Source organism: Megascapheus bottae, chromosome 26, assembly GCF_031878675.1.
Source record: "Megascapheus bottae isolate mThoBot1 chromosome 26, mThoBot2.hap1, whole genome shotgun sequence".
Classification (NCBI taxonomy): domain Eukaryota; kingdom Metazoa; phylum Chordata; class Mammalia; order Rodentia; family Geomyidae; genus Megascapheus; species Megascapheus bottae.
Genome location: NC_143534.1, coordinates 23098744 through 23201002, shown reverse-complemented (window position 1 = coordinate 23201002; position 102259 = coordinate 23098744). Strand labels below are relative to the sequence as shown.

General features: G+C 42.1%; 1 protein-coding gene and 1 pseudogene across 15 annotated transcripts; one reads left to right on the top strand and one right to left on the bottom strand.

Moving 5' to 3' along the window:
- LOC150046074 (cyclin-dependent kinase 4-like) overlaps positions 1-897 on the top strand; it is a 5589-nt pseudogene extending 4692 nt beyond the window's left edge.
- A 16303-nt stretch (positions 898-17200) lies between these two features.
- Crem (cAMP responsive element modulator) lies at positions 17201-100837 on the bottom strand. Of its 15 annotated transcripts, none has more exons than XM_090319135.1 (10): positions 100614-100833; positions 86369-86465; positions 72968-73091; positions 57795-57941; positions 53399-53496; positions 53049-53188; positions 39349-39537; positions 27961-27996; positions 24125-24281; positions 17201-17893 (listed from the first exon to the last, which is right to left on the bottom strand). In XM_090319135.1, the coding sequence occupies exons 2-10, from the start codon at positions 86410-86412 to the stop codon at positions 17749-17751; spliced, it is 1080 nt and encodes a 359-aa protein (XP_090175261.1). In that variant the 5' UTR covers positions 86413-86465; positions 100614-100833; the 3' UTR covers positions 17201-17748. The 15 variants fall into 15 exon arrangements, with proteins under 15 accessions (XP_090175261.1, XP_090175265.1, XP_090175268.1 ...); XM_090319134.1 differs by having other exon boundaries at positions 17803-18315; positions 100614-100837; XM_090319136.1 differs by lacking the exon at positions 100614-100833 and adding an exon at positions 100128-100146 and having other exon boundaries at positions 17803-18315.
- Between the last annotated feature and the right edge of the window lie 1422 nt (positions 100838-102259).

Sequence of the window (102259 nt, the reverse complement as noted above, 5' to 3'; positions counted from 1 at the left end):
TCAAGCCAAATTGTTTTTGTAAAAGTAACCACCTCTAAATTGTTTTTGTAAAAATGTTTCATCTGCCTGACCACCTGCGTGTGGTTTCATTCCTGTCCTGTCCTGACTTAGGACATCAGACGGTGACATCATATGGTGACAGCCATCTGCCTGTGGTTAGGACCATCTGCCTGTGGTTTTCACCTTTAAAAATGCAACCCTGTTGGGGCTGGGAGTTTGGCCTAGTGGTAGAGTGCTTGCCTAGCATGCACGATGACCCAGGTTCAATTCCTCGGTACTACATACACAGAAAAAGGCCAGAAGTGGTGCTGTGGCTCAAGTGGTAGAGCTATTAAAATGTCTCCGAGCTTGATTCACTGAGTCGCGGTGACTTTAATGCTGTGGGTTCAAGTCTCACTGGAGTGGCTGGGACACAACAACAACACACATACAATGATTTCCTGTTCCAAGACCAAGATATATGTTTTACTTTCTCATTTGCCCAACTTAATTCATTAACAATGAATTAGTTTGGGTGGCATTGGGGTTTGAACTCAGGGCCTCCCACTTGCTAGGCGAGCCCTCCACCACTTGAACCATGCCTCACTTTCGTTATTTCCAGGTAGGGCCTCCTATTGTTGTTTAAGGAGAGCCTTGGATGGAGGTCTTTCTGCCTCCACTTTCTACATAATTGTGCTAACAGATATAAACCACTTGGTTGAGACTGGGGGGAGGGGAAGGGGGGAGGGAAAAGAGTCTTCCTAGATTTTTGCCTTGAGTCACAACCCTAATCTTCTGTTTCCCAGGCCGAGTGCAGTGCTGCTGGTTTTGAGAGAGTCTTCCTATGTAACCCACGCTAGCCTGAAGCTTGAGATCCTCTTGCCTCTCAGCCTCCTGAGCCTTAGAAGACAGGGATGAATTTTGTGATAGGATTTTTCACTTACCCCCAGGTGAATAGCCAGTGACTCAGTACCTTTCTGAACAGTACCTCCTGTCCTCCCTGATCTGAAAGCTGTGTCTGTAGCCCTGCCCACCCCAGTGGCTTGCCAATACTCTGGAGTCCTTCCAGGTCCTTCTGAAGAAATGGATTGCTTCACACTGTTGTCCCTGGTAAATTACCTTAGCGACCTGCCCACCCTGGGCTACATAAAGTGTCTCAGTGGCAGGGTTGCTTTGGCCTGCCCAGTCCAAGGCTGCCAGTGGCTCAGGTGCTCAGCTCCACCACACAGCCTAGCTGTTCAGGGGGTGGAATGCCTCACCAGAGTGTCTCCCAGTTCACCCAGGAGAGAAAAGGCCAGTCCTAAGGCTTGAACTCAGGGCCTGGGTGCTGTCCCTGAGTGGTAGGAATAAATAGTGTAAAGAAGGGGTAGGTATGTAGTGGTAGGCTAGCACTCTGCCACTTGAGCTACAGCTCTACTCTGGCTCTTGGATGGTTAATTGGAAATAAGAGTCTTGGGGGCTTTCCTGTCAAGGCTGGCTGTGAATTTCAGCCCTCAGATCTCAGGCTCCCGACTAGCTAGGATTACAGGTATGTGACACTGGCTGTCAACTTGAGGGGAGGTTTTTTTTTTTTAAGTATTTATTTTTGCCAGTCCTGGGGCTTGAACTCAGGGCCTGGGCACTGTACTTGGGCTTTCTCGAGGCTAGCGCTCTATCTCTTAAGCCACAGCATCACTTCTGGCTTTTTCGGTATATGGGGTACCAAGGATTTGAACCCAGGGCTTTGCGCATGCTAGGCAAACATTCTACCACTAGGCCACACTCCTGGCCTTCTGGGAGTTTGGTTTTTGTTTTTTGTTTTGTTTTGTCTTGTTTTAATCTAAGGCAAAGCTTGTTCAAGATTCTGCTAGTATTGTGAGTATGTGGTAGACTGTTCACTGATAAATAGCAGAGCACAAACATGACACTTTGTCCTGTCTTGTCAGGTTCAGTTTGAAAGATACTAGATGGCTACTGCTAAATATTACAATTCAGACACATTTCTGGCTACACACACACACACACACACACACACACACACACACACACACACACATATTTAAACAAAGCACATCTATAATTCTAGCTACTCAGGAAGCTGAGATCTGAGGACTGTGGTTCAAAGCCAGCCAGGGCATGAAGATGAGATCTGATGATTGAGATTTGAAGCCAGCCTCAGCAGGAAAGTCTGAAAGATTATCATCTCCCTTTAACCACCAAAACGGCAGAAATGGTGCTGTGGCTCAAGTAATAGAATGTCAGTTTTGAGCACAGAAGCTCAAGGACAGTATCTAAGCCCTGACTTCAAAACCCAGAATATACATAAAATAAAATAATAATAATAATAATAATAATAATAATAATAATAATAATTGAGGCTACTAGGGGTTAATTCCCTTTTTATTTTTCTCCTTCCTTCATCTTTTCCTTCCTTCCCTCCTGTCTCTCTCCTCTCCCTCCCTTTATCTCTCTTCCCTCTGGATTTCAACTTGTATCCCAGGTTGGCCTCTGTCTTCCAAGTGCTAAGATTATAAGCATATGCTTGTCAGAGGGTTATTCTTATTTTCTTGGGGGAGAGGGGGTTTTAATTTAAACTCCTGGGCTCTCACCTGGCTGATGTTCTACCACTTAAGCTAGTCCTGAGGCTTGAACTCAGGGCCTGAGCATGTCCTTGGGCTTTCTCAAGGTAGCGTTCTGGGGCTTGAACTCTGGGCCTGGGTGCTGTCCCTGAGCTCTTCAGCTCAAGGCTACCACCCTACCCCTCGAGCCACAGTGCTACTTTCAGTTTTCTAGTGGTTAATTGGAGATAAGAGTCTCACCGTCTTTAGTGCCCAGGCTGGCTTTGAACCACGATCCTAACATCTCAGACTCCTGTGTAACTAGGATTACAGGTGTGAGCCACCACACCCAGCATTCGGGCTTTTTCTAGGTATGTGGTACTAAGGAATCAAATCTGGGTCTACGTGCATGCTAGGCAAGACTCTACCATTAGGCCAGACTCCCAGTCCTACTTCTGGATTTTTGCTGATTGGACATAAGAGCCTCATAGACATTTCTGCCTCAGCTGGCTTATAACCATGATCCTTGAATCTCAGATTCCTTTGTACCTAGGATTACAGGTATATTCCTGGGCATACCCTTCTAAAGCAGACTGAAAAACAGCATTTTTACCTAGTATATTCCACGTGCGCGCGCGCACACACACACACCCTGTAGAGTTGAGAAGGGCAAAGGAAATTTACATGAGGAAAATGTTGAGTCAGTCACAGTCTGGGCATATTTATAAATAACTGCAAGTAAAACATTTGCCCATAGCAAGTCTTTATGCTTCAAAACCTTTGTGTGTGTGTACCAGTACTGGAGTTTGAACTTAGGGCCTCACCCTGGTTCTCAGCTTGGTTACTCAAGGCTAGAGTCTACCACGAGTTACAATTCTAGCCCAGTTCTGATGTGCTAAGTGACCCCACATAAGCCACTCAAGGGATTAACTTAAAGTCAGGACTTGAACTAGGTTCCTGTCTCTTATCCATCCCGCAGCACTGCATTCAGTGTGTTGGCTTCTGTTTTTATTCAAGATGTTTTTAAAGTTGGGTGCCTGTAATTCATGCCTATAATCTTAGCTACTCAGGAGGCTCAGATCTGATGATGATGGTTTGAAGCCAGCCAGGCAGGAAAGTCTGTGAGCCTCCTATCTCCAAATAATAACAGAAAACTGAAAGTAGAGTTGTAGTTCAAAATGGTAGAGTGCTAGACTTGAGAAAACAAAACAAAACAAAACAAAAAAACACCTTAGGGATAGCTCCTAGCCCTGATTTCAAGCCCTGTGGCCCACAAAGAAAACAAAACTTGGGGCCGGGAATTTGGCCTAGTGGTAGAGTGCTTGCCTAGTATGCATGAAGACCCAGGTTTAATTCCACAGTACCACATACACAGAAAAGTGCTGCTGTGGCTGAAGTGATAGAGCTCTAGCCTTGAGGAAAAAGCCCAAGGACAGTGCTCAGGCCCTGAGCTCAAGCACCAGGACTGGCAAAAAAAAAAAAAAAAAAAAAAAAGGCCTTTAGGGGCAATGTCTTAAAAACAACAGCAATGATATTTGTATTTGGTTATCTGAAATTGGATAGGGAACGGGGGGGGGGGGGGGGGGGAGGAAGGGAAATGGGGACCATGACATGTGAAAGGGTATCAATGTGTGGGAATTAAGGCACCATTTATCTGGCAAATATCATGTAACCCTTCTATTAATTACAATAAAAAATATATTAGGGGCCGGGAGTTTGGCCTAGTGGTTAAAGTGCTTGCCTAGCATGCATGAAGACCCAGGTTCGATTCCTTGGTACCACATACATAGAAAAAAGACGGAAGTGGTGCTGAGGCTCAAGTGGTCGGTCCTGAGCTCAAGCCCAGAACTGGCAAAAAAAAATATATATATATATATATATATATATTAAAAAAAAACAACAGCAATGAATAAATAACAAATAAATAAATCAGGCACAATATAATGTCCCAGCTGCTGGGAACGCAAAAGCAGGAGAATCAATCGAGTCAGAGGATTTGTGGCCAGCCTCAACTCCATGGTGAGATGCTTCTGACCCATTGCAAAGCAAACATATGGATGCCAATCACTAATCATCCTGTAATCACACTTGTAATGTAGCTACTCAAATCCAGAGGACTGCGATTTTGAGTCAGACAAGGCAGAAAAGTCCAAGAAACTCCAAATAATCAGCCAAAAGCCAGATTGGAGGCATGGGTAAAGTGGTAGAGCACAAGCCAAGTAAACGCAAGGTCCTCACTGAGTTCAAACCCCAGTGCAGGCAAAAACAAAACAACTAAACACATACATCACTACTGCCAGACTCTATTTCAAACCAAAGTCAGGTGTGGGGAGATAAATGGGGACACAAACATAAGAAGGGATGTCAATGTATGAGAAGTAATATACCCACTATCTGGCGAATGTAAATGTAATCCCTCTATATGTTACCTTGATAATAAAAAATAAAATAGAATAAAACCAAAGTCATAAGAGAAGGACAAGTATGGTGGTTCATATTTGCAACCCCAGCTATTTGAGAGGCAGAGATAGGTAGGTTACAGTCCCACGCTAGTCCAGGCAGAAATATGACAGCCCTCATTTGATAAATAACTAAAGCAAAAAAGGTTGGAGACAAAGCTGAAGTGGTAGTGGAGTGCTTGACTAGCAAGTACAAGTGGAGTTCACAAACTCCAGTACTACCACTTTAAAACAAAGCTTAAAAACCCTGGGTTAGATCCCCAGTACTACGAAGTCATGAGAGAGTGGTAATTTGGATACTAGCTGCTCTGGAAGAAAGTTTACGTAATAATGAAATACTTTAGGATTAAATCAGCTACATAGGAGAGCTCAGTAATAAATGCACAGTTGCTGTGGGGTCCCTATGGATTTTCTACAGAGCGTCTGTAACAACTCAACTTTCTTTACCTCTGACATTATACTTCAGTTCTCAGTTCCCAAACATTCTAGTATGCCAAAAATCTTTTCTTCTCTCCCCAGATTGCCCCAACATAGCAAGTATTCCTGAAGTGACAGCAGCCCAATATTTGATGGCCTGGCATAGATTGTGCTGCTGAATTAGCGTAGTAATGAATCAGGCATGTCAGACCGACATACTCATCAAAATCTCCACACTAACAAAATCCAGCTGGATTATCCCATATAGACATTGCAATAAAATGACAAAGTAGGGTGTTGGTGGCTCACACCTATAATGCTATCTACTCAGGAGGCTGCAATCTGAGGATCAAGATTTGAAAGCCAGCCAGGCAGAAAAGCCTGTGAGACTTGTATCTCCAATTAACCACGAAGACACCTGGAAGTAGAGCTGCGGCTCAAGTGGTAGAGCACTGACTTTAGCAAAAGCTCAGGGACAACACCCAAGCCCTGAGTTCAAGCCTCAAGTTAGGTACCAAAGAAAAAGAGAGACACACAGAGACAGAAAGAGACAGAAACAAATACAGAGAGATAGACACACAGAGATACATGTAACAAAAAAGAGAGTTGAAACCATTTAAAGAATATAGATCAAAGTTGGGCAGAGTGGCTCAAGCTGTAAAGCTAGGGATTACCTACTATTTATGAGGTGGTGGCTGGAGATCAAGTTTGAGGCTCAAATAAAGGTTCAAGAGAGCGCATGGGGATACACAGAAAGGAGCAATAGAATCCAGGACAATTCCACGAAAAGCAAGATCCTATTCTCAAAAACAGCCAAAAGGGCTGGTAGAGTGCCTTAAATGATATAGTACCAACTAGCAAATGTGAGCCCCTAGTTCACATCCCAATGCTACCAACAAAATAAAAATAAAACAAAAAAATGGACACACACACACACACACACACACACACACACACACACACACACGGCTGAGTGCCAGAGCCTAGCTATTCAGGAGACTGAGATTTGAGGTTCAAGGCCATCCTGGGAGGAAATCCACGAGACATTTCTATCTCCAATTAACCACCACAAAAAGCCAGAAGTAGATGTTGGTGCAAGTGATCAAGTGCTAGCCTTGAGCAAAAAAGCTCATGGAGCCGGGCACTGGGGTAGCTCACACCTGTAATCTTAGCTACTCAGGAGGCTAAGATCTGAGGATCATGGTTGGAAGCCAGCACTAGTAAGGTTAGTGCTCTACTGCTTTGAGCCACAGCACCACTTCCAGTTTTCTGGTGGTTAATTGGAGATAAGAGTCTCAATACCCAACTGTAACCCCCTCTGTACATCACCTTTATAATAATAAAAGATAAAGAAAATACCCATTGCTGTCTCACAGTGAGTGAGGCTTATTTTCCAAGTACTGTTAATAACCTCGAGACAGGATTGTGAGCTGTGATGAGTTACCACAAGAACAGAGACGCCAGAATGAGCACATAGGGCTGATATGGAAAACTCTGACCTTTCCCTCATCTTCTTGTCTACCCAGAACACCAAAAGAAAGCACTTACTAGTATTTAGGTGCTTTTTTTTTAAAAAAAAAAAAAAAGGAAAATTGACAATTTTTCTGAGAAATGATTGAATTCACTTTTTTTATGTATGTATGCCAGTACCGGGGCTTGAACTCAGGGCTGTACATTCTTATTTGGCTTTTTTGTGTGTGTGTGTGTGTGTGAGGCATGGGGCTTGAACTCTGGGCCTGGGTGCTGTCCCTGAGCACTTCAGCTCAAGGCTACTACTCTATCCCTTGAGCCACATCCCAATTAATCTAGTGATTAATTGGAAATCATAGTCTCACAATCTTTAGTGCCCCCACTGGCTTTGATCTGCAATCATCAGATCTCAGCCTTCTGAGTAGCTAGGATTACAGGCATGAGCCTTGGCGCCTGACTGTTGCTTGTAGTTCTTTCCTGCTGTGTAGTCTCCAGGCATATACCAGTTCACCAGGGAATGACAGAGGTAAAAGTTTTCTGGGTTCTTCTCAGTGAATGACTTAATCCTCAGGGCTTACAAGCATACAATTACAACTAAAATGACCTATTTTATCTAGGAACTTTATAAAAAGCGCTTTACAGAGGAGTGCGGGTAGCTCACAACTGTAACCCTGACTACTCAAGAGGCGGACATCTGAGGATCAGGGTTTGAATCTAGTTCATACAGGTAAATCTGAGAGAATCTTAACTTCCAGTTAATCTATCAGAAAGGCGGTAATCCTAGCTACTCAGGAGGCTGAGAGCTGAGGATCAAGGTTCAAAGCTAGCCCAGGCCACAAAAGGACCTGAGACTCTTATCTCCAGTTAACCTCTAGAAAACGGGAAATGGGGCTTGGGTCTTGCCATAACTCAGGCCAGCCCTTGTAAAAGCCATTTCCCAGGAGGAGGGGCTTCAAGCAAAGCAATCACGATCTGACAAATGCCTACAAGTGGGAAGGGCAATGCAAAGCAGCTGTTCAGAACCCCAGGTTAGACAACCATTTTAGCTTTCCACTGTTCATTACCTGAGTGGCTGTTACTTTCTCTTTGTTACCTTACAATAAGTGCAACTGGCCGCTCCAGGCTTCATTTCTGCCTTGTCCCAGAGCAAGAGCCCACTGAGGTCATGCAGAATTTAACTCAATCTAACCACTGTCTTCCCTGTATACAACTTTAAGAGTAAATGATACCTTTTAGGGACTTAAAATTCTGTGAGTTTAGCTGTAGCTTTGCTACTGTAGAAACTTTGCTACTTCATCCAGACGCTCAATTGCCTGGAATTAGCAGGGTGAATTTTAGAAAACAAATGCCCCTGTACTTTCTATGTAGGTGATACTAGAAAACTATCTCATACCTAGATCATACCCTTTGCCTCTGTGACCTGGAAGAATGAGTCCATGGATACAGAGAAAGAAGTAAAATGATGAAGATTTATTGAAGCAAAAGATAAGCATGGAAGTGGTGCTGACGCTCAAGTGGTAGAGCACCAGCCTTAAGCTGAAGAGCTCAGGGACAATGGCTGGCTCTTCTCATACGCAGGAGAGGCACAGCCTGGGGTACATCAAGCAGGGGTTAATAAACCCTCTAGGATAGGCACTGGTGGCACACATCTGCAATCCTAGCTACTCAGTAGGAAGCTGAGATCTGAGGATTGCAGTTCGAAGCCAGCTGTGGCAGTCTCTGTGGGACTCATCTCCAATTAACCACCAGAAATCCAGAAGCAGTGCTGTGGCTCTAAGTGGAAGAGCGCTAGCCTGAATTAAGAGAGCTCAGGGACAGCAGCCAGGCCCTGAGTTCAAGCCCCAGGACTGATGAAGAAATGAAAAGTAAATTATCTCTAGGAGCAAACCCTGTGATCTTAAGATCATTGGACAGTCCCCATAAGCGGACTTCCTATACAAGCTCATCATTCAGCCTTTAACCCCGGATTCGAGCCCACACCTGTGCATTTCCGAGATCCAATCAGACCAGCATTCATGGGCAAGTCTTCTAGTAACAATGGGCCATGACATGAAGGTCTGGGCTACTCAAGGCCACGGGGAGGGGGTGCAGACCCTGGGCCGGGGATGGGGGAGAGACATTTTCTTATCATTGGGATTGATTTTAGAATTGTTGACTATTCCTCAGTCTAGCCCCTCGGAACTGCAGCTGGCAGCAGTACGGCACTCGTGGGCCTCATCAAGAATCTCATCTCTTGTCTTTCTTTGGGCCCTGCTGGATCAGAGCTGCCAGCTCTGCTCTTGGTCCTCAGCTGTAGCAGCAGAGACCTTGGGTGAGTTAAGCTCTCCAAATCTGTTCTACCCTGGTCAAATGGGGAAACAGAAGTACTAACTCTTGTGCAGTCATTATGAGAAATGAGCCAGGTTCAGAGGCAACGTCTGGTGTGGCCTGAGGAAGCATTCACAGAATGTGGCTGTGGGCTCTGGTGACTATGTGCCAGCCCACAGCTGAAGCAAAGCCACCAAAGTGCCACCTGTATCCTGTGCTGCCATAGCCCAGATCCTGAAGCTGGAGCAATCTAAGGCAAAAGATGGCCTCGACTACAAGGTAAGGCACCTGTTTTGCAAGAGAGAAACTAAGAACAAGAGCTTATCCTCTGCCCAGAGCATCTGGGATGTTGTAGTCTGGGTTAGGAGATTCACTCTTGGCTGTGAATTCTCTTGCATTTCGTACTTTTAGTACATCTTCAGTGATTTTAAACAGTAACATATTTTCAAATAAGCTAAGTTTTTAAAAGACTCAAGATGCAATTGGCATTTTAAAAAGCCATGCCCTTCGTTCTCTGAGGACTTAAAAGAACTGACAGAGCCCTTGGGACTCCGCTGCTGTAGGACACTGGGGACGGGAGGGACTCACTTGGCTTTCAACCCAGAGGAAGTGAGAGGAAGCTAGGACAGGGAGTGGCAGTACCGAGAGGGAAGAAAGAGTGAGGGGAAGTCTTTTTGGCTCAGGGCTCATTAGGATTTGAGTGGTTTCTGTACAAAGGAAGAAAGCAACTCCAACGGAATATTTAAAAGAAAGCTTTATCTTTGACTATTGTGTGTGTGTGTGTGTGTGTGCGAGCGCGCGCGTGCAAGAAACAGACAGACAGACAGAGACAGAGACAGAGAGCCCTGATGTTTGAACTCGGGGTCTTGAGCACTGTCCCTGAGCTTTTATGCTCAAGGCTAATGCCCTACCAGTTGAGTCATAGCTCCACTCCCAGGATTTTGGTGGTTTCACAGACTTTCCTGCCTAGGCTGGCTTTGAACCATGATCCTCAGATCTCAGGCTCCTCAGTAGCAAGGATGACAGGCGTGAGCCACCAGCACTTTGACTCTTAACCCTAAGGCATGCCACACACATTACTACCCAGAGAAAGGAAAAATGGAAGACAATCGCGGGAAAGTGTGTATGTGGGGTAGCTCACACCTAGCCACTCAGGAGCTGAGTTTTGGAGTATTAAGGTTTGATGCCAGCATGGGCAGAAAAGTCCATGAGATTCCATTTCCTATTAACCACCAAAAAGGCAGACTAGATGGGCTGGGAACGTGGCTTAGTGGTAGAGTACTTGGTCAGAATGTATGAAGCCCCAAGTTCAATTCCTCAGTACCACATAAACAGAAAGTGATGCGGTGGTTCACGTGGTAAACAGCTAGTCTTGACCAAAAGCTCAGAGACAGTTCCTAAGCTCCAGGACTACTGGCAAAAAAAAAAGAAAGAAAAAGAAAAGCCAGGGCCTGGAGTTTGGCCCTAGTGGTAGAGTGCTTGCCTAGCATGCAAGAAGACCCAGATTCAAATCCTTGGTACCCTATACATAGAAAAAGCCAGAAGTGGTGCTGTGGCTCAGTGGTAGAGCTCTGGCCTTGAGAAAGTCCAAGGACAGTGCTGAGGCCCTGAGCTCAAGCCCAGGACTGGCAAAAAAAAGCTAGATTAAAGGTGCAGTTCAAGTAGTAGAGTACCATCCACAAGTGGGAAAGCCAAAGCATGAAGCCTGTAAGCTCAGGCCCCAGTATATCTAAAATGTGTGGAGCACGAGTATGTATAATCTACTTACCCTACAGCAGCACAAACTTGCATTTTTTTCCCCAGTCCTGGGGCTTGAACTCAGGGCCTGAGCCCTGTCCTTGGGCTTTCCTCAAGGCTAGCATCCACCACTTGAGCCACAGCACCGATTCTTTTTCTGTGTATGTAGTACCAAAGAATTGAACCCAGATCTTCATGCATGCTAGGCAAGCATTCTACCACTAGGCCAAACTCCCTGCCCAACAACCTTTCATTTTTATGTCTTAATTTGGTTTTTGTTGTTTTTGGGGGGGTTTTGTTTCTTAGCTAGTCCTGGGGCCTGAGCACTGTCCCCAAGCTTCTTTTGCTCTTTACTATTTGAGCCACAGTGCTACTTCTGGCTTTTTCTGTTCATGTAGTACTGAGAAATCTAACCCAGAGCTTAATGCATGGGAAGCAAGCACTCTGCCACTAAGTCACAGGGCCACATTCCCAGCCCATCTTTTATTTTTGTTAGTGACTAAGAATGCGTCTAGAGCCTTAACCACATGAGACAAGTGCTCGAGTGTAGACACATCCCGAGCCTCCCAATTTTTGTATTTTGCCTGGGTTTTTTGTTCTTGTTGTTCTATACCAGGTTTATACCTGGGGCCTGGGCACTGTTTTTAAGTGTTGTTTGCACAACACTAGTACTCTATCACTTGAGCCACAGCTCTACTTCAGCTTTTTTCTTTCTTTTTTCTTTTTGCCAGTCCTGGGGCTGAAATCAGGGCCTGGGTACTGTCCTTGGGCTTTTTCCTTGAGGGTAGCACTCTACTACTTGAGCCACATTACCACTTCTGGTTTTTCTATGTATGTGGTGCCAAGGAATCGAACCTGGGTCTTTGTGCATGCTAGGCAAGCACTCTACCACTAGGCCAAACTCCTGGCCAATTTTTTTTTTTTTTTGTAGTTTATTGGAGATGAGTCTCTCAGTTGGATGCTGGTGGGTGGTTCACACTGTAATCCTTGCTACACAGGAGGTTGAGGTCTGAGATCATGGTTTGAAACCAGCCTAGGGATGAAAATCTGTGAAACTCTTATTTCTAATAAACTACTCCAAAGGCCAGAAGTAGCACTGCGGCTCAAGTGATAGAGCACTAGCCTTGAACCAAAGCAGCTCAGGGACAGTGCCCAAGCCCTGCGTTCCAGTCCCAGGACTGGCGCACGTATGCACATACAGTCTCACCAACTTTCCTAACTCAGGCTGGCTTTGAACTGTGATCCTCAGATCTCAGCCTTCTGAGCAGGTAGGATTACAGGTGTGACCCACCAGCATGGGGGGGGGGCAGAGGGGGAAAGAATATGAATCTGGGGCTGTTGGCTTCCTAGGTAGACACTCTACCCAGCAAGCCCAAGGCTCTAAGTTCAAATCCAGGGAAAAGAGGACAAGAAAGAGAATGAGGAGGAACAGGAGGGGAAAAGGCCCTCTTCCTGCTATTGGAAATTAAAACTGGCTTAGAAATTACATGGGTTCATTTTATTTGAGCAAATACAATCTGGTATAAAAGAAAACATCAGTTTTCATTTTTCTTTCATCATTTTTTAGTCCCAAAATTAAGTGTGGGTGGAGAGAATAGCCCTGAAAAGAAATGTTTAATCTTCATAGCCAAGCTACCACAGAGCACTCAATTGGCAAATAGGTTTCTGAACAATAAAGTTTACTGTATTAAAAATAGTTTCGGGGCCCAGGAGTATAGACTAGTGGTAGAGAACTGCTAGCATGTATGGAGCCCTGGGTTTGATTCCTCTGTACCACATACCCAGAAGAAGCCAGAAGTGGTGCTGTGGCTCAAGTGGTAGAGCTCTAGTCCTCAGAAATCCCAAGGATAATGCTCAGGTCCTGAGTTCAAACCCAGGACTAGCAAAAAAAAAAAAAAGAAAAAAAGAAAGAAAGAAAAGAAAAATAGGTTCAGGTACTGGGGGCTCATGCCTGTAATCCTAGATACTCAGGAGGCTGAGATCTGAGGATCATGGTTCAAAGCCATCCTGGGCAGGAAAGTCAATGATACTCTTATCCCCAATTAATCACAGAAAAAGCCAGAGCTGTGGCTCAAGTGGTACAGCATTAAGCTTGAGCAACAGGAGCCCAAGGACAGTACCAGGCTCAGAGTTCAAGCCCCAGGATCGGCAAAAAAATAATAATAATAATAATAAACAAATAAACAGAAAAACAAAACAATACAGAAAAAAGCTTTGTACAAAAAAGCTTTTTTCTTTTCTTTTCTTTCTTTTTCTTTTTTTCTTTTTTTTTTTTTTTTGCCAGACCTAAGGCTTAAACTCTTCATGCATGCTAGGCAAGCACTCTACCATTAGGCCAAATTCCCGTCCCCTTTATCTGCATTTTTAATAAAAAAGAATATTAGGATTGAAATGTGTCTGGTGTATAGACATTACAGGGGAACAGATAATGAGGAGGGGAAGGGAAGACAATTATAGACCAATACTTTATGTGAGAAAAGGTACAAAGAAACTTGCTGAGACTAGTTTGGGAAAGGGGCGGCTCCTACATACAGGGCACCCAGCTCAGAATGACGAATTCTGTCTCAGTTCAAATTCTGAAACTGTTAGGATTAAGAGAAAATACAGATGCATACAGTGACATCTCTGGGTTGCAGATAACACTGACAGACATGATACACAATGTTCATGGAAAGCTTCCAACTTACTGTTTGCTCTGTTCACTGCGAGCCTGCAGGAAGTATCTGTTGTAAATAAGCTGAGCGGAGAGTTATCATATAATGTTATTTTGGTAATTTCAGAAACAAATTAGATGAACAAGAATTTCTATGCATCTGAGAGCTTCACCTGAGCCCCAAGCCCTCATGCAATTTGTTGGTAACTTCCTATACAGTTTAAGCATGCGTTCATTCATCACAGCACACAATGCCAGTTGCCTTCGCTCCATTGTATCAGTACTTAAATTTTATTAACATTGGAGACCATGTGCTTCTCTTTCGCCTGGAACTTTCCCCAGCTCCAGGCTCAGTCATCATTAGCCTGCTCAGTACTCTCAATTCCACTCTTCTCCTAGTGATCAGTTTTCAGAAGAGGGGAGACCCTGGGAATTAGCTACTGGCTAAGGTTTCTTTGCTCTTAAAAACAAGCTGAATATGGTAATGAACAGCTGCAACCCCAGCATTTAGCAGGAGAGAAAAAAGAAGAGTTCAAAGGCTAGGCTGGGATACATGACCAGACCAAGCAAGAAAACAAACAAAAAATAGATTTGAAAAGAAATGAAAAGCCAGGTGCAGTGGCTCACACCTGTCTAGCTACTCAGAAGGCTGAGATCTGAGGATCAAGGTTCAAAGCTGGCCGAGGCACAAAAGCCTTTATCTCTAATTAACTGCTAGAAAATAGAAAGTGGGGCTTAGCTCAAGGGTAGGGCTGTAGCCTTCAGCTAAAGAACTCAGGGACAGTGCCCAGACCCAAGACACACACACACACACACACACACACACACACACACACAAAGGAACCTGGCACCCAGGGCTCACTCCTGTAATCCTAGCTACTCAGGAGGCTGAGATCTAAGGATCACAGTTCAAAGCCAGCCTGGGCACAAGTCCATGAGACTCATCTCCAATTAACCACCAGAAAACACGAACTAGTGCTGTGGCTCAAGTGGTAGAGTGCTAACCTTGAGTTGAAGAGTTCAGGGACAGTGTCCAGGCTCAGAGTTCAAGCCCCACGACTGACAAAAAAAAAAAAAAAGGGATACGATGGCTCCTTTTCCCAAATCTTTTTTTTTTTTTTTTTTTTTTTTTTTTTGCCAGTCCTGTCCTTGGACTTTCTCAAGGCTAGAGCTCTACCACTTGAGCCTCAGCACCACTTCCAGCTTTTTTTCCTATGTATGTGGTACCGAGGAATTGAACCCGGGTCTTCGTGCATGCTAGGCAAGCACTCTACCACTAGGCCAAACTCCCGGCCCTTCCCAAATCTTCTTGCCTGGAACTGTGGCAACAATTTTAAGCTCACAGACCAGAGAACAGAAAGAGCTAAAAGGGTAGGAAGAAACTTGTGTCATCATCACTAAGTCACTGAAGTAATCCTGTGCTCTATCTCCGGACATCCTATTTTGTGAGGCAGTGATATCTATTATTCAAAAAACTGAGCTTGGGAAGAGCCATCTATTACTAAACTAGTGGGTACATCCTATTTTTTTTTTTTTATTTGCCAGCTCTGGTGCTTGAACTCAGGGTCTAGGCACTGTCTTTGGGCTTTCTCGTGGCTAGTACTCTACTGCTTGAGACACAGGACACAGCACCACTTCCAGCTTTTTCTGTGTGATACCAAGGAATTGAACCCAGGGCTCTGTGTATGCTAGGCACTCTACCACTAGGCCAAACTCCCAGCCCCAACCTATTTCTGAAATAACACATCTTAATTTGCTTCTCTATTTTATTTTTCTGTCTGCTGTGGGACTTGAACTCTGGAACTGGGCACTGTCCTTAGGCTCTTTAGCTCAAGGCTAGCACTCTACCATGCTGAACCACAGTTGCCACCTCAGGCTTTCTGGTGGTTAATTGGAGAGAAGAGTTTCATGGAAGCTTGTTGCGGGTAGCTCATGCCTGTAATCCTAGCTACTCAGGAGGCTGAGATCTGAGAATCATGGTTCAAAGCCAGCCCAGGCACAAAAAGTCTGTGAGATTCTTATCTCCAATTAACTACCAAAAAACCAGAAGTGGCGCTGTGGCTCAAGTGGTTGAGCACTAGCCTTGAGCTGAAGAGCTCAGGGCCAACATCCAGGTCCAGAGTTCAAGCCCCACAACTGACAAAAAAAAAAAAGTCTCATGGACTTCTATGCTGAGACTCCTGAGTAGCTAGGATTACAGGCGTGAGCCACCAGTACCTATCTCTTTCTTTTTAAAGTAAAACTTGTTCTTATTTTGTCTCAGGTTTTTATGTTTTTCTTCTTGATGTCAGACCTAGGGCTTGAACTCAGGACTTAGGCACTGTCCCTTAGCTGTGACTCTCACTTGTGTCACAGTTCTACTTTCAGCTTTTTGGTGGTCAGCTGGAGATAAGGGACTCTTGGATCTCCTTGCCAGTGCTAGCTCTGAACCATGATCCTCAGGTCTCAGTCTCCCAAGTAGTTAGGATTATAGGCGTAAACCACTAGTGCCTGGCTAGAAACCTATTCTTGTGGGAATGTTAAATTTTACCTCTCTCTAGACTCCTAGATCAAGCTCCTTTCCCTCGCTTCCTGTCCTTAGCACCCTCCTTCCAGCATTGTCAATCACTCAAGATGCAAGCTCGGAAGAGACTTCTAACATGGTTTCTTAATCCCTCATTCCCGTGTCTCCCTCACCTGATCTACCACAGAACACAAGATTTCTCACTGAAACCTGGGACTTTTCCTGTTTTCTTCCACAGCTCCTTTCCTCATCAAAGACCAAAAGTGATTAGAAAAGAAATTCAGAACTTAGGAAAATTCAGAACACAGGAAAAATATTTTTCAAAACAAGCCAAGACTACTCAAGAGGTAGGGTGGTATCCTTGAGCTGAAGAGTTCAGGGTCAGCGCCCAGGCCCAGAGCTCAAGCCTGATGACCAACAACAACAAAACAAACAAATAAAAGAAAGCCAAGACTGCCAGGTGCCAGTAGTTTATGCCTATAAGCCCAGCTACTCAGGAGGCTGAGATCTGAGGATCACAGTTCAAAGCCAGCTGAGGCAGGAAATTCCATGAGACTCTTATCTCCAAGTTCCCAAGTAGAAAGCTGGTAGTGGAGCCATGGCTTAAGTAGTCAAGTACTAGGACAGTAACCAGGCCCTGAGTTCAAACCCCCAGACTGGCATACACCAGGGTAGGGAGGCGGGGGGAGAGAGAGAGAGTCAATGAAGTACCAGAAGAAAAAGCAAAGAGAAGCCATACATGGAGCTGTGGCTCAAATGACAGAGCACTAGACCTGAGCAAAAGAAACTCAGGGATAGCACCCAGGCCTTGAGTTCAAGCTCCAGAATGGCACGCACACATGCACACACGCATGCGCACACACGACTTGTTTTGCAGTGCTGGAGCTGAAATGATGCCTTGAATATGACAGACGTTCAACTCCTGCCTCGGGACAGTCATTCTGATGAGATGGGCGGGGCAGATCAGCTATACCTTGGAATGTCCCAGGAGGCCTTGTGTCATTTTGGGTATTATGAAACCAACACTAAGAACCTTTACAAGAATGATCATAGTACAAAATGAAGTTACAAAAAATACTAGAGTAAATGTTCAGATATTTAAATAAGTACCAAATACTACAAAGTGCAACCAACATGGTTCTATTAAAAATTGTCTTTACGGCATTGAAGGACAGCAATACAATAGTTTCTTTACAAAGCCACTAATATATAAATCTATAAATGCCATAAATTCATTCCTAGGCTATCTTGTCACACAGGCATATAATTAGATAGACTTTCGGTTATTTCCTGAGATATTTTTGTGGTTTGGTTTTATTGTACTGCTGGATATGCATCTTTGACCATCCTTTCCTAAAATGATTTTTTTTTAAGATCTGTATGAAATTTTATTGTGTAGGAAGCTATTCATGACAGATTGGGAACTGAAAATATGTCGCATTGGAACAAGTCTTACAAATATTTCAAGAATTTTTACATACTTTTTTTTACAGTTTGTCTCTTTTTAAAAATTGTATTTCGGGCTAAGAGTTAAGTACGTACAGTGAAGCATTTTAGGAATGTTAAGAGATGAGAAAGGAAGATGAATAATACAAAGAAAAAGCCATTATTCTTGCCGGCTATATATTGTATTGCTTTCAAAAGCAACTGTACATGCTGTAGTCAGTTCATAGTTAAATATTTCTACTAATCTGTTTTGGGAGAGCAAATGTCTTTCAAGGTTTCAAGTTCCTCTATAAGCTTCTTGTTCTGAACTTCCAGCACTGCAACTCGACTTTCCAGACATTTCACGTATTCTTTCTTTCGACGTCGACATTCTTTAGCAGCTTCCCTGGAAAAAGTAGAGGCATAAGGGCAAACAAAACATTTGTTTTTGTTGTTGTTTTTGCATGCTACTGACAAATATGTGGACATAAGCTTGGTAAATGTAATCAGAAATATACTCCAAATCTTGAAACAATATTCCCAATTCAAGTTCACACACTCAGACAAACTGGATTCTTAGTCAAGGTCACAAATGTCCCTTCCACAAGTCCACACTGGTGACTAGAAGGACCGCTGTATCGCCTGCCTTGGTTAGAGTTCCCAGTAATCAAGGTCAAAGACAGTTACTCTGCTTTATGGCAATAAAGATCTTTGAGGGCCTTGAGTTCCTCAATGAGGGTCTTGTTTTGGTTTTCAAGCACTGCCACACGATTTTCAAGACATTTGACATATTCTTTCTTCTTCCTGCGACACTCCCGAGCAGCTTCCCTGGAACCAACACAAGGCAAATGACTACAAGAACCACTTCCCAGTGCACTGCACAGAGGCTCAGTGAACATCTGGCCCCATTTCAAACAGCCAGTCAGTCCTAGGAAAGGTTTGGGCAAAGCCACACAACAAATACAACCATGCATGGGCCTTCTTGGAAGACAACAGAGACCGATCCATTTGCCCAAATGGTGTTTTCTTGGGGCATACATCCCATGGTGACAATAACCAAAACTGTGTTTGGTAAACAATAATAGGACCAAATTCTCAGGTGGAATTTCTACAAACACATCCATATGTCCTTCCAATTCTCTCCATTATTATTTGTTTTCCCAAAGCCACCAACTCCATCACAATAGCACATTTTATTTGGTTTAAATGACTGTAAGGATGAATCTCCAGAAAACATTAATATTAATATTGAAGATTTTTATTCTTCAAGATTAAATCTCAGTAAAACAAGATCAATCAGTAAAACAAGATCAATCAGACTGGTTTTGGTGGGATTTTTTTTTTGACTACAAAACACAGCATGAATAAAGCACAAAAACAGACATAATATATACATTCTTAAAAATGAAAATGACATAGACTCTGCTTCCAAAAATTAAACAGATCACACAATAAAACATTCAGTAATTTAGACAAATTTAAACTCACAAATATGCGAACACCACAATTAGAATTACAGAAAAAAGGAAATTATTGAATAACTCAAGAGCACATTACAAGACTATTCCATAAGCACATGCATTATAATATGCAGATACTAAACTTAATATTCAGGATGCAAAATTTTAAAGCAGTACATAAGCAGCCAAAAGAGGACAGACTGAAACAACAGACAGAAATAAATAGAAGAGTTAGTCATATTTATGCACAATTCCACCAAAAACACAATTAAGATTGCCAATGTTTTTTCCTTTGCCTTTTCTTTGTAAGGAGAAGGGGACGTCAACACTTGTTTAAATCCTTTACAAAAGATTCCCTCTGAAACAACTTAATTTCAGAGTCTTCAATTCCAGCATATTTGCTTTATATTATCATCTATTTTTTTTAACAAAGGAAATGTCACACCGCTAAATGAGTTACTATAATTCCAGCTAGCATACTACTACAATCCTGAACTGTGACACATGCAACAGATTTGCCCAAATGTTCTATTTTGAGCATAGATGACACTCACTGCAAAATCATCTGTGTTTTCTTTATGAGACGCAAGAGTTGGCAGAAAAGAAACTTTGAAATCCCATGAACTGCAGGAAACAGCCCCTACCTTCTAGACAATAACAAGGCACTCACCCTGTGAACTCACAAAGTTCTGGACCTTTCAACTGATTAACATTAAAAAAAAAAAAAGAAGAAGAAGGAAGGAAAAGTGAGTTGAGCCTGGAAAAACGGAGTAATTTAATCAAAGTGATGCACAGGAAGAAGCTAAGAATAAATCCAAACACACAAACATTCTAGTTTGAGGACATAATTCATTCATCTCTTCCATAGTGAAAAATGCAGTTGTGAATACTAGGATTATGTCATTAAATTCTCCATTAGAAGGAAGAGAGCCATGAAACAAAACCAGTTACCACGAAGTGAAGATTTAAATACCTAGTTGCAGTGTTGTAAGGTCTTTGATTTTTTAATTACCACGTTGTTTTGTTTCTGGTAAATGTCCATACTTTATATTTTACATGTGTGCGTGCATTTGTGTGTATGTTTCTAAGAGTCAAGCCATGGCAAGCACAAAGCAGTCAACGCATACACGACTGGACACAGTGAGCTTCTCTACTATGGAAAACACCTGTCTCTTCTATTAATAGGCAGCTCAGTTGTCAGGCCTTGTGGTTGAAGCCATCTATCCTCAGGCTGAAAAGAAATAAATTGCTGTGTTGATAGAAATTAATAAAATATCTATTCTCAATGCCAACCAATGTATCTTGACTAAACCAATGATTTTTTTATGGTAATTGTAAAACCTACATATTTCCCATTTAGTCAAGTGTAAAGCTTACATTGTAGCCAAGTTGAGATAACTTTGGTGTTAGTGTGGTAGGCAGGCTCTGGCATACAGACTGCCTGACTGTGGGGAGAAGATCAAATAGTAGTGAGACACTATCTCAAAAAACAAACATGAATGGTAGCACATGCCTATAATTGCAGTTATATATGAAGGGCAAAGGGCAAAGGATTAAAGTTCAGGCTACCCCAATAAGACCCTATCTGAAAAATAATTCTAGCTAAAGGAGTTAGCAACATGGCTCAAGTTATGGAGCACCTGCTAGGAAACACAAAGCCCCAAGTTCAAACCCCAGTACCACGTCAACACACACACACACACACACACACACACACACACACACACACACACACACACAATCCTGATTACATATCACAGTTATTGGCCAATTCATTTTGTAATCTTTTCTAATCTGTTCCTCGCCTGCAAAGCTTATTATCAGAATGACTCTCACAAGAAAGTTACAAGAGAGTAAAAAACAAAACAAAAACATAGAAGCTGGGTATAGTGGCACACAGCTATAATCCCTGCCCTGAGTCAATAGGACTAAAAGTTCTAAGCTTGAGGCTGGGAGCGTAGCCTAGTGGAGTGGTAGAGTGCTCACTTAGCATGCACAAAGCCCTGGGTTCTATTCCTCAGTATTGCATACACAGAAAAAGCCAGAAGTGGTGTTGTGGCTCAAGTGGTAGAGTGGTAGCCTTGAGCAAAATGTCCAAGGACATTGCCCAGGCCCTGAGTACAAGCCACAGTACTGGGGGGAAAAAAAAGTTCTAGGCTTAGCCTGGTGTGGAGAGTATGGCCTTGTCTTCAAAAGTATATATAAATAAATAAACATTTAAAAGAAAAAAACACTTAAAACCTGCTAAACAGATACTAAGAAACCTATTTTCTCTTGTGCTAATGTAAAAATTGAGATTTGGAAAGCAAAACTCAGTCCTTCAGCATCTTTTGCAGCTACGGACTGGGGAGCTATTTCTACCAGTGAAACGTGGGTCAAAGGGGCTGGGGTGGGGTGGTCTTCTGGGAGAGGTCTTCAGAAGGTTCACATTCAGCTAGCTGCAGGTTAGGGCTTGGCCATTCTCCTTTCTTCTGGCCTGCTGCAGGGAGGAGAAGCAGCAGTACTGTGACCTGACGAATAAATGGACTCTCCTTTTTTTTTTATTTTGGCCAGTCCTGGGGCTTGAACTCAGGGCCGGAACACTTTCTTCTCTGAGCAGAACAAAGCATCATTGATTTATTTTTATTTTGCCAGTCCTGGCGCTTGAACTCAGGGCCTAGGCAGTGTTCGTGAGCTTTCTCAAGGCTAGTGCTCTACCACTTGAGCCACAGCACCACTTCAGCTTTTTCTTTGTATGTGGTATCAAGGAATTGAACCCAGGGCTTCAGGCATGCTAGGCAAGCACTCTACCACAGGGCCACACTCCTGGACCTGAACAATTTTATACTTTGCATTATAAGCAAGCTTTACATTTCCAAAGTAAACTTCATAATGTACCTTTGATGACTAGAAGCCAACTGCATTCGTAGCTCCGGAAAGCTCAAAAAGTACATTTTTATTTCAGCTGAAAACCTTTTTTTAAAGTAATCTCAAAGTTGGGTGCCAGTAGCTCATGCCTATAATCCTAGATACTCAGGAGGCTGAGGTCTGAGGGATAACGGTTCAAAGACAGCCAGGGCATGAAAGTGCATGAGACTCCAATTAACAACTAGAAAGCTGGAAGTGGTGCTGTGGCTCAAGTGGTAGAGTGCTAGCCTTGAGCTGAAGAGCTCAGAGGTAGTGCCCAGGCCCAGAGTTTACACTCCACGACCAAAAAAAACCTCCACAAAAAAACAATAAACCTTGAGCTGGGCACGTGTGGCTTAAGCCTGTAATTCTAGCCACTCAGGAGGTTGAGGTTTGAGGATCATAGTTTGAAGCCAGCCTGGGCAGGGAAGTCTGTGAGACTCATCTGCATTAAACCTGCAAAAAGCCAGAAGTGGAACTGTAGCTGAAGTCGTAGAGCATTAGCCTTGAGCAAAAAAGTTCAGGGACAATGTCTAGACTCTGGGTTCAAGCCCATGAACATCACAAAAACAAACCACCCAATCCTGTGGCATGTTGGAGATTTCTTTTTGAGACAGGGCCTCACTCTGGGGATCTGGGAAGAGGTAAGCAGGTGATTCCATGTGTAATGTTTTGCTTTTTTACTACTGGGAAATACTTAGATGATTAGTTCATTTTCTAAGACAATTTATACCATTCTCCAGAAGAACTAAGCCAAAAATATGTAAATTAAGTTAAATAATTTTTTGTTTCAATTTAAATGTCTGAAAAATTTTATGAAAAACTGATGTTTAAAAATAAAATTACAGGTGTATGGAACAAAAAATGAGAGAAAATGACAAAAGAACAAACTGGAAACACACATCCCGTACATAACCTTAGCAGGCAGCTAAGAGGTGGAGGGATGAGTGAGTTTAATTCTTTTTTTTTTTTTTTGGATCTCCGTTTTACTAGAATTGATCAGAATTATATTTATTTCATTATAACAGTGAAAAATACATAGTAACAGACAACAGAGTAAATGACAAAACAGTTGAACAATTAAACTGATCTGGCTACCAAAGAAGCTAACATATTTATCACAATACATCACAGAGAAATACCATGTGCAAAATAGACACTTGTAACCAAGGTCTATTAGTGTTTTAGAAGTTAGTGTGATTCACCTTGTGATCTGATATATTTTATATATGCTTAATTGGTTGTTTGAAATAGGAGAGGAAAGGGGGGAATCAAGTTGTGAGGGGGGAGGAGGAGGAAAATGGGAAGCAGGACATGAGAAAGGGGATCAATGTTTGTGAAGTAATGCACCTTTATCTGATTAATATAATGTAACCCTTCTATTAATTACAATAAAAATATATGAAAAAAAAGTAGTGTGATTCAAACAAAGTGACAAAAGGATAGCATATTTAGAGGCGGAATCAAAAGGTATAACTCCTCTGAACAACAAATGAACTGCTTAAAAAAAATGTATAGATTCCCTTCTTGAATACTTGTTTGTTAAACATGTTCATTTGAAAGATGATGTAAAAAATCAATGTTAATAAATTCTTTAATAAAAAAAAAAGGAGGGCTGGGAGTTGGGCCAAGTGGTAGAGTGCTTGCCTAGCATGCACAAAGACACAGGTTCACTTCCTCAGTACCACATACATAGAAAAAAAAGCCGGAAGTGGTGCTGAGGCTCAAGTGGTAGAGCTCTAGCCTTGAGAAAGTCCAAGGACAGTGCTCAGGCCCTGAGCTCAAGCCCAGGACTGGCTAAAAAAAAATGAACGCCAGGAATTAGCAACAGGTTGGGGAAGGGACCCCAGTGAGGACACAAAGGGAGGGAAGGAAGAGTGAACAAATGTAGCCCTCATATTCATCGTATATCATGTAAAAGTTTAACTATATAACTTTTTTTTTTGCCAGCTGGAGCAGATGAATTCTAGACACTCTTAGCTCCGATTAACCGCAAAAAGCTGGAAGTAGAGATGTGGCTTAAGTGGTAGAGTGCCAGCCTTGGGGGAAAAACTGAGAGTATGAGGCCTTGAGTTCAAGCCCCAGTACTACACACACACACACACACACACACACACACACACACACACACACACACACACACACACACACACACACACACACACACACACACACACACACACACACACACACACACACACACACACACACACACACACACACACACACACACACACACACACACACACCTGTCCCAGAAGTGGTCTGTGATTTCCAGGGCAACATCTTACCTGTTTTTCATTAACCTCAGCTCCCGTTTCCGTGTTGCTTCTTCCGCTAGCTGCTGGGGGCTGTGCAAACTTCCTGGTGAGGCGGCCATCACTACACCCTGTGGCAACGCAGTAGTAGGAGCCCGGATCTGGTAAGTGGGCATGTCCCCTGTGGCAGCTGCAGCCAAACACAATTGTACGAGTATAGATAAACATATGTGTGGTATAAAATTAACCCGTAAGAGACATACCATGCGTGCGTGTATGTGTGTGTGTGTATGTGTGTGTGTGTGCAGGTGTGCACCAGTTCTGGGGCTTGAACTCGGGGCCTGAGCACTGTCCCTGAGCTGCTTCTGCTCAAGGCTAGTATTCTACCACTTGAGCTTTTTCTGAGTGGTTTGCTGGAGGTTAAGCATCTCCCTGACATTTTTCCCCAAGCTGGCTTCCAGCCACGATCCTCAGATCTCAGCCTCCTGAATCCTTAGGATTATAGGCACAAGTCACTTGCACCCAGCTTGTGACATATTTTTTACATATCAATAAGGATGATCCTCTGTTACATAACAAAATCATCCTTATTGATATGTAAAAATACAGAGGATTATTCTGAGAATTATAGGAATATATGAAAGACATTCTTCACCTTTGGGACAAAGACAGGAATATTTCAGAATGTTTTCCACATTTAAGATAGAAAAATGGAAATATTTTAACAAAGTTTTCCTGAAAGGCTTTTTGACTGATTTCTTCAAATCAGATTTGTGCTAGTAAATGTTTACAGAAAAGCAGCTGGGGGAGGGGGCAATGATTCCCATAATGAGAATACTTGGACAATGACTCAATAAATATACCACTGTGACTTTACTGATTGTAAGGTGGTGAGAAACAGAAGGAGCACACCTTGAGACAAGAGACTCAAGCAACCTCCACAGCACAGGGAAAACTCACCAGAAACAATGAGCTTTGAGTACTGGTTTTGCTTTGAATACAATCTGTGTGCTTCTATGTCATTATTCACAAGGGCTGTTTTAACAAGCAACTCACACTTGATTCTAAAAGTAACAACCACTCCAGTAAGCCAATGGGGCTGCTAGCTCAGATACACCTTTGTGAACATTTTAATCGAGGGGAGCAAGTCCATCCTCTGTGTGTCCCAAATAAGAGAAATATTATTCTGCACCTTCGATCATGCCTGAAGCAGTTACTGAAAACCAAGGGGAAAGCCTATTCCAAGAAAATGACGGAAGAGAAGGAATCTAGCTTGATGCAGTTGTAGCTGAATATGTATAAAAATAAAACTCCAGTATACTATAATGTTTTGGTCTAGGGCTTTTGGTTGTCAGTGTTGGTGGGTTTTGTTGTTTTGTTTTTAGGGCCTCTCATGCTGTCCCTGAGTTTTTGTGTCTAAGACTAGTGCTGTTCCATTTGAGCCATAGCTCCACTTCTGGTGCTGTATGTGTGTATGTTTAATTGGAGATAAGTCTCACACACTTTCTTTGCCTGGGCTGACTTTGAACTGTGATCCTCAGATCTCAGCTTCCTAAATACCTAGGATTATAGGTATAAGCCACAAGCACTCAACTTCTAGGTTTGTTTTTAAGGAAAACATATTAAGTATTAATTTTTAAAACATCCTAAGTGCAGTATAAACCTATAGCTAAAAGACCTAAAATTACTTGGTATTCAGATTGGTGGCTAAAAGTCATTGTTCAGTTTTCTAACTTATACTCAAAATTTGTCTATCAAGTGAAATAAATATTGCTTCCTAGAAAAGACAGATGGGTTTAGCGTGATGAAATATGTTTCTACCACCAATGCTTCCTGAAGAGCTCAGGGAAGTGCCCAAGCCCAGAGTTCAAGCCCCATGGCCAACCAAAAAAAAAAAAAAAAAAGAAAGAGAGGTTAAAAAGTTATTAGATTAGATCATATAAAATCTGATCTGATACTACAGGTGATTGTCCGTTGCCACTGGGTTTTCTCTAGTTCTAGTCTTTTCATTGGATAGAGCTGGGAAAAATGGATTAAACAATGAAATTGACAGGTTATTAAAGTGGTTCAATATTGAAAAAAAAATCTGATCTGAACCAAATGCTGCTCAAAAAAAAAAAAAAAAAAGGAAGAAGATGATGAAATACTTTTGGGCCAGGAGCGAAGTCTAGTGGTAGAGTGCTCGCCTAGCATGCACAAAGACCCGGGTTTGAGTCCTTCTTTGGTACCACATACACAGAAAAGGCTGGGAGTGGTGCTGTGGCTCAAGTGGAAAAAATGTTTTGGATGTTAGTTTTTTGGTTCTTTAACTATCTTGTTCATATTGGAAGATATGAAGGAGGGAAATGAAGCAAAGCACAGCCTTTCTCTTTCCCTTCCCCCCACATGCAGGCCAGGGGGTTGGGGGACAATTAAGGCAAAATAATACAACATCTGGAGGCTCCATAGGCATTGTAAAACCGGAACACTACTGGCTGGAGGCACCAGGAAATGGATCTGCTCCTATGGGTGCTCCTTCCAAATACTGCTCACGAGGAAGTGCAAACCCCAATAGGAACGCACAGAGATTCCTTTTTCTAACACTGAACGGTGCTGTTTTCTGCAACAGGAAGTAAAGCTAGTTTGACTCTCTCCTCCTCCCCCCGCCCTTCCTTGAGAAAAGGTCTTGCTGTATATATCTCAGCTGGCCTTGTGAACCCTCCTGCCTCTCAGCCTCCTAAGTGCTGGGATCACAGGATTATGCTACCATGACTACCTGTAGAATTTTACTTTGATTTCCTGAAAACATGATTGAGGGGCTGGGAGTGGGAGAGTGCTTGCCTAGCATGCATGAAGACACAGGTTTGATTTCTTGGTAACATATATACATAGAAAAAGCCAGAAATGGTGCTGTGGCTCAAGTGGTAGAGCTCTAGCATTGAGAAAGCCCAAGGACAGTGTTCAGGCCCTGAGTTCAAGCCCTGGGACTGGTAAAAAAAATAAAAAAGTGATAGAGCACCAGCCCTGAGCAAATGAACTCAGGAACAGCACCCAGACCCTGAGTTCAAGCCTCACAACTCACACACACACACAAAAGGCCCTCATTCCTAAAGCTTTCCTCTGATATACTTTGATCCATCTTACAAGTTTATTATTGTATTTGCTTATTTAGTTATTTTTATTTTCAGTCTTGGGGCTTGAGCTCAGGGACTGAGCACTGTCCTTGAGCTTTTACTGCTCAAAGCTAGTGCTCTAAAATTTTGAGCCACATCACCACTTCCTGTTTTCTGGTGGTTAATTGGTAATTAACTCATGGATTTTCCTGCCCCATCCATCTAACTTCAAACCATGACACTCAGATCTCAGCCACCTGAGTAGCTAGAATTGCAAGTGTGAGCTCCAGTGATGGGCTGATTTACATTTGCTTATTTAATTTGTACCAGTCCTAGGGCTTGAATTCAGGGCCTAAGCACTGTCCCTAAACTTTTATGCTCAACACTAGAGTTCTGCCACTTGAGCCACAGCTCCACTTCCATCCCTTTCATGTGATTAATTGGAAATAAGAGTCTCTAGACTTTCCTGCTGGAGCTGACTTCAACCCATGGTTCTCAGATAGCTCCTCCTAAATAGCTAGGATTACAGATGTAATTTGGTGGCAGGCTTACATGGCCTTTTAAAATCAAAGGGTTTTAATTATAATGTATTTCTCATTATCTATGTCCTGATTGGAAAACAAACTGTGGGTTTTGGTATCAAAGATTTCTTGGGAACAAACTGTTCTGACTCTCAGTTCTGGTTGACTTCATACCTCTCTTTGCCAGCCTTAAACACGGAACAACAGAAAAAACAAGGGATTTGGAGTCTGGTTCTAGGCCAGCTCTGCCACTTACCCGCCATGTGACTTGGGGCAAGCTCAGCTTCCTCATCTGTAAAATGGGGATACATTATCTCATTTCATACTCTTAACAAACCCTTAAACCTATGTATGACAGTGTCTAGCAGAGTAGCATTCAGGTAATGGTACCCCCTCCTTCCTCTTCCCTTTCTTATATACTGAAAGACCCCGTTTCAAATTATGCTTACGCTGTACAGTAAAGGTTTGTAATGTCCATACATACAATTTGCCCTGGAGTTTCTCTTCTAACAAACCAGAGGAGCCTTTCAATCCTCACTTTGTTTCCACATATGCCCAAGAACTTTTTTAAAATGTATAATACTCTAAAGAATAAAATTCCTAGTAAAAGATAACACAAAATGTCCTTTTCAGAGTGTCTAGCCATTGAAAATAGAGGCTTGTTGGAGAATTGTAAATTAACTAAATGATAGCCTCTTGCCAGACTAGTAAGAATAAAACTGAGAACCACACAAGTCACAGTAGGAAACAAACCAACCTAATGATTTGAGTATTTTAGCATGTTTCCAAATTGAAACAATTGCCAACATCCCAAATGCTGGTGACTTTATTCAACCATTTACTGAGATGTTATAGTACTGAACAACACATTAACTGCATAAAAAGCTTTTCTTCTTCTTCTTTTTTTTTTTTTTGAGACAGGGTCTCTTGTGATACTCCTGCCTCTCTGCCTGTTGCATGCTAAGATTACAAGTGTGATTTCTATTTCACTGTATAGCATGAATCTTAACACATCTCTCAAGAAGCAAGACAGGTTAGCAGTTATAGCAAGGGCAGGTGGCTTTGTCCCAGCTCCTGTTAGCTACTCATCCTACCTATTTTGTTTCTTCCATTCTTTTTCTCTCTACAATCACACCAGTGTTCCTAATATCCACATTAGGCCCAATGTTTTCCCATGCTCTCAAAAGTTTTCCTTCCCCATTGCTCAATTTTTGCCTAGGAAAATTAAAATAATCACATAGAAAAATGACGATTAAAGAGTTCACTATACAATTACCTAGCACTTAGACCACAAAGAATAAAGTCATTAAACATTTTTGTTTGGCTTTACTGATACATAACTGACAAGTACAAATTGTATACATTCTAGGTGTGGGATGTGATACTTTGAGATATATAGTAAAATAATGACCATAATCAACCTAACTTACATATGAGGGATTTTTTTTACATTGTTAAGTAAGAAGTTCTTCAATATGTCTGCCTGGGCTGGCTTTGAACCAAGATTCTCAGATCTCAGCCTCCTGAGTACTTGCACTACTTTTGTAAGCCTAGAAGCCTCATTAATCCACTTTGATCTGCATGCAGTTACATACGCACCCCCCCCCCCCCACACACACACCTCATCCATGAGTATTAGGGAAGATGCAAGATGCAGGTCAAGTTCTTTTTCTTCACCATGGTCTCTTCAGTGGCTTCCCAGCCTTTAACCTATCTACTGCTTCATGTGTATTATAATCTGCTAGTTTCTATGGCAGCTTTATATTTATGCTACTGTATAACCCTAAATGATTTTTTACTTGAATAGTTGTATAAATTAAATATAAACTATTACAATAATTTTATTAGGCATATAGTCATATAAAAATGAAGCAAGGGAAAGTAAAATACATATCATAAATACTACATATTTTCAGAAGCAGTAGAGAAACTATGTAATAACCATTTTCAGAGTTATCCTTTATAGGGTTTTTATTGAAACCTCAGGTAGATAAGTGATGCATTCCTAATTCCAACCTAGTTATAACTCTAGATGCAAATAACTTGGAAAGTTAGAACCTCATCAAAACTATCCCTTTATGCCAAAATTTCCAAACACAATCAATTTCCAAAGAGGAATTCACCTTTTCCCTCGCCTATGAAACCAGACACTTTTTTCCCCCAAATCTCAATATTGGCAAGGATTGTTTTTAATAATTTTGAAATCCAGCTTGACCATAACTTATCTTTTAAGACTCAGTCAAGAAATTATGTTCCTAACACAATCAGCTTATGAAATTGCTACTAAAAATTTAAATTATATCTAAGAGAATCAATAATACAATCCTATGAAGGGCACATATTTACTTTTTATATTTGGCTCTATGATCTCATAAACAAATGCTGCTAAATCTTTTCTAGGCCAAGCATTTAGAACTGACAGGATAGATGAGTGGGGGTGATGGAAGGGTGACAGCATGCAGTGTACTCATAAATTGCCATGTTGAACTAAAACCTTCTTGTACAATTATCTAAAGATGATTTTAAAGTATTGAAAAAGAATTGATCCATATGTAGAGATCTTGAAACTAAGTTGTAGCCCACAAATGGGTCATAAAATCAATTTTAGGGGTCAAGAATAACAGTTTTATAAACAGAAATTAAAAAAGCAGCAGCAGCAGCAGCACCAGACATAAGTGGCTCATGCCTATAATCTTAGCTAATCAGGGAGTTGAGATTTGAGGACTGAGGGTTGAAGTTATAGCTAGGGCAAGAAAGTCCTTGAGACTCTAATCTCCAATTAATCAGAAAAAAAAAAATGCTGGATGGAGGTGTGGAAGAGCACCAATCTTGAGAAAAAAAGATAAGGGGGCTGGGCCAGGAGTTTGGCCTAGTGGTAGAGTGCTTGCCTAGCATGCACAAAAACCCAGGTTTGATTCCTCAGTACCACATACGTAGAAAAAGCTGGCAGTGGTGCTGTGGCTAGAGTTCTAGCCTTGAGAAAACCCAAAGACAGTGCTTGGGGCCCAGGGCTCAAACCCAGGACTGGCAATCAATCAATCAATCATTACAAGGAGAGGGATTGGGGAGGGAGGGAAAGTGGGAGAAAAACTTGGAAGGGGGGGTGTAAAAATGTTTGACAAGATGTGTATGTACTACCTTACCTATGTATCTGTAACTCCTCTGTATATTACCCTGACAATAACATTAATTTTTTAAAAAGAAAAATCATTACAAAAGACACAATCAGGTCTTGTGGAACAAATGGTCTAGATTGACATTTCTAAAATTCAGTATTTTTTTAAAAAGTTTTAAATTGGAAAGGGAGATTGTGGGTGGTGAGCATTACTGACAAAGCAGATTATTTTAAAAAATTAAATGTGTGTTTATTTACCAAACCATTATTGTTTTCCTTAAGCATGTGTGTTTACACATATTTGATATTCAATTTTCCTATTTTATTCTATTACTATGTTCACTTTCATGATTAAATAAGACAAATAGTGAAGAGGAATTAAAAGTTTAGCTTAAAAGATAAGACTGAAATATTTAGGAAATAAATATACAAAGAAATACATGCACAACATCTTTTGGTTCTAAGAATTTATGTGCTGTGTGTATCTTTTGATCATTTTAAGTTCATTTGTACTCTAGAGTAAGTTTGTCCTTCGAGAGTTTCTGCAATGTATGGCACCTCTGTAACTTCACAAAAACTTTTCTCAGCACAATGGAATGTACCAATGCAGGAAGAGGCTAAAGCCACTCACTCCAGTGGGCTAAAAGGCTGGGGGGCGGGGGGAGAGGTGTAATCACCCCCTCGAGATCCTAATTTTTGTATTTTTTCAAGTTTCCAATTCCAGTGCAAAAGCAGAACCGGGTGAACACATAGGAGCGACCGCATACAGCAAACAATGTTGCAACCCACACAAAGGTCACGAGTAACACAGTCTTTCAAAATCGCTTATCTGTAACTAAATAAAGCAAGCCACTTACAGAACTACTGGGTAGAGATGTAAATACCGGGGGGGAGGGGGGATTGGGAGGAGGAGGGGGAGGGAAGCACTTCTGGGACTGAGCACTAGAGAGCACTCCGAACCCCAAGTTTCTACAGATCTGGTCGGAGCCAGGAGCCCCTCCAGCCTAAATATAGCCCAGGCGGAGGCACGACCCCCCCCCCGCCCCCTCCCCTTCCCCCTCCCCCTCCCCCCCCCCCGCCCTCCCGTGCGTTCACACCGCCCTGCCCCGGCCGGCAGGAACTTACCCCGAGGAACCTTACTACACAAAGGCGGGCTCGGAGGGAGGGAGGGAGGGAGGGAGGGCGGGCAGCCGCGCTCCGACCAGAGGCGAGGGAGGAACTGACTCAACCTCCACGGGCCTCGCGGCTGACGTCAATGTGCGTCGCTCGCTCCAGTCTTAACTTTTCCACTTCCCCGCCGGAACACGATTCCAGGAAGCGCGGTGACGTCAGCCCGCGGGCTGGAGCGGCCGCGGAGCCCGGCAGTGCGGAGCCCGGCAGTGCGGACCCCCGGGCAGTGCGGACCACCCCCCCCCCCCGGCGGCGCGGCCCCGGCTCAGCGGCGGGCGCGGCCGGCCGGGCTCGGCGCGCGCGGCCCGGGACGCGTCGAGACGCTCGGTGGTTTGGCACCGCGGGGGCCGCCGAGGCGCGGGACCCGGAGCGCGGCTGAACTTTGCAACAGGTTGCAGAGGAGCTGGCCGGGTCCCTGTCACCGGGCGGCGTGGCCAGGGAGGCGCGTTCCGAACCTTGGACCCGCCGGCCGCGGGGGGAGATGCCCTCGCGCGGGAATGCACACGCACGCACGCACGCACACCTAAAACAAACTCGGCAACTTCCGGGCCGCCCTCCAGTGTCCCTAAGACGCCCTCTGAACTTCCGAGGCCGTCTGCTGCGTTAAGTCTCGGCCCCCCCTCCACCGCCGACGACTCTCACCTGTCTCGTCCCCGGTCACAGCCATGATGGGCTTCGGCATGCAGAGAGCCGTCCTCTCCCCGACCCTGCTCCACATCAACTGTGCTAACTAGCAAGCATGTGCAAGATAAGGAGGAGTACTGACATCACAATGACATCACTAGCCTATCGCTGCCATCAATTTGCTTTGTCACAGGCGAGCTCACCCAGGGCAAAGCCTATAAAAACTCTTCCTGTAATAAACCATCTTAATGCTCTGGTTCCTCTCTCTCTCTCTCTCTCTCTCTCTCTCTCTCTCTCTCTCTCTCTCTCTCTCTCTCTCTCTCTCTCTCTCTCTCTCAAAAAAAAAAATGTGGTGAGATGGGCTGTGGCATAAAGGAGTTCTTTACTGCTCAGAATCACAGGGTGGTACCTTATGGAGCTACATTTTTTTAAAATTATTATTATTATTAAATTAGGGGTTTCTAGATAAACATGGGGGAGGTGAACCTTATCTGCTTTTCCAAACTCAGAGCAGAAAATAAGAAGTTGGAGACTCAGACTGCAAGGATTAAGAAAACCACAGTGAGTGCAGAAAAGACTGCCCCACAGAACTTCTAAGTTTAATTAAATGTCTCTGAGTAACATACCCAGCTACCTTTGTTCACATCCATAGTTGTGTTCTGCACCATTTCTTATTCCAACCGGGAGATCTAGTTGTTGAAGTAGCTAACTTCATTTGAAGAAAGTAAATGCGAAAACTTTACAAATTCACTGTGCCGATGTAGCAAGCTTTTTATGGTATGCTTCCATAACCCTTAGATTAAACCAAATGAACTTGCTGATATTTGGCCATTTTGACTCCCCAAAATAGCAACTTGTGATTCCAGCTAATACATAATTTTATCTGCATTTAGCCCCTTGAAAACAATTTTTGTTATTTATAAAAATTCATAAAGAAATCAATTACTGTTCATTTGTTGTTGTTAATTTTGCCAGTACTGGGCTTGAAACAGGGCCTGGGTACTGTTCCTGAACTTTTGTGCTTAAGGCTAGTTACTCTACCATTTGAACCACAGCTCTACGTCCAACATTTTTGGTAGATAAAAGACTTTCCTGCCTGGCTGGCTTTGAACTGTGATCCTCAGATCACAGCCTCCTGAGTAGCTAGATTTATATAGGCATGAGTTACTGGCACCTGGCTGATAATTTTTTTTAACGTCAAATTTCATTTGGATTGCTTAAGGAAGGTTCAATATGTAAAGAGCTGGATCATTACCAAAAATTTAACAATAATAAAGTAAAATAAAACATTGATAAATATTCTATAGTATACAAACAAGCGTATAGCACACACATACACACACACATATATACGTACATAAGTGTATGTATTGCTATGGCACAAGAATATATGATACATAGCTGAACCTTTCCTATCAGTGTATTGTTCAAAGATCATGTTGTTTCTTTGTTTTTTGTTTTGTCAGTTGTGGGGCTTGAACTCTGGGCCTGGATGCTATGCCTGAGCACTTCAAAGCTAGTGCTCTACCACTTGAGCCACGGTAACACTTCCAGTTTTCTGGTGGTTAGTTTGAGACAAGAGGCTGATGGATTTTCATGTCCTGGCTGGTTTTGAACTGCAATCCTCAAATCTCAGCCTCCTGAGAAACTACAATTACAGGTGTGAGCCACTGGCAGCAGGCTACATGGTTGTTTTGTTTTGTGTAAGCCCATGTTCTTGTATGATTAGATTTCAGTGTGACTTTATATCAGTGAAAGGATATCCCAGCATTCTCCAATAAAGGCAAAGACTTTACATTCCATTAAACATAAGAGGACAGGTCAGAGGGTCTCATTGCCAGAGTCCCTGCCAAGGGCCCAGGATTTGCACGGACGATGTCTTGACTAAATAGGAAAGCTAATGGCCTACTTAGTCCCTGCCCTAGGCCTTACCCCTCTTCAGGGGCTCCATCCAAGACTTTCGTTCCAGCCATGTTTAAAAACTGGGATGGAAGATGATTAAATTTACTTTAAATTTCAGAAAATACCATTTATTCCCAATATTTCTTGTTTGCTTGTTTTTGCATGTCTGTGCTGGTCCTGGGGCTTGAACATAGGGCCCGTGCTTTCTCCCTGAGCTTTTGTGTTCATGGCTGGTGCTCTACCACTTGAGCCACACTCGCTCTCTCATCTCTGCCATGCCATTCTTTTTTCTTTCCCAGAGCCTACATACCTATCTTTCCTCCTGACAGCCCCCTACCCCAGTTGTAAGCATTCAGGTTTCATCTAATTTGACACTTCCTCCAGGAAACCTTTCTGTCAGATCCTTAAATAACGTATGGAATTTACTCTGTGTCTCTTTGACCTATCTGGAGTTTTGTCACAAGTTTGGTTTAGACTAGAATCCTTAGTATCTAGCAGCATCCTTAGCCTAGGATAAATGTCTAGGGAATACTTGTGGAATAAAAAATGGAACTATTAAGTTACATGGCTGGGAATGTAACTTAGTGGTGGAATGCTTGCCTAGCAAGCATGGAGACCTGGGTTTGATTCCTCAGTACCACATACACAGAAAAAAGCCAAAAATGATGTTGTAGCTCAAGTGGTAGAGTGCTAGCCTTAAGCAAAAACAAACAAACAAACATAAAAGCTCAAGGGCAATGTCCAGGCCCTGAGTTCAAGCCCCAGGACTGGAAAAACAAAAACAAATTAACAAAAAACAAAAACAGTGGGTTAAGGAAGGAAAACAAAGAGTAACAGACTGCTGGGGTAGAGGGCATTAGATCCATTTGGCTAAAGAGGGTGAAAGAGAACAAATATGGTCAAAACAGATTGTTGTCAAAGTATGAGAACAGAACAAAATTTGAAATATTATTAGAAAATGGGAGAGTGTGGGCCGGGAGTTTGGCCTAATAGTAGAGTGCTTGCTTAGCATTCATGAAGACCCGGATTTGATTCCTCCGTACCACATACATAGAAAGAAAAAAAAAAGCTGGAAGTGGTGCTGAGGCTCAAGTGGTAAGAGCTCTAGCCTTGAGAAAGTTCAAGGTCAGGGCTCAGGCCCTGAGCTCAAGCCCAGGACTGGCAAAGAAAAAAGGGGGGAGGGGAGAGTGTAAAGGAAGAGGAGGAGATTAATTGGGATGTATTGTACCCATTATGGGCATGTCACAATGAAATCCCTCCTCTTTCTATCATTTTTTGTTTTGTGCAGGTAGTAGGGCTTGAACTCAGGGCCTGGGCAATGTCCCGTTGCTTTTGCACCCATGAGACATACAGGCTCCACTTTTGGCTTTTTAGTTTAATTGGAGATAAGAGACTCATAGAGTTTTCTACCAGGGCTGACTTCAAACCCAAAACCTTGGATCTCAGCCTTCTGAGTACGTAGGCTTATAGGCATGAGCCACTTAATGTATGTTCACAAAGACAACACAGGTCTGGCTGCATTCTCAGGAATAGTTTCCCAAAACACTTAGGAAGACGAGCTTCTGCTGCTGCCTCTAGCATGATTAAGAGCTTCAAGAAGGAGAGAACTACCTGCTGCAGGAGTGGTGATCACAGGATGGCAGCCTGAACAAAGTCAGGCTGTAGAGCTGGGGCAGAGTGTCGACATGGATGACTTGGCTAAGGGTGAGAAGTCATGGAAAGCTACATTTAGCAAGAAGGGCATGCAGGCAATGAACCAAAGGAAAGAGGGCTCAAAATGCCACGCTAACGATGGACCCAGAAAAAGAGCAGAATAACAGAGTTGTTTTTTTTTTAATAAAAAAGGGGGAGAATGCAGTATCAGAGAAGTGAAGAAAGCAGAGGTTTCCAGTGGGAAATACTGTAGAGATCAAGCAAGACAAGCACTGAGAATTCAGAAAGAAATAGATGTGACCATGCAGTAAAGGGCAGAACCTTCTTTAAATTCAGGAAAACAAGAGACAAATGCCCACTGGACTCTGAGGTTTATTATATTATAATACATATAATAGGTTTAACACTATTACAGTAAAAAAAAAAAACAGGAGGAAAAGAAGAAAGCAAAGAAGAAAAAGAAGCACAAGAGATGACTGCAAGACAATAAACAAAACAATATTATTTGTATGTGGAATAAACATGCATATAGTATCAAAATTATTAAAAATAAACATTAGCAAGGTATATCAACAAAAGACCAACTAAAGAAAAACAATAATTTCTTCACCGCAACATACAGACAATGGAATAAAAAAAAAAGTCAGGTGCTGTAGTCCTAGCTATTGGGGAGGCTGAGACCTGAGGATCACGGTTCAAATCCAGCCCAGGCAAGAAAGTCCCTCAGACCCTTATGTCCAATAAAATGCTCAGAAAAAAGCCAGAAATGACACTGTGGTTCAAGTGGTAGAGCACTAGCCTTGAGCATGAAGCATCTCAGGGACAGAGCCCAGACCCTGAGTTCAAGCCCCAGGACCTGGAAAAAAAAAGGCACTATTCCAACAAAAAACTATAAAGAATTTAAAGAATTTAGGAACTAGTTGATTAATATTTCAACAGAGAAAAAAATCTTAAATTGTTAAATGAAAATACGATCTGAAGTAATGAGGCAATCTCTGGTGTGCAACTGGTCAGTTTAACATTATAAAGTCTCCCATTCAACCTAAATGCATTTATAGGTTAAATTCAACCTCATCACTGGTTTAATCACTGTGGTTAAATAAAAACTCCAACTTATTACGAACATGTTCAAAAGAATAATGGTTCAAAAATAGCAAACTCAAAACTGGGCAGCAAAAAGCCAGAAGTGATTGGGCACTGGTGGCTCATGCCTGTAATCTCAGCTAGTCAGGACGTTGAGATCTGAGGATCATGGTTCAAAGCCAGCCTGGGCAGAAAAGTCTGTTAGATTCTGATCTCCGATAAACTGTGGCTCAAGTGGTAAAGTGCTAGCGGAACAAGGCTCAGGGACAGTGCTCAGATCCTGAGTTCAAGCCCCTGGCTTTGGCAAAAACCAAAACCAAAGCCAGAAGTGGAATTGTGGCTGAAATGACTGAGAGCTAGTCGTGAGCAGAAAAAGCTAAGTGAAAGCACAGGAGCTTGAGGCCAAGCTCTAGAAATGAGATAAAGCCCAAAATACAAAAACAAAAAAGTACAAGAGAAGCTGGGGACAGTGGCTCACGCCTTTAATCCTAGCTATTCAGGAAGCTGAGATCTGAGGATCAAGGTTCAAAGCCAGCCCGGGCACAAAAGGACTTGAGATTCCAATTTACCTCTAGAATACAGGAAGTGGGGCTTGGCTCAAGGGTAGGTCGGTAGCCTTGAGCTGAAGAGCTCAGAGACAGGTCTCCCATGATTCACACACACAAAAAAAATACAATAGGACCTTTTTAAAGTATTAAATATACTTTACAGTTATAAATACAACTGAGTGAAGTTAAAATAATACACGACTCAAATTTAATTGAAATCTCAGGCCAGGTGCCAATGGTTCATGCCTCCATTCTTAACTGCTCAGGAGGCTGAGAAATGAGGATCATGATTCAAAGCCAGCCTGGGCAGGAAAGACCATGAGACCTTTTTTTTCTTCCCCTCAATCATGGGGCTTAAACTGTGGGCCTGGCCGCTCTCACTGACTCTTCAGCTCAAGGCTAGCGCTCTACCACTTTGAGCCACAATGCCACTTCTGGTTTTCTGGTGGTTAACTGCAGCTAAGAGTCTCACAGACTTTCATACCGGGGCTAGCTTCGAACTGTGATCCTTAGATCTCAGCCTCCTGAGAAACTAGGATTACAGGAGTGAGCCACCAGCGCCAGGCTTGGCTCATGAGACTCTTTTTTTTTTTTTTTTGCCAGTCCTGGGCTTGAGCTCAGGGCCTGAGCACTGTCCTTGAACTTTCTCAAGGCTAGAGCTCTACCACTTGAGCCTCAGCACCACTTCCGGCTTTTTTCTATGTATGTGGTAGCAAGGAATCGAACCCGGGTCTTCATGCATGCTAGGCAAGCACTTTAACCACTAGGCCAAACTCCCGGCCCTCATGAGACTCTTATCTCAAATTAACTACCAGAAAACTGAAAGTGGTGCTGCGGCGGTTCAAAGTGGTAGAGCACTAGCCTTGAGCAAAAAGAGGTCAATGATGATGCCCAGGTCAAGCCCCATGATCCACCAAAAATTAAAAAAAGGAAAAAGAAATCTTAGCAATCTTAAAATTTAGTAACCCTAAAACTACCTACCAATCGTTTTCTTTCACAAGTGAATTTTTGTAAGATGTGGAATCGATATGCTAAGAATGGTCTCAAGAACACACAAGAGTTAGCATTTGTTTTTAGATGAGCTGTCCAGAAATTGCACTTGACTATAACAGATGGTGAAAAACCCACACTGAGGGCAGCAACGAAACAGAAATGCATGATAATAGAAATAGCATCATTTACATTTTCATATTATTTACATATTTACATGTTAATATTACTATTTGCTAATATACATATTTTAATTTATGGGTTAATAATAAATAAGAATAGAAATACATTAGGTAAAGCATTCATGACTCTCCCTCCACACAAAGAACATTTCATGTAAAAATGTGTTCATATCCCCAACTCCCTTTATTCTATCCTGCTAACAAATGAAAGTGATGAAATTTTAACTTGTTTCAAGTAGTCAGATATTTCTTCCCCCTATCCTTTTAAAGTGTTTCTCTCCCACCCCCATCTATGGCTTGTGTATGTCCCCAGACTATAACTTGCCACTACCAGGCGTCTTTAGGAATGCTAAATGTATTAGATTAATAAAATATACCTTGAACAACAACCTGGCTACTTGGGACAAAGAATTGCTGTGTGCCATCTGCGGACTGCGCTGCATACTGTACAATGGTAGCACCTGGTGGAGGAGCTCCTGAATTCGTCATTGCTAGTGCCTGCAGGCCCGGAACACCGTCAGATCCTGGGTTAGAAATCTGGATTGCTCCACCTTGGGCTATAGCAACTTCATAGTGGGGGGAGAAAAAAAAAAAGAAAGAAAAGAAATTAGAGAATTTCAAGAGTCATTTTACCAATGCCAGAGAACACTCTCTGGGTCTATATATTTCTATTGCTTTTCATTTTTAAGTTATCTTTCTTTTTCTATGCTGAGTCAATCAGGAATATTAGCTTCTAAATGCTTGAGTCTATTTTCTATTTAGAAATCTATGAAGTTCCTCGAGTTTTTGGAGTTGTCCTCTGTGGCACCCATCCAATTACATTATTTCAGAGGAAGAGAGAAAAGATAGGCTGAGCCAAAAGAATCCCAGCTTCTTCCAGTGTTCTCAAACTACTCAAATGTTTCCAGTTTTAATAAACAACACTAATCTAATACCGATGGCTCATGCTTGTAATCCTAGCTACTCAATAGGCTGAGATCTGAACCATTGCAGTTAAAAGCCAACTGGGCAGGAAAGTCCTTAAAACTCTCATCTCCAATTAATCAGCTGCAGGCAGGGATGGCTCAAGTAGGAGTGTGCCAACCTTGAGCAAAAAAACTAAAGGCCCTGAATTCAAACCCCAAGACTGGCACAAAGTAAATAAACACAATCGGTGCATCCTGCTTACACAGTGCCTAGCATACATAAGGCTGGGTTTCAATCTCCTACACTACAAAACCATGGTAGTTTGAAAGGACAGAGGATGTCCTCGAGTATAAACACATATTTAGGTTTTAAAGTTCATGTCTACGGACCAGGAGTGTTGCCTAATGGTAGAGTGCTTGCCTAGCACTCTAGGTTTGATTCCTTGGTACCACATATATAGAAAAAGCCGGAAGTGGATCTGTAGCTCAAGTGGTAGAGCTCTAGCCTTGAGAAAGTCCAAGGACAGTGCTCAAGACCTAAATTCAAGCCCCAGGACTGGCAAGATACAGAAAATATTAAGCTAGATTAAAAAAAAATCTTTCAAAGATAACTCTAATGAGAAAAAAATAGCCGGACACGGTAGTTCAAGACTGTAAGCCTAGCTACTCAGGAAGCTGAGATTTGAGGATCGCGGTTCAAAGACAGCCTGGGCACTAAAAAGTCCATGAGATTCTTGTCTCCAATTAACCACCGAAAACCAGAAGTGGCACTGTGGCTCAAGGAATAGGGTGGTAGCCTTAAGCTGAAGAGCTCAGGAACAAGGCCAGGCCCAGAGTTCAAGTTCCACAACCAACAATAACAACAACAACAAAAAGATAAAAGGAAAAAAAAAACCCTGCACTACAAGATTTACTACTACCCAGTGCCTTGCATAATGACAATTAGTGGTAAAACTATGATGTAGACTTCCCATAAATACCAAGATTAGTAGTCATGAGGAAAAGTTAACACATAACTAAATGTCTTTCAAAAGAATAAATGATTGAAGTTTTTAAAACTGTCACTAATAGACAAATAACTATTAATTATTAATTACTGCTTAACATAAGCAGTAATAAATAGTAACAGGATGATCCTGTCTAAAAAGTAACACAATTAGCTAACTAGACTTTACAATGTAGGGTGCGTAGACATTACAATGAGTTTTCAGTGCTTTGACCTAAGATTCTAGTGGTTAACACAACAAGACATGAACTGACATGAACTCAGGGCCTGAACACTGTCCTTGAGCTTTCCTCAAGGCTAGAGCTCTACCACTTGAGCCACAGCACCACTTTCAGCTTTTTGTATGTATGTGGTACCAAGGAGTCAAACCCAGCTCTTCATGCACACTTGGTGAGTACTCTACCACTTGGCCAAATTCCCAGCTCTGAATTGATTTCTTTTGCCAGTCCTGAGTTTGAGCTCAGGGCCTGAGCACTGTCCTTGGACTTTCTCAAGGCTAGAGCTCTACCACTTGAGCCTCAGCACCACTTCCTGGGTCTTCGTGCATGCTAGGCCAAACTCTCGGCCTTGAATTGACATTTTTAAGTCGACTCGACACAGATGGTCAATGACAGGCCACTAGTAGAACAATGTCCACAGCACTGAGGCTGAGAAACCCAGATGTAAGTGATATTTATGGGGCTCAGTGTTTTATTCTTTATATTCATTCTTTTTTCCTAGTCCTATTTTTATTCTGAACACATTTTTGTTCCAGTCCTGGGGGGCAACGTCCTTGAGCTTTCTCAAGGCTACCACACTACCCCTTGAGCCACAGCACTACTTCTGGTTTTCTAGTGGTTAATTGGAGATAAGAGTCTCACAGACTTTGTGCCTGGGCTGGCTTTGAACCAAGATCCTCAGATCTCAGCCTCCTGAGTTGCTAGGATTACAGGTGTGAGCCACTGTGTGTCCAGCCTTTCCTTCTTTCTTTCTTTTGTTCTTTCTTTCTTTCTTTCTTTCTTTCTTTCTTTCTTTCTTTCTTTCTTTCTTTCTCTTCCTTCCCTTTCCTCCCCCCTCCCTCCCCCCCCCCCCGTCTCTCTTTGTATTTTTTTTTTCCAGTCCTGAGGCTTGAACTCAGGACCTAGGCACCTCTAAGCCCCAACACCACTCCCAGCTTTTCCTGTGTGTGTAGGACCCAGGAATTGAACCCCGGGCTTTGTGCATACTAGGCAAGCACTCTACCACTAGGCCACATTCCTGGTCCCCCAGCCTAATTTCTTAAAAGTATGAAAACAATACAAGAAGACATTTCTGTCTTGAATCTTCATGGACAGTTTCAAATGAATTTTGTATGTTGTTCACTTAAATTTGTATTTAGAGCTGACATAGACTGTATACTATGCAAAGAACAGTCAGAATAACCACAATGTGTAAAAACACTCAAGAAATAAAATTACTGAATGGCTATCATTTCTTTATGACAGAAAACATTGTAAGTCTATTATTTTAGAAGTATTAACTGAAGTGTGTCTTTAAATTCCAACTGTAGCTTTAATTTTTCTACACCTATACAATTGTTAGACTTCTGGAGTAGTCATTAGAACTACGAAATTTTTACTTTTTTAAATTTTCATTCTTTAAAAGTTTTCTGTTCTTTTTTCCATAATTTTTCCAAAAAGTTCCAACCAAAACTTGATAGTTTTCATACTATGAACATTCGGCATGCCAACGATTGGTCTTGTGTTCTTTCACTTTCTAGTTTAGTCAACATATGGATATGGAAAACAAAAGATTCTCTCTTTCACACACACACACACACACACACACACACACACACACACACACACAACTTGCAGCTTTAGAAAACCTTTTTTTTTTTTCTTTAACTGACAGGGCCCCTGATTTTGGCATTATCAAGTAACACAGGACCTTCTCAATTCAAAATGTTATCTCAGTTGGACAAAGACCTGAAAGATTAACCAATGATCCAAGGATCCCAGAAACAGGCTTTGTGTGTGCTATCTGCATTCATAGACTTGAGTAGGACACTTCTTAGGTTTCAAATTATCAGAAGATTGCATAATTTGTTTTTAGTAAATATAAAGCAAGAAAAAAATAGTAAGAAAAAAAGATTATCTGAGGACAGGAAGTCTGGCCTAGTGGTAGAGTGCTTGCCTAGCATGCACAAAGACCCGGATTTGATTCCTTGGTACCAAGTACATAGAAAAAGCTGGAAGTTGTACTGTGGCTCAAGTGGCAGAGCTAGCCTTGAGAATGCTCAAAGACAGTGCTCAGGCCCTGAGTTCAAGCCTCAGGACTGGCAAAAAAAATGATCTGAATACAAATATACTTTCTATTTTAGTATTTTTTAAACTTATAATGGAAAAGTCCAGAAATGTGAGAGTAAACAGGATTTTTGTTACCAGTAATATTTGCATTGTCTTCCCTTCCACCACCTCTGGTTTTATTTTTGTTTGTCGTGGGACTTGAACTCTAGGCCTGGATGCTGTCCCTGAGTTCCTCAGCTCCAGGCTACCACCCTATCCCTTGAGCCACAGAGCCACTTCCGGTTTTCTGGTGGTCAACTGGAGATCAGAGTCTCACTGACTTTGTGCCTAGGGCTTTAAACTGCAATCCTCAGATCTCAGCCTCCTAAGTATCTAGGGTTACAGGCGTGAACCACTGCACCTGGCTCTCCCACTGTTTTTACAATCTGTCTGGCCATTTAAAAATAAAATTGGGGGCCGGGAGTTTGGTCTAGTGGTTAAAGTGCTTGCCTAGCATGCACGAAGACCCGGGTTCGATTCCTCAGTACCACATACATAGAAAAAAGCCAGAAGTGGTGCTGATTCTCAAGTGGTAGAGCTCTAGCCTTGAGAAAGTCCAAGGACAGTGCTCAGGCCCTGAGCTCAAGCCCAGGACTGGCAAAAAAAATAAATAAATAAAAATAAAATTGGGTATGAACCTCAGTATTGGTGATCAATAAAAATCCAATACTTGGGGCCATGAGTTTGGCCTAGTGGTAGAGTGCTTGCCTAGCATGCACAAAGACCCGGGTTCAATTCCTCGGTACCACATACATAGGAAAAAGCCAGAAGTGGTGCTGAGACTCAAGTGATAGAGCTCTAGCCTTGAGAAAGTCCAAGAACAGTGCTCAGGCCCTGAGCTCAAGCCCAGGACTTACAAAAAAAAAAAAAAAAATCCAATACCTTTGTGCTTCCCTGGGAAGGAAGGACTATGGGTTCTTTCCTTAACAGACAGGGGAAACAGAAGTATCAAGGTTTACGTGTGTGACAACCAAAGAAGAATCCATACAGCTCTATATTGTTGTGACTCCAGCAAAAGTAGAAGACTCTTTTAACTTTGGATATACATTTAACTTCACTCATCTCATATTCTGCAAATTAAATAGCTCCCCAAAATAAGTAAAACTGGACTGCTAGATTACATAATTAACTAAATTCCACATTGTTTGCATTATTAGGTCCTGCTAGCCATCACCTCACTAAGCACTAAGTAAAGGTTAGGCCTCTATTTTAGTTGCTTTGAGAGCTAACTAAACTGGACAGTATATGGACACAATGGCCTAAAATGAAAAAAAAATCTAAGCAGGCATGGTGACATATCACTGTAATCCCAGCACTGAGGAGGCTGAGAAAAGAGAATCTCCAGTTTGAATTGGGGTACAAAGGCAAGACCTGTCTCAAACAAAAATGCAAACCACAAAGGAGGCTGGTAGCTCACACCTAGCCAGCCACGGCAGGAAAGACATTCCTATCTCCAGGTAAGCACCAGAAAACTGGAAGTGGAACTACTGCTCAAACTACAGCACAAGCCTTGAGCAAAAGAGGTAGGATCAGTGCCCGGGCCTCAAGTTCAAGACCCATGACCAACAACAACAAAAACCCACCAAAAAATATAATTCATAAAGCATACTTCCATGAAGTTATTTGAAACCATTATTTTAAATTATTTTAATGGGTATATAAACATCTTTATATACATTCTAATGTAGCTATAATATTGAGTTCAAAACTAGTGTTAATCCAAGTATGGTTTCTACACCTCATAATCTACGATATCATATAGGAGTATAGGATGAACTCATTCATATAGGATGATTTTAGTACAACTAGTGTAAGGAAATAAATTCTTTTGTGGTTTTTTTGTTTTGTTTTCTTTTGCCGGTCCTGGGCTTGAGCTCAGGGCCTGAGCACTGTCTTTGGACTTTCTCAAGGCCAGAGCTCTACCACTTGAGCCTCAGCACCACTTCCAGCTTTTTTTCTATGTATGTGGTACTAAGGAATTGAACCCGGGTCTTCATGCACGCTAGCCAAGCACTCTACCACTAGGCCAAACTCCCGGCCCGGAAATAAATTCTTAAAAATTTCCTGGGACACAAAACAGTGGCTAGAAATCTTACCCTCAGCTGGGTACCATGGGCTCACTGTAATGCTATCTACTCAGGAGGCTGAGATCTGAGGATCACGGTTGGATGCCAGCTGGGGCATCCAAGTCTGTGAGACTCAACTCCAATAAACTACTCAGAAAAAGCAGAAGTGGCACTGTGTTCAAGTGGTAGAGCACTAGCCTTTGAGCACATAGAGGCTCAGGGACAGCGCCCAGGCCTGGAGTTTAAGTCCCAGGACTAGGAAAGAAAGAAAGAAAAAACAAAAGAAAGAAGGGGGGGGTAGGAGGAGGAAGAGAGGGAGGGAGGGAGGGAATAAATAAATCTGTTACTCTCAACACTATCTTCATGGAGCATTTTTCTCTAAGGGCTATGGACATCATTCAAGTAGATAATATTTATGGGATGAATATTCAATAATTTTGGTAAAACCTTAAAGTGAATGTTTTAAGTTCTATATAATTGATATAAAAAGGTTGGAAAGCTGAAATGGATGCTGGTGGCTCATGCCTGTAATCCTAGTTATTCAAAAGGCTGAGACCTGAAAGATAAACATTTGAAAACAGTGTGAGGAGAAGGACCTGGCAGACTTCCAATTGGCCAGAAAAATGCTGGATTAGAGCCATGGCTCATATAGTAAGAAGGCCAACAATAGCTCCTGGCCCTGAAATGGTAGAAAACTTGAAAAATAAGTTTGTGTAAGTAAATGTATAAAAGTGTGTGGGGACCAAGACATGAGAAAGGGTATCAATGTATGTGAATTAATGCACCTCCTATCTGGCAAATATAATGTAACTCTTCTTTTAATTACAATAAAAAATATATGAAAAAAAAAGTGTGTCTCATCTCTTGTTGCCTGTACACACTTGATCACTTTTTTGGGGGGGAAAGGGACAATATCAGGGCTTAAATTTAGGGATCTTATACTTGCATGTATTTCTTTTCTCCTTCTTTCTTTCCTCTTTTTTTCTTACAGTTGTGGGCTTGAATTAAGGACCTGGAGGATATATATATATATACATATACATACATATGGTGGGTCATGGGGTTTGAACTCAGCCTGGACACTGTCCCTGAGCTCTTCAGCTCAAGCTTACACCTAACCTTTGAGCCAAGCCCCAACTTCCTGTTTTCTAGAGGTTGATATGGGATAAGAGTCTCAGGTCCTTTTATGCCCGGGCTAGCTTGGAACCTTGATCCTCAGATCTCAGCCTCCTGAGTAGCTAGGATTACAGGCATGAGCTACCGCGCCCAGCTAATTTAATAACACTTTTATTACAAATTGCAATTTTAAAAGTGTATAAGTGAAATCTTACTACACTAATTTTAAAAGGACAGCAGGGCTTGGAGGAGTTCTGGTTGAATATGTGCTTAGCATACACAAGGCCCTAGGTTCAATTCCCAGCCCCACAGGAAATAACAATAATAATACAAACAGATAAACAAAAAAGGCTTTTGTTTTAGTAATCTCATGTTTAAATTAAATTTGAGAGCATGGCTCAAAAGGTATAGAATCTGTTAGCATGAGGGCCTGAACTCAAATCCCAATACTGAAGAAAGAAAAGAAAAAAGTGGGCAGTAAAGAAAAACTACCAGGCCTGGGAATATGGCTTACAGGTAGAGTGTTTGCCTAACATGCATGAAGCCCTTGGTTTGATTACTCAGTACCATATACACAGAAAAGGCTGGAAGTGGTGCTATGACTCAAGCTGTAGAGTGCTAGCTAGCCTTGAGCAAAAAAAGCTCAGGGACAGAGCCCAGGTCCGGAGTTCAAGCCCCAGAACTGACAAACAAGAGAACCACAAAAAAAACCCAAAAAACTACGAGTATATATTCCTTAAAAACCTAAGTAGGAGCCAGGAGTTTGGCCTAGTGGTAAAGTGCCGGTTCAATTCCTTAAAACCACATACGTAGAAAAAGCCAGAAATAGTGCTGTGGCTCAAGTGGTAGAGCTCGAGCCTTGAGAAAGCCCAAGGACAACACTCAGACTCTGAGCTCATGTCCCAAGACTGGCAAAAAACAAAAACCTAAGTAGTCCAAGGTGGGCACTGGAAGTTTATGCCAGTAGAAGCCAAGATCTGAGGATCAAGGTTCAAAGCTATCCAAGGCAAGAAAGTCCATGAGACTGTCTCCAATTTACCACCAAAAATCTGTAAGTAGAGCTATGGCTCAAGTGGTAATGTGAGAGAAAAGCTAGGGGACAGCACCCAAGTCCTGAGTTCAAGACTTAGTACTAGCAACACACATACACACAAAACAAAAAACATGAGGTGGTCTAAGTAGGAGAAAAAAGAACCACATTAAGGTGAAAATAGCATCTGGTGGATCAAAGAACTTATATTAAATAATTGTGTGTGTGTGTGTGTGTGTGTGTTGGTTGTGGGGCTTAAACTCTGGGCCTGGGCACAGTCCCTGTGCTCTTCAGCTCAAGGCTAAAGCTCTACCCCTTGAGCCACAGTGCCACTACCAGTTTTCTGGGGTTAATTGGAGATAAGAGTCTCAAGGATATCTTTTGCCAGGGCTGGCTTTGAACCATGATCCTCAGATCTCAACCTCCTGAGTAGCTAGGGTTACAGGCATGAGCACCAGCTTATTAAGTAATATTTTGAATAATTTTGCAGGTTATCTTGGGCAGAACTATAAGCAATGTAACTGAGAATAATTTAAGTGCCTTTTACTTTACTATGTGCAGCTGTTGTTTACTAGTATGAAACTTTTGAGAATTCTACTCCACAAAGTTCATGTTTGTGTTTTGATAATGGTGGAATTTTGATTGACTCACCTTTCATATATGAGAATTCCAAGAAACTTGAGTTAAAGAGACTCATTCTAAAAAGTTCATAGTAAAACATAGCAGGAACACACAAGAATCGAGGACATGAAGAAAAAGAACAATTTGAAGCATTGGAGATAGCCCTTAATTGGTGAAGAAAGAAGATGGGTGAGGAACTAAAATTCTCTTTCTCTTTAGAGAAAAGTTGCTGAATTGAAAAACAATCAAGAATTTAAAAGTTGATGGCTTTTACTATGCTTATAGGAATTTACTTACTTATCGGCTATCTTAAATGTAATGTATATTGCTTGTAATGTTCTTTGATAATTCTAAGACTATCTCGATTGCCATATTTCAGATATATTCTCCAGAGTCACAGCAGATTTTCTTGGATGAGAATCATGTAACTGCTTTAAACTAGAACCCAGTGCTTCCGGCTGGCTAGGCATGCACTCTCCTATGAAGCCATGCCCCCCCAACTTCACCTAATTGTTAAACAACAAACCTGTCACTAAGATTTGTACTTCCCATGAGGATTTTGTTAAGCTTAGCTCACTTTCTTTGTGCTGCAAGAAGATTTAAGTCCTTTCTTAAGTCTGACTGTTTTTTCTTATTTTAGATAGCACCTTATTCCAACTTACTTCCTAGATTTTATGTGAAAACGTGAGTTGTGGGCCAGGAGCATAGCCTAGTGGTAGAGTGTTCATCTAGCATGCACAAAGCTCTGGGGTTTGATTCCTGGGGTACCACATACACAGAAAAGCCAGAAGTGATGCTGTGGCTCAAGAGATAGAGCTCTAGCCTTGAAAAAAACCTAAGGACAGTGCTCAGGCCCTGAATTCAAGTCCCAGGACTGGCAAAAAAAAAAATCAGTAAAACTGATACCTGTTAAATTATCTTTCAACTATTAAAAAAGTAATGCTTATATATGGAAAAGATTGAGTTTGCTCATTTTAATTTTATTTCTTGAACAGGGACACAGGTTATAAAAGACATATACAGAGAAATATCTAGAGAGCTGGAAGTATGGCCTAGTGGTAGAGTGCTTGCTTAGAATGCATGAAGCCCTGGATGGATTCTACTCCTTGGTACCACATACACAGAAAAAGCCAGAGGTGGTGCTGTGGTTCAAGAGTGAAGTGCCAGCCTTGAAAAAGCTCAAGAACAGTGCCCAGGCCCTGAGTTCAGTTCAGGACTGGCAAAAAATAAATAAATAAATAAATAAATTAATTAATTAATTAATTCCAGTGAAATAAACTCTGATCTAAAACCCAAAGAGACACACTGTTTCTATTCTAGACATTTAGTTATAACATTCTTTTTTTTCTAGAAAAATGGGATTAAGATCAATGAAAGTAGATCTCCTCCGTGTATAAATATGTATGTATTATCTAAAGTATGTAAAATGATTCTAAAAAGTTTAAATGATAGTAGTTTCTTCTCAAATGAAATGATTATCAGTGGACACAGGTGGCTCATGCCTGCAATCCTAGCTACTCAAGAGGCTGAGATCTAAAGATCACAGTTCAAAGCCAGCTGGGTAAAAAGTCTGTAAGACTCTAATCACCAATTAACCATCAGAAAACAAAGTAGAACTGTGACTCAAAGTGGTAGAGTACTAGCTTTGCGCAGAAAAGCTCAGTGGCTAGGTCCTGATTTCAAGCCCCACGACTGACCAAAAAAGCAACACACACACAAAAAAAAAAGAAAGAAAGAAAAAAAGGGGGGGAATAATTATTTGTGGGCTAGGAATGTGGCTTAGTGCTAGAGTGCTTGCCTAGCATGCATGAAGCCCAGAATTTGATTCTCAGTACCACAGAAACAGAAAAAGTGGTATGGTGGCTCAAGCAGGAGAATGTAGCCTTGAGCAAAAGAAGCTCAGGGAAACAACCCTGAGATATCACCTTACTCCAGTCAGAATGGCTAATATTCTGAATTCAGACAACAGAAAATGCTGGTGGGATGTGGAGAAAGAGGAACTCTACTGCACTGCTGATGAGAATGTAAACTAGTACAGCCACTCTGGAAAGCAGTCCAGGTTCCTCAAAAAAAAAACAATAAACCTTTCCTATGACCCAGCCATATCACTCTTAGGCATCTACCCCAAGCAACATGAATCAGGATATGATAAGGACACCTACACATCCACATTCATCACTGCACTGTTCACAATAGCCAAGATATGGGAACAACCCAGATGCTCTACTACAGATGAATTGATGAAAAAAATGTGGTACCTATATACAATGGAATTCTATAAGTCATCAGAAATGATAAAAATAATGGCATTCACAAGGGAATATGTGAAACTAGAACAAATCACTTTGAGTGAGATAAGCCAAGAACAGAGAGGCAAACAACACATTGTCTCCCTGATATGGGGGTGTTAGATTTAAATATAATGAGACATAACGAAGTAAACAGGACTCAAGATACCCATAAACGTGAGATCAAAAGAAGACAGTCACCAGAGAAAAACATCAAATTATTATCCCAAGCACCCCTTCATATGTACATAAAATAATCCAGAGAGTGAAAAGAACCCCAAAGATAGGCAACAAAGCACCTTTTTTTAATTTGCCCTATTGTTTTTTGCTGACTCTGTATTGTCTGCCTCATCTATGGTTGCAAACATGGGTATATCTGAAGAAAGGGGGGAGGAGGGCACAGAAGCAGAGGAAAGCAGATGAAAAACTGTAGCCATGAGGCTTATCACCACTTGTATGAATTAATGATGGATGAAAATGAAGTAAGCAAGGGTAGGGAGGGAGGGAGGAAAGAAATGTACATATTACCCCATCAGGAAGAAATAAATTTATCATCAATGTCTGAAGGGTTAAACTTTTTTCTTCCTAGTAAAACTTGAGGTCTTTGCATTTTGCATTATTCATAAGCTTTGTAAATCAGAATGATGATCCTTATCAGTGTGAATATAAAAATGATTATCTATATAATTATTAAATCTCAATAAAGAAAAAAAAGCTCAGGGCACTGTCCCAGGACTGACAAAGAAAAGAAAAAGAAGGAAAAGTAAGAAGAAAAGCCAGAAGCATAGTCTAGTGGTAGAGTGCTTGCCTAGAATGCATGAAGCCCTGGGTTGTATTCCTTGGTACCACATACAAAGCAAAAGCCAAACGTGGTGCTGTGGCTCAAGTGGTAGAGTGCTAGCCTTGAGAAAGCCCAAAAACAGTGCTCAGTCCATGAGTTCAAGCTCTAGGACTGGCAAAAGAAAAGAAATAATTATTTCCAGGCTGAGAGCACAGCCTAGTGTTAGAGTGCTCACCTAGCTTGCATGAAGCCCTGGGTTCGATTCCTCAGTACCACACACATAGAAAAAGCCACAAATGGTGCTGTGGTTCAGGTGGCAGAGCACTAGCCTTGAGTAAAAAGTGTGCAAGGACAGTGCCCAAGCCCTGAATTCAAGCACCAGGACTGACAAAAAAAAAAGAATTTCCATAAACAAGTGGTATTAAAGGTCTCCAAAATGCATTAAGAGCGGCAATATCGTTTTGTGTGAAGCATACAGAGCAATCACACCTGTAGACACACATACAGCCCCACCACAATTTCTCCTTAAAGAAATTGCCAAGATCTAATGCAAATAAGAACACCTAAGAATCCATGAGCTCTTCTTGGGGAAACAGATAAATCTATTTGCAATTATGCTGCATGCTAGTAGTTCTCATGTAGAACACCTGACACCAAAGCACAGGCAGGAGACAGAGGAGCTGGTTGGAACAAGTCTAAAGAACAGGAATGAGATTGCCACAGACAAGACATTCCTCTGTGTCATTTCAGCAATGGACGTCTTCTCCTTTTTCCCATTACCTCCTTCACTCTCACCTTCACGGCCCGGCCTTGACTTAGCAAATGGTCAAATCCAGCTCTTTCTTCCCTTCCTCACATCCTCTCAGCTTAAACATTTTCTCCACACTACATCTCACTACATCAGACTTGCACTGTTGACACCTCCAAGCATGGACTTGCTTTGTAAGGGTATGGTGAGAATTCCGGGGCAATATTAGGATATGCCAAAGAAATGCCAAAACAACAGCCTCATAGGTCATCCTGCTTCCCCCCACCATTTAATGTCTTAACTGTTTAAATTTTTCCAGGTATTGCTACTTTTTAAAGAAAAAAAAAGAAGCTAAATATAAAATTTTAATAAGTTATTTAGATAGTATTTAATATTGTATCGATTTTAATATCAAGGCAATTTTTTTCGTAAGTTCGCTCCATTACTCCTTCCCCTTTTTTCTTTCTAGTTCTTGTATTTCTTTTAAAACTATTTTTGTTTATCTAATGTTCTTTATTAGAGGGCAAAAAAACAACCCAAAAGACCAACAACCACTAGTGCTTTTGTTAGTGGGAAAATAAAAGCACAGAATGAACAGTTCATTAAAATGCACAAGACTAAATGTGAGTATATCTGTTTATTTAGAGCTTTCATAGTGTAAAATTTCAAATTAAGCCATCTATCCAATTACTATAGTTTTAAAAGTTAAATCACTTTTCATTCTCTGAAGAAAAACTGTGGTACAAGTTAACAGTAGCAAGTAGTAAAAACAGAATTACATTTAAAACATAACTTAGAGAACATTAATTACCTCTTTTAGGTTAGCAAGGGTGCTATTGATAACAAAAGCCAACAAGAATAAAATACAGATGTTTATAGCTTATGTTTGCATGCATCATAAAAACAATAATTTTAGACCTTTTCCTGGAAATAAGTTAAAAACATATAAATAGGAAAGCCCCTCCCTTTAAGTTATTTTTAATATGATTTTTTTATGATTAGCAATAAAAGTTTTTACTTTTCAGCTATCAGTATCACTTCTTTAACATTTTATGGTATACAGTTTAGTTATTAGTGATGGATTTAAAAATGGAACAAGTCAATGAGAAAAGTTGAGTTGCTTCAGGACAACTAGAGGATCCTTAGCAGGGCTGTATTGTAGGGAATTGCAGCATACATACTGTATTGTAGGGAATTGCAGCATACATACTGTATTGCCCCGTGCTAGTCTGATAAATGCTAGTTGGTACTGCCATAGCGATGTTAGGAGGTGTTCCTTCTTCCTCTGATTTTTCTTCTTCAATCTTGGGAATACCAGGCACATCCGAGGAAAGTTCATTCAGTATTTTTCTAAAATATCATAGAATAATAGAAGTAATCAGGATAGATAAAGTCAGAAAAGTATCTGACTTAAGCAACTGGACCCCCTTCATATATCACCTTTATAATGAACAACTTTTTTAATCAGAAAAAAGTTATAAAGGGAGAACTGATTTGACCTAGGATTGTTCTACTTTTCCGGACCAAGTATCATTCCAGAAGGAAACTGAGTTAACTCACCTATAAGAAGGTCTTCGTGAAAGGATTTCTCTGCGTTTATGCGGATCAATTACACCTTCTGATTCTGCAGATTCATCTGTCTCTGCAATTGTTGCTACCTACAACACAAGATTTTTTGAAATACATAGTAAAATACATGATCTTACCCATTTATAAAATAGTGGTGGGGTCAGGAGCTCGGCCTAGTGGTAGAGTGCTTGCCCAGCACATATGACCCAGGTTTGATTTCTTGGTACCACATACACAGAAAAAGTTGGAAGTGGTGCTGTGGCTCAAGTGGTAGGGTGCTAGCCTTAAGAAAGCCCAAGGACAGTGCTCAGGCCCTGAGTTCATGCCCCAGGACTGGCAAACAAAACAAAACATACAGTGGTTAGGCCAGTACCTGGTGCTCCTGTCTAGAATCCTAGTCACTTAAGGAGGCGGAGATCTGAGGATCATGGCTCAAAGCCTGCCTGGGCAGAAAAGGTCATGAGACTCATCTCTAATTAACAGCAAAAAACAAAAGGTAGAGGTGTGGCCTTGAATGAAAAAAAACTTAAGTGACAGTGCCCAGGTCCTTAGTTCAAGTTCTAGTACTGGCATCAAAAGTAGAGAAAACACACACACACACACACACACACACACACACACACACACTCCCCCCAAACAAACAAAAAAAACAGTGGTTAAGGATCTTCGTATGTAGCACTGAGTGAATGTGGCTGAACAATTGGCAGAGCAGTGAATTGGCACGACCAAAGTACAGACACAAATATGTCAGTTGTTGAAAGTGTATGTTTGGCAAGAAACACAGAAAATAATAAATGCTATGGAAATAGTAGCTTCACAGAATATGACAAAAAGCATAAGGTATTTCAGACCCACGATCCTAAGCCCAACTGTGCTCTTATAAATCAATCAGTGGATGAGTTATCAAATGAGTAACAGAGACAGCAAAAATTGCTAAATTTCTCTGCTCTCTTCACAGAATTACAGTTGAGTTGAGCTGGGCCTTCCCCTCAAAGAATAAAGAATATTTAAAGAAGCAAATCAGGTTGTTATAAGGGGGAAGGTTAGGATTTAATGGTGGAAGACCTTGAAGGTCAAAACAGGAAATTTGTTCTTAAACTGGAAGTAGAAGTATCCTTCTGCAATCACAATGCGTGGTCAGCTGAAACATAAAGATCATCAATTCAAGGCCAATCTGGGCTCCACAACAAGATCCTGTCTCAAAAACAGTTATTTTCTCTTTAAAAGAAGTATCAGGGAGTGGGTGCTAGTAGCTCCCGCCTGTAATCCTAGCTACTCAGAAGGTTGAGATCTGAGGATTGCAGTTCAAAGCCTGCCCAGGCAAGGGAGCCTAAGGACAATGCCCCCCCACCCCGGAGTTCAAGCCACAGGACTGGCAAATAAATAAATACTTTTTTTTTTTTTTTAAGTATCAAGGAGCCAGGAGTTTGGCCTAGTGGTTTTGCCTAGCATGCATGTCCTGGGTTCAATTCCTTGGTACCACATACATAGAAAAAACCCAGAAGTGGTGCAGTGGCTCAAATGGTAGTGCTTTATCCTTAAGAAAATTCAAGGACATTGCTCAGGCCCTGAGCCCAAGCCCAGGACTAGCAAAAAAGAAAAAGGAAAAAAATTATCAGATTGGGGCACTGGTGGTCCACACCTATAATCCTAGCTACTCCAGACGCTGAGATCTGAGGATTGTGGTTCAAAGTCAGTGGGGCTTTGAGAGTTGATGACACTCTTAATGTCAATAAACTACTGTGGCTCAAGAGGTAGACTGCCAGCTTCAAGCCAAACAAACTCAGGTACCCTCTCAGGAGGCCTTGAGATTGGGCCCCAGAACCTCCCTCCCCCCCTGGAAAAAAAGTATCAGAGCTTTTATGATAATTTCACTTTTCAAGTCAGGTACTAATACAATAATGTGATTTTTTTTTTTGTGGGTCATGGGGCTTGAACTCCGGGCCTGGGCACGGTCCCTGAGCTCTTCAGCTCACGGCCCTACCTCTTGAGCCACAGCCCCATTTCCCAAATAATGTGATTTTTACAAGAATGTAGTAGTAAACATAATTTCTACATTAGCATCCTGCTGTCAATATATTTAGCCATGTAACGAGTACAGGGAAGCTAAATTTATAAAACTCAATGTAATATTACTATTGCATGAGAATTTGATTTGAACAAGTTAAATATCAAGAATGAGAGTAAGACTCAGTATATAATCTGTGGAAAATGACCTATGCAACTTGTGAACATTGATGAAAGAAGAAAAAAATGTTTCTGTATTAGACAACCATATCTCCCCATTTTACCCTGGGCTCCCACACCTGTCTAACAACCAGACCAACAAACAAGCCAACAACCAAAGATCATGCCAACAGATTGATCTGTCCATTTTCCAATACACAGGAACTCTTATAACAAGATCCACCTGCATGTATCTCTACAATTACATAATTCATTTAACAACAACCAAGTCTACTGAATACAGGACAATACTTTCTTCTGTTTGAAACAAAGTAGACATTTTTGTGCCCCAATAAAAGCTATGATACAAAGAAAAAACTTTGCTTTATATAATTGGAATCAGAAAGAGAAACAAAAGATCATCATATAAAAGTAAGTGGTGCTGGGTGCAAGTGGCTCACAATTGTAATCCTACTAATTCAGGTAGCTGAATCTGGGGATCACAGTTCAAAGCCAGCTCTGGTAGGAAAGTCTATGAGATACTTATCTCCAATTAATTTAAAAAAAAATAAAAGGAATGGTGAGACAGAGGAAGGGTGGATAAGAATGTGTAAGGGGATGACATCAATCAAGGTATTTGTATTCACAAACTGCTTTGTTAAATGGCAACTCCTTAACTACTTGGTTATCTCATATTGTTACAGTATCTGGCTTTGTTATCTGATATATTGGATACATTTGTATTTGGTTATTTGAAATTGGATAGGGAAGGGGGGAAAACAAGATGAGGGGTGGGGGTGGGGGGGAGGGAAATGGGGACCAAGACATGAGAAAGGGTATCAATGTATGTGAATTAATGCACCTCCTATCTGGCAAATATAATGTAACCCTTCTATTAATTACAATAAAAAATATATGAAAAAAATAAAAAATATTTTAAAAAATGCAGTGCCCCATTTATACTCATTGAACCACATCACACCCACAGGCAAAGACACTGCTAAGCATGTACATCTCCATTTTCCCCCTTATCAATTAGGTCAAAACATTTAAAGCTGATCTCAGAAAGGAACAGAAAGAAATTTAGTATGCTTTAAGGGCATGTATAAAACCAATCACATCTACAAAAGCCAGGCTTCAAGCTGAAGGGACTACGGCATATATATAGCATCCACATCCCCTCAGGTTAGATTGGTGGATATAGGTCAGTGGCACAACACATGTCAAACATCACACGGCTCTGGATTTGATTCCCAAGCAACAAAGTCAACCAACAAATTACAAGGTCAGGAAGTAGTGCTGTGGCTCAAGGGGTAGGGCAGTAGCCTTGGAGCTCAGGGTCAAGTCCCATGACCGACCAAAAAACAAACATACAAACAAACCAACAAATTATAATTCTTCGTGTGTGTGTGTGTGTGCCTGTGTGTGATGGGGCTTGAACTCTGGGCCTGGGCATTGTCCCTGAGTTCTTCAGCTCAAAGCTAGTGCTCTACCACTGGGCCTGGGTAATATCCCTGAGCTTTCCAGCCCTATCCCTTTTCTAGTGATTAATTGGAGATAAGAGTCTCACAATCTTTAGTGCCTGGGCTGCCTTTGAACCGAGATCCTCAGATCTCAGCCTCCTGAGTAGCTAGGATTACAGGCCACCTGGCCTGGCTCTCATATTACTTCTAAGGACTGCAAAATAAACTTATGTGAATTCTCATGAACATGGTACTGACAACACAACCTTTATTAATAACCTGCATTAACCTTTATATTACTGTATTTTTATCAGACATCTTCTGCAAAGAACCCCTGAGATATTATTTTAAAATAATTGGTGAGCACCGTTAAAAAAAAAACAAAAACTGAATCTAAATACAGAACAGCTCAAAGACATGGAGTGCTTCTCTAACAATGTCTCATTCTGAAAATTAAAATAAAAACAACAAAACTCCAAGTCATTTTGTTTGGGGGCACAGGCTATCACTACGTAGTCTATGCTGGCCTCAATCTTGAGGTCATCCTGACCCAGTCTCTTGAGTGCTGATATTAAAGGCATATATCACCATGCCCAGCCTAAGCACTAAGTCTAAAGTCTATTTACCTAGCAGGACACAACACACTACTGCATGGAAAAGAAAAAAAAATCTAAAAAGATATGATTATCAAAGCTCCATAAAGAAAAATGATGAGAAATGAATTAATGAAAGGCTAACCACCCAGGAAGGAAGCTAACCTGAACAGTTTGTATTTGTGGTGACTGAATAACCGATGGCTGTGGTGTCTGAATTATTCCCTGGACCTGTACAGTTTGGCCTGAAGGTAACTGCACTAGAGTCACAGCTGGGGAGCCTCTTCCGGTGCCTGATCCAGCTACAGAAACCTGCAAAAGTGATCAGCATTGAGGATTAAAGCTGGACCTTTTGGGGTTGTCATTTTTGCTTATTTTTAAGAAGTACCATTCCCTAACATGACTGGCCTACCTCTCATTTCTTACTTTTGCTTCTAAGAGATGACAGACAGGCAGGCGTACTTACCATTAGGAAGTGTTCACTGTCCTGGAGCTGTCATTCTCTGATGTGACAGATACTAAAGAACCCATGCGCCTCACTTTTGGTGCCCATGCTTCGGTGGAGGAGAATGTTCTCGGTGTAAAGTTCTAAAGCAGTTAAACTACCTCACTACCACCTCACAGCCACTAACAGTGATGCCCTCCTGTTGAGATCACACTGTAAACTCACTTTCTCTAACATAAGAGAAATTAGAAAGAACTTCAGTGTGGTGAATTGTTTTGCAATAAGTAAGTTTTGCATGAAAATTCTAGGACTGCTTTAGCTGATACTCTGTCACAATAAGGCGTGCCTGTAATCCTAGGTACTTAGGCTGAGATATGAGCTATGAGAATCAAAGTTCAAAGCTAGCCTGGGTAGGCAAGTCTGTGGAACTCTTATCTCCAATTCATTACCAAAAAACAAAAACAAAAAAGTAGAGCTATAGCTCAAGTGGTAGAGCACTAACCTTGAGTAAAAGAGCTCAAGAACAATGCCTAGTACCTAAACTCAAGCCCTAGGACCAGGAAGAAAAAGTCACAATTGGATGCCTCTTAAAATCACAGGGGAAAAATCTGCACAAACAAAAGAAGTTCCTAGACTATCGAGCCCTTTAATGTGTGTGATCTAGGAAAAAACTTCCAGTCTGAGAGCTGGAGTGGCTTCTGCCACCAATGACCTTTCCCAGAGGTGGAGCATGGAGTTAGAGAGAGGCCCAGAAGCAGCATTCAGCTCTGAGCAGAGAGGTGCAGTAAGCCCCCAGGCCTCACAGTGGTTAACAGGGTCCCCCACCAGCAAAACACAGTCCCTCCATGCCCCTGCACTCAAAACCTATCCCAGTTCCTAAGTATTAAACAATTCTGTCTTATACGCCAGTGTAATTTAGAAACTCTAGTTTACTTATTTACTTATTCATTGACTTACTCAAACATTCAAAAGCCATAGAAATAAAAGAAGCCACCAATTTCTATCTGTAGCAGTGGTAGAACTTTGGGATCTTATGTAATTTTTAAGGAAGTCTCTGTGTGTGACCTCACTTTTAAGGAACTTTTAATAACTGGGTTTAAGCTGGGCACTGATGAGTCACACCTGTAATTCTAGCTACTCGGGAGGCTGAGATCTGAGGATAGCAGTTTAAGGCCAGCCCAGACAGGAAATTCCATGAGACTCTTATCTCCACTTAACCACCAAAAGGCTGGAAATAAAACTGTGGCTCAAAAGCACTAACCTTGGGCACAAAATCTCAAAAGCCTGAGTTCAAGCCCTAGAACCAACATAAAACAAAACCTGATTTATAAGTTGGTATGCTGGCAGTACCCATATCATCATTACTTGTGAGTACAGGCAGGAATATTGAGAGTTCAAGGCTGGCTACGGATATATAATAAGGCTTTGTCTCAAAACTGAAACAATAATAATAAAAATGGGCTGGGGATATGGCTCAAGGGGTCACGTACATACCTAGTAAATGTGAGGTCTTGAGTTCAAATCCTAGCTCAGAAAGACAGGGGGGCTAGCCTTACAACAAATAACTAAGGTTTATTACCAATATCATTTGCTTGAAAGGCAACTTCTCTGGAAAACCAAAAGTTAAAAATGTTTTACCCAGCCAGGCACGGGTGGCTCACACCTATAATCCTAGCTACTCAGGAGATTGAGATTTTAGGTTCTTGGTTCAAAGCCAGACCAGAGAACTAAAGTCCGTATTATTTCCAATTAATCGCCAGAAAACCAGAACCGGTGCTGTGGCTCAAGTGGTAGAGCATTTAGTCTTGAGATGAAGAGCTCAGGGACAGTGCCCAGGCCCAGAGTTCAAGCCCCATGACCAAAAATCTTTTACCCATGCAAGAGTTTGTGTTAAACAGTGCCCTAAGTGCATTAAAGTATAAAGTAAAATTGATAAAACTAACACTCAAGGAAAAAAGCATAGCCAACATTAAAGACTGGTTGTTCCACTTTGGAGGCCGAAGATGGTGTGAGTACATGGTGAACCCTGAACAAAAGGAAAGCTTTGTATACGAGCCAGAGCTTGAACCAGACCTTGATCTGAACTAGATAACAACTGGACAAAAAGAGAGCAATGAGGGCAGAGGCCACCATATACACAGCCCAAGAGGCCATTTCAGCCTGCCTGTTGCCATGGATCTTAGACTTCAGAGGGAAAGAAGAACAGCCACAAGGAGTAGACTTAGCAACTACAAGGTCAAAAGAAAAGAAAAAGTGGACTGGGGTCCATGTCTGAAGCAGTGGAGCTATAATGCCTTCCTACAAAGCACAAGACTGAGGTGGGGTGGGAGTGAGGGAGACAGAGACAGAAAAGCAGAGAGACATAGACAGAGATAAAGACAGATACACAGATACAGACATGGATAAGACCGGAGAAGAAGGGAAAGAAGGGAGGGGCAAAAGGAGGAAGGAAGGAAGGGAGGGAGGGAGGGAGGGAGGGAGGGAGGAAGGGAGGGAGGGAGGGAGAATTTTTATAAACATCAGCACAAAAGCAACTTTATAAAAAAGACCTCCACAAATGGAGAAGCCTCAGTGGTAGCACTAGAGGCCTTCATTGTCCCCCCTATAAAACCCACCATGTATCTTCCCATATGTACATGAACCAATAAATAGGCTTTAAATATTTTTTTTAAAAAGACCTCCACCTACCAGGCACTGGTAGCTGCGGCCTGCCAGATAGGAAAGACTCCATGAGCCTCTGATCTCCAATTAACTGCCTAAAAGCCAGAAGCAGAGTTATGACCCATGTGGTAGAATGCTAGCCTTGAGGAAAAATAAAATCTCAGGGACAATACTCAAACCCTAAGTTTAAGCCTCAGGATTGGCATCACAAACAAATAAACAAAAACCCCACACAAGACATCTACTTTGGTGTTGGCAAATTACCAAAATGTTCCCCTTTCTCCACACAACTAATCCTCAAAACTTTAGTCTTTGAATACTTGTACCTTTAATATTCTAACAACCTCAGAACACTTTTACTTGCTTCTACAAATCTACTGGATTTCTACCTAGTAGAAGCTGGTCAGAATTTACTAACCAGATCCTGGTAAGTACAAGCTTCATTTTCAGATTTTGCTCATTCTTGTAATGAAAACATACTTGCTACAGCAGATTTCAAGCTACTACTACTAAACAAGCTATTGAAAACCACATTGGAAAAAAAGATAAATGGTAGTAGAAATTACAATGGAGACTTTCAAATATTCACTTGCACTATACACATTTGTGACTTAAGTTATTCTTTTATTTAGTCAATGATATTTTTCTTGAAGGCTGCCACGGTTTAGTGTAGAACAGTGAGAGCCTCTGCCCACCCATCAGAGACAAACAGAAAACAGAGAAACAAATAATGTAGAGTGGTGCTCAGTCCAGCAAAGAAAAAAAAACAAAGCAGGGTAAGAGATTGGAGAGTGACTAGATAGGCAAATATGAAAGGAGGCTGTTAGGGACAGAAAGGGTCATTTGCAAGAAAAGCCTAAAGGAAAAGAAGGCAAAAGTCACAGAGAAACCTTAGTATATCTTTAGTACATCAGATATTCAATTGACCAGAAAAACAAGCTAAAAACACAAAAGGCTACATATATGAAATGTTTATTAAGAGTATGTAAAAGAATGTAATAGAAGTGTAGCTCATGTCTTTAATCCTAGGTACGTAGGAGACTAAGACCTGATGATCTGCCAGGGCAGACAAACCCAAAAGACTCATCTCCTATTAGCCAGCAAAAACTCAGAAGTGGAGCTGTGACCATGTGGCAGAGCGCTAGCCTTGAACACAACAACTAAAGGACAGTACCCAGGTCCTGAGTTCAAGCCCTGTTGTCAGCACCAAAACCAAAACCAAAACCAAAGGTGCCAATGGCTCATGCCTGTAATCCTAGCTACTCAGGAGGCTGAGATCTGAAGATCTCAGTTCAAAGCTATCTGGGCACAACAGTCCATGAGAGTCTTATCTCCAATTAACCACCAGAAAACTGGAAGTGAAACTGTGACTTAAGTGGTAGAGCTTTGAGCTGAAGAGCTCAGGGACAGCGTCCAGGCCCAGAGTTCAAGCTCCATGACCACCACCACCAACAACAACAACAAAAATAATGTGCACAATGACTGTACAGTACATACAATTTACCTTTTGTTCCAGATCCTCTGAAGAATAATCTTCTTCTATGGGATGTCTGAAACATAGGTTATGCTGATGCCACCACATCCACTGAGAAGCCTACTACAGATAGTAGTAATCTGAAGAAACAGGTAAAGATGGTACCCCTGATAGCCTTATTTGGCTCTGCAACTTTAAAAAAAAGTCCTAATAATGACACTTAAGACTGGGAAAACCTCACAGTGGAGTAGCACAGCATTTGATCAGCACCTAGTGGATCAGCTCCAGTCTGTAACCAAGTTTCCTCACGGTGGGGTTTATGATGTCACAGTGCCCCCTGACAGTGTCACAGAGCTAAGGCCTACATGCAAGGGACAGTTAATAAAGGAGGGATTAAAGTGACATGAATTCACAATATAGCACGTGACTGCCTCAGAGACCAGCGTTCTATGCTATCTAGTTTAATGTTGTGGACATTAATAAAAACTCAGTAATAGTTGAAACCAGGTGTTGAAAACTGTCTTGATTTTGTATATTAGTCTTTTTAGGGAAAACAATAGTGTGTTGAAATGATGCAACTATTTTAAAGTTGAAAACAAAATTATATGATGAATATTTGAATGACGATGTTGAACATCTTAATTTTTTTTTTAATAAAATTCCTATTTTAGCTGGGTGCTAGTGCACCCTACTGCGCTGCCGGTGGGATTGTAAGCAAGGTCAGCCACTCGGGAAAGCAGTGTGGAGGTTTCTTAAAGAACTGAAAATAGACCTTCCCTACGATCCCCCCATACCACTCCTGGGCATCTACCCTGAACATCATAACCAGGATATGATAAGGACACCTGCTCAGCTATGTTCATCTCTGCACTATTCACAAAAGCCAGGCAATGGAAACAATCCGGATGCCCTATTGCAAATGAATGGATACAAAATATGTGATATATATATATATATATATACACAAACACAATGGAATTCTACTTAGCCAACAGACAAGATAAAATAATGGCATTCACAAGGAAGTAGATGAATCTAGAGCAAATCATGTTGAGTGACACAAGTCAAGACTAAAGGAACAAAAGGCACATGGTATCCTTAATATGTGGCTATTAGAGCCAAACAGTACAAAAGCAATGACTCTTGCGTACCCATGCTATGAATATGGTATTGGAAATATAAACACAACTACATAGACATAAAAATCTATGACTCTATAGACATAATGTTTTAGTACATAGATTAATATGTAACTATGACATACAAACCCTCAGCCTAATTTTAATTATGTTCTAAAATCTAAGTGCCAGTGATTGCATGGATTCCCTTCTTGAATATTTGTTTGTTAAATACGTCATTTGAAATATGATGCAAAAAATCAATAATAAATTCTTTAATAAAAAAGTAAGTGACCCTTTCAAATATCTGATGATTACATAAACACCAGCATCAAGCTATTTATAAAGATGTAAAGTTAATTTGTCAGTAGTATTTGCTGAAACTGTTTTGTTGAATTACTTCTTAATTTTTTCCAACTGAATAAAGAACAGATTTCTACTCTGAAAAAAAAAATTCCTATTTTAGCTGAGTGCTAGTGGCCCCCATCTGTAATCTTAACTACTCAGGAGGCTGAGATCATATCTCAGGATCATGGTTTTGAAGCCAGTCCTGGCAGAAAAGTCTGTGAGACTCTTTCTTTTTCTTTCTTTCTTTCTTTTTTCTTTTTTTTTTTTTTTTGTGGGTCATGGGGTTTGAACTAGGCCTGGGCACTGTCCCTGAGCTCTTCAGCTCAAGGCTACTGCCCTAACCTTGAGCCAAGCCTCACTTCCTATTTTCTAGAGGTTCACTGGAGAAAAGAGTATCAGGTTCTTTTGTGCCTGGGCTGGCTTTGAACCTTGATCCTCAGATCTCAGTTTCCTGAGTAGCTAGGATTAAAGGCGTGAGCCACCATGCCCAGTTAAGTCTATGAAACTCTTATCTCCAATTAACTACCAAAAAGACAGAAGTGGAGTAGTGGTTCAAGGAGTAAAGTGCTAGCCTTGAGTGAATAAGCTCAGAACAATGCCTATGCCCTGAGTTCAAGTACCAAGACTATCACACACACACACACACACACACACACACACACACATACACACACACACACACACCAATTTTCTATTTTGTTGTGCTAAATGAAGACAAAAAAATATGAAGGCAGGAACGTAGCCTAGTGATGAGTTCTCACCTTGCATGCACAAAGCCCTGGGTTCTATTCCTAGGTACTACATATACAGAAAAAGCTAGAAGTGGCACTGTGGCACAAATAGAGTGCTAGTTTTTTGGGATTTTTTTTGTTTTTTGTTTTGTTTTGTTTTGTTTTGCCAGTCCTGGGCTTGGGCTCAGGGCCTGAGCACTGTCCTTGGACTTTCTCAAGGCTTAGCACTCTACCACTTGAGCCTCAGCATCACTTCCAGATTTTTTCAATGTATGTGGTACAGAGGAATCAAAACCTGGGTCTTTGTGCATGCTAGGCAAGCATTCTACCACTAGGCCAAACTCCTGGCCCCTAGAGTGCTAGCTTTGAGCAAAAAGCATCCAAGAGCTGGACTCCGTGGTTCACACCTGTAATCCTAGCTACTCAGTAGGCTGAGATCTGAGGATTGTGGTTCAAAGCCAGCTTGAGCACTAATGAATGTGAGATTCTTATCTCCAGTTAATCACTAGAAAATGGAAAGTGGGGCTGTGGCTCAGAGGTAGGGGTAGCCTTGAGCTCAAGAGCTCAGGGACAATGCCCAGGCCCAAAATTCAAGTCCCACAACTGAAGAAAAACAATAACAACAACAACAACCAGAAGTGGAGCTATGGCTCAAAGTGATAGAGCACTAGCCTTGAGCAAAAGAGCTCAGGGACAATGGCCAGGCCCTGAATTTAAGTCCTACAACTAACAAAAAAATAAAGAGCCAGTCCCTAGATGGTGGCTCATGCTGGTAATCTTAGCTATTCAGGAGTCTGAGATCTTAGGAGAGAGTTTCAAAGCCAGCCCAAGAAAGCCTGTGAGACCCTCTATCTCCAATTAAACACCAAAAAAAGCAGAAAGTGGAGCTGTGGCTCAAGTGGTAGAGCACTAGTCTTGAACATAAAACTCAGGAACAGTGCCAGAGTATGAGTTGAAACCTTAGGATTAACATTAAAAAAGAAAAAAGTTGGTTGTCAGGTGCCAGTGGCACACACACCTATAGAACTAGTACTAGTTACTCAGGAGCTTGATATCTGAGGATTGCAGTTTGAAGCCAGGCAGAAAAGTCCCCAGGAGACTCTTACCTCCAATTAACCACCCCCCCCAAAAAAAAGAAAGAAAGAAAAAGAAAAAGGATGGAAGGAAGGAAGGAAGGAAGGAAGGAAGGAAGGAAGGAAGGAAGGAAGGAAGGGGTGCTGTGGTTCAATGTGGTAAAGCATTAGCCTTGAGCTGAAGAGCTTAGGAACAGTGCCCAGACCCAGAGTTCAAGTTCCATGACTGACAAAAAAAAAAAAAGGAGTAATAATAACCGGTGCTGGTTTAAAGCCAGCCTGTGCAAGAAGTCTATGAAACTCTTATCTCCAATTAAGAAGCTCAAGTGCCCAAGCCCTGAGTTCAAGCCCTAGGACAAGTGCACACATGCACACCTACACACACATACACACATGCACACAAAATAATAATAATAATAGCTGTATATTGGTAATTGAGCGCTGAGGATCACAGCCTAGTCAGGAATGTCTGTGAAAATTTTTTTAAAAAAATCTCTAACTAGGGGCTGGGAGTTTGGCCTAGTGGTTAAAGTGCTTGCCTAGCATGCATGAAGACCCGGGTTCGATTCCTCGGTACCACATACATAGCAAAAAGCCAGAAGTGGTGCTGAGGCTCAAGTGGTAGAGTGCTAGCCTTGAGAAAATCCAAGGACAGTGCTCAAGCCCTGAGCCCACACCCAAGACTGGCATAAAAAAAAAATCTCTAACTATCAAAAAGCCAGAAGTGGCTCAAGTGGTAGAGCACAAACCTTGAGCAAAAAGCTCAAGGACAGTGCCCAGGTCCTACTGTGTTCAAACCCCAGGACTAGCATGAAAAAAATATATATATTATTATTATTATATCTGGAGACATAAGTGGTAGAGCGTCATATCATCCTAGCAAGCTTAAGGTCCTAGGTCAAACCTCTGTACTATAGGGGGGAAAAAACGAAAAGAGCATTAAGGTCCTGACTGAAGTATCTGGAACTAAGTATTGTGCTTACCTCCTTTTCTGACAGCCAGTTATTTATTTCATCTAGGTAGCTCATACAGATGTGAACCACCAGCCGCTTGACTCCATCTCCAATTAATCTGCAAAATCGAAGCTGGAGGCCTGGCACAAGTAGTATAACACCAGCTAAGCAAGTAGCTGAGTAAGCTGAGGGCTGGATTTTAGATGTCTGCCACTATACCCACTAGTTTGTTTTTAATTTTTAACTATTATTATTAAGTAGTTGTACAAACAGGTTACAATTCCATAACTCAGATTAAGAGTACAACACTAAAAAAAAAAAAAAAGACAAAAGAAAAAATCTGAAAGTAAAAACAAAAAAAGAATACAATACTTTTTGGTCAATGTTATCCCTTTCTTTTTTTTCCCCCATTTTGCTCCTCCCACCTATTTTGACCAAATACTTCAAATATATAGAAAATAGAAAATCTATGAATCTGCGCTGCAGGTTGACTAACAGTATTCGATATACTTGCGAATTTTTAAAACACTAGAAATGTAAATGGTATTTTCCCCCTAGTTCTTAGATTTGGATTTCTCAGAAGTTTCTGTCCCCCACTCCCCACTTTTTTATTTAAAGCATTTCACCCTCGTTCTCATTCCTTTGTCCTACAAACCCATTCTTCTCTACTATTTCACCAATTTCTTCAAGATTCAATACTTAGAAATCCCCACATCCATGCCTCTTATTTAATCTTTATCCTTCTAACACCTATTTCCTGTCCACTGGATTCTCATTCTTTTCTCAGACCTCATAATCCATTGGTTCTTTTTTTTTCCTGATGTCATTACTGAGGCTTGAATTCTGGACCTAGCAGCTATCCTTTGTGTTTTTTCTTAAGACTGGATCTCTACTACTTGAGCTATAGCTCTGCTTCTGGCTTTATGGTGGTTGCTTGGAGAGAAGAGTCTCATGGACTTTCCTGCCCCAGCTAGCTATAAACTATGATCTTCAGATCTCAGCTCCTGAGTAGCTAGGATTAGACCTGTTGTTGTTCTCTGGTTTCTCATGGCTGGCCCTCTTAGCAATTTGTCAGATTTACAAGGCTGGGTGCTGCCAGCCTGATGGTCCTCACAACTGCAAACTGGAAGCTGCTGTGGCTTAGCAGTAGAGTGCTTGCCTACCATGCACAAAGCCCTGGGTCAATTCCTTAGTACAAGGGCCTGGAGTGTAGCCCTGAGGTAGAGGGCTTGAGTAGCATGCATGAAGCCCTGGATTTGAATCTTTGGTACCACATACACAGAAAAAGCCGATGTGTCACTGTGTCTCAAGTGGCAGAGTGCTAGCCATGAGCAAAATGTGTCCATGGACTGTGGACAGTGCCCAGGTCCTAAGTTCAAGTCCCAGGACTTGCCAACCAACAACAACAAAAAAAAATAAAATAAATAATTCCTTAGCACCATATAAACAGAAAAGGCCAGAACTGGCACTGTGGCTCCAGTGGTACAGTGATGGCCTTGAGCAAAAAGAAGCTCAGGGAGAGTACTTAAGCCTTGAGTTCAAGTCCCACAACTAGTACAAAACAAAACTGGGAGCCTGCTGTTCTGTATTGTCCTCAAAATCCTTGGAAGAAATGACAGGTAGCCAGAACCTAAAGAGATGAGATTGGTAGAGGGAAGAAGCGGGGTGTGTGTGTGTGTGTGTGTGTGTGTGTGTGTGTGTGTTGGTACTGGAACTTGAACTCAAAGGCCCTCACTAAGCTTTCTGACTCAATGCTAAGGTTTTACCATTTGAGTCACCGTCATTTTAAGTTATATACTAATTAAAAATAAGAGTCACAGATTTGTCTGTCTGGGCTGGCTTTGAACGTCAGTCCTCAGATCTCAGGCTGCTGAGTAGCTGGATAGCAGGAGTGAACCACCAGCAGTGGGGTGTCCAGGTTTGCTTTCTACTATGACATGACACAGAATGGCAAAATTATAAAAAAAAAAAAAACTCTGTAAAAGGGCTGGGAGCGTGGCCTAGTGGTAGAGTGCTTGCCTAGCATGCACAAGGCCCTGGTTCGATTCCCAGGAACCACATACACAGAAAAAGCCAGAAGTGATGCTGTGGCTCAAGTGGCAGAGTCTAGCCTTGAGCAAAAAGTGTCCAAGGCCAGTGCTCAAGCCCTGAGTTCAAACCCAAGACTAGTTAAAAAAAAATTAGAAAAAAGTATAAGGTATTTTTGGGGGCCAGCAGTTTGGCCTAGTGGTAGAGTGCTTGCCTAGCATGCACAGAGACCTGGGTTCAATTCCTTGGTATCATATACATAGGAAAAAAACGGAAATGGTGCAAAGGCTCATGTGGTAGAGCTCTAGCCTTGAGAAAATCCAAGGACAGTGCTCAGACCCTGAGCTCAAGCCCAGGACTGGCAAAAACAAACAAACAAACAAACAAACAAAAAACCCAACTCTGTAAATTCCCAATTTGTTTTTAAAAAGCATATTCAAAGCTGAGTGCCAGTAGCTCACTCCTGTAATCCTAGCTACTAAGAAGCGATCTAAGGATCATAGTTCGAAGCCAGCCCAGGTAGAAAAGTCCCTGTGAGACGCTTATCACCAATTAACCACTCAAAACCCCAAAGTGGAACTGTGGCTCAAAATAGTAACACTCTAACTTTGAGCAAAAGAGCTGGGGACAGTGCCCAGGCCCTGAGTTCAAGCTCTACAGCTGACAAAAAAAGTTATATAAAGAATATAAACAGATGATGATAATGACAAAAAAATCTTTGGATGTTAAAATTAAGAAAGCTTCATGTTCTTTATCATAATAATGTAATTTGTTAATTTTCTACAATCAACATTTTTTGAAAAAGCAAGTAAAACATTACCCACTTCCCCCCCCCCCCCAAGAAAAAGGCCAGCCTGCTTGTCTTCAGGGTGACAAAGAAGGTTGCCAGGGAGACACAGTTCCACAGAACACTTACAGAAAACCTCCAGGGAACGAGTGGGTGTTGGAAGCTTGAAAGGAGAAAGAAAAGCAGGAGCAGTGGAGGAGGCCCGGTTTGGGGGTAGAAGGAATCTCATAGAAATTAATCCAGCCCAGGACAACCTGAGAAAGGCCTGTTGTCCTCTATTCAGTCAGCCAATGGGTCTTTCCTTATTCACTTTCCCTTTAAGATTTTGGTAAAATCTTAGTGCCTTCCTGTGTCCTACATTATCATGGCTCTACCAGGTATGCTGGCACTAGCATTAAGCAAAAGATCAAGGGGGCGGGGTGTTTGGCCTAGTGGTAGAATGCTTGCCTAGCATGCATGAAGACCCAGGTTTGATTCCTCGGTACAGCATACCTAGAAAAAAGCCGGAAGTGGTGCTGAGGTTCTAGTGGTAGAGCTCTAGCCTTGAGAAAGTCCAAGGACAGTGCTCAGACCCTGAGCTTAAGGACCAGGACTGGCAAAAAAAAAAGATCAGGGACAGTGCCCAGGCCCTGAGTTCAAGCCCCAAGACTGGCATACATTATGTACATACTTACAAACATACATACATACATACATACATACATACATACATACATACATACATACATAGCTCAGGAAGAGCACCCAGGCCCTAAATTCAATCCCGGGGATTGGCACACACATACACACACAAAACAACCTCTCCACCTTGCAAACACCTACTCATCATGTCTAGCTCAAAAAAAAATCTCATGTGACGTGCTCTTAGTCTCTGAGCACTCCCTCCTCTGCATTCCTTATTCATTTTGTACTTGCAGTTTACAGCAGTTTGAATGCTACTATCATTATTATGAAAGTCCTGTCTACTCCACTGCACCAGGAGATAGTTAAAGCAAGGAATTATAAATCTACAGATAAGCCAGGTGCTGGTGGCTCACGCCTATAGTCCTAGCTACTCAGGAAGCTGAGATCTGAGGATCACAGTTCAAAGCCAGCCCAGGAAGGCAAGTCCATTAGACTCTTAAATACAGTTAACCACCAGAAAATCAGAAATGGTGCTGTGGCTCAAAGTGGTAGAGTACTAGTCTTGAACAGGAAAGCTCAAGACCAGGCTCAGAGTTCAAGCCCCACAACTGACGAAAGAAAACCAAACTTTACATTTAGAATAGGGCCTAAACACAGTGGGCATTTAATAAGTATTTAATAAACTGATAAATAAATTTGCTTGCTTTTTACTATATTTTTGTGCATATGTGTGCCAATCCTGGGGCCTGAACTCAGAGCCTAGACACTGTTCCTGGGCTTCTATGCTCAAGGCTAGCACTCTACCACTTACGCCACAGCTCCTCTTCTGCATTTTTGGTGCTTCATTGGAGATGAGAGGTTCACAGACTTTCCTGCCACAGCTGGCTTAAAACTTTGATCCTCAGATCTCAGCCTCCTGAATAGCTAGGATTACAGGCGAGAGCAACCAGCAATGGGTTACAAGTTTTTTTTATGCAGTGGGGAGGGAGGGGGGGAAAGGGATGAATGATTTTTTTATTTTTATTTTTTGCTTTTAAAAAATTATCAAAGTAGAGGCTGGAGTTTGACCTAGTGGTAGAGTGCTTGTCCAGCATGCACAAAGACCCAGGTTCAGTTTCTCAGGGCCACATACATAGAAAAGCTGGAGGTGGTGCTGTGGCTCAGTAGTAGAGCACTAGCCTTGAGGAAAGCCCAAAGACAGTGCTCAGGCCCTGAGCTCAGACTCCAGGATTGGCAAAAAAGAAAAAAATCTAAGTAGTCGTACAAAGGAGTTTCTACTTATAAAGCAGTTTATGAATACAAAATATTCTGATCAATGTCTTCTTTCAACATTCTTATCCTTTCCAACCTACTCCTTCCCTCACTCATTAATTTTATAGGAGATGAGTTAGCTTCTTGACTCCATTTCTTCCCCTCTTCATGTGTCTACCTCTTTCCCCTTGGCCCCACTCTACCTCATTCGAGTACCTGCTTCCTGGTGTTTCTGGCTACATATTTTTATTTACACTAGTACCAGAGAGGTTTGGGTTCCATTATAACATTTCCACACGTGCATACAATTTATCAACCACATCCACTATGTCCTTTCTCTTTCCTGAAACATTTTCAACAGGCTTTATTCTATTTCATCCATGCAAGCAAACTGATTTCCACCATATTCTTCCTCTTACACCTCCTTCTGCTACCCATCCTCCTCCCTGTGGTGTTCATCCCCCTCAACCATGCCTGCCCTGCTTGCCTTTCATTTCTCCATTGTCTTAATGTGTACTAAATGCATCAAAGACTCCTCTATGGTGCTCAGATGTTATACATAGACTAAACCTTGCACAGAACCATCACCTCTACTGCTTTCTTCTGCCCCACCCCAAACCTCCTAATGCACACTTCATACATAGTTACAGTGTATTTACAGGTTACTGATCCTCCATCTTCCTTTTTCCTCTTCCCTTTCCTAATCTTTCTATAGAGTCCCATAGTTAAGAGTCATGTTCTAGTTATGCTATTTTTTTTCTCAGTCATGGGATTTGAACTCAGAGCTTTGAGCACTGTCCCTTGGTTCTTTTGCTCAATGCTAGCACTCTAGCTCTTTGAGCCACAGCTTCACTTTGGCTTTCTGGTGATTAATTGGAAATAAAAGCCTCATAGGGACTTTCTTGATCTGGCTGACTTTGAACTGTGATCCTCAGTAGCTAGGAATACAGGTGTGAGCTACCAGCGCCCAGCAATAGTACACAGATAACTTAGATAAGTTTTAGGAACTAAAATAAAAGGCATTAACTGGAGCCAGTACACTCTGAATGAAGTCAACTCATTCAAAGATCTATCCAAAAACATATTAAAGATGAACCCAAATACATGACAATAAACAGTTAGATTTCTGCCATCTTCAGAGGGAAGAATGTCAGAAGTTTATCAATTGGGAATTAGCAATGCACTCAGGTAACAATCTGAGTATTACATATTATGGGGTTTTGTTTGATGGCAGTAGTGGAGATTGGACAATAGCGGAGGTCTGTTACAATCAAGTAAATAGAATATATGTCTTCCCCACTGAGCACTGATAACCAAGAAATAAAGGAAAAACAAAATTAAGCCCAGTGCCTTGGCTCATGCCTGTAAACCTAGCTATTCAGGAGGCTGAGATCTGAAGATCAAGGTTCAAAGCCAGCCTGGGCACTAAAGACCATGAGACTCATCTCCAATTAACCACCAGAAAATCGCAAGTGGTGCAGTGGTTCAAGGGGTAGGGTGGTAGCCTTGAGCTGAAGAGTTCAGGGACAACGCCCAGGCTCAGAGTTCAAGTCCTACAATCGACCAAAAAAAAAAGATGAAATTAACTGAAATTAAAAAAAGAACTCACATGACATGATACATTATACAAGAATCTAAGCATTCACACACAGTGAGAACAAAGGAGCATATTCTTAGGCAAGAATCACAAAGCCCCAATGTCTGTGGGAATATAATCATCTAAAATAATTATCAAAAATTATTTATCAAATTATTTATCATATTTTTTAAATATAAGGGGGGGGAAAGACACATGGTTCTCACTGTCACAGAACTAGCTTTCATCAGTGCCTGCTTGTGGCCTACCTGAGCTAGAGTGGGGATTGAATTCTGGCCACTCTGAGTTTGCATATGACCAGAATCTCGTTCTACCACAGAATTTATTATGCTTCCATCCTGCGGAGATTCAACTGTTTCCATGGTCATTTGTCTGGAAAGATGACAAAAAGGGAAAAGTATTAAGGCTCTGACTGTAGTATCTGGAAATACTGAGTATTTTTCTTACCTTGCATTCTGCCTTGTAAATTCCCCAAACTTAAGGCAACTTCTCTGCTCACTGGATAGGATGCCAGCAATGAAATGCCTGATGTGAAACGTTTTATGAGAATTAACTTTTTTGTGTGCTGGTACTAGGGCTTGAACTCAGGTCCTGGGTATTGTCCGTTAGCTTTTTTTTGCTCAAGACTGGTGCTCTACTACACTACCACTTACAGCTTTTTGGAGGTTAATCGGAACTAACACAGAGTTTCCTACCTAGGCTGACTTTGAACCTTGATCCTCAGATCTCTACTGCCCAAGTAGCTAGGATTACAGAGGATTATGGTTAGAAATACAGCCACCAGCACTTGGCTGGAATTAACTTATTTAAAATTAAAACAACCTTTATGATGAGGCTGTCCTGAAAATTATTGCAAGCAATTACTATTAAATGGTAACATTAGGTTTTCTATTTTACTATGAATCTCATAGTATACCTGCTTTATATTACAGTGTGGTTGAAAGAGATTCCTCATTATCTAAATTAAATGTGTTATAATTATGTCTTGTTTACTAGCACTGTTTTTTGTTTGTTTTGTATTTTTTTATTTTTGCCAGTTCAGGGGCTTGACCTCAGGGCCTGGGCGTTGTCCTTGAGTTTTCTTAATGTTAGCATTCTATCCTGGAGCCACAGCACTGCTTCTAGCTTTTTCTGTGTCTATAGTACCAAGGAATTGAACCCAAGGCTTTGTGCACGCTAAGCAAGCACTCTACCACAGGGCCACACTCCCAGCCTCAACTAAGCAGTATTTTGGGAGGGGAAGGGGGAAAAAGCCTTCCTCCAAAAAAACTGAATTAGAGCTAGGTGCTGGTGAATTACACCTATGACACTTGCTACTTAGAAGGCTGAGATTTAAGAGTCAAAGTTGGAAGCTAGCCTTGGTAGGAAAGTGGGGGTGTGGCTAAGTGTTAGAGCATCAGCCTTGAGTGCAAAAGCCCCAGTATTAACAGACTAACACACACACACACACACACACACACACACACACACACACACACACACACACACACATTGAATCAGTAAGGCTTGACCACATCCCTCCATCTCCTCAGTTGGAGTTTGTTTGTTTCAGTGTTAGGGATATAATTCAGCACGTGCTAGGCAAGTGCTCTACCACTAAGCTACATCCTCAATATCTCACCAGTTATTTCAGAAGAATCTAATTTGGGGAGGAAAAGATTTTCTTTTTTGCCAGTACTGAGGCTTGCCCTTAGGGCCTAGGCACGGTTCCTGAGCCTCTCTGTGCTCAAGGCTAGTGCCCTACCACTTTGAGCTACAGTGCCACTTCCAGTTTTTTCTAAGTAGTTTATTGGAGATAAGAGTCTCATAAACTTTTCTGCCAGGCTGGATTGAAATCACAATCCTCAGAGCTCAGCTTCTTGGTAGCTAGGATTACAAGCATGAGACACTGGCGCCAGGTATCCAGGAAAAATTTTGGTCATGATTTTACTTTGTTTCAATTTAAGCTAATGGTTTCCATGTGGAATTGTTCTAGAAGGTAAAATCGTGTTATAATAAATCTTATTTTATTAAGAGAGAATATAAAATACAAACAAAATAAATTAAATTAATTTTAACTTACTTATAAGAACTACTCCCTACTGCTGTACATCTTTTCCAATGTCAATAGTACAAAGTATTTTTTCCACCTTACATTTTAAATAAATCCAAAAAGTATGTCATTCCCTTAGGACTCTGAATTAAAATGTCTAAGTTTTTTAAATGTCCAAGTTGGGATTTTTCAGATTTAATTAATTAACATATCCTACAGATTTTTCATCTATTGTCTTTCACTTAATACCTTCTTTGAATTTCAATGGCAATTGTTTGAATTCAGGCCTTCCATCTTGACTCTTTCAGCTATAATCTGTACTAAGTCATTTTCATGCTCATAACTGACGATGCAAAGTTACAGTAATTTATACCAAAATAAAAACCAATAGCTTTCCATGGAAGAATTTTTTCCTGTAATATTCCCCAAGTTGTCTATTTATTTTCTATTATTATTATTATTATTATTATTATTATTATTTTATTATTTGCTGGTCTAGGGTTGTATTCTACTATCTGATCCATACCTCTACTCCTATTTGTTGCTAATTATTTCCTTTTTTTTTTTTTGGCAGTCCTAGGGCTTGAACTCAGGGCCTGGGCACTGTCCCTGAGTTTCTTTTGCTCAAGGCTAGCACTCTACCACTTGAGCCAGAGCACCACTTCTGGCTTTTTTTGTGTATGTGGTACTGAGGAATTGAACCCTGGGCTTCATGCATGTTAGGCAAGAACTCTACCACTAAGTCACATTCCCAGCCCTAGTTATTTTCTTTTTTCTTTTTTGTCAGTTGTGGAGCTTGAACTTGGGGCCTTGGGTGCTGTCTCTCAACTCTTTTTGCTCAGGGCTAGCGTTTTAACACTTTGAACCATTGCTCCACTTCCAATTTTTGAGTAGGTAATTGGAAACATGAGTCTCACAGGGACTTTTTTGTCCAGGCTGGCTTCCAACCATGATCCTCAGATCTCATTCTCTTGAGTAGCTAGGATTACAGGCCTGAGCCACTAGCATTCAGCTCTGTTGCTAGTTATTTTGAAGATAGGGTCACTGGAACTTGTTTGCTGACCTCAAACCTCATTCTTTCCATTTTCAGACTCCAAAGGAGCTAGGCTTACTGACATGATACTGGTATAAATCACTAGATTTCTCTCTCTCTCTCTTTCTCTTTTTTTTTCTTAGTGCTAGTCCTGGGGCTTGAACTTAAAGTATATATACTATTGGTGGGATTCTTTGCTCAAGGTTCGCACACTACCAGTTGGGTCACCGCTCTACTTCTTGCTTTTTTTTCCCTGCCCAGGCTAGCCTTGAATCTCAGTCCTCAGATTCGTCTCCTAAGAAGGTAGATTACAGGCTTGGATCTCTTCTCTTATTATTTTCTAGTATAGCCTCTCTAGTTCTGGGTAAATTTAAATCATCCTCACTCATAAAGTGCTATTTCTCACTGCTCTACTTGTGTTTATAGGTGTGACTCCAAAAAAATGTCATAGAACATGAGTTCCATAGATGAAAATGAAAATAAGATGGGAGAATGATTCCTCAAAATGTTTTAAGTACAGTGATTGTATATAGAGATTCCCTTCTTGAACACTTGTTTGTTAAACTTGTCATTTAAATATGATGTAAAAATCAGTGTTAATAAATTCTTTAATAAAAAATGAAAAAAAATGTTTTAAGTACAACAAGATGAAAAAGGGGTCCAGGAGTGTAGCCTAGTGGTGGAGTGCTTGCCTAGCATGTACAAAATCCTAGGTTCGATTCCTTGGTACCACATACACAGAAAAAGCCAAAAGTGGCCCAAGGACAGTGCCCAGGCCCTGAGTGCCCCAGGACTGGCAAAAAAACAAAGAACAAAAAACACACCACCAACAACTACAACAACACCAAAACAGATGAAAAGGGGCTGGGTACTGGCAGTTCACACCTATAATCCTAGCTAATCAGGAGGCTGAGACCTGAGGATTGTCATTTGAAATCCAGACAGAAAAATCAGTGAAACTCTTAACTCCAACTAATTAGGAAAAAGCTGAAGTGGAGGTGTGGCTCAAATGATAGCGTGTCAGCATTGAGTGAAAAAGCCAAAGGACTGCACCAGGTCCTAAATTTAGGCCCCCAGTACTGGAACAATAACAACAATCAAAAGATCAAAGGCACAGTGCCTCAAGTCGTTAACTCCATCTACTTGGGAGTCAGAGAGCTGGAAGGACAGAAAGTTGAGGCCGGTCCAAGAAACCAGTTAGCAAGATCTCATTTCAAAATGTCAAAGTTGGGAGTCTGGGAAGGTGACTTAGTGGTGGAATGTTTGCCTAGCATACATGAAGCCCTGGGTTCAATTCCTCAGTGACACAGAAACGGAAAAATCCAGAAGTGATGCCCTGTGGCTCAAGTGGTAGAGTGCTAGCCTTAAGCAAAAGAAACTCAGGGACAGTGCCCAGGCCCTGAGTTGAAACCCCAGGACCGCGGGTAAGGGGGTGGGGGAAAGAAGCTGAAGCCAGGTCCTGGTGATTCACACATGAAATCCTAGCTACTTAGAAAGCTGAGATTTAAGCATCATTGTTCACAGCCAGCCAGGACACAAAATTCTGTGAGACTCTTATTTCCAATTAACCACTAAAAAACTGGATATGGAGCTGTGGCTCAAAGGGATAGACTGCTAGTCTTGAGCAAAAGGCTCAGCAACAGTGCCCAGGTCTTGAGTTCAGGCCCCATGACCAATTAAAATAAAAACCAAAAAACAAAGCTGGAATCTGGGTCTAGCTACTCAGAAGTCTGAGATCTGAGTCAGATCTTATTTGCAGTAAGCCTGGACATTAAAGTCCATGAAACTCATCTCCAATTAACCAATTAACCACCAAAAGGCTGGAAATAGGGTTAAAGTAGGGTGCTAACCTTGAGCATAAAGCTCATGAACAGTGCTCAGGCCCTGAATTCAAGCCCCAGGATAGGCACAAGAACAAACAAACAAATAAACAAATAATGTTGGGTATGATAGTACATATATGTGATCCCAACAGTAATTAAGGCATAATCAGGAAGATTGTAGAACAGGCCAGACCCAGCAAAGAATGTGACACTCTATCAAAAATTACTTGGGGTGGGAGTGTGTCTTAGAGGTAGAGTGCTTGCAGGAAGCCCTGGGTTGATTCCTCAGTACCACAGAAATAGAAAAAGTCAGAAGTGATGCTCTGGCTCAAATGGTAGAGCATTAGCCTTGAGCTCAGGAAGCTTCAGGGTCAGCAACTAGGCCCTGAGTTCAAGCCCCAGGACTGACAAAAAAATTACTAATGCAGAGCTAGGTGCTGTGGCTCAAACTTGTAATCTGAATTACTTGGGAGGTGGAGATAGGAGGATCAAGGTTTGAGGTCAGCTCAGGCATAAAAGTTCAAGACTTCATCGCAACATTTGGGCACACTGTCTTCCCCAGCAACACGGACAAGCACGGTACATGGATGGCAGCCAAGCCCCACTCAAGCATAAAACAAAAGCCCATCTCAAAAATAACCAACATTAGGTAAGCACAGTGGCTCATATCTATAATCCAAGCTACTCAGGAGGCTGAGATCTAAGGATCGCCATTCAAATCCAGCCCAGGCACTAAAGACTGTGAGACTCTTATCTCCAAAACTGGAAATGGTGCTGTGGCTCAAGGGGTAGGGTGGTAGACTTGAGGTGAAGAGCTCAGGGACAATGCCCAGGCCCAGAGTTCAAGCCCCACAACTGACCAAAAAAAAAAAAAAAAAAAAAAAAGCACACACACACACACACACACACACACACACACAAAGAAAGCAAGCAAGAAGGGATGGAGGATATGGCTCAAGGTGGTAGAGCTCCTGCCGAGCAAGTGTGAGGCCCTGAGTTTAAACTCCTGAACAACCACCACTACCAACAACAACAAATAGTGAAGTTATGCCTTACAAAGGTAGAAGGTCACACCTATAATCCTAGCTACCCAGAAGGCTGAGATCTGAGAATCAAGACTCAAAGTCAGACTAGGCAAGAAAGTCTGTTAAACTCCTATTGCCAATGCACCACCAAAAAGCTCAAAATGGAACTGTGGCTCAAGTAGAATAGCATTCACCTTGAGTGAAAAAGTCAGGGACAGTCAGAACCTAGGCCCTGAGTTCAAGCCCTGTGACTTGGAGGAAAAAAAAAAAAAAAGAGGTGGGGCTGGGAGTTTAGCCTAGTGGTGGAGTGCTTGCCTAGCATGCACAAAGACCTGGGTTCGATTCCTTGTTACCACATACATAGCAAAAAGCCAGGAATAGTGCTGTGGATCAAGTGGTAGAACTCTAGCCTTGAGAAAGGCCAAGGACAGTGCCCAGGCCCTGAGACCAAGGCCCAAGACTGGCAAAAAAAAAAAAAAAAGAAAGAAGAAGTAATAGTAATGGGCCGGGAGTTTGGCCTAGTGGTAGAGTGCTTGCCTAGCATGCACGAAGACCCAGGTTCGATTCCTCAGTACCACATACATAGAAAAAAGCCAGAAATGGTACTGAGGCTCAAGTGGTAGAGCTCTAGCCTTGAGAAAGGCCAAGGACAGTGCCCAGGCCCTGAGTACAAGGCCCAAGACTGGCAAAAAAAAAAAAAAAAAGAAAGAAGAAGTAATAGTAATGGGCTGGGAGTTTGGCCTAGTGGTAGAGTGCTTGCCTAGCATGCACGAAGACCCAGGTTCGATTCCTCGGTACCACATACATAGAAAAAAGCCAGAAATGGTACTGAGGCTCAAGTGGTAGAGCTCTAGCCTTGAGAAAGTCCAAGGACAGTGCTCAGGCCCTGATCTCAAGCCCAGGACTGGCAAAAAAAAAAAAAAAAAAAAAGAGGTGGAAGGTAAAGATCTACGACTTGGAGGGAAAAAAAAGAGGTAAGGTAAAGATCTATTATCAATGTTCTCACAAGAACCTGACCACCAAACAAAGCCTTTTGCCTAAAGCATGCTATAACAGGAATATCTGGAAAGAGAATGAAAAGTGCACTATTTTTGTACATCTTTAAAGTTCTTATGCTTCTGCTAAAACTCGAGTCTCAGCTCAAAAATGTCAGGGTATAGGGTCTTTCCTACTAATCTAACATTCATTTAATATCATAAGCTCTGAAAATAAAAAAGCACGTGAGTCACAGACATGCGCTGATGGAATTCATTACTAGACCTAATCTCTAGTCCTTAATGTTTAGTCCTTAGACAGTTTTAGAACTAACTAAATTATTTGTTTTTAAAAATCTAGCTGACGGGGCTGTGAGTTTGGCTAGTGGTAGGGTGCTTGCCTAGCATGCACAAAGACCCGGGTTCGATTCCTCAGTACCACATACATAGAAAAAGCCAAAAGTGGTGCTGTGGCTCAAGTGGTAGAGCTTTAGCCTTGAGAAAGCCCAAGGACAGTCCTTGAGTTCAAGCCCTGGGATTGGCAAAAAAAAAAAAAGTATAGCTGAGGAAGTAGCTCTGAATGGTAGAGCATTAGCCTTAAGCTGAAGACTGACAAATAAAGTAAAAATCTAGCCAGGGGCTGGGTGCCTGTGGCTCATGCCTATGATCCTAGCAACTCAGGATAAAATCTGACTATCACAGTTCAAAATCAGTCTGGGCACAAAAATCCATGAGATTTATCTCCAAATAACCACCAGAAATGGCACTGTGGTTCAAATGGTAGTGTGCTAGCCTTGAGCTGAAGAACTCAGGAACAGTGACCAGGTTCAGAGTTCAAGTCCCATGACCGACAAAAAAAAAAAAAAAAAAAAAAAAAACACAAAAGGAAAGGAAAGAAAGAAAGAATCTAGCTGAGGGAGCCAGGAGTGTGGCCTAGTAGTGAGTGCTTGCCTAGCATGCACAAAGTCTGGGCTCAATTTCTTGGTACCATATACACAGAAAAAGCCAGAAGTGGTGCTGTGGCTCAAGGGGTAGGCGGTAGCCTTGAGCTGAAGTGCTCAGGGTCAACACCCAGGCCCAGAGTTCAAGCTCCATGCCCGACTAAATAAATAAATAAGCAAACAAAAAGTAAAATCTAGGGAGTTGGCCTAGTGGTAGAGTGCTTACCTAGCATGCACGAAGGTCTGGATTAGATTCTTCTGTACTACATACATAGGAAAAATCTGGAAGTGGTGCTGTGGCTAAAATTGTAGAGCTCTATCCTTGAGAAAGCCCAAGGACAGTGCTCAGACCCTGAGGTTCATGCCCCAGGACTGGAAAAAAAAAATCTAGCTGATGGGTTGGGAATGTGGCTTAGTGGTAGAATACTTGCCTAGCATGTACAAAGCCCTGGGTTTGATTGCTCCGTACATTTAAACAGGAAAAGCCAGAAGTAGCACTGTGGCTCAAGTGGTAGAGTACCAAGCCATGAGTTCAAGCCCCAGGACTGGCAAAAAAATTTAAAAAAAATCTACCTGAGCCCAGGCACCAGAGCCTCATGATTATAGTATCAGAAGGGTAAGATCAGGAGGGTAAGATCTGAGAATCACCACAGTTCAAAGCCAGCCCAGGCAAGAAAATTCATTAGACTGTTACCTCCAATTAACTTGCAAAAATCCGCAAGTTGTGCTGTGGCTCAAGTGGTAGGGTACCAACCTTGTGTGGAAACAGTTAAGGGACAGAGCCTAGGCCCTAAGTTCAAGTCCCAGCATGACACACATCCCCTCCTCCCCCACCTCCAACACCGAAAAAAAAATCTAGTCAAAGGTGTGGTTCAAATGACAGGGAAAGTGTGGCTCAATCCACGTATGGAAAATAAGAAATTCCCCTCTGGCAGAGAACTTGCCTGCCTATACCTAGTATTGCAAGGCCTTGGGTTCAATTCCAGCACAGGGTGGGAAACTGGATTGTCACACTTAACGAATCATGTTTACTGATAGGATCCAATTTTTTTTTCTTTTTAAAACCAATTGACTTGAATTTGAAATCTGAAAAACCATTAGTTCACTGATAGACCAGAAATGAATCCAAGTATTTTCTTAATCTGAGTGAAGCATGTTGTATGTGACTTGCTTTGGAAAATACTGGCAGCAATGACCACTAATTGGGGATGAAGCCATATGAGCTCAATATTGAAGGGTATTTCACCAGGGAGAAAGGGAAAGGCAGGGTATGAGAAAAGAGAAAGTGCAGACTGTGTTTTGGGAACAGAACCACTGACTGGAATAGAAAATCCAGGTAAGAGAAGGGAAGACTCGTTGGACTTGGCAGGAAGGAGAGAGAAGGATTACTAAAAGGCTAGATTAGGAATAGTTAGAAAGAAAACATTTTCTACCTAGGCCCTTCAGTATCTATGGAGTCAATCTCTACCATACTAAGTTTAAACCTAACAAATAATATGTACAAAAACTCTTCTGAATCATCAAGAAAAGATTAATTATGTTTAGTATATTTTAAGGAGGGGGAATACATGAGAAAACCAAGATTCTAATCAGAAAGAACGTTTTAAGCCGGTACCAGTGGCTCACTTCTACAATCCTAGCTACTCAGGAGTATTGAAATCTGAGGTCCAAAGCCAGACTGAGAAGGAAAGTCTATGAGATGCTTATCTCCAATTAACCAGCATAAAACCAAAAGTGGGGCCAGGATCATGGCTTAGTGGTAGAGTGCCTGCCTAGCATGCATGAAGCCCTGGGTTCAATTCATACACAGAAAAAAAGCCAGAACTGGTTCTGTGGCTTATGTGGAAGAGGCCTAGCCCTGAAAAAGCCCAAGAACAGTGCTCAGGCCCTGAGTTCAAGCCCCAAGATGGGAAAAATAATAATAGCCTTATAAATAATTAAGGAAAGGAAAATTCTTTTTTCCTGACATTAACATTCGTTCTGAAATCTTTTATGGAAAGAAAATTCAACAAAAAGTCAAAGTAACAATTTTCTTTTTGAAAACAGGTTCCTCCATTAAAACTATTTTTTCACTTGTTTATTTATTGTCAGTCCTGGGGCTTGAACTTCGCCTGAGAGCTGTCTCTTCAGCTCAAAGCTCCCAGCCTACCCACTGAGCCACAGAGCCACTCCTGGTTTTCTGGTGGTTAACTGGAGATAAGAGTCTCAAGGACTTTAGTGCCCTGGTGGCTTTGAACCTCCATTCTCCTCAGTAGCTAGAATTACAGGTGTGCGTCTCTGCGCCCAGCTAAAACTATTTTTCTTTTTTGCCAGTCCTGGAGCTTCAACTCAGGGATTGGGCACTGTCCTTGGGCTTCTCTGTGCTCAAGCCTAGCACTCTACCACTTGAGCCACAGCTCCACTGACTCTGGCTTCTTTTTCATTGTTGTTGTTGTTTAGTTGTTAATTGGAGATAAGAATCTCACAGACTTTCCTACCAGGGCTGGCTTCATATTGAGATCCTCATATCTCAGCCTCCCGAGTAGCTAGGGTAACAGACCAGATCCACTAGTGTATAGAGGAAGTGCAGTTCTTCACTGCACTTATTGCTCATAGTATCATAATTCCTCCAAAGAGTAGACACAATAGTGCACTACTGTCCGTACATTTTAGGACAAATAACAGGTAGACAACTTAAAACACAATTTAAAGACATAAATAACAAAAGAAGATATGTATAAATTTTTGCAGTGACACAGACTGAGGAATTGAAGTTAGTTAGGCATATCTGCTTATCAGGAATAAATACATAAAAGGAAGAAGAATGACAGGGGAAAAAAAGGAAAACATCTAAAGGATGTATGGTATCCAGGAAAGCTTTTTTTGTTCTGTTTTCAGAACTGGGGTTTGAACTTGATGCCTTAGACTTACTAGGCAGGTACTCTACCATTTGAGCCAAATCGTCAGCCGTTTTTATTGTTTTGGTTTTTTGTTTTTGTTTTTTGCCAGTCCTGGGCTTGAGCTCAGGGCCTGAGCACTGTCCTTGGACTTTCTCAAGGCTAGAGCTCTACCACTCGAGCCTCAGCCCCGCTTCCAGCTTTTTTTTTTTTTTTTTGTAGGTATGTGGTACCAAGGAATCAAACCCGGGTCTTTGTGCATGGTAGGCAAGCACTGTACCACTAGGCCAAACTCCTAGCCCCCGTTTTTGCCTTAGTATTTGCCTGGGACTGGCCTCAGCCCATAATCCTAAAAATATTTCCCAAGTAGCTGGAGTTAGCAAGAAGCAGGTTATCATGTCTTAGTGGATAGAATTGGAGCCTCAACAACTTTGTTGTTGCTGTTGTTGGCCATGGGTCTTGAACTCTGAGCCTGGGCACTGTCCCTGAGCTCTTCAGCTCAAGGCTATTACTTGAGCCATAGCGCTACTTCCAATTTTCTAGTGGTTAATTGGAGATAACAGTCTCATGGACTTTCATGCCCCAGCTGTGAACTGTGATCCTCAAATCTCAGCTAAGATTACAGGTGTGAGCCACCAGTGCCCAGCCTTTCAACAACTTTTTTTAAACCTACCTTGGTCAGAAACCATATCTTTCCATTCTTGATTTCCTGAGTAGTGTGGATTGCTGCCATATACAATTTAGTAACCTGGATTATGAGCATGGGCCACTACATTTGGCCCTCAGGAATCTGATTTTGTTCTTGTTTGTTGCTTGGTTGTTTTTTGTTTGTTTTCCAGTCCTGGGGCTTGAACTCTCAGGCAAGGGCACTGTCCCTAAACTTCTTTTGCTCAATGCTAAAACTCTACCACTTGAACTACAGTGCCACTTCCAGCTTTCTTGTGTGTATGTGGTGCTGAGGAATTGAACCCAAGACTTCATGCATGCTAGGTGAGCACTATACCACTAAACCACATTCCCAGCTCCAGGACACTGTTTTTGAAAGACAACTTAGGGGGGCCAGGAGTTTGGCCTAGTGGTAGTGTTTGCCTAGTATACACAAAGACCCAGGTTCAATTCCTTGATACCACATACATAGAAAAAGCCAGAAGTGGTGCTGTGGCTCAAGTGGTAGAGCTCTAGCCTTGAAAAAGCCCAAGAACAGTGCTCAGGCCCTGAGTTCAAAGCCCCAGAACTGGCAAAAAAAAATACATAACATAGGGCTGGGAGTGTAGCCTATTGGTAGGTAGAGTGCTTGCCTAGCATACACGAAGCCCTGGGTTCAATTCCTCAGTACCACATACTCAGAAAAAGCCAGAAGTAGTGCAGTGGTTCAAGGGTCAGGGTGCTATCCTTGAGCAAAAGAAAAAAAAGCATCCTAGATCAGTGCCCAGGCCCTGAGTTCAAGTCCCAGGACTGGCAAAAAAAGAAAGAAAGAAAGAAAGAAAGAGAGCGAGAGAGAGCGAGAGGGGGGTGATAACTTAGAGCTAGGCATTGATAGCTCATACTTGTAATCCTTGCTGTTCAAGATGTTGAGAACTGAGGATTTAAGAACTGAAGATTGCAGGTTAAAGCTAGCTAGGGCAAGAAAATCCATGAGACTCTTACCTCCAATTGACTACCAAAATGCTGGAAATGAAATAACAAAATGCTGGAAGTGAGGCAAGTGGTGGTTGAATCCCAGCCTTGAGAACAGAAGCTTAAGGACAGCACCCCACCCTCAGGTCCTGAGTTCAAGCTCTAGGACCGCCCCCTCCAAGAAAAAAAGTGGGCTGGGAGCATAGCCTAGTGCTAGAGTGTTCACCTAGCATACACGAAGCCCTGGGTTCAATTCCTTGGTACCACATACTCAAAAAAGCCAGAAGTGATGCTGTGACTCAATTGGAAGGGCACTAGCCTTGAACAAAAACGTGTCCAAGCACAGTGCCCAGGCCCTGAGTTCAAGAAGCCTCAGGACTGGCCACAAAAAAGGAAGTTAAATCAAAAAGGAAACAGACTAAAAATGTCCAACTAAGGTAGTGCTAGGAATGTGGCTCAGTGGTAGAGCGCTTGCCTACTATGCATGAAGCCCTGGATTCAATTCCTCAGTACCACAAAAACAGAAAAAGCCAGAAATGGTGCTGTGGCTCAAGTGGTAGAGTACTAGCCTTGGTCAAAAGAAGCTCAGGAACAGTGCCCAGGCCCTGAGTTCAAGCCTTAGGACTGGCAAAAAAAAAAAATAGACAGGCAATTCTTTAATTATAACTGAAATGTTCATTTAACTAATAGGATTCTACAGTCTTAGTTATTTTCAACATGCAATGATAAATTATATTGCAATTTTTTCACCTCTTCTAAAAAAATAAAATCCAACTGAGAAAGGAAAAAAATCACTGAGGTTGTTTCTCTCTTCTATTTTTAAATAGCTTTCCCAAAACAAGTCATGGAAATTTTATTTTCTCTTTAGCACTGTATTCAATTGCTGAAACAGAATGCTTCTGAAAATAACTAAAGATAATGTGGGAAAAGTCTGTTTAGCTTTCTATAAAACATGGTAGAGATTGTCTTCTGTTTTACAAGATTAGCTGCAAGCATAGCGTAAGGGGAAATGAAGAGAGCAAAACTGCAGGGTACTCCACTGAGGTATGATTCCACTGAGCTGTGGATGTCTGCTCGGACGGTCTGCTTCTCACTGAGAAGGGTACTGGCCCTCAGCAAAAGCCGAATATAAAATACATCCACTGGGGTTCGTGGTGGATGAGAGGAGTTACTGAATAGATGAGAACAGATGGTTACAACTTACACAGACACACACACACACACACACACACACACACACACACCCCTAAATGTGTATATCTATATACCATCAATCTTTTAGTTCTCTAAGGAGAACTTTAATACAACAGAAAAATATATCCACCTACCTGATATTTGTCTTAATATATTTTTTCCTGCTACATTTACTCATTATTAAGACATATGCAATCAAAGCTTTGCTCCTTCCTCCTTTTCTTCTTTATCCTGCAGGAAAAATCATAATGATGAATTAACAATCATAATACTTTACTTAAAAAAAATTAGTCTCTCAAAACTACACCAGGGAAAACATTCCAAATTCTATAAAGCTAAAACTCAAACTACCACAGAATAGAAAGTTGAAAACAACCCAGAATTATTGGTTTTTTCAATTTTGTTATCAATTTATTATTCTGTCTTGTTTTTTATTTTATTTTTTGGTCAGGACTATATCTTGAACTGAGGGACTTGGACTCATTTTTATTAAACTCAGGGCCTGGGCACTATATTTGAGCTTTTGCTCAAGGCTAGCACTCTACCACTCGACCCACAGACCACTCTTGGCTTTTTCTGTTTATGTGGGACTGAGGACTAGAACCTAGGGCTTCATGCACGCTAGGCAAGCACTCTACCACTAAGCCATGTTCCTAGCCCTAATTTTTTTTTTTTGTCAGAACTGGACACGAATTCAAGGCCAGGCTTGAACTCAGGTCTTGTACTCTTGCTGAGCCTTTTTTCTCGAGGCTAGTGCCCTACCAGCCTTAAGAGAAGGCTTAAGCCACACCTCTGCTTTCAGCTTCTTGCTGGTTAACTGGAGATAGGAGTCTCTCAATTTGTATGTGTGGGCTAATCCTCAGAACATAGCCCCTGAGGAACTAGGACAATAGGCCCAGCCCCAGGCAATTACTAAAATAGTATTTTTTTCTTAAATAGTAATTTTTTCCTATGAAAAAAAATTACAAAAGTTAATTTGTCATCCTAGGTGTGTGGCTCAAGTAATAGAGCGCTTGCCTCACAAACATTAAACCCTAGGTCCAAACCCCAGACCTGAAAGGCAAAAACAAAATAAAAGGACTAGGAATATGGCGTAATGGTAGCATGTATGAAGTCCTTGGTTTGATTTCTCAGTACCACACAAACAGAAAAAGCTGGAAGTGGTACGCTGTGGTTATAGTGGTAGAGTGCTAGCCTTGAGCAAAAGAAATTAAGGACAGTGCCCAGGCCCTGAGTCCAAGCTCTAGGACCAGGGCGCGGGGGGGGGGGGGGGGGGGGAATCCAGTTATATAAACAAGAAAGCAGGGATCATGGAGCCGAGAGCTTGGCCTAAAGTGCTTGCCTAGCATGCACAAAAACCTGGGTTCGATTTTTCGGTACCACATACATAGAAAAAAGCTAGAAGTGGTGCTGTGGCTCAAGTGGTACAGCTCTAGCCTTGAGAAAGCCCAAGGACAGTGCTCAGGCCCTGAGTTCAAGCCCAGGATTGGCAAAAAAAGAGAGAGGGGGGGGAGGGAGGGAGGGAGGGAGGAAGGAAGGAAGGAAGGAAGGAAGGAAGGAAGGAAGGAAGGAAGAGAGGGGCCTTTTATTAATCAGTGACCAGCATCCATCTAACTTACGGAGAGTTCTTAAGCTAAGCCATGGGACCCAGTGCAATACACTATGTTGCAGGAGATTGAGATCTAAAGAGAGAAATGTGCAATCAAAGGATAATGAAGTCAGGTGGATCAAGCCTGTAATCTTAGCTATTCAGGAAGCTAGGCCACTCTCAAGATTTCAGTGCAAAACCATCCAGGGTAGGAAAGTCTGAGAGATTCTTTTCTTCGATTAACCCCCGCCCCCCCCCCACACACAGCTAAAAGTGGAGCTATAGCTTAAGTGGTAGAGCACTAGCCTTGAGTAAAAGAAGCTCAGGGATGCTGGGTATTGATGGCTCATGCCTGTAATCCTAGCTACTGAGGAGGCTGAGATATGAGGATTGTGGTTCAAAGCTAACCTGAGTAGGAAAGTTGTGAGACTCTTATCTACAATTAACCCCCAGAAAACCAGAAGTGGTACTGTGGTTTAAAGTGAAAGAGTACTAGTCTTGAGTGAAAAAAGCTCAGGAATAGCACCCTGGCCCTGAGTTCAAGTCCCACAACTGACAAAAAAAATCAGCGATATTTTTCAGAGAAATCCAGAAACAGTCATTTCTTTCCCAACAGCAACTGGTATTGAATAAAGTACCAACTTCCTGCCACCTAGGCCACAGAATGTCCCAAAAGTGAAATAACTTAGCCTCTTGTTAGAATAATGACATACTATACTTAACCTTGACGCAGGATTACCTGAGAACCTTTTCATTACAACTATGAAAAAGCCAATGGTTAATATGCCTACTTGCCAAATCTAAAAGGATGCGTCTTAATCCCCATCTTCAACATTCCGACAGTATTTTCTAGTCCTGCTATTTTGTCTGCCTGATTTTTTGTGTGTGTGCATGTACACACTTGCGCACCAAAACGGATTTGGTCCTGAACTCTGGGCCTGGACCCGTCATGGGCCTTTTCAGTGAAGGCTGGCACTCTACTACTTAAACCACAGATCCTCTTCCAGCCTTGTGGTGGTTAAGTGGAGATGAGTTTCATGGACTTTTTCTGCATAGGCTGGCTTCAAACCTTTTTCCTCAGATTTTAGCCTCCTGAGTAGCTAGGTACAATATGAAACTCTAGTCCCCAATTCGTTATAAATTCCCTAAGCTCTTTAAGGTATCAGTTTTGCTTTTATTCTTCCAAGTTATTCAGCCCTTTATTCGGCTTTCTCTGATCCACAATTTAGTAAAGGTTTGCATTCCCAGGCTTTCAGGCACAATCGGCACACCTTCTTTCTCCCTGTGCCTCTTCATGCTTCTGGGATGAATTTCAAGTTTTACCTGAAGCCTAGGGCTCTCTCCTGAGTTCCAGCCCCTGAAGAATCTGTCAGATGTCTCTTAACCACCCACCAGACTTTCAAAGCCTAAAATGTCCCAAATTTAAATCATGTCTCCCACATGCTGCCTCTCCACGTGTGGTGCTCAGATCTCAGACACTGACTCCATCCCGAATCAACTACCTCAACTAGGAGTCATGTGTGGTCACATGGTGATTGACAGTTCACCAACAAAGAGGTGTAGAGAATTACATAAGCCTTGGGCTGGGAGTGTGGCCTAGTGGTAGAGTACTTGCCTAACATGCACCAAGCCCTGGGTTCAATTCCTCAGTACCACATATATAGAAAAAGCCAGAAGTGGTGCTGTGGCTCAAGCAGTAGAACACTAACCTTGAGAAAGTTCAAGGACAGTGTCCCAAACATAAGCCTTGGAAATTGGATGTGGAGTTCTACTGATTAGCTATGACTTTGGATAATTTAGTATTTCTCCACAATCTCCTGCCCAAATTGTGTTGTGAGAAAGCACAGTAAGGCTTGAAATACAGGCTGAAAATATATCCAATTAATCACCCCATTAATCCTGCCTCCATCTCTCCTTTCTGTTCATTGTTTCTATCCTTCCAGGCACCGTTTTAGTTCTGACCCTAACCTTTCCACCATGATGAAAGCTGTAACAATCTCTTTTACTCATTGCTCTCAAAACGCCCCTCAACCTCCATCCACTCTACTTAACAACACTATTTGAAATGTAAATCTTGCAGGGTGGGATGGCTCACACCTGTAATCCTAGCTACTCTGAGGATCAGGGTTCAAAAGCCAGCCTGGGTAGAAAAGCACATGAGACTCTTACCTCCAATAAACTACACAGAAAAAGCTGGATGTGACACTGTGACTCGAGTGGTAGAGCATAGAGACTCAGGAGCAGCACCCTGACCCTGAGTTCAAGCCCCAGGACTGGCCCCCCCAAAAAAGTGAGATTTAACATGTGTTATCGCTTGTTTTCCACATTCAAAACCACTTTGTGTTCATTTGTAAAGTGAGGAAGCTAATTTGTTTTGGTAAATACTACATATACTTTGGGGGGGGGGAAATGCAACTGCTTTGTATATTACTGATCTTATTCAAAATGACTTTTGTAGGGGGTTGGGGCCCTGGGCTTGAACTCAGGGTCTGGGTAGCACGTCCATGAGATTTTTTGTGCTCAAGGTTAGCGCCACACTAGCCTTGAAGTGGAAATACAACTCTACTTCTGGCTTTTTAGTATTTAATTGGAGATAAGAATCTCAAGGGCGGGGCCAGGAGTTTGGCCTAGTGGTAGAGTGCTTGCCTAGCATGCATGAAGACCCCGATTAGATTCCTCGGTACCACATACATAGAAAAAAGCTGGAAGTGGTGCTGAGGCTCAAGTGGTAGAGCTCTAGCCTTGAGAAAGCCCAAGGATAGTGCTCAGGCCCTGAGCCCAAGCCCAGGACTGGCAAAAAAAAAAAAAAAAAAAAAAGAATCTCAAGGGCTTTCCAGCCTGGTCTGGCTTTGAACTGCAATTCTCAGCTCTCAGTCTACTGAGTAGCTACCATTATAGGCTTGAGCCACTAGCACCAAATCACAGGTGTTTTTTTAATGTTACAGAACATATTTTGAACAGATAAGAGCTAGATCTAGCACTCCACCCCCACATACTGGTTCAGACCTCAAATGCTCTAAGATGTTCTCATAATGGGTTTAAGAATATTTTACACATAAAGTAATAAACATAAGGCCGGGAGTTTGGCCTAGTGGTACAGTGCTTGTCTACCATGCATGAAGACCCAGGTTCCATTCCTCAGTACCACATACATAGAAAAAAGCCGGAAGTGGTGCTGAGGTTCAAGTGGTAGAGCTCTAGTCTTGAGAAAGTCCAAGGACAGTGCTCAGACCCTGAGCTCAAGCCAAGGACTGGCTAATAATAATAATAATAATAAAATACAAATATGTAAAATTTTTCCATTTAGCACAAAGCAGGCCCTTTGAATTTATCATCATGTTTCATAATAGTTTTCTTTTGATGCCTGTCATGGGGTTGAACTCAGCGCCTGGGCACAGTGCCTGAGCTTCTTTTGGTTCAAGGATAACCACTGGAGTCCAGCTTTTTTGGAGTCTCACAGATGTTTTTGCAGGGCTCACTTTGAGTTGCCATCCTCAGATTTCAGCCTCCTGAGTAGCTAGTATTACAGGTGAACTTTTTTTGTTTCATGTCTCAGCTCATTTATTTTTTTAAGATTTTATTAACATTAATTTTTTACATCACATTTCAAATGTTACGTTTAATAAACAAATATGCAAGAAGGGAATTTCTCCCATCCAAGTACTAACCAGGCCCGACCCTGCTTAGCTTCCGAGATCAGACGAGATCGGGCGCGTTCAGGGTGGTATGGCCGTAGACAAGAAGGGAATTTCTATATACAATCACTGGCACATAGATTTTAGAACATAATTAAAATTAAGCTGAGTCTTTGTATGTCATAGATACATATTAATCTATGTAATAAAACATGTCTATAGAGTATATAGCCCATCATTGATTTTTATATCTATGTAGTTATGTTTATATCTCCAAGACCATGTCCATAACCTTGGGTACCCAAATATTGAGTCACCGTTCTTGTACTGTTTGGACCCAATATACACATATTAAGGATAACAGGTGAACTTTTTAAGCATGAGATAGGAGATAGCTACAAAATGCTCAAGCAAGCAATGTTTTGGGGTTTTTTTTCGCCAGTCCTGGGGCTTGAACTCAGGGTTTGGGCACTATCCCTGAGCTTCTTTTGCTGTAAGCATTCTACCACTTGAACCATAACTCCACTTCAGGCTTTTTCTGTTTATGTGGTACTGAATGGAACCTAGGGCTTCATGCAAGCTAGGCAAGTACTTACCACTAAGCCATATTCCTTGCCTTGTACAACATTTGCAAGTATACTTTTAGCCCCTGTTCCATTTTGAAAATCCAAAAATCAGAATTTGCAAATTACCTATTATGAGGGTTTTAGCAAGACCTTTTAAAAAAAAGGAAAGAGAGGGCCAGGAGTTTGGCCTAGTGGTAGAGTGCTTGCCTAGAATGCATGAAGACCTGGGTTCAATTCCTTGGTACCATATACATAGAGAAAAAGCCAGATGTGATGCTGTGGCTCAAGTGGTAGATCTCTAGTCCTGAGAAAGTCCAGGGACAGTGTTCAGGCCCTGAGTTCAAGGCCCAGGACTGGATAAATAAATAAATAGATGAAATAAGGAGAGAGAAAGAAAAAAAATCTAAAACATGGAAATTAGCTTAAGTGGATAATATATAATTCATTTCTCCAAAGAAGCTAGAAAAGAAATAACAGAGAAAGGCAAATCTGTTTATTAGTTCTGGAAGCAAGCAAGCTTTTATTTCTTTGGGAAAGTAGGCATATTAGGTTAAATATAATTTAAGCAGCAATAGTAGACTGAATAAAGCTGATTCTTTGAAAGTAAGTCAACTTAGAAGGTAAGGTGTAGTGGCATATATCTAAAGTTAATCTTTAATTTAAGGACAGCTGGAACTACCTAGCCCTGAAAAATAAACTACAAAGTTGAGAGGTGAGATTTGCTGGAAAATAAAAGTACTTTCAGACAGACATATATGTGAAATATTTGCATTTTAGGGGAAGGATTTAAGAGAAAAGGAAGCAGGATAGTAGAAACAGGAAATCATGGTGTGTGTGTGTGTGTGTATGCATGCCAGTCTTGGATGTGAGCAATATTCCAGAGTTCTTTTTTGCTCAAGGCCAGTACCCTACGCCATGAGCCACAGCTCCACTTCCAGCTTTTTAGTGGTTAATTGGAGATAAGTCTCATCAACTTTCTTCCCAAGTTTGCTTCAAGTAATTCTGAGATCTCAGCCTCCTCAATAGTTAGGATTACAGGCATGAGCCACTTTGCCTTGAAACCATGAGACTTTTGATTTTGCTGGTTCTGGAGCTTGAATTCAGGGCCAAGGTACTATTCCCGAGCTTCTTGGTGCTCAAAGCTACCACTCTACCACTTGGGCCACAGTACCATTTCTGGCTTTTTCTGAATAGGTTATTGGAGATAAAAGCCTCATGAACTTTTCCACCCAGGCTGGCTTTGAACTACAGTCCTCAGATCTCAGCCTCTTGAGTAGCTAGGACCATTAAGCGTAAGCCACCACCGGTGCATGGCAACCATGACACTTTTAAAGTGTTGTGCTCAGTTTAAGAAAGGTGCAATAACTTTGTATAATCTCCCATACTTATGTAAAACTAGGATTATCTAGTTAGAATACTTACAAAAATCAAGAATATTTATTTGTAAATAATCTCTAGTCTTGGGGCCGGGAGTTTGGCCTAGTGGTTAAAGTGCTTGCCTTGCATGCATGAAGACCCGGGTTTGATTCCTTGGTACCACATACATAGAGAAAAAAAAAAAGCCGGAAGTGGTGCTCAAGCCCAGGACTGGCAAAAAAAAAAAAATCTCTAGTCTATTAAGCATTAATTATGGGCTGGGAGTTTGGCCTAGTGGTTAAAGTGCTTGCCTAGCATGCATGGAGACCCGGGTTCGATTCCTTGGTACCACATATATAGAAAAAAAGCCGGAAGTGGTGCTGAGGCTCAAGTGGTAGAGTTCTAGCCTTGAGAAAGTCCAAGGACAGTGCTCAGGCCCTGAGCTCAAGCCCAGGACTGGCAAAATAAATAAATAAATAAATAAAGTTTAAAAATAAATAAATAAAGCATTAATTATGTGTAAAATCAGGTGATTCTCTAATATAAATTCAAAGTCATTAGCTTGAGATACTTAAAAAAATAAACTGATTTATTAAAACCACCAAAGGATTATGTATTAACATTTTTCTAGTTTGATCTCCTACTTGTTGCCATGGCTTCTTCGGTCAGTGAATAGCAAAATTGGCCTGTGTGGCAGGAAATTAAAAAAAAAATTAATACTCATGACCGTGCACACACCCAATTACCCCACCACCATTTTAATAAGAAAAAATTCAACCTAAAAGGGAGACTCGCTTGACTAGACTTACTATTAGATCTTTCTTTTCTTTTCTTTTTGCCAGTTCTGGGGCTTGAACTCCGGGCCTGAGCACTGTCCTTGGGCTTTCTCAAAGCTAGCTCTACCGCCTGAGCCAGCTTTTCTATAAGTATGTGGTACCGAGAAATTGAACCTAGGTCTTTGTACATGCTAGGCAAGCGTTCTACCACTAGGCCAAACCCCCAGCCCAAGGTCTTTCTTTTCAATAGCATGTTTCTTTACCATATTCTAACAACATTTCTGAATAGCATCGACATGTAATCTATAATTAGATGAAGAATGACTGATTAGTAACTGTGAGAAGGTAGGTCTGGTTCATCTGAATGAAACTAGTGTTGTGGAGTTGGAGGGATGGCCCTGGAGGTAGTGTCGATGCGGGAAAGCAGCCGCACATCAGTTCAAATCTGTAGGCAAGAAACAAATAAACAAACTAGTGTTTTATTAAGTGTAGAAATGTTGACATTTAACTCTCCAACAATTTTCTAGAACCCATACATAGTAATATTGTTCTTTATGCATGGTAAAGTCACCCAATTCCAGAGCTGGAAGCTTTCATTGTGAGCAATATTAGAACAAAATTCTGGTTTGAAACATTTCTGAGCAAAGCAAAAACTCTTAATTAAAAAACAAAAACAAAAACAAAACTGTTCTTGGCTGGGTGTTTGGCCTAGTGGTAGGCTGTTTGCCTATCATGCACAAAGACCTGGGTTCAATTCCTTGGTACCACATACATAGAAAAGCAGGAAGCGGTGCTGTGCCTCAAGCGGTAGAGCACGAGCCTTGAGGAAAGCCCAAGGACAAAAACCAGTTTTTAAATACATGGCAGAAAGCATACTTTCATAAAAGGGATGCCCAAACTTAATGGCCAAATTTAAAGTATAGTAACTCTTAGAGACAGTGAGCCCAAGTAATAAAAATGTAACATCAAGAGTAATTAAGAACAAAGATAAACACAGAAATTTATAACAATCAGATTCTGCCTTTGTCATATAAATACCCTGATATCAAAGATCAGTCTCTCTCTCTTTAAGCACCCACTCTGTTAGAGCACCCACTCTGCTTGCCTGCTTGCCCATTTGTCTACTTGCTTGCTTATTCAATAAAGCCCTGCCATGTTTTCTTTTCTTTTTCCTGGCCTTGAACTCAGTGCCTGATTGCTGTCCTTGGACTTTCTCAAGGCTAGAGCTCTACCACTTGAGCCACAGCACCACTTGCAGCTTTTCCTATGTATATGGTACCAAGGAATCTAATCAAGGTCTTCATGCATGCTAGGCCCACGCCCAACAACAAATAAAACTGACCCTGAGCAGGAAAGGCCTTGAGACTCTTATCTACAATCAAACACAAAAACCACAAATGGAGCTGTGGCTCAAAATGGTAGAGCACTAGCCTTGAGCTGAAGAGCTCAGGGACAGTGCCCAGGCCCTGAGATCAAGTCTAATGATAGACCAACAAGAAATATACATACATAAACACACAAATCTGAAGCTGTTTGACATTATGAACAAAAATGTGATACCCTAAATTCAATCTCCAGTAGCATCAAAAAGAAATTATGACATTTTGCCATTAAGATGTTTTCGTGATTTTTTTTGGTGCCCATCTTTGGGTTTGAATTGAGGGCCTGGGTACTACTCTCTCTTAACTTTTTACTCCAGGCTAGCACTCTACCACTTGAGCAACAATTTCACTTCTAGATTTTTGGTGGCTAACTGAAGAGTCTCACAAACTTTCCTACCCTGGTTGGCTTTGAACTACAATCCTCAGATCTCAGCTTCCAGGGTAGCTAAAATTATAAGTGTGATCCACTGACTTCTGATTTAAAATTTTTTAAGTATTAACTTTGAAAAAGTTTATTTTGTGAAGTTCTTTAGTAAAAAATTCAAATCACATTAATTCCACTCTTTAAAATTCTCATGTTGACATTAATTGTACAATTGCTTAGAAAATGCATGAGGGGCCGGGAGTTTGGCCTAGTGGTAGAGTGCTTGCCTAGCATGCACGAAGATCCAGGTTTGATTTCTCAGTACCACATACACAGAAAAAAAAAAAAAAAAGCCAGAACTGGTGCTAAGGCTCAAGTGGTAGAGCTCTAGCCTTGAGAAAGTCCAAGGACAGGGCTCAGGTCCTGAGCTCAAGCCCAGGACTGGCAAAAAAAAAAAGGAAAAAAAAAGAAAATGCACATGAAAGCCGGGCATGGTGGCTCACACCTGTAATCCTAGCTACTCATGAGGCTGAGATCTACAGATCATAGTTCAAAGCCACCCTAGGCACGGAAGTCTATGAGGCTCTTATCTCCAATTAACCACCAGAAAACTGGAGGTGATCCTATGGCTTCAGTGATAGAGTGTGAGCCTTGAGCTGAAGACTAAGGGACAGGGCCCAAGCCCAGACTTCAAGCCCCACCACCAACAGAAAGCAAGAAAGAGACCTAGGTGGGGTGGCTCATGCCTATAATCCTAGCTACTCAGGAGGCTAAGATCTGATGACCAAGGTTCAAAGACTTCCTGGGCACAAAAGGACTTGAGACTTATCTTGAATTATCCCCTAGAAAATGGGAAGTGGGCTTAGCTCAAGGGTAGGGTGATAGCCTTGAGCTGAAGAGCTCAGGGACAATGCCCAGGCCAGAGTTCAACCCACCAAAAAAAAAAAAAAAAATGCACAGAATGAATGGGATTATATCCCATTAGGACAGAATTGGGAGGATTCAAAGGACAAATTGGGCTTTCCATTGTTGTTATTTTTGTTTTCGCTTTTTTGGCCAGTCCTGAGGCATTAACTCTAGGCTTGGGTACTGTCCCTAAACTTGTCAGTGCTCAAGGCAAGCCCTTTGGAGCCACAATACCACTTCAGGCTTTTCCTGTTTATATGTTACTGAGGAATGGAACCCAGAGCTTCATGTATGCTAGGCAAGGATTCTACCATTCTGACACCTTCCAGATCCACTGTTGTTGTTTTAAGAGGCAAGCTTCCTTCTGAAAGAAATAGTGTTAAGAATTGTGGTTTGTTTTAGTCAGTCCTACCACTTGAACTCAGGGCCTAGGCACTATCCCTGAGCATTTTTGCTCATGGTTAGTATTTTACCACTTGGGCCACAATTTCAGTACAGCTTTTGGTGGTTAACTGAAGGCAGGAGTTTCACAGACTTCTCTTCCCAGACTGAATTCAAACCACCATCCTCAGATCGCAGTCTCCTTAGTAGCTAAGACTCCTGCTTATTTTAATTTATTTTTTAGGTGGCTGAAGAAGTTTTTGAAAGCAAATATTTTCAGGCCTGAGAGTGTGGCTTAAGGAATGGAATGCTTGCCCAATAAGATTAAATGGCCCTGGGTTCAAGTCCCAAAAGTGAAAAACGCAAAGATTCTTTCCCATAACTTTGTAACTGAAGCATTCACACATTTTGCCAGTAAGTTCCCCTAGGAAGGCTAGTTCTTGTGCAAATAGTTATCCTTTTAGTTTCTAAAAGTTGCTATGATTAAACTATTTCAGTAGGACAAAGATGTTCCACAAGTAATAAGATAAATTCCAATCCTAACTACTCAGGAGGCTGAGATCTGAAGACTGAGGTTTGAAGCCAGCCTGGGTATAAAGTCTGTGACACCCTGATCTCCAATTAAGTCATAGAAAAAGCTAGATATGGTGCTGTAACTCAAGTGACAGAGTGCCAGCCTTGAACAAAAGGAGCTCAGGAACAGCATCCAGGCCCAGAGTTCTAGCATAACAGAGGACTGGCAAAAAATAAACAATAAATAAATGATAAATTTCTGAAAATGTTATGAGATTTTTCTTTTTCCTCTCCTAGAGCATTAGCAAGAGAACAAAACAAACAGGGAAAATGTTAACTCCCATTTATTTTTTCTTTTTGGTGGCACCAAAGTTTGTACTCTGGATCTGCCACTTGGTAGGCAGGTGCTCTACTTACTCAAGCCACACCTTCCAGACTAAGCATTTACTCTCAAAAGAATAAATACCACTTTTTATTGTGCAGTTTCCATGGAAAAAAAGTATTTTGACTACCTTATGTAGTCTTTAAGAGCAAATTATTAGTCTAATCACTTAAAATGTTCATTTCAACCCATTGCACAATGGATGAACAATGTTTTTCCTAAAATGTTTTGAGTTCCTGAATAGGTAATATTGGCATCACATCAAATGTGCTGTAATTCAAATTGGCATATTGTGTATATCACACACACACACACACACACACACACACACACACACACACACACACTTCAAGTTTATTTCCTTATACCAGTGTTATATATCAAAATCCCAATGGTTTTAAAACTGCTCTTAAAAATCCAATCTCTTCTCAGGCACTGGTGGCTTAGTTACTAAGAAGGCTGAGATCTGAGGATAACTATACCCAGGGAAGGAAAGTCTATGAGAGCCTTAACTCCAAATTAATCACCAAAAAATGGGTGGAGATTTGACTCAAGTGGTAGTTCCTTGAGCAAAAAAGACCCTGAGTTGAAGACCCTTGAGTGGCACAAAATATAAACAAACAAAGCAGTCTTTCAGTGTTCAGCTGAGTGTTTCCATTGTTAAGTTTTAATTTAAGAAGTCTAAGTGGAACAGGGTATTTGAGAGCTTTCCAACAATAAATCTGGGTCTATTTTCTGGCTCAATACTAACTTGAGAATATAAAAGTGGGAGGAGGGCTGGGAGTTTGGCCTCGTGGTAGATCTAGCATGCACCAAGACTGGGATTTGATTCCTCCATACCACGTACATAGAAAAAGCTGGAAGTGGTGCTGTAGCGCAAGTGGTAGAGCTCTAGCCTTGAGAAAGCCCAAGGACAGTGCTCAGACCCTTAGTTAAAGCCCCAGGACTGGCAACAACAACAAAAAGCAGGGGGCACAGGACTTTAAATATACATTTATATGTATAGAGACTCATGATTCCGTATGTTACTAATAAGAAATGGCCATAATTCTAAGCAGAATTTTATATTGTAGCACTTTGGTAGTCTAGAGGTTATGTTCATCAGTAGATGCATGTCTCATTAACTTTGGGAACAATGCAAAAATAAAAAGCTCCTCTGTTTATACATAAAATTAAAATTTATTCATATACTTACAATAAAATGTACATGAAAGCACTTTAATTACTACTTCCCAAAATGATTCCATGTGAACCACCAAGTCACTGAGAAACTGTTACATTGATCCCTGTGATTTACAGATTCACTAAAATTCTTAGTGTTGTTATCAATGGTTAAGACAGCAAAGCATTACGTATTTACTCATCCAGGATCAAGCCCATTGAAATATATTTTCAACGGTGTGTTTGGCTTAACAAGTCATTCCTTAAGCACTAGCTCTAATACTCAGCATTCATCGGCCAAAACACGGTTTTGAAGTTTGTGTTCCTTTGAGACAAAAATGTTCAAGTTCAAAGATGTAAACTACACTATAACCAATCAAAGGAAACGAGTTTGTTATCCACAGAGGCTCGAAACAAAAACAGAGAACAAAAACTGCTGTTGCCATCTAATATCCATACCGACCTCTATTATTCCATCAAGAGAAGGTAGGTTTCCTGCCAGGCAGATAAAGCAGGGGGAAAAAAGGGGGCATTGGGGAAGCAACTTTACGTAAGTCATCTGGGCAAGTCCAAAGGACTCTTTTCAGACTTGGAGGCTGATCCGAGGGATCACATTTTAATGTGATTACAATCGGTGGCTGCTTGACTCTACAAGGCTGCAGGGCTTCCAACGCGGGGTGGGGGTGGGTGGGGTCTGACACCCAGGTCCCTGGGCTGAACACAGTTCACTGCCCGGCCAGAAGGTCTGGGAACTTGGCCGGACGGCGTTAGGAAGGCGCCGTAATGAATGAATGAATGAATGGATGGATGATCTCGAGAGCCCGAGCCTCCCGGTGTCGCCTGGCTGGGAAGGCGGAGCCCTGACTGGGCCCCCTCGACTCACGTTCCCCAGAAACGGGCCGCGATGGTTTCTACCCAAACCCCGTCAGCCCAAACGGGGGGGGGGGGTCGGCGCGGGGGCCCCCAAGCCGGCGGCGGCCGGAGAAACCGACGTCCGTCCTTCCGACGAGGGCTGGGGCGCAGGCTGGCCGGGAGACTCTGTTTTCCTTCCAGGTGAGGCGGCTCCGAGTCGGACCGAGTTCAAGAGCGGTCGGGAGCTCCGAGAGGTGGTGGGCCCGCTTCGCGCCAGGAGTTAGGCCATGGCGGGCGGCGGGGGAGCGGGGCGCGGAGCGGGACGGGCGACGGGCCGGGCCGGGTCGGAGCCGGGGTCCGAGCCGGGGCAGAGGGGCGAGTCCCGGCCTGCCGCCACTCCGGGACCCGGCCCGACCCGGGCCCGCCGCCCCCCACGCCGCCCGCTCCGCCCCCTGCGCCGCTCCGCCCCCTGCGCCGCGCCGCGCCGCCCGCTCCAGATCTCCGGCGCGCCACTTACCCGCCGCGAAGCGATTTACGTAGCGGACCTCGTCACTGATTACGGACGGGAGGAGGTGGGGACGACGAGCCCGACGGCCGCTCCGCAGCGGCGTCGCCGCTCAGCCCGCGCCGGCCGGCCCCGCGTCGCCCCCACGTCAGCTGTGATGCGGTCGTCGCGGCTCCCCGCCGAGCACGGACCGAGAGTAGCGCCGCAGTCCACCGAACCGCGTCCTCGAGCCCCGCCCCTTCTCCCTCGTCCCCTCCCCACGCCGCGACCGCCTCCCCCCGGGACACCCCGAGGGGGAAAAAAAAAAAAGATGGGCTCGAACTCTGCCCCCTGCCGGCTGGCTGCGGGAGTGCAGCGCTGACAATCCAACAATTAAATGGAACGGGGGTGGGGGTTGGGAGAAGGAGCCGCGGGGGCGTGGCCTACGGAGTGGGAGGAGTTACGGCCCGGAGCCGGAACCTGTAGGAGGAGCTAGCGGGCGAGTGGGTTGGAAGACCGGTTCAGGGGCGGGACTTGAGGAGTGGACAGGGGAACGGAACCTTAGAGGAGGAGCCTAGCCTGGACTGTGGCGGGAGATTGAGACGAGGGCGGGGCGCGGGAGGGGGGGGCGGGACCGGAAACCGGAAGTTCCCCTCTACGCCTGCGCCCGAGAGCCAATTCCTCGTAAATTTTGGAAATGGTGCTCCCTGCGCTTTCGAGGTCCGGAGAGCAGCTTCCTCTTTGAGCCTGCTGGGAGTGGCTGGAATATGGCTCAACCGTAAAGAAAACTGACCACTTGTCCTCTGCAAGAAGATGAAGGGAGATGCCAGATACCTCCCACTGCAGAGCCCACCCCGGACCGGACCAAGGCACGCACGCCTTGGCCGAAGTGGAACTTGGTTGTGACTGTTGAAACCCGGGCACTGATAGAGGGGCTGACAGGGGGCGGGGAGGGGGAGCCCAACGGTGGACGGCTGCGTATGAAGATGGCGAAAGGGCTCACGGCAAGCTGTGGAGCAGAATAGGAGGGGAAAAAGTAATGGAAGGAGTTAACGTGAGCGGGGCGCGGGGCTCACGCCTGGAATCCTAGCTACTCAGGGGCTGAGATCTGGTGATATCGTGCTTCAGAGCCAGCCCGGGCACTGAAGACCGTGAGACTCATCTCCAGTTAACCACTAGAAAACCAGAAGGGGTGCCATGGCTCAAGGGGTAGAAGAGCTCAGGGACAGCGCCCAGGCCCAGAGTTCAAGTCCCATGACCAACAAAAATAAATACATAAATAAAAGAAGGAGTTACATTTAAAATATATGCGTGCTGGGGCCGGGAGTGTAGCCTAGTGATGATGACCTAGCATGCAGGAAGCCCTGGGTTCCATTCCTCGGTGCCACATATACAGAAAAAGCCAGAGGTGGTGCTGTGGCTCAAGTGGCATAGTGCTAGCCTTGACCAAAAAGTGTCCCAGGACAGTGTTCAGAACCTGAGTTCAAGTCCTATATATATATATATATATATATATATATATATATATATATATTATATTATATACACACACACTTGCATGTTGGTAGTGTGGCCTAGAAGTAGCTTGCTTGCCTAGCATGCATGAAGCCCTGGGTTGGATTCCTTGATACCACCTATACAGAAAAATCTGGAAGTGGCACTGTAGCTCAAGTGGTAGA

Excerpts from the sequence above, each read along its gene's own strand:
- Crem (XM_090319134.1), bottom strand. The coding sequence starts at position 86,412 with ATGAGTAAATGTAGCAGGAAAAAATATATTAAGACAAATATCAG. Across the intron at positions 53,497-57,794 it reads CACAAATACAAACTGTTCAG|GTAGCAACAATTGCAGAGAC; the intron begins GTTAGCTTCCTT and ends CTTGTGTTGTAG. Across the intron at positions 18,316-24,124 it reads CTGAGGTTAATGAAAAACAG|GGAAGCTGCTCGGGAGTGTC; the intron begins GTAAGATGTTGC and ends TGTTGGTTCCAG.